Source organism: Pelodiscus sinensis, chromosome 2 (assembly GCF_052426305.1).
Source record: "Pelodiscus sinensis isolate ZL-2025 chromosome 2, ASM5242630v1, whole genome shotgun sequence".
Lineage (NCBI taxonomy): Eukaryota > Metazoa > Chordata > Testudines > Trionychidae > Pelodiscus > Pelodiscus sinensis.
The window spans coordinates 244,015,855-244,160,033 of record NC_143053.1 but is presented as its reverse complement, the minus strand read 5'-3'; the positions used below and the strand labels follow the sequence as shown (position 1 = coordinate 244,160,033).

The 144,179-nt window shown below is 42.5% G+C and overlaps 1 protein-coding gene and 1 long non-coding RNA gene across 4 annotated transcripts; one reads left to right on the top strand and one right to left on the bottom strand.

The window, feature by feature from the left end:
* Positions 1-39,608: 39,608 nt before the first annotated feature.
* On the bottom strand, positions 39,609-125,886 carry CNPY1 (canopy FGF signaling regulator 1). 3 transcript variants are annotated; one of them, XM_089776781.1, is made up of 6 exons: positions 125,753-125,886; positions 97,697-97,802; positions 73,871-73,986; positions 46,736-46,939; positions 44,843-44,939; positions 39,609-40,061 (listed from the first exon to the last, which is right to left on the bottom strand). In XM_089776781.1, the coding sequence occupies exons 2-6, from the start codon at positions 97,785-97,787 to the stop codon at positions 40,024-40,026; spliced, it is 546 nt and encodes a 181-aa protein (XP_089632907.1). In that variant the 5' UTR covers positions 97,788-97,802; positions 125,753-125,886; the 3' UTR covers positions 39,609-40,023. The 3 variants fall into 3 exon arrangements, with proteins under 3 accessions (XP_089632907.1, XP_006129392.1, XP_089632908.1); XM_006129330.5 differs by lacking the exon at positions 125,753-125,886 and adding an exon at positions 125,324-125,736; XM_089776782.1 differs by lacking the exons at positions 97,697-97,802; positions 125,753-125,886 and adding an exon at positions 79,319-79,468.
* Positions 125,887-126,048: 162 nt separating this feature from the next.
* On the top strand, positions 126,049-143,591 carry LOC142827389 (uncharacterized). Its single transcript, XR_012902114.2, has 4 exons — positions 126,049-126,181; positions 127,844-127,930; positions 141,531-141,607; positions 143,430-143,591. It is a non-coding gene; the product is annotated as an uncharacterized LOC142827389 (long non-coding RNA).
* The last annotated feature ends 588 nt before the right edge of the window (positions 143,592-144,179 follow it).

The following is a 144,179-nucleotide window of genomic DNA, read 5'->3' as shown; positions in this document are numbered from 1 at the left end:
ATAGCCCTAGTGTGGACACACTATTTCAAAATGGTTATTTTGAAATAACTTATTTTGAAATAATTTCCCAGTGTAAACATAGCCAAAGTATGCTCTGTGAAGCTAAGAGGGAACAACAAGGGACAGACAGGTCCTGGGATCAAATATGCTGCTTTCCTGTCTCTTCCAACTCATACTTTCCTGGACTCACATTTCTCTATTTGTAGGGGCCCTCCATGGAGCTCATAGATCCAGGCTTTGTAGGTCTTACCTTCCCAAGTAGGAGTCTTGATGCATCTTAATCCATGGTGTCATTATAGGAGGTTTTGGAACAAACTGATAAACTAAAATGTAACAAGTCACCAGGACCAGATGACATTCATCTAGGAGTTCAGGAAGAACTCAAGTATGAAATTGCAGAACTGTTAACTGTGGGTTGTAAACTATCTCTTAAAGTATCTTCTGTACCCAATGACTGGAGGATAGCTAATGTGATGCCAATTTTTAAAAAGGGCAGTAAAAGTGATCCTGGCAATCATAGGCTGGTAAACCTAACTTAAGTACCAGGCAAATTGGTTGTTGTTCCAGTTAAGAACAGAATTGACAGACACAGAGATAAACATAATTTTTGAGGGGGAAAATCAACATGGTTTCTGTAAAGGGAAATCACGCCTCACAAATCTACTAGAATTCTTTGAGGGGGTCAACAAGCATGTGGACAAGGGTGATCCAGTGGATACAGTATACTTAGATTTCCAGAAAGCCTTTGACAAGGTACCTCACTAAAGGCTTTTAAGCAATGCAAAGTAATTTGCCATGGGATAAAACGGAAGGTCCTCCCATGGCTTGGTAACTGGTTAAAAGATAGTATCAGAGGGGTAGCCGTGTTAGTCTGAATCTGCAAAAGTGATGAGGAGTCCTGTGGCACCTTATAGACTAACTGAAGTGTAGGAGCATAAGCTTTCGTGGACAAAGACCCACTTCGTCAGACGAAGTGGGTCTTTGCCCACGAAAGCTTATGCTCCTACACTTTAGTTAGTCTATAAGGTGCCACAGGACTCCTCGTCACTTTTGGTTAAAAGATAGGAAATAAAGGATAATAATAAATGGCCATTTCTTAGAATGGAGAAAGGTAACTAGTGGTGTCTGCAGGGGTCCCTACTGGGACCAATTGTATTCAACATATTAATAAATTATATGGAAAAAGGGGTAAACAGTGATGTGGCAAACTTTGCAAATGATACTCAACTGTTCAAGATAATTAAGTTCAAAGCAGACTGAAAATTTTTTAAAGGATCTCACAAAATTAGGTGATTGGGCAACAAAATGGCAGATTAATTTTATTGCTGATAAATGCAAAGTAATGAATATTGGAAAACATAATCCCAACTATACATAGCCAAATTAGTATCCATCATTTTGCATTACCACTTGAGAGAGATCTTGGAGTCATTATGGATAGTTCTCTGAAAACATCATCTCAATGTACAGCAGCAGTCAAAAAAGCAAACAATGTTAGGAATCATTAAAAAGGGATAGAGAATAATACAGAGAATATATATCATTACCTCTATACAAAACCATAATATGCCCACATCTTAAATACTGCCTGCAGATGTGGTCACCTCATCTCAAAAAAGATATCTTGGCACTGGAAAAAGTTCAGAAAAGAGCAAGAAAAATGATTAGGGGCATGGAACAACTTCCATATAAGGAGGGATTAATAAGACTAGGACTTTTCATCATAGAGAAGAGAAGACTAAGGGTGGATATGATCTAGGTCTATAAAATCATGGCTGATGGTGGAAAAAATAAATAAGGAAAGGTATTTACTTGCTCGCACAAACAAAAGCTATGAGCCACCAAATGAAATTAAGAGGTAGCAGGTTTAAAACAAACAAAAGGAAGTATTTCAGCACACAATGCACAGTCCACCTGTGGAACTCCATGTCAGAGGATGCTGTGAAGGCTAGGTCTTTAACAGATTTCAAAAGAGCTAAAGATGTTCATGGAAGAGGGGGGTCTATGAATAGCTATTAGCCAAGGGGGCTGAAATGATGTCCCTAGCGTCTGTTTGTCAGAAGTTAGGAAGGGGCAACAGGGGATGGATCATTTGATGATTACCTGTTCTGTTCATTCTCTCTGGGGCAACTGGCAGGGTCCACTGTCAAAAGACAGACTACGAGGCTAGATAGCCCTTTTGTTCAATCTAGTACAGCCATTCTTATGTCCTTATGTACCTCTGTTCACTATTTGGTCCTGCCAGACTCAATTATTTTCATTGCTCTTCTCTAAATCATTTTCTGACTGTCACTATCTTTTTAGGTAATGTGGTACCATAATTAAATACCAAAGTTGCTATTGTACCAGAGCCATTTACTGAGGGACTATTAACTCCATGAGCTATAATGTGTTATCTTCAGCCCAAGATCAAATTGCCTTTTTTTCAAGACTAAGTCATGTCTAATTTACTCTCCACAACTTTCCCTAAGTCTCTTGTAGCATTATCTGGCTTTTAGATTGGTATTCCACAAATGCAGTTGCTTCTATCATCCAAGGTGTATCTTATTTTATTTTCCATTCATTTTTCCAGCCTCTTCGTATCCCTTTGCATTATTGCTTTGTCTTCAGTGTCTTCACAAGTCCTCCTAATTTGGTTTTATTTGCAAATTTCATAAACATGGTATTTTTTTCTTCTTTTAGGTCATTAATACAGATAAGAACATAAGAACATAAGAACGGCCGTACTGGGTCAGACCAAAGGTCCATCTAGCCCAGTAGCCTGTCTGCTGATGGTGGCCAGCACCAGGTGCCCTAGAGGGGGTGGACCGAAGACAATGATCAAGCGATTTGTCTCATGCCATCCATCTCCAGCCTCTGACAAACAGAGGCCAGGGACACCATTTCTATCCCCTGGCTAATAGCCTTTTATGGACCTAACCTCCATGAAATTATCTAGCTTCTCTTTAAACTTTGTTATAGTCCTATTCTTCACAGCCTCCTCTGGCAAGGAGTTCCACGGGTTGACAACATGCTATGTGAAGAAGAACTTTCTTTTATTAGTTTTAAACCAGCTGCCCATTAATTACATTTGGCATCCTCTAGTTCTTCTATTATGGGAACTAATAAATAACTTTTCTTTATAACAATATCATCCAAAGCCCAAGATTTGGTGGTGATGAGGGACTTCAACTATCCAGATATATGTTGGGAAAATAACACAGCAGGGCACAAACTATCCAATAAGTTTTTGGACTGCATTGGAGACAACGTTTTATTTCAGAAGGTTGAAAAAGCTACCAGGGGGAAAGCTGTTCTAGATTTGATCCTAACAAATAGGGAGGAACTGGTTGAGAATTTGAAAGTGGAAGGCAGCTTGGGTGAAAGTGATCATGAAATCATAGAGTTCACAATTCTAAAGAAGGGTAGAAGGGAGAACAGCAAAATAGAGACAATGGATTTCAGGAAGGCGGATTTTGGTAAGCACAGAGAGCTGATAGGTAAGGTCCCATGGGAATCAAGACTGAGGAGAAAAACAACTGAAAAGAGTTGGCAGTTTTTCAAAGGGACATTATTAAGGGACCAAAAGTAAGCTATTCTGCTGTGTCGGAAAGATAGAAAATATGGCAAAAGACCACCTTGACTTAACCACGAGATCTTGCATGATCTAAAAATAAAAAAAGTGTCTCATAAAAAATGGAAAGTAGGACAAATTACAAAGGTTGAATATAGGCAAACAACACAGGAATGCAGGGGCAAGATTAGAAAGACAAAGGCACAAAATGAGCTCAAACTAGCTATGGGAATAAAGGGAAACGAGAAGACTTTTTATAAATACATTAGAAGCAAGAGGAAGACCAAGGAGAGGGTAGGCCCACTGCTCAGTGAGGAGGGAGAAACAGTAACAGGAAACTTGGAAATGGCAGAGATGCTTAATGACTTCTTTGTTTCGGTCTTCACCAAGAAGTCTGAAGGAACGCCTAACATAGTGAATGCTAGTGGGAAGGGGGTAGGTTTAGAAGATAAAATAAAAAAAGAAGTTAAAAATCACCTAGAAAAGTTAGATGCCTGCAAGTCACCAGGGCCTGATGAAATGCAACCTAGAATACTCAAGGAGCTGATAGAGGAAGTATCTGAGCCTCTAGCTATCATCTTTGGAAAATCATGGGAAACAGGAGAGATTCCAGAAGACTGGAAAAGGGCAAATATAGTGCCCATTTATAAAAAGGTAAATAAGAACAACCCAGGAAACTACAGACCAGTTAGTTTAACATCTGTGCCAGGGAAGATAATGGAGCAAGTCAGGGCAGATGACCATTTTGCGGGGCATAGAGCAGCCTAATTTTAACGGGGTCCCCCCTTTGCCATGGTGCATGCGCGGGGCTTCTTGAAGCACGGGGCCTGGTGCAGCTGCCCCGCTCGCCCTGCCCTATCTCTGCCCCTGGAGCAAGTAATTAAGGAAATCATCTGTAAACACTTGGAAGGTGGCAAGATGATAGGGAACAGCCAGCATGGATTTGTAAAGAACAAATGATGTCAAACCAATCTGATAGCTTTCTTTGATAGGATAGCGAGTCTTGTGGATAAGGGAGAAGTGGTGGATGTGGTATACCTAGACTTTAGTAAGGCATTTGATACGGTCTCGCATGATATTCTTATCAATAAACTAGGCAAATACAACTTAGATGGGGCTACTATAAGGTGGGTGCATAACTGGCTGGATAACCGTACTCAGAGAGTAGTTATTAATGGTTTACAATCCTGCTGGAAAGGTATAACAAGTGGGGTTCCACAGGGGTCTGTTTTGGGACCAGCTCTGTTCAATATCTTCATCAATGATTTAGATATTGGCATAGAAAGTACACTTATTACGTTTGCAGATGATACCAACCTGGGAGGGGTTGCGACTAATTTGGAGGAGAGGGTCATAATTCAAAATGACCTGGACAAATTGGAGGAATGGCCTGAGGTAAACAGGATGAAGTTTAATAAAGACAAATGCAAAGTGCTCCACTTAGGAAGGAACAAACAGTTTCACACATACAGAATGGGAAGCAACTGTCTAGAAAGGAGTGCGGCAGAAAGTGATCTAGGGATTATAGTGGACCACAAGCTGAATATGAGTCAGCAGTGTGATGCTGTTGCAAAAAAAGCAAACATGATTCTGGGATGCATTAACAGGTGTGTTATGAGCAAGACATGAGAAGTCATTCTTCCGCTCTACTCTGCGCTAGTTAGGCTTCAGTTGGAGTATTGTGTCCAGTTCTGGGCACCGCATTTCAAGAAAGATGTGGAGAAATTGGAGAGGGTCCAGAGAAGATCAACAAGAATGATTAAAGGTCTAGAGAATATGACCTATGAAGGAAGGCTAAAAGAACTGGGTTTGTTTAATTTAGAAAAGGGAAGATTGAGGGGGGATATGATAGCCGTTTTCAGGTATCTAAAAGGGTATCATGAGGAGGGAGAAAACTTGTTCATCTTGGCCTCTGAGGATAGAACAAGAAGCAATGGACTTAAACTGCAGCAAGGGAAGTTTAGGTTGGACGTTAGGAAAAAGTTCCTAACCATCAGGGTAGTCAAACACTGGAATAAATTGCCCAGGGAGGTTGTGGAATCTCTATCTCTGGAGATATTTAAGAGTAGGTTAGATAAATGTCTATCAGGGATGGTCTAGACAGTATTTGGTCCTGCCATGAGGGTGGGGGTCTGGACTCGATGACTTCTCGAGGTCCCTTCCAGTCCTAGTATTCTAGTATTCTATGATTCTATTCACCCTCTCCCCACCACTCATGATTTTATATACCTCTATTATATCCCCCCTTAGTCTCCTCTTTTCTAAACTGAAAAGTCCCAGTCGCTTTAGCCTCTCTTCATATGGGACCCATTCCAAACCCCTAATCATTTTAGTTGCCCTTTTCTGAACTCCAAGGCCAAAATATCTGATATCAGATGGCAAATAAGGACCTAATTCAGCAAAGTGCTTGAGTATACGCTTAAGCCTGAAGTGATTTGCTGAATAAGGCTGGCTGAAATAAAGCATGTGCCCAAGTGCTGCCCTAAACCAGGATGGCCAGCCCGAGGCTGGCAAGCCTCATGAGGCTTCGCCTCCCCGCCCTGCCCCGTGGCTCAAAAGCTGCCCCCTGCACCCACCAAAACGGCCCTCTCCTCCTGTCTCCCTGTGCTGATCTGGGCAGGGAAGCCATCCAGCACGGCCATGAAAGCTGTAGAAATAAAGATGGTGGAGGTGACAGGAGCCTGCTGTTGCCAAAAAGCCTCAAAATGCGTTTAACTGCTACCAAATGCTCCTTTTAAAGGGGCAGTCCTTTTTTTTTTTTTGCTCGACATCTCTGCCCTGGCTCTCCAGGCTGGATCCACTGCTGTCTTGGCTCTTTGCCCAGAATGGGTTGGCCATCCCTGCCCTAAACTGTGGTTTAAGTCCTCAGTTCTGAAATTTACATGAACGAAATCCCCTGTGTTTTTACAGAGCTCCACTGCAGTCACTGTTGTTCTGTGTAGGTACAGGGGTTCATCTGCACATTGTAAATTACAAGGCTCGGCCTAAATCATGACCTAACACCAATCTTTTAATACTCCACTCAACACATTTTTCAATTCAGTCTAATGCCATTCATTGCTTCTGTTTGTTTACAATAATTTCCCACCCCATGGTCAAGTCAATTTGAATTAATTTTAAGGTAATGTTTTTGAGAGGCTATAGTAAATGTTTTACTGAAATGCAAGGGTCTAGTTATGCTGTCCTTTGCTAAGTTGGTAAACACCTATTTGTACAAGTAGGCTCATTTACTTTGATGGTAGTACTTTAATTCAATAGTTTTGTAATTCTGCAAAAAGGAAATCAAATTTGCCAGTCAAGATTCGTTCTTCATAAATCCATGCTGCTTATTTGTAATATTGTCTTGTGAGTTGCCTGATTCTGTACCTAATGGTGCAGGTGGAAAGACTCCCATTCACTCTAATACGTCTACCTTGCATGGCTATTTCGGGATACCAGAGGTATCCCAAAATAGCTACCCCACATCTACACAAGCTGCCTGTTATTCTGAAATATTTTTCTAAATAATATGCATGCTATTTTGGCATCCCGGTTAACCCTCACTCGACAAGAATTAAGGGATGTCTGGAAATAGCACATTATTTTGAAATTTGGCGCTGAGTAGACATGTCAGATTTTAAAATAAGCTATTTCTAAATAGATTCAAAATAAGATACACAATTTCCATAGTGCAAATTGCATATCTTATTTTGAGCTTAGAGTGCTGTCCTAATTGACATTGGATCAGACCCTAAGAACTTGATAACACAGGAAAATTGACCAGAACTGTTATTGTGGAATAAACTAATCCACAGTAGATACTCTGGAATAGTTGCCTGTGTGGGCACTGTATTCCAGAATAAAAATCACTTTATGTCAAAATAATTATTGCACTCACAAAGGATACTAATCATTCCAGAGTAAAATGACTTTTATTCTGAAACAATATGTCTACAAGTGGAAGTATTCTGCAATAGCTGCTGAAGAATAATTTACTCCACAGTATCTATTCTGATATATTTCTTTTATAAACATGTCCTTAGTGGTGTTTTTCTGACAATATTTGCTCCATCAAATGATTATTTTAACAGATACTATATGGAAGACAATTTTCAGGACCAGTCATTTATTTTTGTCAATGTTGGTATCACGTTGTCTTTTTCTAATCTTCGAGGAGATCATCAGTTCTCCCAAACATTTTAGAGAAATTTTAGCTAATTCTTTTTTCACCAGAGGAGAAGAATGTTAAGCCATATTCATAATGTCTATATATTCACATTTTTCAAAATTGCACTTTTGTTTGTTTGTGAATATCAATTCAAAATTTAAGTTAATGTACTTCCAGTTTCCACGCAAGCTTTTGTGAATTAAGTTTGCTTGTAGTAGGAATATTTGTGAAACAACAACATTTAGGCATATATGAGTGAATGTTCTGGAAAAGCAAACAGTGAGTGTTAATGTGAGAATACATATTAGCAGCCTGATTCTAAGAGTTATCATAACAGTCAGGTAAAAGGTAAAATTTTATATTTCTGTATTCACTGAAAACTAACTAGCCAACTGGAATTTTGAGTAATGAATACTTGCAATAAAATGCTCAAGAACAATATATAACACACAAAGAACTCAGAGATTTCATGGCATATTTTTAATAAAGAATACATTTCATATAAATGCAAACCTTCTGATAATATTTTAAAATCCCCAAACAAACAAAAAAGGAACAATTAGTTGAATAAATGACTAGATAGTAAAGTTCTCAAGAGTTTTTCTTTGATATTAATTATTTTACTAGGTCTTTATTGCTTTCTACTTCAATTATCCAAACTTCTTTCCTTTTTCTTATTAAAGACAGATTTTTAAAAGTTCAGTAGCTCAGCCATTTTTGAGTCACCATTAATTTAATTATTCTCCTTATTAATTAATGGCCTAGTGCCTCTCCAGAATTTCTTTTTCTTTTGATATAGGTTTAAAGGCCATTTTAAACCTCTTTGGCTAGCTTTTAACTTCTCTTTCCCCCTACCCATATTATTTTCCTACAATTTTTAACCAAACTTGAATATGCTAGTTTGATTTCCTTCTACACTCCTTCTTGCCTTACCATTTCAAATCAGGCTTTTTTAAATTAAAAAATAAATAAAAATCTCCAACCTTTGAACAGTCCCTTACGAAGCCACTTTGGCTATTTCTTATCCCCTCTGTTCTTCATTTTCCGATGAACTGTAGCTTTTGCAGCTTAATTATGGCTTCTTGTAAGATTCCCCCTGCTTCTTCTCGCTCTGGTGGCTTGTACAGTATTCCTCATCTCCAGTCTGCTGCCTTTTTTTTAATACAATATGTACCATATATGGGGTTTTGTTAAGACTTGCCTGTTCTTACTTTGGACAATACCTTTTAATAATATGATTTTACTTTGCTTGCATATACTTGTCAGCAGATTTACCTTTTCACAGACTTTTTGCTTATGCTACCAAAGCTGTTTTTATCTTCATAATATTGCTGGATTAAGACGGTTGTTCAGAAAGGACAAGGAAATATTGATACTCTTATTATTTTCAATGCTGATTAATTCTTTAAATTCCCACAAGTGTGCTAAAAAAAACCTGTTCTTGATACAAAGTGCTGTGACCATTGTTCTTACACATTTGACATTATTGGATCATATTATGTCACTTTTGAAATCAAAGGCCTGGTCCACAGCTGATGTAAACCTGTGAAGTCTGTTGGTTTCAGTGTTGCTAAGCTAATTTACACAAGCTCAGGCTCTGTCTTGAAGTTACTAATGAAGTGTGATGCTTATTTCAAAGCACTTCTGCTTACCGATAATTTTGCTGATAATATTGGCACTCCTAGATGAGAATTTTATGATTGCTTGATTTGCTTGACTTTCATTTTGTATACACACACACACACTCTCTCTCTCTCTCTCTCTCTCTCTCTCTCTCTCTCTCTCAGTATTGTGGAAGGATTGAATTTTTAGAACTCATGACTTGCATTTATGGAATCACGTCTCCATTTCTATTTTATTAGGTTTAATCTGTTTTACTGGAAATAGGATGGATTTGTTCAAATAAAAGTGGAAGAAACAACAATCTGAACTGTAGAACATGACACTGATTTTTGTGAATACTGTTCTACAACTATTTTCAATTTATTATTTCGGGTTCTTATGTGTTCTCCTTTATTCACATATATCTGCTGTTACCTCTTTAGCTCTTTTGTTCTGGACCCCATAAAACCATTCATGCCTGGTGGTGAGACTAAAATACCAGAATGCGCAGAACTCCCTTTTAAGGTAGGCATTTTAGATAAGCAGGTTCAGAATATTGTTCATGTATTCTGACCACTTGTGTTCTTTTGCATTCCTGTTATATTTTGTTTGCATTAGTTTGAAATTTATTTGGGTTTGTTATCATTTGTTTTACCTGATTTGGTCAATTTCAAATTGCTAATTTAAGTCCTCAACTGGTGTAAATTGGATTAATTCCATTGGTGTTAATGGAGTTATGCCAATTTGTACCAATTGATGATCAGGCCTAATAAGCTGAATACCAACTTTCTACATTTTCACTTTTTAAATCTTACTGGCCTAGTTGTTTTATGACCAGCTCTCATGACCAGCTCTCAAATCCTTGGGAGTTTCACCCTACAGTTCTCTATGACCTGCCTTCTATGCCCATAGACTTTGGACATTTATTTGTTCATTCCTGATAGCCAACCTTTAGCACTGCTGAGATTCATTTCCTCTTGTCGTGACAATTGTTTGGACTGTTTGCCACTTAACGCTTGGATGATTTTCTCTCTCTCTGTCTGCTGCCTGTAATTCCTCAGTTGCCTTTCAGCATTTCGGCTGCTGGTCATTGGCTGAGACATACCAACAACTCACTGTTTTGACTCATTCTTTGTTGTGATTTTCCTCTGATTTTTTTCAGCATTTTTCCTGCTGTTTGTTCTTCTTTCATTTCTCCACTGGTGTCTGGAGTTCTGTCACAGAAAATCAGTGTCATGTTGGTTATCTCATTATTGACTTTCAGTCCTTCATGACTTTCATATTATTTTATTTCACTCACTGCTGGCATCAGATGGCAACTGAATATAAAACTGTATTCAGATTCTGGTTGTAGTTTGTGTTGCTGAAGGGCTCCATTCCCTGGTTTGGATAAAAGTCTTACATATAAAAAGAAATGCCATTAGAGAGATTGAAGTAATTCAAGGGCTAATGCCTCTAATATTTCTATTTTACCTTTTATTTCTTGAACAAGAAAGGTGGGAATGAAAGGGCAGTATGTTTGCCAAGGATTCATACAGGAGGTACTTATGATTACATGACATTTAGCAGATGAAGTTTTTAATTTGAATTAATAATATGAGCACAACTGATTTTGTTTAATTTTAGTTTTTGTAAAAAGTTAAAATCCCTCACTAAGTTGCAAACTCTGATGGGTGTGAGTGTGACACATTTCTAAGGGTTAGAGTCTCCTAAGGACCTAAGTGATTTAGGAACACAAGTTGAAATGAAAATTTCTCCATAAATGCACAATCTGCATCCCCATACTCACATAAGTAACTTTCCTCACATGAATATTCTCTTTGTTTTCAGGATAATATTACTTATGTGCATATGTGGTTTCAGGACTCGGCCCTCAGGCTATTTCCTCTTAGTAAAAATATACTAAGTGAGTGATTTTTCTGACAGTTTCAAATCATGCAGCTGCAATGTCTGTTTCCTCTTGTATGCGAAGAAACCTACTTATATATCTAGGTCCTTTTGTGTATTTGAATAACTAAAAAATGTGAATGGATTTGTCTGTACAACATCCTTATGAAGTAAGGAAGCACTGTTAATTCTGTTTTGCAGAGAGGGACATTAAGGCAGAGAAAAATTAAATGACTTGCCTGAGGTCATCCAGGAGGTCTGTGGCAGAGCTGGGAAATGACTGGACATTCCTTAAGTCCCAGAACAGTGCTAGCTTTTGATACTTATTTTAAAATTCTGTTGCTTTAATGCTTGCTTCTAGCTGCAGAACAATGAGCTTTACTGCGCCATAGCATGATGGGCTTTGAATGCCTCTGAGCAGACTACCCAAAAAAAGCACATTACCGCACCATCCAATTAGGCAGAAGGGCTGGCATGGGAGTTACAAAGAGTCTGAGGGTGAGGAGAAATTCCTAGAAGTTGCTCTTGGAATATCAAAGTTACCACCAGAGAAGTTAGAGAAAAGAATACTAGAGCTATTAGACTACCCATCTGCCTGCAGGTGCAGAATTGTCCCTTACACTATTTGACACTGTCTACAGAAGTAAAAAAAAAAAAGTTCCTGTCAGAATAGAGTGCCTCAGAAAAGCAGCTTTGAGGGTGGAGCAGATGATTTATAGAGTCCTAATGTAGCCAATCTCCTGCTGAGGAGCAAGTTCAGCATCACTTCATTTGAGTGAGTGGGGGTGAGTAGGGTGGTTACCATGGAGATTGGTATGGGACGGCTGCTGGGCCTGCCAAGGACTCCCAAGGTGCAGTAACCAACAGCCACAATCCAGCAAGAGGAAGAAGACGCTGAAGGAAGAAGTAACAGACTGTCCTCTAAAGAAGTCAGTTCCGACGACTGAGAAAAGAATGACAAAGAATATGCTGCAGGCTGTAGTTCAGAAGATCACAAACGTGGCTTGTCTTCAGATGTTCTTCAGATGTTCAACCTATCTGAAGACAAATGGCTGTGCTAGCTCAAAATTATCAATACTTGTGACAAAAGAGGAAAGGGGCATCATAGGATTAAACTGAAGGGGGAAATGGACAGCAAGGCTACGTCTAGACTGGCATGATTTTCCGCAAATGCTTTTAACGGAAAACTTTTCCATTAAAAGCATTTGAGGAAAAGAGTGTCTAGATTGGCACGGACGCTTTTCCTCAAAAGCACTTTTTGCGGAAAAGCATCCGTGCCAATCTAGACGCGGTTTTGCGCAAGAAAGCCCCAATCGCCATTTTCACGATCGGGGCTTTTTTGCGCAAAACAATACTGCGTTGTCTACACTGGCCCTCTTGCGCAAATGCTTTTGCACAAGAGGGCTTCTGCCCGAACGGGAGCAGCATAGTATTTCTGCAAGAACACTGACAATCTTACATGAGATCGTCAGTGTTCTTGCGGAAATTCAAGCGGCCAGTGTAGACAGCTGGCAAGTTTTTCCGCAAAAGCAACTGCTTTTGCAGAGAAACTTGCCAGTCTAGACGCAGCCTTACAAGAGTCTAGATGCTATGCAAAGAGAACTTACCATTTAAGTGTAAATCAAGAGGCATGTGGATACAACAGACAGAGGGAATGCATGAGAACAGTGAGACAAAACTGGTTGCATGATAAGCAGTGGTCAGAGCACACCAGCTCTACACCAGTGGTGTTTTTGCAGGCATTATGGAAGAGGAGTGCTTTAAGATGAAATTTGAAGAACAATGAGGATGACTTGCTGATATTTATTGGGTGATCCTCCATGAATGAGCTCCAGAATAACCATACTCCCACAATCTGATAAACAAGGGACAATGTTTGCTTTAGGTGTGACTTCCTATGCATAAATAGAAGAAGTTCCACATGAGCCTGCCTCTTGGATTTTTAGGGATGGTTACACATGGAGGCTGTGTCTACACTAGCAAGTTATTCCAGAAAATCTGCCGCTTTTCTGGAAAAACTTGCCAGCTTTCTACACTGGCCGCTTGAATTTCCAGAAAAGCACTGACGATCTAATGTAAAATCATCAGTGCTTTTCCGGAAAAATTGTGCTGCTCCTGTTTGGGCAAAAGTCTTTTTCCGGAAAACTGTTCCGGAAAAGGGCCAGTGTAGACAGCACAGTAGTGTTTTCGGCAAAAAAAGCCCCGATTGCGAAAATGACGATCGGGGCTTTTTTGCGGAAAAGCGCGTCTAGATTGGCCACGGACGCTTTTCCGGAAAAAGTGCTTTTCCAGAAAAGCGTCCCGCCAATCTAGATGCGCTTTTCTGAAAATGCTTTTAACGGAAAACTTTTCCGTTAAAAGCATTTCCGGAAAATCATGCCAGTGTAGACGTAGCCGGAATGTAAAATAGGTTTCAGTATATTCTGCCACACAGCTGGGAGTATCCTCATAAGAAGTCATAATTCGGGTATCCAGGAATGGGGGTGGCCAGCTCAGACAAGATAGTAGATCTGCTGTGCTAAGGGAAGGTGCAGCGTGTTGTCTGAAAGGCACAGATAATTCAGCACAGGCACGTCTCACCACTGGAAACAAGTCTAAGCAGATGTGCAGTGGTCAGTAGAAAGTGAGGCAATGAATGAGTGGGTGTGGGGTATATGTAAGTATGACGACCCCCTTCCCCATCCGCAGTTCAACTTGGTGGAATTGACCAGAAGAGGGGAAAGTGTAGACTTCTCTGACAGTTTTCTTGATGTACCACAGTGATAATGACAAGAACAAGACTGATAACGACAAGACGCTCTACTCAGAAAATGCGGGGTGGGAGGCAGAGCAGCGTGGTGAAACGGGATAGCTAGATGCCTGCAAATTTTATTGATGCAACTGGGCTGTGTGAAAAATATTCCATTAGGTGCAGAGCACAATTCCAAAATAAATATCTCATGGCAGATGGGGGTGAGATGGCTCATGGCAGAGGTATGATAAGGAGTATCAGCTGTGCACAGCAGTTGGCTCCAGCAGGTCCTGTTAGTGTTTTTGGCTAGCCCAGAGAGTCTGGCCTTTTGTTTTGGAAATGGATCTCTCCAAGATCCACAGGTATCTCTGCCTTTGGCGCCTCCATATTGGAAATTAATATCACCAGGAACCCTCAGCTGGTGAAGAATAGGTCATCTTGTCTTTTATAGGATGGACTAACATGAGCGAAACACTTGTGCTGTGTTCGGCTCCTCAATTCACGTCTAGATTCTGCTCACGATGCTGGATATTTAGTGATAAAGCCCTGGATTCTCTGAGATTTGGCAAACTCAGAAGCTGACAGTCTCCGCCTACCTCAGTACAATAGTCAGAGCCAGTTGGAATGCTCTTGCTGTTGTCCTTAGCGGCGAGCTCCTGGCAGTGGATGCCAGGGAACCCTCCCTGGAGAATCCCTGTGCTGGCAATCATTCTCTGAATCCAATTTGGGTAACTTTTAGGACACTGCAAAAGAGGAATTAATTCACTGCAGCCCAAATTCCCAGGCTCAGTAACTGATGTATTCTGTTGCATGCAATGACATTACACCAATTCGCACAAGCTGAGCATCCAGCCATCAGTTTTACTTCATATATAGCCTCAGACAGAGCTGTGTATCCTGCGAGTGTGGGAGTTGGAGATAGCTTGGTTTGAGTGGTGACTATAGACTGCAGTGGTTGCTTGTAGTAAGTTTTGTAGCATGTATCTAAATATATGAGAGAAGTGCAATACAAATGAATAATTAAAAGCATTTCTTGTGGTGCAAAACAATGGATAGCTCTCCTTGACCTGCAGTGCGCACACCCAACACACTGCAGAGAGGGGATTGTTGGTTCCCATGTCGCTATCAACATAAAAGACACAGGACAGTTGCTGTATGGGGTGTTCATTGGGAGGCAATGTTTTGGTCCTTTCTTTTGCTTACAATTAGCCCTAGTTTACACTAGGGCGTTATTTCAAAATAATGCCTTTTATTTCGAAATAACGAGTGGAGTGGCCACACTACCAAGCCCATTATTTTAAAATAATGGGCTGGTTATTTCAAAATCTGTACTCCTGCTTTCCTTGGGGAATAAGCTTATTTCAAATTTAGCTATTTCAAGATAATTTCCTAGTGTAGATATGCCCTTATTCATGAATGTTCACAGTCTTAGCAAGTGCCTGTTTGCACCTGTGGCACTGGAAGTCTGTTGCCCCAAGGGGCAGTCTCTAGCAGTGTTAGAAAATGGGGCGGGGCAAAACTCAAGAGCTGGAGTGCTGGAAGGGAAGGTTCTGTCCTAAGCGTGGCTCTAGGGTTACATTGTACATCGTGCTTTATGACTATAGCAGGGCCATGCTGTATAGATTATAGTAATCTAAGGGGTACATTTTGACCATTACAGGCTTTCCTGAGGCAACATGTAGTTGCTAGGCTCCTTGAGGAGAGCAGGGAAAAGATCGCAATAGAGAGTGTCAATTCCTTTCCTGCTCCTTCAACCCTTTACATGGCATAGCTTCCACTCCTGCATCTCAGGCCAATTAGCTACAAAGCCAGGTCGTCTTCAACCCTGCTACTTGCAGTGGAAAGCAGCTGCTACCATTCTCCTTACCCTTCTTAGCTGGAGTCATAATGTGATCAGGGCTGAACAAAGGAGGCCATGTAAGGGCTGTGATGATATAGCCCTATGGGAGTTAGGAATGACACTTCAAAAAACGTAACACAGAAAATGTCCGATTAAGGAGTATTTTGGAACACAGTACTATTGTCTGACACAAAGTTATCTAAGGTGTGAACGGCATGAAAGTAGGTATAAAAGGAAGGTTTGTTGTTTGGAAGCACTGCTTGTATGTCAGCTGTGAAACTTCCAGCGACTCCAGTGGGAATCAAACTGCTAAAAACTCTACTCCCAGCTTCAATGATGTACTCCCAAATTCTAAAACATCATGCACCAGACTCTTGCCTATGACAGAGGAACATATGGCGGAGGGGGTGTCAGGAGGGGAGGATATGCACGCATCCACAAAGCGGGTGCGATCCTTGAGTTGCTGTATATAGGGATGGTCTCTCAGTGGAAATTGTACTACTCTAATTTATGCTAGCTGCTAAGGGCTCAAGAGGCCTAAAACCCACAATTAGGGATCAGTGCAGTGTTGGAGTTTTAGCCTTGTTCAGTTTCCTCCCACCATGTTTTCCTGTGGCAGCATCAGGCTAGGAAGTGGTAAGAACCACAGAATCAATGACAGTATCAAAAAAATTACTTGCCAATAGCTAGGGAGACATGATATGCGAGGCAATATTTTTTACTGGACAAGCTTCCATTTGTGGGAGAAGCTTTCAAACTTCTTCTGCTCTATGGAAGCATCTATGGAACTTGGTCCAATCGAAGATATTATCTCACCCACCTTGTTTCTCTAAGGGTACATCTACACTTGCACCCTAGTTCGAACTGAGGAGTAAAGTTAGTTCGAACCAAGGGGTTTGGTTTGAACTAACACGTCCCAGCGAGCACTTTCACTTTTGGAACAGCTGTTGAGCGGAGTAACGCGCTGGCGCGATCATGCTAATGAAGCACAGGATATTTAAATCCCCGCTTCATTAGCAGTTTCGGTCACCTACATTTGCATCTCTAGTTCAAACTAGGATGCAAGTGTAGACATACCCTAAGATTCTGAGACTGACACAGCTGTAGACATTACCAGGAAGAAGGTTTGAATCGGTTCCTCACTATGGAAAAGAAAGCTTCAGGGAGTAGCCAAATTAGGCAGTACATGTACAGGATAAACTTAAAAAACAACAAATGGTCTGGTAGCACTTTATAGACTAACAAAACATGTAGATGGTATCATGAGCTTTCGTGTGCACAGCCCACTTCTTCAGATGATCAGAGTTTTTCTTCAGATGACTGGACAACTCCGGTCATCTGAAGAAGTGGGCTGTGCCCATGAAAGCTCATGATACCATCTACGTGTTTTGTTAGTCTAGAAAATGCTACCAGACCATTTGTTGTTTTTTAAGTTTATGGGAAAGGAATGCACCATCTGTGCTGAGACTCTAGACAGCAGTGTTCTTTGGACCCAGGCTACACAATCTCCTTACTATGTGAAGCAAGGTTTTTAAAGACTCCAATTCCACCTCAAATACTTATCAGAATTCAGAGTCTCCAAAGCAGTGAGGAACATGGGTCAGTACTGACAGTGTACTTAATTATTTTCCATATAAATCTCCATCTCCATGAGATTAATTAACAGTCACAACCTCAAAAGGATTGAGCATTGCCAATGAAACGCAGATACTAAACTGCTCTCCTAGAGTGGCCTCCAAATTCCATTGCTAAGGTGAGTATAATTTTAAACTCAATATGTGACAGTTGACGCTGTTGGCCAGGCCAGCAGTGAATGGTTGTTCAGGTGTCGGTTAAAGGATCCAGTACAATCTATTTGCCTTCTTAGACATAAGTAAACAAGTTCCTTAGAAGGGTTTGAAGAATTTTTTGTTAAAAGGAATTGCCATATGCCTTTAATGTTGTAGCTTCGAAATATCAGAGTTAGTTGTCACTTTCCTTGGATTGTAGAAACTCAAGCTTCATTGACATCATTGAATGCCCCATCAAGAAGTCATTCCGAGGTGAGAGACACAGACTAAGAACATACATTCTCATCTGGACCCAAAGATGAAAGATTAACTGACTGATCCAAGCTAACCATATTATCTTACTCATCATCATCCTTTCCTGGTGAGTCAAGAGGAGTTCAGAAACATGAAGACAAGGAGAAGAGGGCTTGTTAGACACACCAATAGAATATAAAGGTTTTCCAGGGAGTCTGGGGAGAGCTCTGCTAGGAAGGATGGTATTTATTATTTCAATCTGGTGACATGCAGGAAGACTTTGAGATTCAGGCCCCATTGTAATACAAAAAGATGATCCCTGCCCCAAGTATAGTCATACTATGTGAAGCAAGAGAGTTGGAAGCTAACACAATAAACACACCAGGCAGGAGGGTGGGGCAGGGAAAGAAAGAGAGAGACAAGGCAATAGGGAAGGGGAGCCCAGGGAGGCTCACAAGATCAAAGCATAAAATAGCACAGTAAACTGACCCAATGATTCAGGAACTATAGAATGTAGATGCACAGTTGCAGCCATAGTCTTCAAAGACAACTACAGGGCAGGAATCCTCTGGAACAAAGAGACTTTGGAGTGACCCTCAAACTCCACCATGGGCATTTAGAGCTCCTAGACCAGAAGGTGACTAATATCTCAAAGTGTTCAGAGGGGTATTTTTGGTGGTCTACTGACTCACACAGAGAGGAAACCAGAGAAAAAGGTGGAGGAGGTTGCCTCACACATATAGGCTGTGTCTACACTGGCCCCTTCTTCGGAATAGCCATGCAGATGAACCCCTGAACCTACACAGAACAACAGTGAATGCAGTGGAGCTCTGTAAAAACACAGGGGATTTCCTTCATGTAAATTTCAGAACTGAGGGCTTAAACCACAGTTTAGGGCAGGGATGGCCAACCCATTCTGGGCAAAGAGCCAAGATAGCAGTGGATCCAGTGTGGAGAGCCAGGGCAGAGATGTCGAGCAAAAAAAAAAAAAAAAAAGGACTGCCCCTTTAAAAGGAGCATTTGGTAGCAGTTAAACGTATTTTGAGGCTTTTTGGCAACAGCAGGCTCCTGCCGCCTACCACCATCTTTATTTCTACAGCTTTCATGGCTGTGCTGGATGGCTTCCCTGCCCAGATCAGCACAGGGAGACGGGAGGAAAGGGCCGTTTTGGAGGGTGCAAGGGGCAGCTTTTGAGCCACGGGGCAGGGCGGGGAGGCGAAGCCGCATGAGGCTTGCCAGCCTCGGGCTGGCCATCCTGGTTTAGGGCAGCACTTGGGCACATGCTTTATTTCCGCCAGCCTTATTCCGCAAATCACTTCAGGCTTAAGCGTATACTCAAGGGCTACGTCTAGACTGGCCCCTTCTTCGGAAGAGGCATGCTAATTTCGAACTTTGGAATAGGGAAATCCACGGGTGATTTAAATATCCCCTGCAGGATTTAAATAAACATGGCCGCCGCTTTTTTTCCGGCTTGGGGAAAAGCCGGAAAAGAATGTCCAGACTGGCGCGATCCTCCAGAATAAAGCCCTATTCCAGAGGATCTCTTATTCCTACTTTGAAGTAAGATGAGTAAGATAATATGGTTAGCTTTGAAGTAGGAATAAGAGATCCTCCGGAATAGGGTTTTATTCCGGAGGATCATGCCAGTCTGGACGCTCTTTTCCGGCTTTTCCCCAAGCCGGAAAAAAAGCGGCGGCCATGTTTATTTAAATCCCGCAGGGAATATTTAAATCCCCCACGGATTTCCCAATTCCAAAGTTCGAAATTAGCATGCCTCTTCCGAAGAAGGGGCCAGTCTAGACGTAGCCCTTCTGTAGATTGGGGTCATGCAGCTTGCATCCTAAGAACTGACCCACTTGAGGCCAAGAGTGTGAAACCAAAGTCACTGCCTTTGGAAGAATCAAGGCACATGAAGCTGAGACATGACCCATGTGTTGGTCTCTACAGGTTTAAGAAAAGTCTCAGAAGTGATGCCTCTTAGGAGTTGTTTCTCTTTCAATCTGAATGAGAACAGGAAGGCTATGTCTACACTGCACAGGTATTTTGTAATAAGCTATTCCAGAATAGTTATTCCAAACTATCTTATTTCAAAATAACATGTCTACACTGCAGGGAAGCTTCAAAATTAGTCCGAGGCAGGCTTCCCTAATGTAGGCGTGCTATCTCGATTTAGAGCCCCACGAGGAATAACTTGGAATGGCCCTGGTGAGGGGCTATTTCAGAATAGCAGAAGAGGAGCATCTACACGTGTCTTATTTTGAAATAGCTATTTCGGAATAGGCGTTATTCGTAGAATGAGGCTTACAGAAGTTGGAATAAGCAGTCTGTTATTTCAAAATTATTTTGAAATAATGGAATTGCTGTGTAGATACTCGCAGAGTTATTTTGGAATAACAGCTATTATTCCGAAATAACTTTGCTGTGTAGACACACTCGAATGCTCTGATCGATGGCACTTCTTCTCATGCAGCATAGCCTCTAACTCCTCAGAGTACACAGAGCCAGCAGCGAAATGGGGTCCATCTCACTTCTTCTCTTCATCTCTTGTCTACATGACATAGTTGTGTTGACAAAAATCAGGTTTTGTCAACAAGGGAGTGGAGAGGCATACACTACAATGCAGCTTCTTCTGAGAAAACTCCTGCTTTGCTGACAAATTAAAACATCTTGGCAGGAGGCATAGAGCTTTCTGCCGCAAAATTCTGCTGACAAAGTATTAGTAGGTGGACACCACACTTGGTTATGTCACTGTAAATGGCCTCTAGAAGGTGTCTGACAATGCCCATGTTGATCTCTCTGGTCAGCATTTCGAACTCCATTGCCTTGCACCCAGATACACAGGCTTCTGCCTGTCCCCCATTAAAGACCTGGGAACTTTTGAAGTTTTACTTCCTGTTTGCTAGGCAGGGAGTGCTCACATTGCATTTTCCCAGCTGACTTTGGTAGCAGCATGCAGCAAATGCTCTCCCACTTGGAACACACTTGAGTGGTTGGATCTGCTGGCACTGTGAAAAGAGAAGGCTACGCAGTCCCAGCTCCACCTCTGCTGTAGAAACTTTGATAACTATGATCAGATTTCCCATGGCTTGTTTGATAAGGGCTATGAATGGGACACACTGTGCTGTGCAACAATAAAATAGCTGAAGCCAGTGTGCCAGAAGGGAAGGGAGACACCCTGGTTCTTTGCTGTCACCAAAGACCTACTGCTTCTAGAAAGAACTGGACACCATCTTTGGTGGCAACCCCACCTCCATTGCCAAGATTTCCACGGATACTTCAACAGGGGCTATAGGCAGTGGACAGCAGACTCAACCCCAAGCACTAAGGGTATGTCTACACTACAGAGTTTTGTCAGGAAAATGGCTGTTTTTCCTAGAAAACTTGAGTTACAACCACACTGCAGTCACATTCTTTTGAAAGTAAATTGAAAGAACAGAGGGGTGTTTCCGTCAGCAGTAAACCTCTTTCTACGAGAAAGATCGCCTTTTTCGAAAGAGCTCTTTTGGGAAAAGGCATGTGTGGATGGGGAGGAGGGTTTTCTTTTGAAAGAAGAAGCCTCCAGGAAATAACACAGGTGCCCTGGTGGACACGTTGTCCATACTAATCACTAGTCTATAATTCCTGTCTCCTGCCAGCTCTTAAAGCTGCAGGCAGCCGGGACAAGTTTTGTGGCAGGAAGCCGGCCGTGGAGCAGTACCCTGAGCATGTGGCTCTCCCTGCCCCACAACTCAGAAGTATTGCTGAGCAACAAGCCCCATGAGACCTCCCTGGCCCTCACAGGGAGCAGCCCCAGGGCTCCCAGGACCCACTTAGGGGCAGCAAATACCATGTGCCCTCCTGGCCCAGGACAGAGATCCTGTCGCTCCTGGAGCTGCGGGGGGAGGAGGCCACCCGGCAGGATCCCCGCTCCCGGAGGTGCAATGCTGACATTTATGGCCAGATGGCCGAGGCTGGCCGAGAGGGGACACCACCCCTGCACCTTGGACCAAGTCAAGAGCAAGATCAAGGAGCTGCACCAAGAATATGCCACGGCCAGGGAGCACAGCTCTCACTCCAGGGCAGGACCACGTTCATGCCCATATCATGAGGAGATGCACAGAATCCCAGCGGGGTGGTGAAGCCCTTTCACCACCCATAACAGTGGACTCGGGGCTCGAGACACGCGTGGTCACCTGGCCGGACCTCCTTAACGAGGAGGAGGACAAACAGCAGCTGCAGGAGGACGTGGCCAGTATGGTCACCCTCACACTGGAGACAGTACCCCAGCCCTAGATATCTCCCAGGCATCCTCTGACTCTGGGGAGGGATCATCAGTTGAGTGCTGTCAGTTTTCTAAACACACACACAGCGTAGGGGAGGCGAGTGCAGAGGGGATGGGGAGTGATCGTTGCTCAACCTTGGCGGCATGGTACACTCCTTACATGTGCAGTGGCAGTGTGCATCACGTGGATTCAAGACCTAGCCCTGGAGCAGCCACAGGTTCGTGCTCACAGGCTGAGTGGAGGCCGCACATGTCTGACACCTGGGGGGATGCTCTCCCACCACCAGACACCGCTGGAAGAAGGCTGGGAACAAGTACAACCCCAAGCACTCCATGCAGTACTGCACACAGGACACGGCCATGTCTGCACGCTCGAGGAACCACCTGCTCTTGTGGACAGCACTGCCAGGTGCAGGTGTGTGTGTGACCCCCATCGAAGGCCAGGCTGCTCCAGGTCCCGCTCCCACCCATGGCATTCCACTGTGGCTGGACACTTCCCTTGCCTGCTTGTCCATGGGATGGGGATGGGGGATAGTGTGAAGCATGATCCCCTGGGCACCTCGGGACCTTTGTAAGGCAGGTCCTGCAGTACAGGCCACACACGGCCTGACTCACGAGACATCACCGTCCTCTGGGCCGAAGACTGTTGGTTGCTGCCCATACAGGAGGGCACGGCCTCATGCACAGAGTCTGCCGCCTCTCCCTCTTTTCCTCCACAGCCAGACCAGCTGTCACTGAGGGGTGATCCATGCCATCAGAGGCAGCTGCTCAACCCCGGGGGAGCCGCAAGCGCAGGAGGGTCCTCGAGAACCTCATGAGGGAGCACATGGCCATCCTTAAGACATGCAACAAACCCTGGCCCAAAAGGTCTGGGATGATGCCGAGTGGTGCAACCACATGTGGGACCAGCTTGTGTGGAAGGGCAAAAACTTGTGTGTCACCATCTGGGAAGTGATGGCACACCTGGCTCCTGTCCCCACTCCAGCCCCTGTCCCCATTCCAGCTCCTCCTGCCATGCTTATGACCCCTCCCTCCATCCCTGATGATGCACAGTGGCATCTGGACATCCCCCATGCAAAAGTCCCACTAGGGGAAGAATGTGCTAGCCTCCAGCTTGTGGTAGAGGCTGGAGTTTCTGAATATGCAGGCATTATGTGCCCTGCCCGACCACCTAACAAAAATGTCCAAAAAACTGTCCATTGTGGTCTACTAGGCCTGCAGCACCATGGAGAAATAGCCCTTCCTGTTGATGAATTAGGCTGCTCAATGATGTGGTGTGCGGATTGGGATGTGGCCAGCTATGGCTCCCCTGTAGTTGTGGAACCCCAGGGTGGCAAATCTTGCAATGATGGGATCCAGATCTCTAAGGCAGATGACCCTGCGCAGCAGGATGGAGTTAATGGCCCTCACAACCTGAAGAAGGAGACAAAGAAACAAACAAAGCAGAGAATGAGAGAGGGAGTGCCTGAGCCCTTGGGAACTGTCCTTGCACTGTATTTTCTAGAAGTGGGTGCTGGGATAGAAATGTACAAGACTAGTTGTGTTTGCCTGTGCTTCAGTTCACGTGCTAAGCAGTGCAGCAGAACAGTGTGGGTTAATACACACCAAGATTTCATGGGAATCCTCCAAAGAGATCTCTAGGAAACTTTCCTGGAGGTACTCACTAATCCTGCGCTGAAAGGTTCTTGGCAGAGTTGTTTTGTTCCTTCCCCCATTTTAGGGAACTTCACGACAATAATTGGCAATCACTTGGGCAGCGATCAAAGCAGTACACAGGTGAGCAACATAGGGGCTAAGTCTGAAACCATCTTCATGCAGGAAATACACTCTTTCTTGCACCCTTGCTTACCCTTAGGCTGTGTCCAGACTCGGGTTTTTTCGGAAAAAGTAGCCTTTTTTCGAAAAAACTTCACCTGCGTCTAGACTGCAGCCGCGTTCTTTCGAAATTAAATCGAAAGAACGCGGCTTTTCTTTCGACGGCGGTAAACCCCATTGCACGAGGAAGAACGCCTTTTTCGACGGAGATCCGTCGAAAATAAGTGAGTGTGGACGTGGGGAGGCCATTTTTTCGAAACTAATGGCCTCCAGGAAGAAGCCCTGGTGGACAATCTGGGGCATGGCTTGCATGTCTCTGGTTCCTGTCTGCAGCCATTTCTTAAAGGGACAGGCACCCTCACAGCCACTTGTGGCAGCAAAGCAGCCAGAGCACATGGCTGGTGAAGTGCAGCATGTCCCAGCCCCAAGACCCCCTTGGCCCTTCCAGAGAGCCTTCTGGGGATCCAACCAGGGGCTCCAAACGCCGGGCACCGTCATGGGCTGGGCCAGAGATCAAGACCCTTCTCGAGCTCTGGGGAGAGGAGGAGGCCTTACAAGCCCTAAAAAGCAGGCGGCGAAATGCAGACATTTATGGCCGCATGGCAGAGTCCCTGGTCCAGAAAGGACACTACCCCCGCACCCAGGACCAGGTGCGCTCCAAAGTTAAGGAGCTGCGCCAAGGGTATGTGAAGGCCAGGGAGCATAGCTCCCATTCTGGGGCAACCCTCCACTCCTGCCCTTACTACAGTGAGCTGGACCAGATCCTGGGTGGTGGTGGTGAAGCACGCACACCACGGTGTCTCGTGCAGTCAGGCTTGGCGGACCCTGTGGTGGACGCGCCAGAGCAGGACCCAGAGCAGTCAGGAGACGGGGACATGGTGCCAGAGGAGGACAGTGAGGAGACGGCGACCCTCACCCTGGAGCCAGTCACACAGACCCCAGAGGCCTCCCAGGTGTCATCTGACGCAGGAGATGAAGCAGCAGGTGAGTGCAGTGAGGTTGTGTAACACCCGGGGGGAGGGGAGGTAGGTGGGTGCACAGTGGGTGATGCACAAGGGAAACCTGTGATGCTCAGGCTGATGCCCAGGTCACACACAGTGTTACCTTCAGAATGTCTGATTCCCCTGTCTCAGGGAGAGGGCATGTCCTTTTGGACAGCTGCTGCACACACGACTGATTGTGATAGAAATGTAGCTGTGTTACTCTGATCTGAGGAAGTGGGTCTGGCCCACGAAAGCTCATCCCCTAATAAACCATCCTGTTAGTATTTTAAGTGCTACAGAGTCCAGTTTTTTAGGACTGGTTGTGTCTTCCTCTTTTCCTCCACAGCCGGACCAGCCGTGCAAGAGGGCCGCAGCACCCCAGCCCCACCTCCATCTCGGGGACATGGGAGCCGCAGACACAGGCATGTGTATGCGGACATCCTGAGGCAGCATGTGGAGGCCGTGCAGGAGCTCAACACCATCCTGCGAGAGAGGGCGGAGGCAGAGGATCGGTGGCATGACCGGCTGATGAAGGAGCTGGTCCAGCAGCGCACGTCCCTGTGTGCCACTCTCAGGGAGGTCTGCGGCTTGCCTGCTCCTGTGCCTGGTCCTGCTCCTCCAGCACCCCATGACCCCGCCCCACCAAACCCCCCTTCCACAACAGCATCCCTTTCCCCCCTTGGACCTCCCTCTCCCCCAGCCCCCCCAGTCCTCCAGCCCCTCTTTCCCCCTGGCCCTCCTCTCCCCCAGGCCTCCCCGTCCCAAGAGCACCTACCCGCTGTTATCCAGCCAACCGACAGGTGCACCACCCGATCTCGTGGCCATGGTGGACCCCGAAGACGAGGCCCAAGCAGGAGACTGAGATCAGGCAAGCACCGTGCAACCTGATCCCCTTCCCCCCTCCAGGTTTCAAGTCCCCTTCCCCCCTCCAGGTTTCAAGCACCCCCATCACCCCAGTTAAATGACAAGGAAAGTGTTCAACAAAATGTTTATTGTACATAGTTTGGCATGAAACTATATTTTCTACATCAAAAATGAACAAAAGCTTTTTTATGTTTGCAACAGTTATACTATTTTCCAGTGAGTGATATTTAAAAAAATAAAACAGAACTTATTATTTTGAGACAAACCCTGGTGTTTATGATTTCTCCAAACAGGGTCAGGAGATGGGTTGTGGAGGGAAGCTTCTTTTGGGCCAGGGCCCAGTCCCCAGGCAGAAGCCCCTCAGTAGAGTCAGTGGCCTCCAATTGAGAATTGCTCCCGTAGGGCCTCCCGTATGCAAACAGCAGACCGGTGAGCCTGGCGGATGGCAGCTGTCCGGGGCTGGGCAAAGTGCCTCTCCTGACCATCAGCACCTGTACCCCACCCTGGTAGGAAGGCCTCCCCTTTCCTCTCCACCAGGTTATGGAGAACGCAACACGCGGCCACCACCTCAGGGATGTTGCTCTCCCCCATGTCTAGGCGTGTGAGCAAGCACCGGAATCTGCCTTTTAAACGTCCGAACGCACATTCCACCTGGTTGCGAGCCCGGTTAAGGTGAGCATTAAACTGCTCCTTGCTCGCATCCAGGTGGCCGGTGTAGGGCTTCATCAGCCACGGCATCAGGGGGTAGGCCGCATCAGCCACTATGCACACCAGCATGTGCACATCCCCAACCGCAAAGTTGTGATGCGGGAAAAATGTTCCTGCCTGAAGCCTCCGGTAGAGGTACGAGTTTCTGAAGATGCGGGCATCATGTGCCCGCCCTGACCACCCAACACAAATGTCAGAAAACTGGCCACGATGGTCGACCAGGGCCTGGAGGACCATGGAAAAGTAGCCCTTTCTGTTAATGAATTGGGCTGCTCGATGGGGCGGTGCACGGATTGGAATGTGTGTCCCATCGAGCGCTCCTCCACAATTCGGGAAGCCAAGGGCAGCAAAGCCGGCCATGACGCTGTCCAGATCTGGTAGACAGACGAGCCTGTTGAGCAGCTCCGAATTGATGGCCCTCACCACCTGCAGAACGAGACAGACAACAAAATGTTAGAAGGCGTGCCTTATCTCTTAGGAGGAGAACCCACCACCCACCTTCCCTCTCAAACACCCCGGGAATCCCCTCCTCAGAACTCCCCCCCCAACAATTCAGGGTGAGTGGAGGAGCTCCCTCCCACTCACACTCCACTTTGCCCTTCCTGACAGTCTCCCTTTCCCCCACCCCAAACTGTGACTGTCCCCAGACAATGACTTACCTCCATCAGGATGTATCCAACAGTAGACCTGCCCACTCCAAATTGGTGTCCCACGGAGCGGTAGCTGTCAGGGGTTGCCAGCTTCCAGAGGGCAATGGCGACCCTCTTTTCCACGGGGATAGCAGGCCGCACGTGGGTGTCTTGCCGTTGCAGAGCAGGGGCGAGCCAGGTACACAGCTCCTGGAAAGTGGTCTTTCGCATCCGGAAGTTGCGTAGCCACTCTTGGTCATCCCAGAGCTCCATCACGAGCCGGTCCCACCAGTCAGAGCTGGTGTCAAGCCTCCAAAAACACCTGTCCACAAAGAAGTTTGGAGGCAAGGGCAGTGTGGCTGCTTGACGGACGATCCCTTCGTACTTCTGGTCTGGGTCCAGATGGGGAAGTAGCCTCATGACTGTGTCATGCAGATGCAGCAACACTTGCAGTATGATGGTGTGGGGCCATCGCCTGCCCAGGGGCAGCTCTGGCTCCATGCCAAAAAAATGGGTCTAAAACAGAAAAACCTCCACACAAAAAACCTGCTGGGGTGTCCCAGGAAGCTGAGCACTCCAAACCAGAACTGCAATGCCTTGCTTACCTCCTAGAGGGACAGCAAAGGCAGCTACAGAAGCAGAACAACGGGTGTTCAGGGGTGTCCCTTTAACCACGCGTCTCTGCAAAGGGCAAGCAGCAGCACCCGGAAGGAAATGCTGCCCCCATGCCCTGGCAGAAGCGGTTCCAGGTGGCTTTTAATTTCGAAAGAGCGTCCAGCAGTCAGGACGCTCTTTTTCGAAAAAGCGGATCGGTTTTCCGATCCACGTATTGTAGTCTAGACGCGCTCTTTCGAAAGTATCTTTCGAAAAAGCCTCTTTCGAAAGAGGCTTGCAGTCTAGACATAGCCTTAGGAATGAGATGTTCGTGTCAATGACCCCTGTGGAAAATGGTGGCAAAATTTACAGTATTGTCCTTAGTCACCTGCTGTGTTCATTTTAAAAAGCCACTTAGACCCTAGGCCCCCTTTTGGGTGCAAGTCACCCACTTGCCAAGCTCACTGTGCTTAACAAGTAGTCTTGTGGCACCTTTGGGTATGTCTACACTACCATCCTAGTTTGAACTAGGGTGGTAATGTAGGCAACCGGAGTTGTAAATGAAGCCCGGGATTTGAATTTCCCAGGCTTCATTTGCATATTGCCGGGCACCACCATTTTTAAATGTCCACTAGTGCGGACTCCGTGCCCCGCGGCTACACGCGGCACGAACTAGGTAGTTTGGATTAGGCTTCCTATTCCGAACTACCGTTACTCCTCGTGGAACGAACTAGGGTGGTAGTGTAGACATACCCTTTGAGACTAATCAAAATACACAGAATCATGAGCTTTTGTGGGTAAAACTTCATCAGATGAATTGGAGTGGGAATAACAGGAAACATCAGCTGATGTTTTACTCACAAAAGTTCATGATTCTATATATTTTGGTTAGTCTTTAAGGTGCACAGGACTATTTGTTTTTAAAGTTACTGACTTACATGGTTACTCTTCTGAGATATTTGTTACCATGTTTAGGTGTTCACTAAGATTTGTGCTTGCCAAGGGAAAGTGAAAAAGTGATTTGTGTGTAGAAAGAAGTGTATTTATTATAACGATTCAATGCTGTGCCAGCATTTATAGTGATGCTTTGGTGTATTGTTTATTGCAGGGGTTCCCAAACTTTTTGACACGGACACCAGTAAATCCATTCACGAGCTTTTGGAGGACCGGTAACAGTCATCTGCATATTTGCATATTCATTAAGCAGCCAATGAATATTCAACTAAGTTGTTTCTGGTCCTCCCAAAGCCCCCAGTGCCAGCGTTAGCAAAGCTTTTCATACGGTCACCCACAATATTCTTGCCAGCAAGTTAAGGGAATATGGATTGGATAAATGGACTGTAAGATGGATAGAAAGCTGGGTAGACCAGGGTTTCCCAAACTTTTTACTTTAGTTGGAACCCGGGTTTTTTCCAGTACTGTTTTGCAGCCCAAAAATATAAACACATATAAAAAAGAATTAAAATGAATAAATTTTCAGTGTTTCACCGAGCTGCATCCTCCGCCCAGCCTGACCCATGGCTGCTTGAAGGCCCTCCTTTCCTGGCTGGCCTCTATCCCCCACCCCGGTAGGAAGGCCTCCCTCTTGCTCTCCACAATGTTGTGGAGAACACAACACACCGACACCACTTCAGGGATGTTGTGCTCCCCCACATCAAGGTGGGTCAGGAGGCACCTGAACTGGGCCTTCAGGTGCCCAAAGGTGCACTTGACCTGGATTTGGGCCTGGCTGATGTGGGCATTGAATTGGTCCCTTCTGGGGTCCAGGTGGCCGGTGTAGGGCTTCATGAGTCAAGGCATTAGGGAGTAGGCTGCATCCCCGATAACACACAGTGGCATGTGCATGTCCCTAACCCAAAAGTCACACTGGGGGAAGAATGTGCTAGCCTCCAGCTTCTGGTACAGGCCGGAGTTTCTGAAAATGTGGGCATCGTGTGCCCTGCCCAATCACCTGACAAAAATGTCAGTAAACTATCCATGGTAGTTGACCAAAGCCTGCAGCACCATCGAGAAATAGCCCTTCCCATTGATGTATTCGGCAGCTTGATGATGCGGTATGCAGATTGGGATGTGGATTCCATCAATCGCTCCCCTGCAGTTTGGGAACCACAGGGCGGCAAATCCTGCAATGTTTGGGCCCAGGTCTCATAGGTGGATGACCCTGCGCAGCAAGATGGAGTTGATGGCCCTCACATCCTTGAGGAGACAAACAAACACACAAAACAGAGAATGAGAGGGAGTGCCTGAGCCCTTGGGAGGTGCTCCCCCCTCTTCCCTCCTCTCCCAAACACCCCAGGAGCCACCCCCTATGAGGCCACCCCACCCAGCAGCACAACCCCCTGAGGACAGGGCTTCCCCCCCAGCTCACCACTGTACCAGCACCTTCCCTTTCTCTATAGTCCCCCTTTCCAGGACTCCCCCCGCACCTCAGGGACTATAGCCCAAGAGTGCCTTACCTCCATGAGGAGGGCCCTGATGGTGAACTTTCCCATGCCGAACTGGTTGCCCACCGAGTGGTAGCTGTCTGGGGTGGCAAGCTTCCAGACAGCGATGGCGACCCGCTTCTCCAGGGGGATGCTGGGCCCCAGGTGGGTGTCCCATCATTGGAATACAGGGGTGAGCCAGGCACACAGGTCCATGATGGTGGCCTTCCTCATGAGGAAGTTATGGAGCCACTGCTGGTTGTCCCACCACTCCATAACCAGCCAGTCCCAGCAGTCAGAACTGGTGTCCAGCCTCCAAAACCGTCTCTCTACTGTGGGGTGCAGTTGCAAGGGCCTTGCTCCTGCACACAGAAAGAGGGTCTCAGTGATGAGCTTGGCGTTGAGCTCCTGCAGGGCCATGAAAGCAGCCTGCAGAAACTGCTGCAGAAACTGCAGCATGGCCGTGTGGGGCCATCACATGCCCAGAGGCAGCTCCAGCTCCATGGCAAGGAGTATATTACGGCATCCAAAAGCTGGGCAACCAGAGCACACACTGCAAAAGCGTTGCTGTCCCTCAGAGAGGTAGGCAAGCAAGCAACAGAAGCAGAGCAACGGTTGTCCAGGAGGGTCCCTTTAAGCACACATCTCAGCTAGCCTTAGGCAACAGCACACAGAAGCAACTGCTGACCTAATACCTCTGAAGAGGAGGACTGAAGCCTTGAATTAGGTGCAGCATTGTGCTGGGACCCAGTAAGGGAAGAGTTTCACTGGGCTACTCTCCGTTATGCTGCTGGGCTGTGTTCTGGTCAAACCTGGCAGCCATGAATGTGTGCATCATCACAGCTAAGTCATTTTCAGGAATGTGGTACAGTGTATAGGGCACTAGACTAGGAGTCAGGAGACCTGGATTAGATTTCATGATTCAATGGTGTGACTCTGCCTTTGTGTTCCTTGGTTGCTCTGTCTTTGTAAAGTCTTTGATATCCTCACAGGAAAAAGCATAATATAAAGGCTACAAATTATATAAAGATGAGTTGGGTCCATCAGCCTCCAAAATGCTTGAAGGTCTCCAGGGGGCTTGCAAACCAGGCCTTAAGAAAAAGGGCCAATTCTTATCTCCAGAATTTTATGGACACTTTATTGTTCTCCCATCTCTTTCATTTTTATCTTGGTTCTATTATTGAGTTGCCGAGGGGGAAAATTATCACCGTTCATACTTTGTAAGCAGCCGGGTGCCAGACCCACTTATTCGGGAAGTATGTAAAACAAGATCACGAGTGAGAAGTAGCCAACTGCTGCTCAAGCATGTTTGTTAAGAAGTGTTAAAATGCCAGGTTCTACTTTAGAGCTTGTCTAATTATGGCCGTGCCTGGGAAGTCTTGCTAGGGTTTGCAGAAGAACGGAGCAGGGCACTGGGAAGAGCAGGAATTAGATGGACTAGAATCAAACTTATGGGACTGGAGGTAGTAAGAGCTTTGGACTGACAATGTCTACCAACCTGAGGCAGCACAGTTTTAAAGTCTTAAAATTTAGCAATGGGGAAGGGGAGAATTAAAAGGGGGACTCATACTTGAATGTATTCATATTCAAAGTCTAATATCAAGCATGACCGTATCTCCCACTACCCTCAGCAATCTAGGCACAAAGCACCTGAGGGTTCACACAGAGAGTTCTAGTGTTCCCTTTGCACGCATCAGTTTAAACATAAAATCTGTTCATACTCGGTTTCTTTGTTAGCCGATGCTTTGTCTGAGCCTAACAGGATAACTGTGGTGTTGTTCCTCAGGGATCCATATTGACTGAGCCAAACAGAGGGCAGCACTGCTCAAGGGCACTATAACATTGAGAGGAAAAAACATCCTACAAGCCAAGGACAAACCTGCACAGAGAAAACAATTCTAAATGAGCATCGAAAGCAGTCCTACTTTGGCTTGCCAAGAGTGTGGCTGTATCTATACCTCTCCTATCAGTTCTCATAGCCATCTGAATGTGTCAGACAAAGCCTTCAAAGACATTAGCAGCAGTCATAAATTTCATTGACTGTGAGTAATGCTGGCTTTTGTTTTTCTTCCAGAGGAGTCTAGAACTCTATTTTGACAGGAGTATGTTCCCCACCAATTATCGTGTTAGCTTAGGGTATGTCTACACTACCCCCCTAGTTCAAACTAGCGGGGGTAATGTAGTCATATGGAGTTGCAAATGAAGCCCGGGATTTGAATTTCCCGGGCTTCATTTGCATAAAGCCGGCCGGCGCCATTTTTAAATGCTGGCTAGTTCGGACTGCGTGCCACGCGGCTACACGCGGCACGAACTAGTTAGTTCGGATTAGGCTTCCTATCCGAACTAGCTGTACACCTCGTGGCCACACCCATGATATGTGGAAATTCAGTTAACTAAAATCATGCTGGACCATGGATGTTGCCAGACCAGAGAGTGCCGGACTAGAGAGGTTCAAATGTACCACCTCTGGAGGGAATGGATTAAGTAGAGCCATGGAAAAAAAACCCTTCCTTTACTGTAGCAAGTATCTATACTATAAGGCTGTGTCTACACTGGCAAGTTATTCCAGAAAATCAGCCGCTTTTCCGGAAAAACTTGCCAGCTGTCTACACTGGCCGCTTGAATTTCCGGAAAAGCACCGACGACCTAATGTAAAATCATCAGTGCTTTTCCGGAAAAACTATGCTGCTCCCGTTCGGGCAAAAGTCTTTTTCCGGAAAACTGTTCCGGAAAAGGGCCAGTGTAGACAGCACAGTAGTGTTTTCCGCAAAAAAAGCCCCGATTGCGAAAATGACGATCGGGGCTTTTTTGTGGAAAAGCGCATCTAGATTGGCCATGGACGCTTTTCCGGAAAAGCATCCTGCCAATCTAGACACACTTTTCCGGAAATACTTTTAACGGAAAACCTTTTCCGTTAAAAGCATTTCCGGAAAATCATGCCAGTGTAGACGTAGCCTAAGAGTATGGGGCACAGCTAGAGCACCATAAGAACATGTTTACACTGGGAAATTATTTCAAAATAAGTAAATTTGAAATAACTCCCAAAATAACAAAATAGACATAGCGTGTCCCAACTATCGGGGAGCCTCAAAATTAGTCCAAGGCAGGCTCCATTATTGTAGATGTGCTACCTCGACTTAGAGCCCCAGGAAGAACTGGGGAGTAATTAGTTCAAATTACTCTTGGGAGTAGTTATTTCAAAATAGCAGCACTGGAGCATCCCCACTAATACTATTTTGAAGTAACTATTTCAAAATTAACATTCTTCCCAGAGGAGAGCAGGAATACAGATTTCAAAATAACCAGTCCATTATTTCAAAATAACAGGGTTGGTAGTGTGAACACGCCACTTGTTATTTCAAAATAAGGGGGGTTATTTTGAAATCACTCCCTAGAGTAGACCCAGCTGTACTTCCGTAGTGCAGACAAGCCCTAGAACTCAGAAATCCTGGGTTCAAATCCTACTTTTGCTTGAGACAAACTCTCTGAGGGCACATCTACACAGCAGGGCAAAAGTCAAATTAAGATACGCAACTTTAGCTATGTCAATTGCATAGCTGAAGTTGAAATAGCTTAATTTGACTTTTGGCGCTGTATATATAGCAGGAAGTCAAAGGAAGAAAACTCTTCCTTCAACTTCCCTTACTCCTCATGAAATGAGGATTTCAGGAGTTGGAGTATGAAGTCCCCCATCTTGACATTATTTCAAAATGTCTTGCTGTATAGATGCATCAGTTGTTCCAAAATAATGCTGCTGTGAAAACATACCCTGAGTTCCCTAGCTATGCAAATGATCAGGGCTTGCCAAGCGCCGGCGAGCCCCGCTCGCTTGCCACCCGCTTCCACATGCTGCGCATGCACAGACCGCGCTGTGCAGCCGCACCAAGCTAAAATCTACTCACCACGGGCGAGTAGATTACGTTAATTGTCGAGATCTGCAAATGATTACACTCCTACCCTTTCACTGTCTATTTGAATTGTAAGCTTTTTGGGACACGATCATCTCTTACCCATGCACAAGGAAGGCCTGATTCTGGTTAGAACCTATTGATTCTAATACAATGAATAATTAGGATGACAAGACTGTGTGTTTATGTGTGTGTATATATATCACATTAGACATTAGATATTTTGGGGAAATTTTACATGGTGGTTATCCTTTATTTTACATGGCTTTAGCCAGCTATTATCCCCTCATTTTTATGAGTCCCAAATTCGCACTGAAAACTATTTGCCTCTATTAAATAGGAACTAGCTGTAATTGGGTGTTTACTACTAAACAGTTGATGCTGTTTTAGATTTATTTGGCCCTCACCACAGCGCTGAGCAGTGGCATCTCTGTGCTGCTTCAGTGCTTATGTGACATCAAAACCTGCAGGAGTTCAATTCCAATAGAACAGAGATTCTCATTAGCAGAAAATGCAATTGATCAACTCCTTCTCACACACACAAAAAGAAGAAAAAAGTCAAATGTAGACACTATTGTTTAGTCCCTGCTAGATATTGAGTTATTCTGAACTCTCACCTTTTCTTCATATCACATTTAGTATGAGAATGAGGAATTTTTATCATTTGAGAAACATTGCCATATTGAAATCTTTTCTTCCTTCCTTCCTTAATGCCTGTGTCACCTCAAGGGTTGTTATAATTCTTTCTTGGATGTTCTTCCAGAATGTGGACTAAGAAAGCTTCAACTGGTTTAGAATGCTGCTGCAAGGTTAGCTAGCAATATAAAATGTCATGAACATGTTAGATATATATCCCATCTGCTCCTCTGCCACTAAGCCAGCTTCTCATAAAGTTTGAAACTGATATTAATATTTAACTTTTAACTCACAAGATCTTTCATGGTCTCAGCTCGGCTTAATTAGATGACATTTAGCTCCCTGTACTCCACAGCACACACCTAAGATTCCTTAGGTACCCTTTTATTAACATTCCCCAAAGTAGATTGGAGCCGGCAGTTACCAGACTCTTCATCAATTGTTCCTGAAGGCTATGGAATTCATTGCTAAGTGCAATTAGATCAGATAATTCTGTAAATATGTTTAAAGACATGAAGATGTCCTTGTTTTCAAAAGCTTTTCAGTCAGTTTAAAGCTTTATGAATTGTTTTTTTCAAACACAAAGCCTTCTAGAGATGCTCCTCAACAAAGTCACTGTATTAGCCTATGTTGCATTATGCACAATTCTGCTGTTAATCAACATTTTTACAGCGGAATGTGATCCTACAACACTGTTCAGACACTTGGGTCCGTGAAAGCCATTAAACCTAGCAACTCCATCTTGCATTCGTCTTCTAACCCCCATGCTATTTCCTTTCTGAAAGCCTCTCCACCCCCACATCTTTTGTATGAGCTCACAACATCCTGGATTAGACACTTTAGGGTGTACATTATTTTTAAAATTTACCCTTTGCTCACAATAGAAGAACATACTAAGCTAATTTGATAATTTTTCCTCTCATGCCCTTTTCTAAATTCTTGGGAAAATATTGTCTCTTATTCCACCCCTTCCTCCTGCAGGTGAAAGCTACAATTCTGAACAGAGGCCACCTGGCTCAGTGATGTAATTCAAGTAATCTTACTTGAAGTATATCTTGGTTTACCTTCAACAGCACCATATAAATGTCAGAGTAGTTATTAGAGACTAACATAGCTTAAGCTATCTCACAACTGAATAATCTTAATACTAATTATCTACTTAGCTACCATATCAAAATATGCTGCATATGAATGTGTATAATATAATTGCAGAGCATTTCACACAGTTCACTATGTAAGAGCCATTACTAGTATTTAATTAAATTTAGATTTTGATGCCCTAATTTATGATAAACTTAATATGTGTTAGGAATACCATACAAGTTAATATTTTGCTCAGAATATTTTGACATAATTACTAATGTCAATAAAATACCAAAATACTGCAGACTAATAAGCATTTTCTAAAACAGTATTTTGATGAAGCTATCATATGTGTAAACAAATGTCAGACCATAGAGAAAAATAGGAATAGAAAATATGACTTCTTATTGAACAACCTTATTTTTAGGGCTTATCTTTAGTAAATAAAGTATTGATCTTTCCCATTTGGGACCTTGGTTCAATTCCATTTTCCATTCCTAAGTGAAATGAATGTAGTGGCTTCAGCTCATTCCTAGCAAAGAGTAAAACTAAAATCTGTCACAGCAAATTTGTTCTTTGCTTGGTAGACTTGACAAGGAGAATGAAATAAACCATTAAAAAGTAAATGTATCATTTTAATGGTGTCACTGTCATTGCAACAAAAAACGTGTGTGTGGGGGGGGAGGGATTCCAGTAGGATCAAATGGACATAAATCCACTTGAAGTCAGTAGAATTTCCCAAAGTTCCACTAGCTGACAAACTGGCCTTGAATTCTTCCAAACAATCTCTATATTTTTGTTGAACTAATGAGAGGTCAGATTTTGCATTGTAGTCATACTTGAATAACTCACTGATTTCATTACTGTAAACTGGTATAAATTAGGGTGGAATATGGTTTTAAAAAGTAATGTATCCTGATTCCATTTTCTCTGTGTTTTGAGTGAATATTCATGTATTGGAAAAGTAGGAAGCTATCAGAACAGTAAACCAAACTTTCTATTTGTAACAGTGGATTACTTTTTATCAGCTAACCATTAACTAAGCAGCAATATTTCACTTGACACTCACATATCATGGAGGGCAGTGAAATATAAATTACCTAGATATATGGGATCCCAACTACACCCAGGATGTCTTTTGCATAATCTGCTAATTTATAAAAGATAAAATGCATGGTTCAACATTTCTCGATGAACAATAAATTAAGATGCTTTAGAGAGAGCCTCAAAGATTAAGTACATTTCCCAGTATATAGTAATTGCAGTAACAAAACAGTACTAACATAAGCTGAAATTTACCAAGATGTTCACAGTTGATTTTGGGTGTGATCCACTATTGTGTTACTCCAGTTTTACAATAGAGTAACTGGACTGATTTCAATGCAGTTATGCTGGTGTAAAACTGGAGCAATATGGTGGTGAATCTGGCCTACATTTTGTAGCCAACATACTGACATCTCAATATAAAAGGCTCTCCATATTATTTTCACTGCGACATATGCAAACAGAATGCAAAAGGGCAAAAAGAGTCTTTAAAATATAACAGTTAATATTGAAGGGCCATATACGGATCCTATCTTCTACATGCACTGACCTCAGTGGTTGTATGCAAGGATCAAAGATGGCATATGGCCATTGATGGACAGTAAAGCACCCCAGACAGGTAGTCGGAATTTTATTCAGATCCGTAAATAGACAGCATTATTACAAAAGATGTTCAGCACTTAGTAAAGAAAGTATATTGCAGCATCAACATTTTAAAGGGGCATAACTAGTATTACAATCTATGATTAATGTAACTGAGAAAGATGTGAAGAAAATATTTCTTCTATTCCTCCACTTTGCCTCCCTGTTTTTTTACGTCAGGTATTTTACTTTTTTTTTTTTAAATAATCAGTTGGGTTTTTTTTAAATAATTGGTTGGTTTGCTTCCCCTATATAATTAGTTTCCTTTGTTGTTTGGATGGGTCTTTCACACAGTAATAGAGGGAGAAATAGATTCTTAATTAATTAAATTAATTTAAGAGAAAGGACCCTGTGATTGTCAAATCCCTCAGACTGAAAGTGCAGCTAAAAGGTACTATTTGAAACTTCTTCTATTTTTTTAAATATATGAGACTTCACATGGATTGTATGTCTCTTTATTATATTAATACATTTCTTTTAAAAATACATTCTGATCCAAATTGTGCCTTTACCATCTGCTCAAAAAAATCAATAGGATTGCATGGAGCATAAGCAAGGGAGGAATCTGACCCTTTAAATTTAATTTTATACTCATATATGGATAGGCAGCCTACTCTATGTGTCTAAAGGAAACTAACTGGAAACCTGTTTATGGTTTGTATTCAGAGTTTTCGCTAAGCAAATCAGTTTTATATCAAAACCGAGGTCCTCCACTTGGTAAAAAGTTAACCAGTTTTGCACTTTTATTGAATAATTCAATAGAAATATAACAATGTAACTGTTTTTGCTCTTGGTGGAATATTAATATATACATGCCAGTTTACAGTTAAACTATATTATTGAAAAATGAGAAATGTTTTTTAACTATGGCAGATGTTTTCCTTTTATAGAGTACAATTGCTTTGTTGTATTCAAACAGTAAGTCTTGCTAATCTATTCTATAAAACTGAGCTGCCAACAGGAGATGGCAAAATATTCCATATTTTTTAAAAAGTAGAACACTTTTAAAGAACATTAAGTCATATAAAACATCCTTGTGTGATAAACGTATGGGGTTAGATATTCAGCTGATGTAAATCAGCATAACTTTATGGAGCTAGGCCAATTTACGCCATTTGAGAATTTGTGCCTGGCTTATAAATACTCCATTTTGTATGTTTAAATGTTTGTAAATAAGCTTAAAAGAAACTTTCACAGATGCTAATACTTATATTTTTTAGTCACTATGAATGATTTGTTTGCATAATGCTGTAAGCCATCTTATATCCTTTACGTGGTAGTCAAATTGCAACTATAGTTACATACATTTTTAAGAACTCTTTTTAGGCTAACCCCATTTCTTTTCCTCTGAACATTTTACTGAACCTTCTTAATGTTTTGGATGAGCTATCCTGGAAATTTCAAAAACACAACAAAGTTGTTCAGTCTTTCAAAATAATATTTTCACAGGATATTTGAGACCTAACCAAATAGTCTCATCTGGCATCCTATGGGAAATATTCCACACACTAAATTCCAATTTACAACTATTGGTGTTCTGTGTATAAAATGACTGCAGAAAGCACTCATGTATTTTTAATAATCAAAGACAAATAACTTTAAGCAGAATTTTTCAGACTGTTAACAAAGATTTTGATAGCTAGATTTTTAATATATCCCATAGCTACTGTACTAGACAATTTTATTATAAAATATTGAGAACTATAAAGAAAAACTTTGTGTTAGTTAATAACTCTTGCATTAAAAGTAAATGAGTAGATGCATTTTACTTATATAGAGTATATTAAAGGTATTTTCATGTTTCTGTATTTGAAAAGCTTGTTTAAAATCTGAATGTCATTACATTAAATTATTAGTTTTAAATAAGACTACTTTTTAATATCTTTTGATTGCAGACTTTTTGAACATTTACAGCATGCATCAGCAGTGCTTTGTCACCAGATTAAATTTTTCAGTGTTTGTTCAACTTTTATTATACATTAAGTTCTGAAACTTAGAGTTGGAAATTTTAAGAGAATGGCTTGTTTTAAAGAAATCAGGTATGTTTCATTAACTTACATAATTTATAAAGGAAAGGATAAATATTTGGAAAGAATCTCACTTTCATCCATAGAGATTAGAAAGCTAACAAGTACTCAAAACTATTTTATAGTAAGATTTTGCTCATGTATATTTGGAAGTACACAGAAATCAACCATTTGTTAAAACAAAGGACAAATACACAGGAACAATAATAGGTGTACTTAAATTGTATTTAAATACTTGTTTTAGTTAAATAAGAGTCATAATTTTTCTCACACAATACTTTTTTTTACAACCAGACATTGGCTTTATCAAAACACACCTAGCACGAATATCTTAAGATGTGCATTGTTTTACGCATAGAAATGGTCAATGGTTAAATTACATGTTAAATCTAAGATCCTTATTTAAACTGCATGGCCCAAACTTCAGTTTAAATATTTTAATATGAAAACATCCAAAATTTAAACAAACAGGAACTCATGCACATCAAAAAATATAAAGGTAACAAAATAAAAGATAATACAGGGAATAAAAAAGGCAGAGAATCAGTATTTGATTTCACAGGAAGATTTTTTTTGTGGTTTTCATCTTACTCCACTTTGTAAAATTAATAGTTTATCGATGCTATAGTTCAGCATGAGTAGCAGATTCTTCACAAAGACCTGAGGGGAAAAAGTTACATATCATTACTAATGTTTTAAATGATTACATTTTGTTAAAATCACATACTTTTTGAATAAATAATAAACAACGGCAAGTGAATGCTTGAAATATAATATTGAGTCTTTGATACCGCATCGATATCCACTTCTCTTTAACACAGAGCAAACAAATCTTTTAAAAATAATAGTAAAATAATACTGGTCTCTGCCCCTTGTTTTCAGATATGTTAAATTAAAATATTTTAGAGGCCAACAATTCTGGTATATGGTATGAATAAGATCTATGCAAACTCATATGATATGATATCTTTCCAAAATGTTTTAAATGCTATGAAATAATCTGTAGTGTTCATTTTAATTCAACAGTTATCCCATTCTGAGCTATGCAATACAGCTTCCTTAATTATCACCTCACCAAAATACATGCATATTTTACTGAAATACATATTTAAACACTTCAAACTCAGGAAACGCCCAACGTTTCCTCAGTGACCTTAATGTAAGCACATTTCCCACACGGGTTTCAATCCATTCTTCACACATTTCCAAATACTCACTGAAGTTGACTGGAGTTATGCATGGAACTCTGAGAGCAGAACTGGGAATATTATGTCCTAAAGTTACATACAGCAACATTAGTAGTAGTAGAAAGTATTCACCATTACCCAATGTGAAGTGTTCAGGTTAATATGAAATTTAATTTGTGTATTGCCTGACTTCAGAGTGTTTAATTTTAACCTTAAGGTTAAATTAAAATATGGGGTGGGGTTTTATTACTGAACTATTTTAAAAAAGTAAAAGGAGATTATGGCCCCAATTCTGTAATGAGACCTACCAGCATGCACCTTTCAATCCCTATAAAGTCTTACTGAAGTCGGCACTAACAGATTCCATTGCCAAAAAAAAAAAAAGCCTAAAACACATGGTCTTTTTCGATCATGCCATAGCTGCATGGTCCAAAAAAATTAAACTAAATTAAATCAATGAAAAAATAAAGTTCCACAGTGAAATTCCAAGACAAGATCACATCTATATAACCAATGTTTGTGCCTTAAACCTAACCCCATAGACAGTATCATAACACTTAATCTAGTGGAAATGTAATATACCATGCATACATAAAACAAGCATTTTAAATTTATATAATTGCTATATTTTTTAGCTTTGGCAAACTATCTTAGAGATTAGTTCTCAGTGAGGACTAGCAACCTAGAATGTGTCAACTTGCATATCACAAGTATTTGAGTAATACAATTGCAGAAGAAAATGGGTGAATAGAATCTGCTCAAAATTTCATAAAAAGTAAATTAATAATTAAAAATCACCTTTGGGATGAGACCAAGATTGGAAAATTTCAGCCAAAAAGAATAATTTTGCAGAGTTATGAACACATAAAAAAAGGATTGTAATAGAAGTCTCGCTGTTACTTTAATTATAGCGTTCTCTGCTAGTGATTGTATTGTTTTCCACTGATAAAACAAATGACACAAGACTACAAATTACTATAATCCACTGTTGGCTGCTTTCCTACTTCTTATTGGTCTAAATGCATTTTATCATAATTCATTACAAAATTTGAATTAGAAAGCACTGATATGTTCCACAATTACAATTGGGGAGGGAAATGAAAAATTTTGGACAACGTTTTAAAATTCAGAATATATCAGTCTCACTTTATAATTTTACTGGTCAAATTGGAAATTTGAACTTCCTGTTTGTAGTTTGATAAAAAAAGTAGTATGTTTAAGAACTAACTCCTAGACTTTTAGGCCTGTGAAAAATTGTAGAACATCTAAAGGCATGTTTCAGAATTTTTGATAGCTTGTCTATGGAAAGGGTAGAATAGAGGGTTTTTGTGTGATCAAAGAGTACATGTGACAGAAAACTGATCTACGATTACAAATATCAAACAGTTTGATCATTCTAAAACACATCACTGAAGTTTTTCCATGATTTAATCAAATGAGAAACACCAGAGTATTATGAACATATATGTAACGTCAAGAATAGAGGTGCAACTAAAAAAATAAATACTAAACATGTCTAGTTGGTAATTTCTTCTCAGTGTGTACATGGTTTCCATTAACGTCATATTTATGCATTCAGATGATATTGTGCCCTTTAATATTTTACCCTACCATGGATTAGAAGGGATATATTTGATTACACTGATAACAGGACATTTGTTATAGGCCACACATGTAAGTTACATTTACATCCCTTACTTTCAACAAATTAACATTATGGAGACTTAATCAATGGCTATTTGGATTTTCCTTTAAAGATTAAATGCATGGCAGCAAAATCAGCTATTTGCCCATAGCAAAACTTTATATAAAATTGGGTCTATGTTGGCCACTCTGGTATGATAATTTTTGCAAAGCACCAAATGTTGACAGTAAGAACATAAGTCTATAATACTGCTTTAATTTAACATGTCTATGAAGTATACTATTGTAAGATAGATAAAATATTATGAATTACTATTAATCCTTATCAGTTATACTCCTCTTTAAGTTACATATAAATGTTTTCTACTTGGAACACATTTTTGCACAATGATTTTCAGAGAATTGCAGTTTCCATATTCTCGAGAATGTAATGCCAAATTCCATGAAAAATATAGACAGACATTTTCTTGCAACTCAGGTACCACAATTTTCCTGCACCAGCAGCTAGCAGCAAGATTGTTTGTGTGCTTTCACTAAATTTCACTGGTTTAATAAATGTATTGTTATCCTATTTCATGGTTTATTATATTAATTCATTTTAAAAATTGTGCATAGTCGCTTTTTAAAAAAAGTTTTATGAGTAATCTATTATCTTTTTCCTTTAACATAATGACTTCTTTCCTTGAAAAGGCAGATTATGCAAAGAATGGCAGATTAATTTATTTCCCTCTGCATTTCTTCAGTGTTAGAGAGGGTCTCTTTTTAGCGTGACTACGGTTTTTGCACCTTCTTGAATTGTTTTGTTTATTAAATGGCACCATATTTGTGCCAGGTGCCCGGAAGAGGAAAGAGTACTCAACTTTTTCCCATTCTGAAAAGAATTTTTGATATTTCTTCTGTCACGCAAGGCCAAGCCTTGCTCTCCCAACTCATGTAAGCAGTCACCTACTTCAATGGGGATGCTTGTGTGCGTAAGAGCCACACATAACAATGAGAATCTTTTCCACTGTAAATTAGGGAATTGTTTTATTAAAGTTACAATATTGAACTAATGTGGGTAGAAAATATGGTCATATAGTTGAGTTTAAGCCCAACAAAATGACTGTGTTCCCCCCAAAATTAGGCCATCTTGTTAATGATAAAAGGCATTTTAATAGTTTAGTCTTTAGCATAAATCTTTTCTGTGTAAGTTGGGCCTCTATCTAAAGTGTACAAAACTGCAAGTTGTTTTACACCAGGTTTACCAGCAATTGTGACAATAACCAGCAAGGTGAAGAAAGCTACCCAACTTAATCATTTGTTTACAAAAACATATTCCTTATTGTTTTTCTGCATTGTCCTGTCTTTATCTTTGCTTATTACCTCTGGATTGCCTTTTTCTTTAAAAAGCACAACAGCAAAAGCAAGACTATGCATTTTGAAGGAGCTGTGGTGCTTTGAAAATTATTTGTGCTAATCTCTTCATCTACTAATTATTGAGACCAAATATAGTTCTACAATTACAGCATAAATTATTTTTTTTTAAACTGAAACATTGTTGGACAGTTCTTTTAAATTATTTGTCTGCATAGGTGATAAAAAGAACTTCAAACTTTATAATAATGGATTTTTCCATCCCCTAGATCAAGCTTTTTCAGTCTATGTTAAAATACACACTAACTTGAACAAATTACATTTACTTATTCCCATGAACATCTATCAAATCAACTTCTAGCATTTTTATTGTATGTGCTAAATATTAAATACTTTGAACTTTAAAAACACATACTCATATTACAAGCTTTGATTCTGAGATCAATATTTCCATACATATTCTATCACTTTTCTCTATAGAAATCACATACAAAAGGGATGGTCCAACCACATTATAATTTTACCATACTAAATCCATTCAACTATGTACTTCTTGGTTTTAAAAATGATTACATAAAATCCCATTGAAAACATGACCAACAAATAGTAAAATGTATGCTTTTTCATAATAAACTAACTCATTTATCAAGGTATTTTTCCTAGTTTCAAAATTCAAAGTAGTATTACAATTTTGAGAGGAATATATTTGACATAGAAATGCCAATGTATTACTCTAACATAAACTGAAAGCATAACAATTTTAAAGTTTTAAGCAGAACTCCCCACTGATGTCAACGAAGAGTTCTGTTCACAAACTGAAGGCCCAACATTTTTAAGCTACATGTTAATTCTAGCTTGTAACATGAGCTATGATCAATAAACAACTAAACTTTAAAAAAACCCATGCATCTCCTTTATTGCAAGAGGTTATTTTCATTCCTTGCTTTGGGAAGGCAAAACAAATACACAGACTAAAAAAGTGCTGATCGTGTAACACCAGGAGAAAAACACACTGCATTAGACGTGGAATGCTGAAAATATTCTGTTAAAAATGTATAAAAAAGATTAAAAACAGATGTTGAAATCTTCCTTTTTAAAGAACCATTTTTTAAAAGTTATGTTGTGCTGTTGCTTATTCAGCTAACGCTTCTTCTCCAAAGTGGTTTGTTGCACCCAAAGCAGTACACTAGGTTTAAGGGTGGGGGAAGGGAGAAAAAAATGCTGTAGAGAGAGCACATGTTACATCAGACACAGTACCTGATTTTTCACTGCACAGCTTGTCAACTAGATAGTCTGACTCTTGGGCGATAAGTGAGAAAATTTCATCTTCATACTCTTCTATGATACTTTCACACTGTAAGAATAAAAGAGGAACATATATATTATATATATACACACACACACACACACACACACACACAGAGTATCTCTTCAGCAAAGAAATAAACAAGATCGCTAAATCAGAACTGTAAAGTAATACAGTGGAAAGGGGAACCTTATTTTGGTTTGCACTTCCTGTTATGTATAAACAAATAATAGATTGGTAATTTTCAGAAAAATTACAAAGCAAAGTATTTCCTTAAGATTTAACTATATGCTCAGCGTGGTTGTCTTTTTTTAAAAAAAATACACTAATTAGGATAAGGTATAATTTCAAATTACATTTTACTTGCTTTTGAAACAACGCCTTTTAATATCAGTCACTATATTCATGGAATAGTCGCATACCATTTAAATTAGATAATAATCCATTTCATGTTAATACACCAATATTCACAACATGCAGATAAATAATGGGGTCTGATCAAACTAATGCATCTTTAGGTTCACTATAGATAACAGAATTGACAGTATCAAATGGTCTCTTTTCAATGTTATAGACTATCAGTAATTTGACTTCACTTATAGAAAATGGATTTCTAAAGGTTTGAACAGGGTTCAGCACTGCTGCTGAGGCAGAGTCTTGGTGGAGTGTGTCTAAAGAGAGGTTTTGCTCAGAAGTGCTGTATTATCTACAGTTATCTTTTGGCATTCCTGAGCACATATTAAAAAGAACTTAAAGTACCTTCCCAAAAGCCCAGACTATGGTTTAATAATTAAACAAGGGTGGAAGCCCCATGAAATGGATTGCAATTAAAAAAATACACTAAGGAAAACGCTGATTTAAATAAAGAAGTCATAACTACACTACACAATGTAACATCTTGTGAATTTCTCTAAATATTAGTTCTAGAATGAGCCATTGCAACACTACAACAATCTAAGCTGTTTTAAGTCAATCTTTCACAGCAATCTTTGAAACTCAGCACTACTTTTACTTCTCAGTGAAAATGCAAGTCACTAAATGTGCATGCTCGCTTTATTTCACCGATTTAATAGCCTCACAACATTGCTTTTGTGGTGAACTGAACACATGTGGAATCATATCCAGCATGTCCCTGCTCGATACAATTTGTTCTATAGTGTATGTTTCCTGAGACTATAAAGATACTCAGTACATAAACAAAACAAAATTATATGATGAAAGTGGCACCTAAACAGTTGTTTATCTCGGCCTATCAACAGCATTCTTGAATTAGCTTACAGAAATTTTTCTCCATTCAACAAGGCCTAAAGAAAAGTTGACACCCCTCCTCCTCTAATCCAACTATAAATATTAAAACTACAGTAGTATTAATTTTGATTTTTACCCAACACTATAATTCACTATTTCCTACATAGAAATTAAAAAGATAATTCCTTAGTAACACTGATTTGCATTTAACCACTTACAAAAAATTCCCAAAGTAAAACATAATTTGAATTGTTCCAGTTTGGGAAATTTGTAACATGTAAACTGAGAACACACAGTATAATCCATGGGTAACTCTTGCAACTAAAATGCCATCTGTAAATGCTTTATTCATATGCACGCAGCAATAAATAGCTCTAGATAGTTCCTAAATAACATTGCAAACCACGTTATTGTTTAAAAACACATAACACGATACTACGACAAGCAAATACAGAGCATGTTCGAACATATTATTATTAAAACAATTTACTGTATGCCCCGAGTTTAGTAATTGAAGCTACATTTATCATACAGTAATGGATATACATTAATAATACTTTAACATACAAAGTTACGAATTTGCTATGTTAGCTTACCGCAAATTTCAAAGGTTTGTAAGCATCAGAATAAAAATGGAATTTTTTAAAATCTGCATAGATTTTCTCATCTTTCCTAGGAGCAAATCTCTTGAATGTTCTTTTCTGGGTTTGAGGATCCACTTGCAGTTGGTAGTCATTCATTCTATCACATATATTTTCCAATATTTCCGTTAAGTAGGTCTCTGACTTTACTAAAGGAACCTATTGGGGGAGGAAAATTGAATTTTCTTATTATACGTATTACCAAAATATCTTTAAGAAATTGTACTTCTATAGATAGATGTGTCATAGACAGAGAAAAAGAATCAGTGCACATCTCTTAATGTACATAATTGTTGACCCAGATTATATGACATACAGAATTAAAAATGTCAGCGAAAGCTAAAGTGACACTGAAAAATTAAACATTTAATCTTGCATAAAACATCGCTTTTACACTGAACCAATTCTAGAATGCCGTTATCATATTTTAATTTGTAAACATATTGTCATTCAAAAAGACAAATACCAAGCAACAAATAAGGAGACCGTAGACTACAGTTGATATGTTATCAACATAACCATGAAAGATTTCTTAAGTCACTTTGTTTCTTTAGTTGAAGTAGAGTTCTAGAAAGTCTTTTGCTTTCACTTGGTCTGTCTTAGTTGCTGTTCGTCAGCTCAGATGCAGCTGTTTAATACCTCCCAGGGGTTTTGTGAAGAAAATAATAGCTTACAAAATTTAACTTCTCCCAGGTTCTACTATTTCAGCTTTATTTTCGAACAGCTGGTCCATGTCTTTGTCCATTCCCTTTCCTTCAGAATTAAGCAAGAATTCAGCAGAAACATTTAGACACTACCTACATACTTAGTGAGAGTCTCACCAGCTAGTGCTCCAAGGGTCAAAGAGCACCCCTCGCCCCTGGTAACGGGGACAAAAAACTTCTCTCCCGTCTAGACAGGTCAAGGTGCAAGATGCTCCTATCTCTGTTGCTTCTTCCGGAAGGGGGCGTGAACTGAAGCCAAGTGCACAGTAAACAACAGTGCTGCATCCTTGGACCTTTAGAAGATTTTTCTCTCCACCCTCTGCTGATCAAAGTAGGAAGTTTTCATGACAACCATAGTCAAAGGGGCTGAATCACAAATGAACTCGATTTCTGCAATGTTGATATATCCAGTCTCTATTGTGTCTTTTCAGACACAGTATGAACCCTTCCGGTCTCAATGATTACATTACAGAAGCACTTTCACATGTGTGCTTCATTTACACAAAGGGTTTCCTTGCTTCACCACCATCTGGCCACAGATCAGATAAATAAAGGCAAAGAGAATTAAAATTAAAGCCTAAAGGTTTTTCTTCTTCTTAAACTAGGTCCCATTATGAAACTCTCCCGCCCTCAACCTCATTCTGTATGTGGAATCTACTTTTCATGAAACCTGGAAAAAGTAAAAAGGGTATGATGCAAACACTGAATTTTTTATTAAAAAGTCAGTTTTTAGTTTAAAATAATATTTATAGAGATATGTATCCTATTTTACAGTAAGATTGTGGTTAGTTGCACTTTGCTATGAAAACAATTTTGTTAATTGTGATATTAACATTTTAAAAGCAAATGTATATCAGAAAGCAAAGAAAGCTAATGGCAGCACAACATGGTTCCAGAAAGACTATTTAAATTATGTATTCCAACCTCAAGTGTTTTTTCTCTACCCATTAGAAGTTGAGACTAACAAGACAACATGGCACATGGATATGTCTGACTGACTCTTCCAAATAGTTAATATGCAAAAAAAAAAAACCCCAAAAAACCACCTACAGCATCTGAATTTGCAAATAAAATAGAACTTTTACAAATCTTCATGAAAAAGGACAAAGATTCAACACAACAAACCAATTTCTTTCCTGGTGTAATTTCCACTAAGGTCTAGGTTATATCAAGCAGTATCTGACCCAATGTGCTTTCAGTAGCAATAAGTTATACTATAAGTCATAAACACACACCTCTAAACTTATGTCCATGACAATTTATCAAACCAGATCACTAGCAAAGGGAATTTTTAATTAACATGATAACTATATTTATTTGGAGATAAAAAGATGTCTGCAGTGTTTTGATAATATAAGCAAGACTGTATTTTCAGTTCTAAAAAATAGATCTATTTACTCCAACTATTGTTCAAGAATTCACTCACATACTAACACTCTATCCCATTCCCTACCTGTCAATATCTCCCAATGCAATCACAAAAGATAATGATGGTTTAGCAAAAGTATACATCATGAGTGGCAAGTACTATATAAGAACATAGAGAATTAAGCTATTATTATATGCTGAAAACAAAACACCTATACATTAGGAAATGCTTCTAAAACATACTTAACAAAAATCAAACTTTGTAATTCATGTAACCGCAGCGACGGACAAAATTTCCTGGATACTTTGTGTACGGAGGTTAACACTTACAGAAGGACTTTTTCAATTAATATATTGATATACAATTTTTTTCTCTTATTTCCCTTAATGTTCTCAGAAGCCAACATATGAACTGCATTTGCTTAACTTCTCTTTGTATTTCAGTATGTTGTATTATTATATTTAGGAAAATCATTTGGGAATTAGTATGTTCATAAGATATATTAATAAAACCATAAATACAAGAACTTTGCTCTAAAATGGTTACATTTGAAATTGTCTTGTCAAATTAATCAACAATTATACTTAACATGTGACCTTTAAATAACTTTATTTTTCACAAAACTATTAGCTTGTCTGGAGTCAGACACTCAGTCCCTGTAAACTATATTGAAAGGAGTGTGCATGTAGATGGAAAACCCTTATACATGATTTATATACATATCTGTTTATTTCTGTGGTTTACTTATTAGCTTTTGGATAGTAAGCTTTTATGAAAAGCAAACACAACTTGAATGTAAAAAAAAATAAAAGATTTTATTGAGATACACTTAGAGTTATACCTGACCCCCAAAAGTTGACTGCTCTTTTAAAAGTGTTTTAATAATCAGAGCAATAAGTATTTGGATAAGTGGTGGAAAACTAAAGCCTTTCTTTCCATACTGTGAAGATTTTGAATAGTACTTGTCAATAAAGCAACTCCCATTGTAATCGTACCGGAGACATGGGCCTCCTCCCAGAAAAAGCTGTCTCAGAGATACTAACCTCATTAAAATATGAATGAAAAGACAGCCATCATTGTAATGGGACAAAGCCATTTTACTCTGCGCCAAGCTTTATCTGCTATTTTTTGTAAAAATATAAATATGATGCTCAGCAAATTAGTCATTACATTTGATGTGCATCTTGATGCATTAATTGTTTTAATTTTTCAAATAAAACACCGTCTAAATGTTTCTTTTTGCTAATCATTTCATAATCTTTTGATTTTCCATATTATTTGAAATGTTTAAAAATAATAAAAGATACCCTTTAATTTGTGTTTAAAGTTCACTGACATTTTTGCTGTTTATTTTTGTTTCCCAGAATATACCAGCCAATTTCAAAACACAGCTAGAGAATTAATTACAGACTACTTTGGCAATACCTTAATAACGGTCAGTTACAGGATGTTCATATGCCAGTTCATTACTATGTCTCTGTTAATCTCATAGTTAATTTCTTTTTTGATAGATAACCACAGCCAGCCAAGAATACTATTGCATTATGTTATAAGAGATATAAAAGATGTAACTGCATTATATATGCATTCTCAAAAACAATCAAGTATTTTTCAATAAAACTGTACATATTTGGTTATATTTTTTAAAAAAAGAGAACCAGAACTGATCATATGCAAAGCTTTATGTTTTACTGTAAATTGTTTCAAATAATTTTTAACACGTATTTTAAAATGTTTCATGTAGTTTAATCACTATCATTTAATCCACAAAAAAGTGTTCAGATCATTTTTTATATTACTTAAAAGTCAATATTTAGAAGTGAAAATTCAAACCTCCTTTGCTCTAGGCTAAAACAGGAGAAACATGAATACTGAGCAACTCTAAAGGCTGATGGGATATATAATTAGCTATTATGTTAATTGAATCCGCTGTGAGTTTGTTGTATGAGATTTCTTCATATAATATGCAAATAGCTTCTAAGGTTTAGTTTTTATTAGACAATATAATTAGAAATCATCTAAAGGAGTGAATTCTAATGAGGCATAATAAAGATTTGTAAAAATATCTGTTTGCTACATGAGCAGACCATCTGGGCTTAATCAATAAAAGAAACTTTATTGTATTACAGAACATTTAAAAGAAAGTACAGTATAAGAATTTATCTTTCCAGCTTCTATTCATAACAAACTCTGCTTTAAAATCAGGAGAGTTCATGTTAATAAGAAAAAAGGTGACACTCAGGTAATATGAGAGGAAGTCACTCTGTTAATCAGACAGTTGGAATATTGTTTACTTAAAAATAAATTAAAAATAAAAAGCAGTTCTGAGCTGTGTTGTCAGTTATGTTTGTATAGATGACTTTAAGTGAAGTATTCCTTGAACAAAGTTAGCCATTATTATTACTATTAAAAGACGTGATCCAAGCAGATGTACATACATTAGCCTTTGTAGTGTAACTAATCAGCGTAACTTCACTTTCAGTAAGATTCTCCAGCATTTTAATATCTGGAATTAAGAACTCTCTTACAAAGGAAGAAATTCACACTATGGTATTCCACAGCAAGTCACAAACTAAACAGTTGTATTACTTTTCATTTAAGACCAACACCAAACCTTAAACTATTTTAGTTAATGCCAGAATTCAAAATCTGTCTAATCTCTAGTCTCATGCAGGCTATTCACACTTTAACTACTGCCAGAAAAAATTACTGCTTAACTGTTATCTATAACATCATAATAATATTATAATAATAATAATACTTCACTTTACTATGGTATTTAAAGAGTAGTATGGGTCTGGAATCTTTTTAAATATTTAAAAATGGTCACTAGTCGCACACTATGTAAAAGCAGAAACATAATGGAAACTGAAATTCCACCCATACAAAAATATTATCGCACCAAATACAGTACCATTTCAATGCACACACAAATGCAAGAGAGGACTTTTATGATTCAACGACTCATGCAGCATCTGGACTCTGTGTCTTCTGGAATATGTGTAGATTTACTGGTCTGTGTCATAAAGTCTAAGTTCCTAAAGGGTAAAAGATCTGTAATACCAAAAAAACTACAAAAAACCAACCCCAACCTACTTTTTTTTTAAAGCAACACTATGTGAGTGATATGATAAACTTACCATCCCCACTTATATAGCTGATATAAATATAAGCCTCTCTAATGGCAGTTGCTTCTGTAATCTGGTCACTTAAAAACCAGCAGTGGCAAGTGGTAGTTACTTTGACTAATACAAATCATATAGAAAAAAGGATTACCTCCTAAACATCCCTTCTTTAGCTGAAATACAATTTGCTCGTTTTCCTAAGGTTTGCTCTGAACCATTAACCAATTGCTTACCATCTCTAGTGGACATGCAAAAACTGCCCAAAGTGGCTGAACTAACAAACAGGAAATCAGGGCACACCAGCCTATCAAAATGCAAACTTTATAGAATGGGCTAGGGATGGTGTCCCTAGCTTCTGTTTGCCAGGGCTGGGAATGGGTGACAGGAGAGGGATCACTTGATTATTACCTGTTCCCTCTGGAGCACCTGACATTGGCCGCTGTGGGAAGACAGGATATTGGGCTAGATGGACCTTTGTATAACCATTCTTGTGTTCTTATTCACACTCCCACTTTCATTTTCTCTTTAAAATTTAACAACTTCTTTAAAAGAAATCCAGAGCAGCCTACAGAAATCATGTATATATGTAAAGCATTAGTGTTCTTTAAATATCAGAGGGGATGTTACCTATTCAGTATTTCTACTAGTCTCTGACAAGCCCCTTACAGAACATATTCAGGATAAATCTTCTTAGTATACATAAAATCATTCTCTTAGCTGAAAGCAAGGTGTTCAACTGTTATCAGCAATGGGTCATATTAATCCCTTTCGCATGGTACGGAAGGAATCTATCACACCCACATATGCCAGGAAATAGGTGAAGAAGAGTTCATATGCCATTGATGCTCCTCTTTCAGCTTTCCTGAAAACCCCTTTGATGAACACCACATGATTGAGACTGCAAATGATTTTGGGTGTGTCTGACTAAAAGCAGAGATTGAATACTGTTCATTTCCTTGGCAAACTGGGAAACTAATTTTGGTTCTGTACGTGGCTTCTATCCATGCAGACAATGTAACTATACTGTCACAATCAGGCCACTAATGATTCTGAGTGAGCAGTGCCGCCAGTAAGAAGCAGGAGCCCAAGAACTCAGAGGGCCAGCCTTTAACAGGAATACCCTTGAGGTCCATGGAATTAGTACTAGGGTTTCCTGTCTATCCCCCTCAAACTCTGCATACTCCAAATGTGCTCCTCTCTCTGAATAGCCACTAAGATTTTCTCTCCAAGGAATTAATACTTTGTAAATTGTGTAATGGATTTTCCAAATAACTCTTCCATTTTCATGCACATTTGTGTGGAGAGGGATGATGTTGCCCAATCTTCTGAATAAAAGAGCAAGACGTCAAAAGTGGGGAAGTGTCTATTTTGATATTCTATTAATGGAATTATTTTAAAGAAACAGCATCTGTACAGACAATGGATTCATGACTCCAACGCCGGAAACTATGTAAATAAAGGGAAATCCCGAAGGAAATTTCAACTAGGTTTACACATTACAGTGAATAAAATTTTCTAATCAGCTGAAAGTGTATATGCTTCTTAGATTTCCTTTCTAGAAGTGCAAAAAACAACTACCCCTGCCCCATATTCTCACTTCAGAAATACAGGTCCTTGATTCTCCTCCATATAAATGAAGAGTCAATGGAGACACTCCAGGATAAAACTGAAAATTAGGCCTTGTCCATATTCAAAGTGCCATCTTTAAACTGGCTTTTATATTGCTTTAGTTGAACTGATGTAAAACACAATGAGGACACTCAATTTAATTTTAACCAGATGTATATCAGTTTATCAATTCCTTACCGAATTAAGATAAATTGATGCTGTAGGTTTAAACCAGATTAAGAGAGTCCACACTGTGTTTTGCACAGATTTAACCAAATTGGTTTAAAAAGCACATGCTTAGTAAAAGTGATGTACAGACAAGACCTAGGTGAATCAGATCCCTAGCATCATGCAAACGATTCTTTCAAGATATTGCCAACTTTCAATTTCCTTGTGTCAGAAACATTTCAGATGGTCCCTGGAAGGGCCTACAATAATGTGATTTTGAGGAGTATGACCAAGGACTGAACACTAAACACCCAAAATCTCTCTCTAGAACCAAAGATTTTTAAATTAAAGACACTGGTTGTTGGAATTACTATGGGCATCTGTCAGGTTTGTGTTCAGGAAGAAAGTGAGCATTAGGAGTAAACTAATTTGTACGACACCCCTTCATCATAGGGGGCAGAGAATATACCCCACATGATAGAGTTTGGGGATGTGGAATGTACCCAGGTACCATTTGCAACTCCTTGTGGAAAACATGGAGCTGAATGGTCACCTATATCATATCAGGAATTATCTCCACAGATATGGAGCCAATACACCAGGTCTTCCTGAAGCACACTGATTATGCAAAGGAACCAGCTGGCCACATATCTGACAAACAAGCCAGAACACTTTGTATGGCTTGTGGGTAAGAACACAGACAGCTGAAAGGAGGGAGGATGAAAGGTTTGCTGACATTCTACTCAACCTTACCCGTTCTTTATTCACAGGAAATAATGGTTAACTGCAGGACATTTGGCTCATGACCCCATTCATCTATCCAGCTTGGCTTGCTCAGCTCAGGAGAGGTAGAAGGCAGCACACCGTGGGGCACTCTGCCACTGAATGTACTTATGGATGGTCAAAGACCTGTGTCAGGTGACAAAACTAGCTGGTGCGGAAGCAGGGAGAATGGATCACCAGGCAAGGTGCTCTTTTATCTGTTCCAAGCTGCACAGGTTGCAATCCAGTATATTCTTTTTCCTCAGCAAAACATTTCCGTTACTGCAGAAGGACACCCTATCTAAAACATGAGAGCCTGCCCCCTTATTTCTACTACGAATTTCTGGAGCAAAAAGCATCCTTGGCACTAATCTTACAACCAGAACTATTACACACAAATTTCAAAAAATGTTGTGAACCCATTTCATGAGTAAAGGAAAGGCAAAGGGATTTCAAAGTGCTCATTTGCTTGATTGTAGCCATATAAAAACATAAGCTTTCCAGCCAGAAGAGCAGGCAACATTAAAACAGTTCTAATTCTCTTGTTGTGCCTCTCCTAGCTGATGACTGTGTGGACTCTGATTCATCAAAATAGCACAGCTAGTGCTGAAATTGAAATAGGTGAGTCAACTCATTGACTTCAGTCAGATTTAAGGGTACCAAAGTATTTTGCTGAACTGGGGCCTTGCTGTATAGCTTCTGCAGTCTAGCACAGGGTTACTTGAGCTTCTCAACTAGGAACTGATGGGAAAACACCTCAGTACAGCAAAACTAAGGACCTTTGCTAAACAAAGTCCTAAGCCATTGTGACTGACAGATCAACAGCTGATATGGCCCAGCTGAATTGCACTGCTGAGAAGAGCAGGAGGTAATCATGCCAGTAATTAGGTCTATTTTCTGATTTTCTATAGTAATACACAGTCTTGACTTGTGTTCCTCAGCAATGTGAATCCCAGAGGATGCTTTAAGACCAAGCACTGAGGCTGAGGTGGGTACTCTTCAGGCCCAGCTGAATGTACTTCTGAGAATCAGTTTTCTCAATATAGGCAAGCTCAGAGAAGTACAACGGTGTCATTTTTAAACAGTCACCTTTCTGAGTAGGACTGTGCTTGAATGCATTCTTATCTGTTAACAGTTGTGAGACATCCTCCATGTGAACATGGCTAGTCTCTGGCAATGTGCTGAGACCAGATCTCAAATCACCCGCATGAGCTACATTTCATCTATGGGCACTGACAGATAAGTACATGCCCTCCATAACAGCATTATATGGATATCAAAGAATCTAAGGGCCAGTTCCTTTGATCCCCAAAGGCAGCACAATGAGATCTGAAACCTGCCTTAAATGTGTGGTTGTGGTTTCCTCTAGTATAACAGTTTCTAGGGGACTGTTACAAGATGGCATAGTTTAGAGAAGGTTCAGGAGAGCTCTAAATTACAGAGCAGCCAACTGTTCAAGAGATGGTCAGGAAGGGAAAAAGTGGGCTTCAAGCTACCTTTATGATCTGCTGCTCAGCAAGCTTTAGCACAGCTCAAGATTAGGACCACATTGCCCAAAAAACCTGGTTGCAAGAAATTAACTAGCTGCTCTTCCTTATTTCACTCATTTGAAAACAAGCACATGGTAAAGCTCACAGTCCTTACATATTTCCAGTTTGCAAAAGATATTTTAGGAATTCTTATATTTCAGTATGGATTTTGCCCTTTTAAAAATATGCAAGTTTTAGGCCTATTTCCTAGCGGACAATATATCTACCTACATATGTAAGGCAAACCAAATTAGAGTAACTACAAACTTTCATTTAAATATAAACATTCTGAGTTAAACTGGCCTTCCCCAATGAGTTTCTACTAACTAATTTAGCCATGTGGAGAAATGGGATCTGTTGATAAATAAACATTACAAACTAATTCTATACAGACTTATCAGCTATCACTTAGCAGAGACAAAGAGGATTATCACCACAGCTGTCAGGAAAGACTGCCTCTTTACTACACTGACAGGTACCAAAGGTCATGTTCCTATGGCAGTCTTTTGGGACTACACACATTTCTCCAAAGAATTAACCCACATTGTGGAAAAAGCAAAAACTCAGAGTTGATTTTAGCTAAACACTAAAATGTACTTTATGAATAACAAATACATAGAGACCAACAACATCATGTAAAAGAATCAACAGTAGTAATTAATTTATAGTTTGTCATTGTTAATTTGTCTCAAATGGAGGGGTATGACTAAGATGTTCCTAAATTTGGTTATGACAAAAGCCACACAAATCAACTGCTTTTCATTCAGCGCGTGAAGCTAACAAATAAAATTACAAAAGCAACTGATGGGCTGTGTCTTACATTGTGTTTCTAAAGACAGTTACTCCAAACATTGAAAGCATATGCATACTTTTGGGAGTGATCTACCTTAAGAGCATGCCAGCTTTGATAATGCCTTAGATATAGCTAAATAACTTTACTACACATTTGGGGGTATTAATTCAAAATACTGAAATAACTTTATTTATTCAAAGCAATGGCAAGTTTTAATAGATTCAACAGGACATATAAAATAACATATTGTTAGTTCATATTTTCAAAGTGAAGTACACATAATTGCAAGTACGTCAAGTATTTGTGCATGTTCAAGTTAAGAATGCAAAAATCTACATAGGGAACTGGGCAGATCTAGTTTTCAAAATCTGGCTGATGATAGATGCACAAACATATGGTAACAGGAGGACACATCCAGCGCTCAAGATGTTTTTAACAGTGACATTCAACCTATATAGAGACTTTGCTACAGAGACTTTGCTATTGAATAACCACAAACAATTAAACCTTTCAAATACACAATGAATACAACAAGCTTATTATGAAGTAGCATGCATAGAATATCCTCCATTAGAGTAACTTCCTGAAAGCTGCATCAAAGCAGACATTTTTATTTACTTGAGATGTTTATTGGTACAAATATGGGTTTAGTCCCTCTGCCTGAGTGTCTCTGATGTTTTCTTTTCCAAATTGCCATTTCTCCTCTCCAAAGTAACTGCCGCATCAACATGGGATACATTGTCCAACAATTGACACAGACATCAGAAGAGGCCTCCTTTCAGAGCTATAAAGACCTGTAAGTCAAGAACCACTGGTTTGTAACTATAAATAGAACCTCATAATTATGAACACCAGTGTTATGAAGTGACCAGTCAACTATACATCTCATTTGGAATCAAGTATGCAATTGGGTAGCAGCAGAGACAAAAAACAAAACAATAACAAAAAGCAAATACAGTACAGTATTGTGTTAAACTACTAAAAATAAAGGGAAAGATTAAAAACAAATTTAATAAGGTAAGGAAACTGTTTCTGTGCTTGTTTCATTTACATTAAAATGGTTAAAAGCAGCATTTTTTCTTCTGCCTATCAAAGTTTCAAAGCTGTATTAAGTCAAATGTTCAGCTATAAACGTTTGAAAAAACAACCATAAGGTTTTGTTCAGTTACAACCAACCTTCCTTTCTGAGGTGCTTACACTTTCTGGGAATATCAACCACCAAAATCACAAATCTGAGAAAATCATAGACTAATTACAAGTTATTCTGATAATTACTGTACATTTCAACAAAAAGCATTAAAGAAGTTTTTGAAATAACCAAAGTAATTTTACTCCTAACTCCACAATCTGGAATTGATGGATACTTCCTTTCCAACGAAGATTGACATGCAGCAGTGACCAATGAGGATTCTTGAAATGATTTGGCGCCATCTGGCTGAGAGCTGTTTCAGTCTTTACTTCCTTCAGTGTTACTGTCTCACAAATCTTCCCCAGTGTTTTGGGTTTTTTTGCTGGGCTCTGAGCTTCCAGACCAGAGGGTGCCAGTGCTCTGTGCTGCCAAGCCAGGGGGTGCTAGGCTTAGTCTTGGCACATGCGAGGCTGGGTAACTGGGTGTCTTCCTTGCACCTCAGGAGCTGGCCTGGCTCTGGGATGCACTCCATGGCACCAGGAGTGAGGCCATAGGGCTGGCGCTGCCCAGTGCATGGGGGACTCTAATAACCTGCCATCACTCAAGGGAAAGTTTTAGTAATACTTACAACCACTATGTTACCTAATTTGCAGTCCAGTTAAGATTTTTTTAATTGATTCCTAAAGTTAGCTTCCTAACTTAATAGCATGATTTTCATACATCCCAACTTGAATGGGAGCTGCTGAATGCTCAGCACATTTGAAAACTATCACTTATTTAAGTACCTAAATATAAATGTAGGAACCTAATTTTAGGCACCTAGGTGCAATAATTTACTGAAAGGCTAAGTTAATATATAAAAAATCCAAACAAAATATTTTAAGATACAGTTAAAGTTGATAAGTGAACTTCCAAAGAAGACGTACTATTATGAAACTGTTCAAAACAATCATTAAAAACTATAGAAATAACCAAGTAATATGACACAAACAAAGGTGATGTTATCTTTCACGCCCAAATTACACACCCATTAAACAGCAATATTTTCAATGATCAGCAACCAAACCAATCTTAACTCTCCTCCATGATTTACATTACTCTTTTAGGGCCCAAATTCCACTGAAGTCAAAAGTTTTTTCTCTTTTAACTGGAGTTGTTCTGGGGTTGTATATGCCTTTTAATTTCTTACTTCCTGTTTGAATTTAAGTTTGACCTTAACTCTGAAGTTCCTGGATTTGCAATGCTTGCCTTTGGGATTATCACAATAGCCCTGTACTTTTTTTACATTACTGATACATATTCTCATTTTTAAATCTATTTTAATATAGTTTTTTCTCTGAGAGTTTCCTTGGTCTTCAAAAATGATTTAAAAGTCATTAACAAATGCTCAACAAGAGTGCCAAAAAGAATGCTATTGTGAGATATTTTGAATTCTTCCTCTTCCCTTTATTTCATCAACTGGGGTCATGTCGTTGTGCAAGCATTCACCATCTTCTTCTGTCTGAGGCCTGATTACTTCTTTGACTACACTTCACCACCTTCCCTGAGATGAGCGTGATGGCACTACCCAACTCTATCTGTGCTGTAGTTTCTACCCCATTTAACCTTACTGGCCTGGTGTATTGGTGGGAGTTAGTGTGACCCCCCCACAAGATGTATCAGGGAGCATGAGTTTTCCCAGCTTCCTAAACTGTATTGTATTGGCTCTTTGGTATTGGGACATTGTGCGGCTATGTGTCCCCATTCTCTGCAAGCATACTACCTGTATGAAGCCCTAAGCATTCCTTGGCCTCTCTTGGCCTGAGGCATCTGCCAGCCTGAACTCTTTCACCCTTGTTATTTTAAGTTTGTATGGCCTCCAGTAGATCCTCAGCTAACCTCTTCTCTCACCTGGGCCTCCCTAAAGGTTCAGGTACTGGAACTCTGGAGACTGGTGCAGTTAACTTAACACGGGGGGCTTTTTCCCTAACTGGATGGGTCAACTCTCTTGCGGCTCTCCACTTCTCCACTAGTACAACAAACTTGTCATATGAGGCTGGTACATTCTGGCTCACCCATGTGCAAAGGTCTGGTGGCAGCCCTTTCATGTATCGATCAATAACCAGGGCCTCTGGCATCTCTTCAGGGCTACAGGCTTCAGGTCGAAACTACCTATGTGTGTAAGAGGGATGAGGTCATATAACTGAGAACACAGGTTTGTTCTCCTGGTATCTCCACCCATACCACCGCAGGGCATGCAGTGAGGCTGTCACTCCTACTCAGGCTAAGATTTCTGCCTTCAACTGAGGGTAGTCTGCCGCCACGTCAGTGGGGATGTCATGGTATGTCTTCTGGGTTTCTCCACACAGGAATGGACTGAGTACACTGGCCCAATGGTGTCTAGGCTAGTCCTCACATTCTGCAACCCTTTCAAAGGGGAGCAGGTAGGCTTTCACATCTTCCTCCATACTCATCTTGGGTAAAAAACTTGAGCCTTCCACCCTTTTGCTACCCTGGGTCCCAACATTATAGGGGCATGTCTACACAGCAGGGCAAATGTTGAATTAAGCTATGCAACTGGAGCTACGTCAATTGCGTAGCTGAAGTCAAAATAGCTTAATTCGACTTTTGGTGCTGTCTACACATCAGGAAGTCAAAGGAAGAACACTCTTCCTTCAACTTCCCTTACTTGTCATAAAATGAGGGTTACGAGAGTCAAAGTAAGAAGTCCTTGAGCTCAACGTTATTTCAAAATAATGGCTTGCAGTGTAGATACACTCTTTGTTGTTTCAGAATAACGTGAGTTATTCTGAAGTAACGCTGCTGTGCAGACATAGCCTAGGAGTCAAGGTTTTTAGCTGGGCCATTATTTCCCACTGGAGGACTTGATTTTGGGCTGCCTAAATCATCATCATTTGATTGATCTCCTGCAGCAGCTTCACTGTCTCCTGTCGAGCATTCACCTGGGCTCAGGTAGCTTCCTGCTGTGCTATTGTAGCTTGCACTGTGCTATCACATCCATTGTGGTGAGAAGGAAAAAAACCAACAACACTTCTTGTTTTGAGGGCTTTCCTTCCTCCCCTTGCACCGTGCTGTGCACCAATCTCACCCTTGACACCAGTTGTGACAAAACTCCTACTCAAAACTTGGTGGGTCCTGCGCTTTCAGGCAGACTGCTTGCCTCAGAGGCTCACAGCAGCCCTCAGTTTAGGCATCACATCTAGGATATCCCTAGAGGTTTTTAAGTCCCAGCTTGACAAAGCCCTGGCTGGGATGGTTTAGTTGGGTTGGTCCTGCTTTGGGTAGGGGGCTGGACATGATGACCTCCTGAGGGCTCTTCCAGCCCTAGGATTCTATGACATCATCTTGCTGTTTGTTGGGCTCCTCTCATCGACTAGCATACGGTATAAACTCCACAGTCTCGGGGGACTCCCAAAGAATACAGGGCTGGTAAACCCCCTTCTTTTTCCCAGCTAGTTTTTTTCCTGAGTGGAGATGGGGAAATGAGCTCACCCTCTAGTCCAGGTTCCACCCCTGTAATGGCGGCTGCCTATAAGGGTCTCTGATACCAGCTGCGAGACAGCTACAAAAAACCCTGGGTTACTTCCCCACACCTTCCCCAGTACCTTCCTTCTTTTAGGTTCTTCCTCCTGGTATTCACTGTTGTTTGTTTCTCCTAAATTCCTGGCAGCGCTCCCTCAGTCCTCTCAGCTACTTGTATGCACCAACTAGCTGCAGAGAAACTCTTTTTATAGCCAGTCTCAACTGGTTCTTTAATTGGCCCCAGGTATTATAATTAGCCAAGGCTCACCTGATTCCGCAAGTCCATCCAACCAGCTCTAGGCACTCAACTGCCCCAACCAATCATGCTGGCTCGGGACCAGCCCCTGCCACTTACCCTGGGAACAGAGATTTTCTCAGTCTGAGGCTAATATACCTCCCTTCCATTACTTTTTTTGTATCCCTCTCACTTGACCTTGTCACAGTGCTAATTGTTTAGTAATAAAAATTTGAATCACTAGTCAGATAAAATATTTTATTCACTATGATTGCTGAAAATTCAGTCTTCAAAGATTAATTTATAATTGTATGAAGTTCCTCTGTGAAAACTGCCCTATTCTCCTGGGGGTAGAAACTAACATACCTATGGGAAATTTCAAGTCCTCAAAGTTTTCTTGTGATGAAGAAAAAATGAACATGACACACTGATGTGAAATTTAGATCATGTCTACTTTCAGATTGAGCATCACATGAAAGTGTTTTTCTTTTAATCTTCTAGATTCTAAATTCCCAGGATAAACTCTCTTCTAAACTATTTTATACAGACACATATCCAGACAAATCTTTTGGATACACTCCTTAAATATGTCTGAACTTGCAGGCCCCCTGGGGAAGGCACAGCCATTTTATTATGTTTGTACAGCACCAAGCACAGGTGGGCTCTGGTCTATGATTGGGATGCTCAGGCAATGTGACAGTGCAAACAGTAAACAATATCCCGACTGGTCATCTTTATTAGCAACAGCAGCAGGGATATTACAAACACTGCAAAAGAACAGAATTCTTAAGATGAAATCACAGTGATTTGCAGGTAATCACAAGGTCAAGGTCTCCCTGACAGTTGATAGCTGGCTTCTTTTCTAAGCATCCATGCCTTAAGCAGAGCATCTCTGAATGCCTGGAGTTTTGGAGTAACTTGCCTTTCCTAAGGTGGGACACAAGTACTCAGACAGGAAGAGAAGTGGTTTAGTGGACAAGGCACTGGACTGGGACTCAGGAGATCTGGGATCCATCACTGACCTACTGGATGAATTTAGACAAGTAGCTTAATCTGTTTGCCATTCCTGGACTTTTTTTTAAATGGGAAATCTGAGCATTAGACTCTCAATATTTTCCACAATCAATGTAGCATCTAAGGCCCTGTCGAGGTCATGTCAGAGCTGTTTTCTTCTACCTTTAAATTGATTTCCTGGTGACTGGGAGATGTAGGAAAACAATCAGTCTGATTGTGTATTAAGTGCTTCTAAAAATAAACCATGCCCTAACTATTTAGTGCTAGGAGAAGGAGAAGGTAGTTGGGAATAACAATAACCCTGCATATCACACGTACATGGTCACATGTATTAAACTGTATCTTGGTTTCAGACTACATCCTTCGACTCTCCTTCTTGCTGGGAAGTATCAGTAAAATTGTACCTCAAAATGAGGGAGACTAGAGCTATTCACACTTTGGGGAATATGGACAGTGACAAGAATTTCTATTAAGAGATTTAAAAATACAGAATATAGAGATCATAATATACAAAGGCCTCAATACGGGACCATTCAATTACACTGTACACACACACACACACACACACTCTCTCTCTCTCTCTCTCTCTCCCCTTGCCCAAGCAACAAGACCCAAAAGATGGGTATAACAGGCAGAGGGGGACGCTTTGTAAAGTAGTTGAATCTTAAATAGCAACCACTGTAGTTTTCCATTAAAAGTTTTCCCAGACATATGTTTTTTTCTTCATATTTTTGTTTTTCAACGTATCCAGTTATTCCCCTGGGAGGGAAATGAGCTGCTTCTTTCTAACCAGCGTCAACATTATTTCTTCCTCATAGTCAATTTTAACCTCTCAGCTGAACAGAGCAGCATTTTCTGCAGTACGCTAGGAGAGGTCTCATTGGTGAGTTTCAGAGAGACAGCCATGCCTTTGAGGCTACCCTTGGGGTTGCTGAAAATTGTGTTTCTAAAGGGAAACAGAATCTCCAATTTCATTACTCTGTGCAAAGCATTAAAGATACAGCTACACACTGGAGGCTGGTATATAAATAAATTTTAAAAGTGCTATTTAAAATCATGTATGGCTTACGACCTTAGGCCACCAAAGCAAGAAAACAACTGCAGGCTCTCCATCTGCAACTCACGTTGTTGTGTCTACATGGCACAAAACTCCCTCATTTGGGCTACCCAGCTTTCCAAATGAAGATGAGTGACTTTGGCCATCTTCAGATCTTGAGAAAGGAGGTTATCTACTAGCCTGCAAAAATCCACCAAGACCACTCTCTATGCAGTGAGAGGTCCTCACCAACACCAACAGAGGAGCAAGCACATACAAATCTCTTGTATAGCAACATAGCACCCTATTAGAATGCTGGCTAGGCCCTTCATTTTATTATTTCCAGGCAATATTTTGTAAATAACTTCCCTCCATCCCATTCTCTATCAAGAATGTAAAACACAATGAGAAAGAATATTTCAAAGGAAAGTTTTTCCTGATACTGTGTAGAAGACACCTTTAGCAAAGAAGACCGATAAGTGGATCTAGTTACTGGTGGCTATTATTATTTGCAGAATATATTCACAGCCTCATGAGTACAACTATCCACCGAGGCCCACGAGTAATAAACACATTAGAATTGTGGCGTACAGGAAGTGCCATAGATCCATGTCTCAACAGGATACTTTTAACTTAATCCTAATACCAAGAAATAGTGCCACTGGATATACTTTTTGTATGATCATAGTACCTATGATGAAAGCAGTGAAAATGGGTGTGTAGTGGTGGATCTGAGATCTTGCTCCTTGATTGTTCTGATCTGCAGGACAATCTTAGGCAGGCAAGCAGTGAAACCAAACATCCATTTCAGCCTGGCTTTTGTGAGGAAGGCTCAATGAACATTCAAACCTGAAAGGTTCCAACCATTACATGGTGTTTGTGAGAGCAGCTGCAGATTTAAGAGGCTGATTTTTTGAAGGAGGGGGTTGAAGAGCACCAGATAAGCGGCATATAAGGCCCAAAGGGCCTGTTTTATCTAGGAAACATATTGGAGAAAACTCCTTTTTTAACAGAAGTTAAATTTTTAAATGCATCAGTTCCACAGTTCCACTTGCAATTAACCCAGTCCAAATTGAAAGGGTCTTTTTAGAAAAGGGTAGGGGCAGGCTTCTTTAGAAGGCGAATTGTTTTAAGGGAACAGGTCCTTAAAGTCTAAAACATACTTCTGTAGGTGGCATATATATGGGTATGTCTACACTACAGCACTAATTCGAACTAACTTAGTTAATTCGAACTAAGCTAATTCAAATTAGTGCATCTAGACCTAAAAACTAATTTGAATTAGCATTTTGCTAATTCGAACTAGCATGTCCACATTGAGTGGACCCTGAACCGAAGTTAAGGCTGGCCGGAACCAGGACTTAGAGTGTGGAGCTGCTGCCTCACGCTAGCCGAGGGCTGTGCTTAAAGGGACCCGACCCCCACCCCAGACAGACAGTTCTTAGGGTTCCCCGCTTGCTTGTCTAACTCGATGAGGGACAGCAAAGCACACTTGGCACATCACAGCACTTGGCCATCAACCCAGCTGCACTTGCCGCAGGCTGCCATCCGGGGGGGGGGTGTCAATCGGGGGGCTGTCAGGATCCAGGAGGCCCTGCAGGAGAGCTTCCACCCCGAGGAGACCGCAGAACCACCCCAGTCCTCCCTATCAGGGGCTCGTACCCCATTCCTCCCTCACCTCCTTCCACTTACCCCTCCCTAGCCCCCCTTCCTGATGTAAAAAATAAAGGACACGTGTTCAAAAATAGACACTCTCTTTATTTACTAAAACAGGGGAGGGGATTAACCTCTGGGGAGACTGGGAAAAGGAGGTGGGAGAGGGGAAGAGAGGGTGGAAGAGAGGAGGGGGAAACCTGGGAGGAGGGAGCTGGAAGGGGGAAGCCAGGGGAAGGAGGAGGAGGGGAAGTATAAAACTATGGTACGCCATATCTTCAGTACTGTGTACAGATGTGGTCTCCTCACCTCAAAAAAGATGTTTTGGCCTTGGAAAGGGTTCAGAAAAGGGCAACTAAAATGATTAGGGATTTGGAACAGGTCCCATATGAAGAGAGGCTAAAGAGCCTGGGACTTTTCAGCTTAGAAAAGAGGAGACTGAGGGGAGATATGATAGAAGTCTATACAATCATGAGTGGTGTGGAGAGGGTGCATAAAGAAAAGTTCTTCATTAGTTCCCATAATATAAGGACTAGAGGACACCAAATTAAATGAATGGGTAGCAGGCTTCAAACTAATAAAAGAAAGTTCTTCTTCACAAAGCAAATAGTCAACCTGTGGAACTCCTTGCCACAGGAGGCTGTGAAGGCTAGAACTATAACAGAGTTTAAATAGAAGTTAGATAAAGTCATGGAGGTTGGGTCCATGGAGTGCTATTAGCCAGGGGGTAGGAATGGTGTCCCTGGCCTCTGTTTGTGGAAGGCTGGAGATGGATGGCACGAGACAAATGGCTTGGTCATTGTCTTTGGTCCATCCCCTCCGGGGTACCTGGTGTTGGCCGCTGTTGGCAGACAGGCTACTGGGCTAGATGGACCTTTGGTCTGACCCAGTACGGCCGTTCTTATGTTCTAAGCTCAGGGTCAGGGGTCTCACTGGACCAACTTGATTTTCATGCAAACCTGCTCCTGGGTTCACATGTGGCCTTTGGTGACCAGGCTGGCAGCTATCCTGCCCGAGATGACCACTTTCCTGTGCCTAGTGCGGAGACTGTGGACGTTGGAGGTCCATGATCTCCACACTAGACCAGGTGGGCGCCCGCCTCTTACGGCCCCGGGCAGGCTCCTGTGAGCCACTAGCCTGGTCCTGGGAAGAGGCGGAGGGCTGGGTGGCAGCGGGTAGCTGGCTCATGCTGTGCCAGGTACAGGGTCTGCTGGCTGGGTGCTGGCAGGCTTGCACCTGTCATGGGCACAGTAGCCAGACTGTGGCCCTTTAAGGGCTCCAGGGCTGGGAGGGGGGCAGAAGAGTTTCCCTGGCTTGGCCCAGAGTGGCCACCAGGGCAAGCTGGGAAGGGCTAGCCTCCAACTAGTTCGAATTATGTGGCTACACAGCCCTTAATTCAAATTACTTAATTCAAACTAGGCATTAGTCCTCATAGAATGAGGTTTACCTAGTTCAAATTAAGTGCTCCGCTAGTTCAAATTAAGTTGGAACTAGCGGTTTGTATGTGTAGTGCCTATGAAAGTTACTTCGAACTAACAGCTGTTAGTTCGAATTAACTTTGTAGTGTAAACATACCCGATTGTATTAGTGCAGTTCAGGCTTTTAAATTCATTGGGCTAGACAGGAGGATGGACAGACTCGCTGGGCTCCTGGGCAAGATGGTGGGAAACTGAATTCATGCTCCTGGAAGGGATGGGGTCCTCAGGCGTAAGGGGCAGGATCGGGGACAGCCAGCCCTTGGCACTGCACGGAGCATGCTTCCCTCACTCCCACCCTCAGCACTGCCTGGAGCATGCCCTCAGGGACTCTAGAGTGTCTTGCGTGTGTCTCCAGCAGTGATTTAAAGGGTCCAGGGCTCCACTGCCACAGTAGAGGTGGTGGCATATGAGAGACCTGGGCCCTTTTCAATTGCCGGGCCATGGGACAACTGCCCCCTTTGTTTCCCCTCTGTCAGCGGGTCTGGGGCTAGATTGTGACTTCAGGCCCTGCACAACTTTGGAGAGATTCTGATGTGGAAATATCACTTTAAGGTCACAATTCACTGCTTTCTTCTTGCTGTCCTAAACCATCAGGAAATGAAAATCTGCCCTGAGTGTCACCTTCTTTCATATCTGCTGCACCGGGCAAGAAGTTTTGATGGATGGATGGTTCCTGTTGGATGTGCCTGCTTATTCTAATGTGCATGGATCCAATATCTGGGTAGCCCATGCAGGGGCATAAGTGACTATAATTTTCTCACTCCCTTGAACAGCCATGTAGCCCAAATCGCAGTGTAACCCACAGGCACTGGACTCCATCAAGGAGCAAAGATTCCACTGAAAAAATAACTTGGGTCTTCTGCACCAAGGGGGGAGGGTGAGTGCATGCAACCATTAGGATTAATCAATGAGCCCAGGCTTATTGGTTAATTGTGCAAATGGCTACATGTTAGCATCCCTAGCACAAAGGGGAGCTCTCGGGGTGAGTGCCCACTGAAATATGGGCCTTCCAGGAGATTTAAAGATGACGGGCTCTGAATGAAAGCAGGAACTACTTTTCCACATACTATGGAAATAATTGCTACAAGATGTTGCCAAGACTAAGAACTCAACAAGATTACAAATGAGATCTCTAGATAACATCTAGAGATATAATAATTAACGTTAATAAAAACATTTGAAAGAACAAGCCTTTCATGAAGTCAGATTATGCCATATCTGACTCCTGTGATGTGGGGTATCCCCCACCTTCCTACAGCATCTGATGCTGGCCTTTTTGGAGATAGGATAATGAACCACAAGTCTGATCTAGTCAGGCAGTTCCTATGTTCCTAGAGGAAAGCCCTTTTCAAAAACTAGAATACACCACATAGCCTGAAATACAGCCCTGAAGCTGACATCTTATTAAGATGAAAGAGATTTGGAAGATGTCAGCCGTGAGCAACAAAAGCATATTTTAACTTGTATTTCTACAGACCTACAGCACACTATCACTTAATTTATCTGCATTAATATGGCTTTGGTAGGTGGTAAATCATGTAAACTCAACTTTTTTTATCTCACTGTAAACTGGCTGCTATCCTAGCAGAGATCTGCATGACAAATATTAGTAATCTGTTTATAAATTGTAGAAGAGAAGAGCTGTCAGTTTCCTGCCTATTCCAAGCCTGTACACTTACGACTTCAATCTCCTGCACAGAACAGTTTCAAATAGACTATTTTCTCTTTTTAAAAGTGCAGTTCATGCCGTCCATTGTGCAACTCCATCGTCTCAGATATGATCTGAAAATAAGAGCACATTCCTTTTTAATCTATGTTGATAATTTATTTGAGGAATTTTCCCTCATGCTGAATAAACTTGTGAGATCTACTGAAGCGTCTCCAAATCACATTCCCACTTATTTCACTATCCATGAAAAACAGACAAGATACTTGCCATTTTTAAGATCCTCTAAGCCTGCAGTCCAGGGCAATTCTAGGATTAACATGCTAGCAGAGGGATTCTGAAATGTTTTCATTGAGTCTATCACCATGTGCTGCTATGTTGTTCACTATTATATATCATCCCTCATTGCATTCCTAACATAATACAGGCCTTTTCTGGGGCTATTATACAGCTCTTTGCTTATGATGCAAGTAGTCTTTCTAGCCTTTTGTGACAAAGTAATTCCTTACTGTTTATTTAGCTAGATCTGCCCCACTGGGTATTTTGCTGCCTAAAGACTAAAACAATCAAATCAGGCAGATACAGCAAAAGCGTAATAAGAACTTCATGCCAAAGAGATGACGCTACAAACTGCATGCCATGATTTACAATAACAAACATAGGAAATAAAATGCACCAGAGACTCTCATAAGAAATGGGAAGTAGTTTAATACTCTGAAATTTCTGGATCTAAATATCCAGGTAAGAATTAGCATTTACCTTCATTAATCTACATTGCTCAACAATGCACCCAGGGAAAGATATAAGAGTACATAAGGCATATCTCCAAGTATCCCAAAGTCACGGGCTTCAATAACAATAACACATAATAGCATAGGGGCCACAAAAAGCCACCCACAAAACAGAGCCATAGAGGGTTACAAATACACTGTAACCCTCTCCTGAGTGCTGGAAGGCACTTGAAGAGTTAGTGAGGTTGGTCTCTTTATGTCATTATTGCCAACTTTTTTTCTACTCCAGTTGTGACATTTTATGCAAAATATTGAATGAGTTCTATTCAAATTAGTTACAAATTAACCATAAGTTTAAGGTCAAACACACCCTCCCCCTTTGTGATTGGAGGGGAGGTTATAATACTTAGCTTTGCCTGTAAGTAGGTGACTGGGTACTTGATGGCGTTTGGTGGGACGGCTGGGGGAGCATGAGTGGGAAGTAGTTGGGGCTGTTGAATTTGCTCCTGAGGAGACAGGTGGGTGCTGAGGCTAACGGCACCATTTTGGGAGGGAAGGGGAGCTGCAGCCATACTTACAGGGATGCTGCTTGCTCTTCTCCCCTCCCCACTATCAGGGAGCGAAGGGAAAGTACACAACTTGCATCACTTACTCCTCTGCACCCTCCCCTCACCAGCTGGGGAGAGAGGAATGCAAACCTTGCTGCCTTCCCACAGCCCAGCAGGATGCATGACAATGCAGTGAGATGTGGGATTGCATGACTGGCAAATGTACGACACAGTAGTGCAGACTTTTCAATACCACTTCCAGGTTATTAAACACCAAGCACCTACCACATGCATGAAGGAGGACCGATCTGCCCAAGTCTATTTTATTTTTTAAAAGATAGTTCTACACTGAGCTGGTTCAAACCTTTCTAAATTCAAAATGTTGATGTTTTCCTCAAAATTTAATTCTTATTAAATTTTTGAGATAAAAATGGGAAAAATATTTGTGAAAAAATTATTTTTGGATCAGCTATGGTCCCTTACGCTTACCCTACTGACTTTCAGTGAAACCTACATTATGTCTACATGGCAATTTAGGGTGTGACAATCCAAAATGTGAATTGACAGCCAGGGATGTCCCTAAGGAGGTGCAGGTCCTGGGCTGGAAGTGACATCACTTGTGGGACTATTGCACTGGCCAGTCATGCCAGCCCACTGTGCCCTCAAAGGGCAGGGCCTGGCATGGTCCCTCTGATTTGCTGTATCCTAGGGTTAGCTCTGCCTACAGCACACTAGCTTGGCACACATTAAGGGCTTGTCTATTTTCTATGTTTAAACAAATGATGAAAAAAGGATTAATGAGCATTTATGTTACATTAGAGAGTAGGGATTGAGAACATGGATTTGATTAAAGATATGTAGACTTTTAATATTAAGGGATGGGAAAAAAAATCACTCACCCATTTTAAGATTGCTACTAATGAGTAAACAAAACAGCATAAGCTAGAGTCAGATCTGCTTAGCTCCTCCATGGAGTTGTGTTCCTGGAACACTTATTTATTTTATGTTACATAAAAAGGCATGCAACTAATGACATCTCTTGTACTTTGAAATGTCATATAAGCAGAGAGGACACAAAAAGTTACTCTAAAGCAATGATCACCAACCAGTAGATTGGGATCTACTGGTAGGTCGTGGTGCCTCTGACAGGTGATCCTAACTGGTTTGGTCAAGAGACTGTTATCAAGTACTGGCACTTCAACTGCCCTTCCCCGCACTGCTGCATATCTCCTGCCCTTTTCCTTGGAGCTGTCCCCTCAGGAGCCTCCTGCTTTCTGTGCAGGCCAGGAGAGGAAGAAGAAGGGTGCTGATGTCAAGGTGCCTCCTGTCCCACTTTGTATCCTATCTCCACAGAGCAGAGAGGGGACACAGCAGGACTGGGGATGGAGTTTGCAGGCTACTTTTGGGAGTGGTGCAGGGCCAGGGCCTGCCTTAGCCCCACTGCACCACCACCCAGGAGCCACCTGAGGTAAGCAGTGCCCAGCTGAAGCCCACATCCCAAAAACCTACTCCAGTCATGAACCCCCTACTATACCCCCAACTACCTGCCCCAAGCTCAGCTCAGAGCCCCTCTCACACTCCTGATCCCTTAATCCAAGGCCAGAACCTGCACCCCAACCCTCTGCCCCAGCCTGGTGAAAGTGAGGGAGGATGGGGGATGGAATGAGCAGGGCCTCAGAAAAGGGGTACAAAGAAGGCGGGGCAAGGCAAGGCTATTTAGGTTTCAAGTAGATCTTGGCTTGCACTTAAATTAAAAAAGCGATCTCACGCATTGAAAGGTTGGAGACCACTGCTCTAAAGACACATCAGGACTAGTGTTAGTGAGTGATTCTGATACTGGGGACACCAGTGAAAATGTGACCTGAAATGAAAGATGCTGTCTGGTCCAATGGATAGGCTGGTGTCACAGGCCCCAGGAACTCTAGGTTCTAGTCTTAGTTATGCTACTGACCTGTTGTGTGTGACCTTAGAGAAGACTCTTCACCTATGTTTCCTTCAGGAGCCTCTGGTCTGTAAGGTGGGGGGAAGCTTTGCCCTGCAGTAGGTGTTCTGGGGCAGAGTGCTGCTGCCCCCAGCACCTGCCCTCCCCGTGCTCCAGAGCAAGAGAGGTAGGGCTGGGAAAGGCCATGTGCCCCCCCCTCCAGGGCTGGGGTCATGCCGCTCACCCTCTGCCCTCTCCGAGCATGGAGCGGGCATGCACCCACCTTCTCCCCTTCTATCCCTGTGGTTGGGAGGGGAAGTATACACCTCCCCATAGAGGTGAGGAAGAGGCAGAGCCTCAGAAAAAGGGGTGGGGCTGGAGGTGGGGCTCGGGGCTTTCCTCCCCCATCCGTGACTTCCCAAACCACCCATGGTTTCCATTCCTTGTCTGTTTAGCCTGTAAGTTCTTTGGGACAGTGAATATCTCTCACTATGTGTTGGACCCTGAATTAAGTTGAGTCTTCTAAGCACTACCCTAAAATAAATAAAGTTATTGAAGTTGCACTGTGATCAGAATCAGCTCTCATCTTCAGCAATATATATGACCCCTGGGGCCCTGGCTAGAAAGCTTCATACCCATTCTGTCCTCAGCTGACTAGACACATCATAGGCCAGCTCAATCTTCTCTCCCAGCAGAAGAACTGCAGGGGAACACAATTCTTTCACTGATCCCTCTACCTGGCAGTTTGGAGGCCTACATATGATAAGGCCAGCCCTGAGAAACATCATCAGGGTCGGGCACTGAAGTAAATGAGCAGCAAGTCTTCATCTTTATAACATGGCCATTCTCTTCTGAAAACTCACCCTAGGCTATTCATGGAACAATTCAGCTGGCGGAATATTCCCAAGGGCTTCTCAATTGTTCTATTTTCTATTATTTATCCAGGGCTACCCAGTAAGTTCTCCACTACACAACAGACAGAGGAAGACATGGTTCTATCCCTAAAAGCATGCAGTCTCAGGGCATGTCTACTTTTAAAATGCTACAGTGAGACAGCTGCACCACTGCAGTTGTATTGCTGTAGCGCTTCAGCGTGGACACTACCTATGCTGGTGGGAGGTGTACTCCTATCTGCCTACTTAATCCACCTCCCTGGGAGGTAATAGCTGGATTGACAGAAGAATTCTTCCATCACCCTAGCTCAGGCTGCACAGATTTTGGTTGGCTTAACAACGCTGCTCAAGGCAGTGGATTCTTCACATCCCTGATGGATGTAGTTAAAGTAACCTAACTGTCTAGCATAGGTAGGGGAGCCACGTAGGCAGGATGGGACTCGCTGGGACCTAGCCAGGGTGCGGGGCTGGTTCCATGCTCCCAGAAGAGGCAAGGTCTCAGGCAGAAAAGTGCAGCGCCAGGCAGCCAGCCCTCAGTGCCGCCTAAACTGTGGCATGGCTCAGTGCTGCCTAGAGTGTGCTGCACAGCACTCCAACAGGGTTTTAAAAGGTCTGGAGCTCTGGGCACCGTTGCTGCCAGAGTAACAGCATCCAGGAGCCCCGAGCTCTTTTGAATCACTGGGGGCAGTTGCCCCCTTTGTCACTCCCTGTTGGCGGGCCTGAGCACAGACCAGGCCTACGGGTCACATCTGGCAAAGCATCAAAATCCTCAAGTTCCTCTGCAGTCAATGAGATTTGAAGGCACTCGGTATCCTCACACAGGCTCTAAGGAAGGTGATAGATACACTTCAGATAGAGACCACAAAAGCTGATTACATAGATGTCAGTCTCTAGACAGGAGATGCATATATTCTCTCTCTTTCTTTTAATAGCACGGGTAGCACTGATTTATTTCTATCAAGATGAACAGTGGAATAATACGTCTCAAAACATTAAAAAGCCAAAAATGTAGGTATTGAAAAGAAGAAAATACCTCAATTTGAAGTCTAAAGATTACTTTGGGTCCCAAAGGAAACAGAAGCAATTTAGTGCCTGATACCCTTAGCAAGAAAAAGGTTGGAAGATTAAGACCAACTGCTGTTTGGATAAGTGGTTGGTAATTGCACATATCAGCAATTATGTACTGTCAGATCATTTTCCTGTTACCTTACTCCTCTCTTGTGTGCCGTCAGGGCTTATTCGGAATGACCCCACATCAATGGTCCTCTTTGGATTCACCTTCCTAATGTCGTACAGTAGCTCATCGACCAATGCCTTGCAAGCTAAATAGAAAGAAAGAAGAAAAACTCATTGCCACAAAAGAAACCACCTCAGCCTATCTGATGGGGGTGTTCATTTTTCAGGGGGCAGTAAGGAGCTGCCAGTATTTTAACGCAGTGCAAGCACACATATGTGCGCACACACACACATAGTTCTGACCTTGTCTGCCGCAAGCCTTGTGTCCTGGGATGTGGGTTGCATGCATTTGGAGAAAGGTAGTGTTATGGGAATATATTCATTTGGTTAACATTTCAATAAAATGCGTTCTCACAGTCATGGCCAAGGAGGGAAGGCAGTAACATCTGACAAACAACCTCATATTAAATGGCACTTGGCTAGAAATGCTTCTGCTTTGTTCCCAAGAAGTACTTTTAGAGCTACTACAGCACAGTGGTCAGCTTGTGTCCGTTGAAATGGGGGATGAGGGTACGGGAAAGTGATCTTTTTCTGAGACATTGGATTGTCATCTCTGGCAGGAGTGAGTTAGCAGTGGGGGGAGAAAGGCGTCAACCCCCAAAGGAAGAAGACTTCCCAACAATTCCTTTGGTTTGGTGATACAAATAACGGGTTAGCACATCACAGAAATGAGACAACTAGTCCCCTCAGATTTGGGCTCACTCCTCACCCAAACCTCGTCTTATGATTAAGAGCACCAAATATATCTTTTCCCATTCCATTTATTCACCAGTAATAAATTAGAGAATAAAAGCATAGGAAAAAATAAATTAAATATTAGCTGAACTGTTTATAAATTGTTTTCCAAAGTATAAACACATACGGTTATGTTTTGGCAATTGGCACCATGAAATATTTTGTTTGCTTGCCTGGTTACAACTTCAAAGCAGTAGATAGTACCTTACAAGGATTGTTAGAAAGAAACAAAGGCAGAAAAGACTTTCTTGGTGGTGTCAGCAGCTTTTGGCATGAACTGTACCACAGCTACAATAAACATTTTATTCAAGCACTAAGTGCTAGATAAACAAATAATCAAAAATTATAACATCAATCACAATAGCAACACCTCTTGTTTTCCCATGATATTGTACACACAGTTTTAGGACAAATGCTACATAAGATTGTTCAAAGTTTGAACTTTGTAAAAACAAAAAGTAATTTAAAAACTATCCCAATTCAAAGAGCTGTTTTAAAGTAATGAATGTTCCACTATTGTGACTGTAACCTGACCACTGCAGTACGGAGGACACAAGAGTGAAAGTGACCTCATTGATTTTCAAGCTCACAGAAATGCAAAAAGTAAACAAAGAGCATCAATACCAAGAAAAAATAAATTATTTTAAGCTGTCAGTTTCACTAACTGATGCTAAGTAACACAAGTGAAATCAAATGGGGATCTTAAAGTGTCCTTGTTCCTTTAATATACTTTTACATAAAAAAAGTAGCCAATGCTTTGTTAGTACTAGCATAACCCATCCTCTTGTGACTGTGGATGTACACATGGCTTCCTCCATCCACACTATTCCCAGGGGGCAGGGTGGCTTGGCCTGGCTCGGACCGTCCGGCCATATCCCTTCCCGCTGCTAGGGGAGGCTGGAGCCACGTGGCCGCCTCCCTCCCCACTGCTTCTGGGGGTCGGGAGGCTTGGGCTGTGTGGTCTCCTCCCTCCCCACTGCTCCAGGGATGCTGAGGCACACACATGCACACTCTTCCCCTTCCTGTGGTGGGAGGGGGAGTGTGCACATGGCCTTCTCCCTCCCTACTGCTCCCAGGGCCGGGGAGACTTGGGCTGGCTTGGACCACAGGGCCTCCTCCTTTCCTGCTGCTCCTGGGGGTGGGAGGCTCAGGCCATGCTGCCTCTTGCCTCCCCGCTCCTCCAGGAATGCTGGAGCATATGTGCTTGTGTGCTCTTCTCCTTCTTGTGGTGAGGGGTGGATATGCACTTGGCATGCTGCTCCTCCTCCTCGCTTCCCCATGTTGGGGGTGGGGGCCATAGCAGAAGGGCAGGGCTGTAGGTGGGGCTGGGGACCCGCCTCCCCCTAGAAATTTCTCAAGTCTTCTCAAATGTTCTCTGTGACAGACATCATGACGGACACCTCTCCTTTTATAACAGTATAAATTATTATGGATTATTTTTATAACTGCAGTACCTAGGAGCTCCAGTCATGGACCACAGTGCCACTGTACTAGGCTCTGTACAAACACAGAACAAAAAGGCCTCCTTTCCCCCAAAGACTTTATAATCTAAGAAGACTCTAAATAGAGAACTTGCTCGGCAAATCTTTAGGGTACGTCTACACTTGCTCCCTAGTTCGAACTAGAGATGCAAATGTAGGCGACCGAAATTACTAATGAAAAAGCGGGGATTTAAATATCCCGCGCTTTATTAGCATGATCTCGCCGGTGCGTTACTCCGCTCAACAGCTGTTTCGAAAGTGAAAGTGCGCGCTGGGATGCATTAGTTCGAACCAAACCCCTTGGTTCAAACTAACGTTACTCCTGGTTTTTTTAATGTTACTCCTTCTTTCTTTCTGCTTCTGAGGCTGTTGCATTCAGACCCAAGTAGTCTGAACTGTATCATCCCTGGAGGTGGCAAATGAATGGTTTCCAGAACCCTGTTCTTGCCTGAGTTTCCTAGCTCATCAGAGACCCAGCATGTTTCAGAAGGGGAATACCATCTAATCTGTTCCAATACAAATACCTTTTCTCACTCACACAAGGAACTGATTTCCCAATAAAATGTCAAAAGAGAATAAACTCTGTTCCAACTAAGCTCATATGTTCACTGCCTGAGGGAAGCCTCTGGCTTATATGGCACTGAGTGTACTCATGGAACAGGAACTATTTTGCTAGCTAATCAAGTTTAGGCAGGAGTTACAAGTCCCATGGGCTGAATGATGCTTCTTATACGGTAGATCTTGTGGGCCAGATTCTGTTCTCAGTTGTACTGGTGTAAATCCACAGTAACACCAGTGAAGTCAGTGAAGTGACTCTGGATTTAAACTGGTGTGAATTAGAGCAGAATATGGCCCGATTTCTCCCGGGAGACTCTCCAGATTCTCTCCCTCCCGAAGTTGCAAGTGAAGCAACAGTATTAACCTGCCATCTGTCACTGTGGAACTTCCCTTTTAGGAGAGCTCATGAAGCAGCTATTGTGGGAGCTGTTGGGAGCCAGGATCCTCCATGAAATGTGCTCTCCAGACATGAACAGGTACTAGAGAGGGGACCTGGTAGCAGGACAGAAGCAAGGGATGTCTCAGAGAATCCATTAGTGCTGCATAAAAGAGGACTGGTCCTGTTCTGCAGAGTACTTGGTACCTCCTCAGGCAGAACTCATCACCTCTCAAGGGGGCTCTGAACATCACAAGATTGGACTTTAAGCTAATTTTAAGAGTCAAACTGAGGCTCAGCACAAAGATCAGTCTTGTATTAAAGGCTTTGCCACACTGCTAGGATAGCGAGGGTTCCACACAAAGCTATGTGCAGATTAATTCACTTCAAAAATTAGTTAATGCAGTGTAGACCCACCAGGACTGATGAAGATATGAGACCCTAAGTTTAGACAAGCTCACAGCTCTCCCCTTGAAATTGCATTGAAGCAGGAAATGAACTGAAAAGGTTGAAAGGAGGCCAGTAAGTCAATAATTGAGTACTTACTCCAGGCCAGATAGGAAACCAAAGCATAGACAAGAATCTCCAAATACTGGCGAGTTAGCACTAGTTGCAGTCTGGAAAGGATCCTAAAATAACAGGGATTCCTGGAGAAAAAATAAACATGTCTCTAAGTTGTCATCTTGAACGGAAGGTAATTGCCTAGATGTCTGACTGACTTACTACTAAAACTAAATATGTAGGTCTGGAATTTGTTGCCAGCTATCTCTCTACAGGCTAATAATTTTCCAGTAAAGCACACCAGAAATAAAAGCAAATGTCCATGAGAAATGATGTGTCGTGATCTTGAACCTCAGTTGTGAGTAATGGGTTGAAAAAACATTTTAAAAATGTTATGTAACTGAATTCCAGATCAAAACATTTTATCTTGCATCCAAGTCCTGTGCCTACACAATACGAACTCCCCAGGTTGATGCAGACATAGTTACAGTTCCATTGTGAGTTTCAGAGAAGACTCAGCTCCTGATTGCCTGAACTCCTGCCCCAATACGATACAGTCCATGCAGTTCCAGTTTCCCAGGTACTTGAGAAATTTCTGAGTTAAGTACAGGGCCTGATTCTTCCCCTCACTTAGATCAGTTTTACAGAAGTGTAACTCAGTTACTTAGCTACAGTTACTCCTGATTTATCCAGTGCCGGTGAGAAGAGAAACAGGCTCACAGTCTGGTTTTAGAACAGGTTGGAGGAGAGTTTTTGCCTGGCCCTCCAGAAGGGATGGGGCCTCAGGTGGAAGGGGCATGGCTGGGGGTTAGCCTCCTGCAGCCAGCTCTTCAGTGCTGCCAAGGCTGCAGGGTGTGTTCCGTCAGAGGCTCCAGCAGCAATTTAAAGGGACCAGGGCATTGGAGCTGCCACGGTAGCAGCAACGGTGACTGGGAGCCCTGGGCAGCTGCCCTCTTTGCCCTCCACCCCCTGTCAGCTGCCCTGCTTCAGAATTTTCCTGTTCCCAGTTCCTGAAGCCTGCCTAAGACCCAAATATTTACATCCTGTGACAGCAAATAAAAGTCTCTCCTCCTAATGGTTCGCATTGCCTGTTGAACACTGCTTTTTCAAATCTTCTCCTCGGCGTGGGCTGAGTTCTCCTCCAAATGGTAAAGAAAATACCCTCTAGGTCACATATTTGTAATATGGTGCACAATAAATGATTAAAACTGGCTAATTTGGAAATTTCAAAATGTAATTGTAAACAGGGTATCATCAGGTGTGTTTCCAGGCAGGTTCTGCAGGGATAGGTTCTTGGTCCAGCACTATTTAACATCATTATTGTTATTGACTTGATAGAAAACGTAAAAATCCTCACTGATAAAATCTGCAGCTGACACAAAAATTGGGAGAATGGTGACTAATGAAGAGGACAGGTCACTGATACAGAGCAATCTGGATGCTTGGCAATCAGAGTGCACGCAAACAATATGCTTTTCAATCTAGCCACATCATGTAAATGCAAACATCTGGAACAAAGCACGGAGACCAGCGTTTCTTAAACTGATGTGCCGCGAGGCAGTCCGAGGTGTGCCGTGGAGAAAATAACCACCTTAAAAGGAGAATCCCTACGCTTATGTTGTGCCCTGCCAGATTTGTGTGCGAGACACCCAGCGCAGCCCACGACAACCACCCAAAACTCCTCCCACTTATATACACCCAGCCCCGCCCCCGGGGCGTGCTCTTACCTTCTGCCCTTCCTCCCACTCCCCCAGCAACTCTCTGTACCTTTGGGATGCATGCACTTCACCGCGTCAGATGGCCCACGTTGGTCCGGAGGCTCAAGGGGCAGGCCCAAAGGACCTCCCTCCCCCAAAAAAGCAGGAGCTGTCCCTTGGCACTGGACCGCTCAGCTTTAAAAACGAAAGCTGGGGCTAAGTTTGTGATTGGGGGAGGGTGGAGAAAGCGAGAGGAGTGAAATCATTAACCCTGCCCCAGGCTGCTGTGAGTGACGCCAGCCCAGCCCCCGCCTGGGGAGAGGCGGGAAAACTTGGAGGTCACATCAGAAGCTTCCACGACGGGGGACACAATGTTACTTCTTTGTTTTTGTTTTCCTGACAACTTTTTCTTTATTTAATGGATAGCGATTACCAGGTTTTGTTTGTGTATTTGTGTTTGTTTATAGTTGAAGACTGCTCACGCACATACCGCAATATACTATTTAAAGTTATTGTAATATAATTTGGGATACTTAGATTTTAAAAGATACTTTTTAAAAGATACTTATTATCATTGGGTAAGGAGCAAATATTGTCGTCAGAAGAAAAAGTGTCGCCTGGTCAGGTTTTATTTTTTTTTTCTCTCAACAAAAAACCCTTGGTGTTCCTCATTAAAAAAAATTATTGTTTGGTGTTCCTCGGTTTTAAAAAGTTTAAAAAACACTGACAGACTATTTGTACAAGAAGAGGGGGGACTCTATTCTCAGAAGCAGAGACACTGACAAAGATTTGGGGGTCATGGTGAATAATCCTCTGATTATGAGCTCCCAAGGAGACATTACAGCCGAAAGGGCGAATGCAATCCTTGGATGCATAAACAGGAGAAACTGGAGCAGTAGCGAGGGTATTGCACTTCTGTAATTGGCACTGGTCTGACTGCAGCTGGAATCCTTATGTGCATCCTCCAGGAGCTCAGATCTATTCAGCTTATCTAAAGCTATGTTGACACTACAGCCCTTACAGCAGCATATCTGTACTAGGGATGTAATAGTGTAGTTGATTAACTGATTAATCAATAAGCAAAAGCTATAGACTACACACATTTTCCCACATATTTTTTAGCAGGCTGGCCAGCAGCCCAGTTCAGTCCTGGCTCATGTCAGGTCCAGGATCCTCCCCCGCTGCGGCTCTGCATTTAAAGTGTATTAGGAGCCAGACAGGCAGGCAGGCAGCCCAGTTCAGTTCCGGCTCGTACTGGGTCCAGGAGCTCAGTTCGCCCCCCTCCCCCCGCTTCCAGACATGGGCTGCTGCCACCCTGCACTGCTGCGGACCAGCTCCCACCTGGTACCTCACACTGCTGCCTCTGATACAGTGGCTGCCAGCCCTGCCCTCAGGAACTATAGAATAGTCGACTAACCGATAAGAATTCAGGAGGTTTCTCGACTATTTAATTAACCGATATTTAACATCCCTAATCTGTACCACTGCACCTGTGCTGCTGTAAGGTCTCCTGTATAGTCGCTCCATGCAGATGGGAGAGAGCTCTCTCACCAGCAGAATTAAACCACCCCTCACAAGTGGCAGTAGCTACACTGCTGGGACAGCATCTCCTGCATGTTACTCCAAATTATTCCCACTGGAGACCACCCAGGGTTACACTAGCATGGATTTATTGATTGAAGATGCACAATATGGCTAAACTAAAGAAGATAGAACTGCCACTAAAGGTTTAAACTAAAGGGGAAACAGCTCTCTCTCTCTCTCTCTCTCACACACACACACACACACACACACACACACACACACACACACTCCTTCATGCATTCACTCATTCACACACATTCATTCCTGCCCTCAGACACTTACATAGGCATATGGGTTGCAGAAGGAGCCAAGACATAGTTTTTGGAGGGTCTGTCTGCTGATCATGGCTGGGGAGCTGGGGAGGAAAGAAACTGGCTGCTTCTTCTCAGAAAGAAAGAGGGTTTCTGCCACCTTCTCTCTCCTTTTATTGCCTTTGGGCAACCCCTGTGACTCATCCACACTTGTCACCAGGGAGCATGCCCAGACTTCCCTTGATCCAGGAGAGCAGCAGTCTCCTTAAGTGGGCTGATGGCTCACCACCTGGCTTCATGTGCTCAGACTTGCAGTTTCTAGTCCCAAACACACAATAGTGTCCACTCACACACACACATTCATATATCAGGGGAGAATACAGCTTAGAGCAAGTTACAAGCAAAGTGGCTGAGAGTTACAAAGATTACAAAGTTGCAAGGCTCAATCACCAAGCTTATAGTAAATTTCTAAACTTAGAAAGCAAAGTTGCTGAGAGTTTCAAAGTTGCAAGGTTTTACAAAGATTACAGAGTTGCAAGGTTTAAGATCACAAGGAGTTGCAGAGTTTAAAAAGCAATGCAGTTGAAACAATTACACAGCTTCAGAGAATTATTTACAAATCAACAGTAATTAAGTGACTTAAAAGAAGACTGCCCTCCTCCCCCAGCAGTGCAGTCAGCAGGAGGTTTTTGTCAGTCTAAGTTATGTGTTGGCAGGACCTTACAGTTTGGTGTATTTCCAGAAAATCCATGTGTAATAGCTCGGGCGGAGGCTTTTATGCAACACTGCCAACATAGAATTATCTATGCCAGATCTTTATGCAACGATACTTACGTCAGTCAGGGTTGTGGTTTTATCAAGTGCCTAACCAACAAAAGTTTTGCCAACAAAAGTGCTCGTGTAGATGAAGCCTAAGAGAAGATTACAGTTTTTTACACTCTGTAAAGTATCTACTTGGGGAAAATATTTAATAATGGGCTCTTTAATCTAGCAGAGAAAGGTGTAACACAATACAATGGCTGGGAGTTGAAGCTAGACAAATCATGTCTGGAAACAAGGTGTAAATTATTAACACTGAGAATAGTTAATCATTGGAGTAACTTAAAGGCTGAGATGGATTTTTCCATTGATAGCAATTTTAAAATCAAGGTAGTAGGGTTTTTTTTTTCTGACAAATCTGTTCTAGGAATTACTTGGGGGAAGGTCTGTGTCCTCTGTTTCACAGGACAGACTAGAGGATCATAGCAGTCCCTTCTGGCCTGGGAATCTGTGCCCTTATGAAGTATTAATTTTGTACTGGTATAAGGGTGCCTGTTGAGAGCCACAGTTCCTCGGTTATAGCCAAGTTGGTGAGAGGCCCATCACCTAAGAATCTGGCTTATTAGAGTACATACCCCTCGGCACCCAGCAAAATGACCAAGAAACACACCAAAATAAATTCCCTTCTGTCCTTCCACTCCTGTATCCTAAGTAAACCTAAAGCCTGGAAACGGAATAACCTGGCTGCATGCACTGAAAGTTATCAGATATAAGGAGAGAAGAGGAAGTGAGTTTCATAGTAGAGGACCTCTGCTACCAAGCTGCTCCTGTTTACTATGGGACTGAGCTAATCTTATCACAACAGCCATGGCATGCATCAGACAAGAAGAGAGGCAAGCTCAAGGCAGCCAGAGCCCCCTGTGTTGTCTCTGGATCCCTCTGCTGGAGGAAGCAGCAGAATGAACCATCCCATGCATAGAATTTTTGGATCTTTGTATGGGGTCTGCCTGTCCCGCAGTGTCAGCAGCAGACAGGCCTGCCTGCAAACAGAGTTTGGAGCGGGGAGGAGTCGTCTGCTTGTAAGAAAATAACTACAGGGTAAATGGATGGAGTCAATTATGGCCTGTACAGACAATGGATCTTGGGTGTGGGGTGCAGAGCCAAGGATCTCAATTCAGGCTGGCTGGAGGCATGATGCCTGCAAAGGGTTGATTGATTTGGAGAGGTGCAGTGAGAGGTGGCCCTGACTACACCTCTAAACTAGCATGTGCACTTTCCCCAGTACCATTCTTCAGGCACTGTCAGGTACAAAGGGGCCAGATGATGATGATGGTGAGCCATGCCTTCAGCCTCCAAGTACTCACCCCTTCTGGGGTGACGGTAGCTTTCAGTGCTGCTTAGCCACAGTCTCTGTTACATGATCCTTTTCACAGTGGAACAGCATCTGAATAACGGACTAGAAGATCTCACCCAGGGACACAAAGCTGCAGTATAAAGGCAGGGAGAGGCAGATCCTACCTACCATCTAGCAAACCCACAATATAGTCCCATGATAATACTCCCTACTCCCAATACCAATCTAACAAAGATGAATGCCGTGCGTAAGAGAGAAAAATATGATCAAGTAAAATCGGAGACCAGAGTGACAGCTAAGCCTTACGGAGAGGATTGAAAAATTATAATATTTAACATCCACATTTTCACATCAAAAGCTATGAATGGGACACATCCAGCCACTTAATTAGCCTCATTAACACAGGTCCCACAATTGACTGGGACTACTTCTGCTGCTGTATATCACTTGGTTTCTGTTATTTCCACTCCAGTACATCTGATGAAGTGGGTTTTCCCATGAAAGCTCATAATTCTATATATTTTGGTTAGTCTCTAAGGTGCCACAGGACCATTCATTGTTTTGAAAACAGGCAGATATATACAGGACCCTCCAATATAAGATTCAAACTAGCCTGAAACCACAGGATACATTCCTGGGGCATCCAAAAGCATGAAAAAGAGAAGTACAGTTTAATTAACTAGATAGTTGCAAGCCTTATTCATGACCTGATCAATAGACAGCACACAGGCAGCACACAGTAACTGGCATATTAGTTTGTATGAAGGGAACATGAAGACGCTCAAAAAAATAGCTCTTTTAGTTCATAGCCAGGATTACCAAAGATCTTAATTTAAGTAGTGTGAACCATTCAGAGAGCTGATTTAGAGCACAGTCATATTTTGTTTACTCCTATCTGTTAAATATATAATTGGTATTACACTAATACCTAGACTCCATTGTCCTAAGCCAGTGGTGAGCAACCTGCAGCCTGCATGCAGCCCATGGGGGTTTTATATATGACCCATGAGCCATTTTGTTTACCATTTCCCACACACAGGGTAGCCCATTCCGGGTTATGACAGTCTTGCAGTCCACTGAGAGGAAGACGGTCCACTCATTAGCACAGGCTGTGCTAAGCTCTGTCAAAACGCATAGTAATTCATGGGGCCCCTAACATGTTTTATTCTAACTAGGCAAGACTGGAAGCTGAGAAAATGGGAATATTATTAGCCGTATTTTATAAGTGAGAAACTGAGGTAAAAACCATATTACATGACTTGCCTAACATCACACTGTGAATGTTTAGCAGTCTCCCAAGCCCCAGTTCACTGCCTTAATCACAGCACCTTCTTCCCTCTCTGGCTATGTCTACACTACAAGGTTTTTACACAAAACCCAGCAGAGTGTCCACACCTCAAGTATGTTTTTACACACACACACACACACACACACACACACACACACACACACACACACAAAATACAGTAAATTGACAGGACAGAGGGCTTTTGCCAGTAGTTATTCCTCTCCTCATGAGGATAACTCCTTTTTGCACTACAGCTCTTGCGCAAAAAGGCATGTGTGGACGCTCCGCAGGGGTTTCTTGTGCAACAAGAGTCTATCAGAAAAAGCACAGGTGCTCTGATGGTCATTCTGTTAATGGCAATCGGAGCTTTCTTGCGCAAGAGCATCCATGCAGTGTGGACACTCTCTTGCACAAAGGCACATCACTTTTGCAATTTGCTTTTGAGGTATGGATGTGCTTTTGCGCAAGAAGTTTTTGCGGAAGATCTCTTCCCCAAAAAGCTTCTTGCTCAAAAACCTGCAGTGTAGACAAAGCCTCCTGTCCTACATATGCAGCATTTGCGAAGTCCCCTCAAGCTGAGCCAATTTTCAACTCAGGGTGAATTTGCGCAGTTGAGTTATACATTTTCTTCCTCCTCCCAACCAAGCACAAAATGTGTTTTTTAATGGAAACCTTCAACTGAACTATCATGCTGTGACCACAACCAATATAGTGTCTAATATATGCTCAAGATAAAAGTTTGAGATGTCAGAACATTTTATCTGAAACAAGCAGACATTCATGCACAAGAGAATAACTTCAAACCTATCTCCCCATCTAGCCAACTCCAAGCTCTAGGTAGATCGAGAAATCAAGCAGAAGCTAAAGGTGCTGAAAGAATGCAAAATGGTTTCTGCAGGCAAAAAAGAACAGGGTGCCCCTGTAAGTACTACTAAATACTATTTTAGAGAGAAACAGGGAAATTACTTACTCTAGGGTCTCCTGCCCTCACATGCACAACTGTGAGCTAAGTAACATGCTCCGATGAGACAGTCAAAACATGTGCCTCAAGGGGTTCACACAGCATACAATACTTTCTTTCAGTCAGTTCCTTTGCCTCCCAAACTGACCTCATTTTCTTTAGTTAAAAAAAAATGTAGCACAAAACATAGGGAGACGAGTCGGAGATTACAGCTCTACAGAACCAGAGCCTCAATTCATGCAAATCCAAATATCTATATTGACAGCAGTTCAGGGTCTGGCCCAAATTTTTACACACCTCTGAGTTTGATCTTATACCACAGAAAATCAGGAACAACTCTGCAGATTTAAAAGCAGCGTGAGACTACACTCGGACTTACTGAACTGTAAATTCCTTTCTCCAAAGTTACATTTGTTATTAAGAATCCTCAATCTTGGAGATTGCAAAACCAGAAGGCAATCTCCTTTAATTTATATATTCACATCCAATAGATGACAAAAGCAAAGGCAAAACAGGAATAGCATTTTTTAAAAAATCATATTTATTAGTTTTCTTTACACTAACGTTATATTTCATATGATGCGGATGTTTTAATATTTACATAAGCAGAATCCCACATCCCTTATGTATTAAAATATCAGGTATTAATATTAAATTATTTACATTCTTAGAGAATAAAAGAAAAAATAACGTGACTGGAACAGATGATTTTGTAACTGCTCTTGCTCCCACTAATCTCAATGGAAAACTTACATTGACTTCACTGTTATAGTTATTGTACAGTATCTTTTCACAAAATTTAAAACCGGTTAAGATCATTATTAGCATCATTTAGTCCTTTTGGTGTCAATGTCTTTCCCTAGAGCTACACTATGCATTAGAGGTAAAATTCATATCTGTGCAAAGGGCTGGCATAAGATCTATTCAACACTTGTACCTTCCTTAACCCCCCAAACTAACTAAGATGTAATTAGTGCTTAAGTAGTACATGGTACCCATAGGCCAGACACCCTAAATTCTAATTAGCCCAGGTCCTTCCTTTTCGGGCTCTCCATCTCCTCCGCTAGATTCTAGTTCTCCTTCTGGCAATTAGAGGGATAGTGACACAAAGATTGATGTTTCCACATTCTATTCTTCAATGATGTGCAGCAGATACCGTTGCAAAGTGATCTGCTGTGGTTTTACCTTAATGATCTTAAATAATAAAAATAAATAATAAAAACAGGAGGCACATTATCTCACACACGGATTTCTGTATGAAAGTGATCTCTTCTATATGAGATGCTTAAAAGGCCCTTTTTTCCATATGACATCAAGTGACATTTGGATTTATTTTTCTCTTGCTCATGTTACTTCATGGCCAACAGGATTGCAGTTTATTAAACTATACCCTGCCTTAAAAATATTACATTACCTCAAAAAGAGATTTGCTTGTAGATGACATCTTCCAATACAAGGATGTGTCTAGACTACATGGCTCCGTCGATGGAGCCATATAAAGTAGTTTACTCGACATAGTCAGTGAAGTGGGGATTTAAATAATCCCCGCTTCATTAAAATAAAAATGGCCACCGCGCAGTGCCAACAAACAGCTGATCTGGCACAGCGCTGCAGTCTAGATGCGGCGCAGTCGACAAGGGAAGCCTTTGTCGACCGCGCCGATAAACCTCGTTTCACTATGACTATGTCAAGTAAACTACTTTATATGGCTCCATCGATGGAGCCATGTAATCTAGACACACCCCAACTGACTATTATGCATTGATATGGTGTGCATACATGCACCCATTTTCCCCTCCTCCCCCCCATTGGTCTTTTGGGAGAATTTACCATCTATATCTGACAAAAGTACCATATTATTCTAAATATGTTAGCAGGTCAATCATATGTATTTGTCCCTCAAATTAAAGCATTGGGCATTTCAGTTACCTGATTTCTTTTTACTTGTGTTATGTGAATAATATAAACATTTTTATATTATGCTGTAGATGTATAGTGCATGCTTTTGCTGTAATTGGTAAAATGTTGTCACTTGCTCCCTTAAAAACACTTATTTAATCCTGGCTATTCCTTCTGTACACCTTAATACAAAATTCCTGCCTAAAAGACACTAGCAAGATAGTGAAATTTCTATCAGGGAAATCTGATGTAGATCACTTTTTAAAAAATGCTTCAGAACCTTCTGCTATACTCCAGTGATATTATTTAAACTTTATACCAGCCAATATTATTCTACATTTAAGCATTTGAAATTATTTTGATACTGTGGCTCCTTCTACTTCAGTGAGAGAGCTGAATTTCTCCTGGTGCCACAGCAATACAAACTGTCAATGAGAGGCCCTGTGATAATGCTAGAAAATAGGAGAGTGAAAGTTTCCATTAATGTGGTCACTTTAATTTTGGGCATATTTTATCTTTACAGTAGATCAAGCTAGGAGTTAATGTGATGTGATAGACCCTCCAGCAGTAACAAAAGACTAGGCAAGTTTATTATTTTACCAGAACTCACTCAGCTCACTGTCGAAGAGCAGAGTAGTCCAATATTTTATTTTCCCTCCTATGTGTCTCTATGTGGGTGTTTTGGTAAAGCTCATGTCTGTTTCCATATACAGGCAGTCCCCGGGTTACGTACAAGATAGGGACTGTAGGTTTGTTCTTAAGTTGAATCTGTATGTAAGTCGGAACTGGCGTCCAGATTCAGCCGCTGCTGAAACTGACCGCCAGTTCTGACTTACATACAGATTCAACTTAAGAACCCCAAGCTTCCCTAAGTCAGCTGCTGCTGAAACTGATCAGCGCTGATTCCAGGAAGCCTGGGGCAGAGCAACTCTGCCTCGGGCTTCCTGTAGTCAGCGCTGGTCAGTTTCAGCAGCGGCTGACTTGGGGACACCTGGGGCAGAGCAGCTGGGGTGCTGCTGGGTTGCTCCAGTAGCACCGCTCCTCGGCGCTACTGGACCAACCCAGCAGCACCCCAGCTGCTCTGTCCCAGGCGTCCTAATTCAGCCACTGCTGAAACTGACCAGCAGCAGCTGAATCAGGACCTGGGGCAGATCAGCTGGGTGCTGCCAGGTTGGTCCAGTAGTGCCCAGAGCGGCGCTGCAGGACCAATCGGCAGCGCCCCAGCTGCTCTGCTCCAGGGTCCAAAACAAAAGCCTGGTCTGCTGGGGGGGGGGGCACACTAGCCGCGCCTCCCCCCCCCCCCCAGCAGACCAGGGACACCAGGAGCAGAGCCGCAGCGGCAGCGGGGTGCCGTGCCTCTGAGGCTTTGCTCTGGCAAAGTCTCAAAGGCACGGGACCCCCTGCGGCTGCGGCTTCAGTCCCGGTGCCTGTGGTCTGCTGGGGATGGTCCCCAGCAGACCACAGGCATCCGGACTGGAGCGGCAGCAGCAGCGGGTTCCCGCGCCTCTGAGGCTTTGCTCTGGCAAAGCCTCAGAAGCACGGGAACCCGCCCGGTGCCCCTGGTCTGCTGGAGACGGTCTCCAGCAGACCAGGGGCACCAGAGCAGCTTACGAACAGGGCTCTCTCACCCCGGAGCTCGCAGGTAGCAATCCGCTACCTCGACCTCCGGGGCGAGAAAGCCCCGTTCGTAAGTGCGGATCCGACGTAAGTCGGGGACTGCCTGTATGTTAATGCACACATTTTTACTATTACAGACTGCAGTTAGGGCTCATGTCTGCCCCTAAAGTCAGTCTGACACTAACTTCATTATATTGAATGTGGAAAGCCCATGAACTGGTTCAAATCAATCTGGCTACTGATTTCAATGAGACTGCACTGGGTGTAATGAAAGGGTAGAATTCACCTTTAAAGGGGATTTGTCTCATTTTGGGGGATGGTAGGTTCAGAAGGTACTAACTCAGTTCTGACCTTTGCGTCAAGGTAGTCTGGCATATTTTCAGTTTCTCCTCCAAGATAGGGCCCAAGGGCAATGTGTTTAGCAGTGACCTCTACTTTCAGGTACTTCAACTGAGTATCCATCTTGGGCCTGAAATTGAGAAAATCTGAGCATCCCAGCCTCCAGATGAAGTCAAATGGAGCAGCTGGTGCCAGAAGTTCTGATAATTAGACTCAAGACTGCATGCTCTCAAGGATGCTGAAAGCTGTGATTCTTTAGAAGGAAAGTCAAGAAACCTGCAGCAGAAGGCAAGACGCATGTGCTCAGACAAAATAGCAGGCACAGTGAGCCTGCACAACATGGCAGCCATGTATGAAGCAAACAGAAATGGAGCCCATACAATTGAATTGGAAAGGTGTAAACCAGTTGGACTAGGCACAGTGGAAACTAAGATCGTCTCAGTGAAAAAACATCATCTTCCAAAGGTGCAGGGTGATGAACCTCATATCAATTGCACAAGGGAACCTCTTTCTCCACATATTTATGGGCTGTTCTAGCATTGAGCTAGTTCAGTGGTTTTCAACCTGTGGTCCGTGGCTCCTGGATGATCCACAGACTATGGCTAAGGGCTCCACAAAAGGTTGTAATTATCTTAAAACTGCAGGGATGCTGGTGGAACAAATTTTATAGTGGGGTGGTGATAATGAAAACCTTGTATCTGCTGTTTATTATTACTACTTCAAGACAAGGAATGCATCATCACTCCCAGAACTCTTATTTCCAGCACCACTGGAGACCTATAGTTTTCAGCTTGTGGTTCATGCACTCCTGTGAGTCCGTAGACTACGTCTAAGCTTTCTCAAGGGCTCCACACTTCTGGTAAAAATATGTTAGGTTTCCACAAATGGAAAAAGTTTGAAAACCACTGTACTAGTTAATCAGGAAGTTTATGCAGATCTAACTCCAGCCAATGATAGCACACCATCCTAAAAAAGCATGTGCTTTTGGTGAGTACCACAGAATGCATGAGAGAACAGAGTTGCTTCAAAACTCTCCACAAAATGCCCTCGACCAGCAAAATGCCCTTATCCAGCTGGATCACACAGAGTAAACGAACCTATTACTGCTAAAAGCTAATGGAGTTTTTCCTTTAGCAGAAGCAAAAGAGGTTTATGCTTTTTGTATTGAAGGTCACAGGTTCAGTCCCTACTGACAACCAGTAGGGATTTAATAATAAATAAGTAGACAAAAGGGGATAAGAAAAGTGGCTACTAGCCACATTTTGATTATTAGAGATGGTTGAAAAATTATTGAATTTTTTTCATGTAAATATTTTGGTCAAAACTTAAAAAAAGTCAGGCAGTTTCACTGATAATGCCATTTATAATAACTCTTTTTTATGTATGTTTAAGAGATTTAGATTTTCCCAAATTCCACTCAAGCTTGCCTTTATGATTAGTCTGCTTATCTTCCCAAAAATCATCTGAACTACACTTCTAGAGGGAATGTGATACTTTGCAATATAGGGCTTTGCAATTATTCAGTACTAAATGAACTTGTTGTTAAAACATTTTTAAGTCTAATGAAAACATTAGATCAATCCCTAGCAGCAATAGTTGTCATTAAATCAATAATGTGTGTGAGTCCATTATACTGATATTTGACACAAGCTGCTGAAGGTCTGCTAACAATGGGGCCATACTGAAGTATGCCCTTGACTAAGCATATTTCATACAAGATAAAAATCTGTTAACTCTACAGTATCTAAAACTTACAAATAAAATAATCAGATCACTGAAATGTTACTGTATCTCCTACTGAGATCACCATAGTTACATGGGCTTTGGAACCAGACCATGCCTTGTGGGTACAGTGGAATTCGCCTCTATCAGAGCTACATTCTAGAATCAACTACAAAAACTTTTTGATTATTTAACCAACTGGCTCACAAAGCACATGTAGCAAGGTCATAATGAAATGCTGCTGAACTTGAAGGGCCTGCTCCTACTCCCATTATCCATGTGAGTTTTGTCATTGCTTACAGTGGGAGCAAGATCTTTCTGTAAGTCCCTTGAAAAGGAAAAAAAATCTTACTAAAGAAAGAGAGCATCTCTGTGGTGTGTCTAGACTACATGGCTCTGTCAACGCAGCCATGTAAAGTAGTTTACTCGACATAGTCAATGAAGTGGGAATTTAATTAATCCCTGCTTCATTAAAATATAAATGGCTGCCATGTGTGCTGAAAATCAGCTGATCTGGCACAGCGTGGCAATCTAGAGGCGGTGCGGTCGACAAGGGAAGCCTTTGTCGACTGCTCTGGTATGCCTCGGTTTACCAGAGGGGTTGACAAAGGCTACCCTTGCTGACCGCGCCATGTCTAGACTGCCACGCTGTGCTGGATCAGCTGATTGTTGGCACAGTGCGGCGGCCATTTTTATTTTAAAAAAGCGGGGATTATTTAAATCCCCACTTCATTGACTATGTCGAGTAAACTACTTTACATGGCTCCGTCGACGGAGCCATGTAGTCTAGACACACCCTGTGTGTATAAGTACAGTAGCTGCCTGGATCAAGAAACAAAACTGGACTGATTTCCTCATGCAAAAGCTACTTTGGTAGGTCTCTTTCAATACCACATTGCAAATATCAAAATTATGTAAAACCCTAGGGCTCTTATGCAATACGTATTTGAATGTCTTACTTGTGAGCTATAAATATGGCTTCTTTCCTCTTGTGGACTTCTATGGGATGGTTTGGAAAGAATCTCATTCTCTATTAAATATTATAGATGTTTGAGTCATTTCAATAGAATTCTATTAGTTTAATCACAATTTAATCTTATGTGATTTTACCATAAGGGTCATACAAGCTTGCACCATAAGCTTAGAGTTGGAGGGAAAGAAGAGCATCAGAGAACAGTTAATCATTGTGGCATTTATCCTAATTTGCAAGGTCATTAGTTCTGAGCCGAAACAATTTCTCCTCTGAGTGTATTTGTTTTTATAACACAAATTAAAGGCAGGGAATGTGTGCACAGCAGGTATAAGAGGAAGTGAAACCAATGGTAGGATGGCAACTTTATAAACCAGTCCAGAGAGGCTGGAGGACTGTGATTGTGAGTTCTATGTCAAGATCCAGCCATCTCTGGCATCTCTACTTTCTGCTCCTTTCTCAGACAGCGACTCCACTCAGACTGCACTGCCACAGGTCTATTGCCCAGCAAGGACCAAGGGTCTGCCAAGCAATTAAGCATCTCTGTGACAAGTTCTCTTTTTCCCACATGCTAAGTCAAGAGCATCTACCTTATGATTTGTCTATACTGGGCATTTTTCCACCAGTGGAAGCACTGGTGTAGATACTTGCAGTCAGCAGTACGTTTAACACCTCGTCCTATAGATCTGCTTCAAGCAGGATTAGACACTAGCACTAAAAAAACTGCAGCACTCAGTGTACTCTTGAGTTCCCACTATCGTTACCCTCCCAGGAACAACTCTAGTGGTAGCAATGGTAGAACCTTTTTGCCAAAACCCTAATGTAGATACAGCCTCTAGGAGAAAAGCCAGTATCACTTATTATGAAACTACCATAATGTCTAGCAAACAGGTTCACACATGGCATACTAACTCCTCTAGACATTAAGCTTTAGGCTTTGTCAGGCTGAAGTAGCTTAGATACTTTATTAATTATTTTTTTAACAAATACTGAGTTATGGGGATTTTTATGTCTGGAAAATTACCTATTTATACTCTGCTGAACAGGTTCTATAACAAGAACATAAATCTTCAGCAAAAAGCATTCTTAGCTTCAGAACATGACTGGATTGGTCCAATTTACCCAAATGGAAAAGCAATTTAGAAAAAATGAACCACCCTCAAATTCAGAAAGGAAGTTGGAGAATGAAAAGAGGATAGTATACAGTCTTCTGGGGATGAGAACCAGGGAAGGTGGGGAGTGAAAGGGAGCAATCTTGTTTATTTTAAGGGAAAAAATCTGTTTTGTTCCCCCTCTATCACTTGGAATCTTTGAATCAAGACTGGATGTCTTTTTAAAATATACATGCTAGTTCAATCACAAGTTATATAGCCAGAAGCACTGAAGTTCAGGAACCGAGGAAGAGAATTTGTGACAGTACAAGTAATATAGTGGAAGTACAGAAAAATGTTTATTTTACATTTCAGTTCTGAGCACCATTTGGTTTGCCACAACAGATAAATAAATATATTTATCAGCCACAGATCAGAATATTGCAACACATTCAGACTGCTTAGAGACCAGATGCAGGCTGTCCTCTGATCCCAGTTTAAAATCTTGAATACATTTTTACGAGACCTCCAACTCAAGATATAAGCATGAAAGGCTTCAAGTTAATCAGATAGTATTTCCTTATTTAATGGTAGCATCAGAAATTAAGCTTGCAGTGTGCTCTTAAGAGATAGTCTTTATTTGACTATAAGTGGTTTTTTTAAAAAAAAACTTTTTTTTGTGGTTAAGTAACTACACTGAGTTTTTTGCATATGATTCAAGACAATGGTAAGATGTTCTCTCCTTCACTTTCTGTCTTGTACAATTGTACAGCATGCCTTTGTTACAGAACTGGTATAGTCCACCGCAGAGGATATCCACTGATGGGCTACGTCTACACTGGCCCCTTTTCCGGAAGGGGCATGTTAATTTCAACTATCGTAGTAGGGAAATCCGCGGGGGATTTAAATATCCCCCGCGGCATTTAAATAAAAATGTCCGCCGCTTTTTTCCGGCTTTTAGAAAAGCCGGAAAAGAGCGTCTACACTGGCCCCGATCCTCCGGAAAAAGCGCCCTTTTCCGGAGGCTCTTATTCCTACTTCAATTCAGTAGGAATAAGAGCCTCCGGAAAAGGGCGCTTTTTCCGGAGGATCGGGGCCAGTGTAGATGCTCTTTTCCGGCTTTTCTAAAAGCCGGAAAAAAGCGGCGGACATTTTTATTTAAATGCCACGGGGGATATTTAAATCCCCCGCGGATTTCCCTACTACGATAGTTGAAATTAACATGCCCCTTCCGGAAAAGGGGCCAGTGTAGACGTAGCCGTAAAGTATAACTCTCCATTAACCAGAATATTCAATTAACCATGACAGATAACAGAACTTTTACTGTGTATCATTATCAACATCAATTATCATTGTTGATGTAGAAGGTGTAGGAGATTGGGCTCAATCTGTAATGACCCTAAGACACACCCTAGAAGCTGCTTTATTGAATAAATCCCTGATTTCAGCTTGCTCTTTTGTCTTCTGTCTCTTTTGCCTAAAAGCATAGTGCCAGATAATGGAGCTTTTATTGTATATTATACTGGACTGTAAGCTGTTTCAGGTAGTGATCATGCGTTTGTGCACTCAGCACAGCTTTGCACGCCATAAATAAGTACATAAAAACAAAAGATATTTCCTATATTACCAGTAAAATACGTTACCTCACCCTCCTCATCTCTCACAAATAAGTAGAGCTCATACACAAAGACTACATTTTAAAAAAAAAAACTTTGGAGGCTGCAGCTCATGAAAGTGGTTGTTTGGTGAACCTCTATCTCTTTTGCTGCAAAAGTTGGAAGAATGAAGCAGGTGATTATAGGAAAAGAAAGGATGGTCTCATGGTTAAGGCAGCTGTATACTTCCATGGAGAACTGGATTCTATTCCTACTTGTGCCACAAAGTCATTTAAACCTAACTTTTCATGGATAGCCATGTTGTTTCTCATTTTTTGGGTGTTCAACATATGGAGTTTGATTTACAGAAGTACTAATCTCTCCTGACTGCAAATGAAGTCAATGGGAACTGTGCTTGGATCATATAGAGTGCTATATAATGCTAAATACTCTAAAAAATGAGGTCCTAGGCACCCACATTGGGCACTCAAAATTAGTGGACACTTCTGACCTTTATCTCTCCATGCTTCCGTTCCCCCTGTTTAAAATCACCTCACTTCCACTCCTGCTCTGTCTTTTGTCACAGCTGCATTTCAAACAGCTTTCTCTTCCTCGATGCGTGAGTGGCAGTAGTGGATCACGAACTGCATAGCTGAGCTCTCGTCTCCATTTTCCAATATTATAGTGGTCCCTGCAGCCCTCAGCTAGAGAATGCTCAGTGTCAATGCTGTTGCTGAAGAATTCAGCTGCCAAAATCTAACAAGGCTTTACTGAGCACAAATGAACTGCAATTTTTCCAAGATTTACAATTTAGCCAAATGTGGGTTTTTTTTTAAAATAAAAAAGACAAGTAGTAGCAGCAAAAGATACATTCCTGAAACCAGGGTAAACTTCAGTATCAAGTTTCAAGTCCCCACTCTAAAATATGGGAACATTAAAGCTTCTCAATTTAAAAAAAAATAAGACGGGCAAAACTTATTTTTCCTAATTTTTCTTGGAAACAACTAAACCATTTTAGCAGAAATTTTCCCAGAATTTCAACCTGATGCAGACATCTGGCATGGGGAATTTCAGCCTAAACTGCTAAAATTTGGCAAAGTTATAAGGAATTGTAGAGTGGGAAGTGTTCTTGCCTAGCTAAAATGATACAACTATTACAAAGTCAAACAGTTATGAAAACAAAGAGGATACTTGGCTTCAACAGACCTAATATTTGCTGACAGGTACTAATGCCTCAGCTCCCAGTTTCTCTAATCACTGTGCATCTTTAGGCCATTTCAGTCACTGCTCAGCCTGGCACCATGATTCCTTCTGCTGTTTGCAGGGAATGCAGGGTGGTATCTCTCAAAACTGTTGTACTTGCATCACCCAAGGCTTTGTCAAGGGATCCTGAGACTGAAATATGGCTGCATCTGAAGCCCCAGCATTCATGAGGGAGGATTTATTTCAATATGTTGTTGAAACTATCTGATGTCAGGTTATGTGTCTCAGGGGGACACATGTTTCTTGTAGTTTGTTAAGCCATCTGTTAAGAAATTCAGCCACTTGTCTCTCTGCTATGAGGCCACAGATGGAGAGTTTTTCCCCTTGTGTGCACTACTGTCAATATATGCCAAAGCCTTGTTATTTGGAGCCAGGTGGAATCACCAACGAGATGAGGGAGCTCTGGATGAAAGGTGCTCTCTGTGTGGTCCTGTATACAAGGCAACACTAGTGAACAAAGCCAGGCTATTTCCCTCTAGTTCAGGATGTGAGGACATAGGCAGGTTTGTAGGGCAAGGTATGATTTAAAGGGCTAGAGGACTGAAGGAAGTGACAAGGAGCTGTGGAGACTCTTATCTAGGCCACTGTTTGAATCACTTCTACCTTGGTAACGACTGAAGAATCAATACCAGATGATAACTGCTTGATTTGGTGGCTTGTGTACAAGGACAATAGGAATCTGCAGGGACAGAAAAAATACAAATTTCTAACAATTCCAAGTCTCCCTGTGGAGATTCTGCTGCTTTCAACTGAATCTAAGGTAGCGCGTGATTAAAAAATTAAGATTCTAATCCTGACAGCAAAGAAAAGTGTGCACTGTTGACTTACTGCAGAGAGTTGAATACAGCACTAAGAGAGGTGCTAAAACCTTCCAGGCACTTTAAAAGGCTACTAGCTATAAGAGTCAATAATGTTATCTTTACATGGCTGATTACTGCACCAGAAACATGCAACTAATATCCCCACAATGCAGCTGGATACATCCACCACACCCTGAGTGCCAGTTGGATGGGAATCTGAAAGGTCCCTTCCTTTAACCATATCTTAGACCACATCTATACCTATGAACTGGAGATTGATCTTCTGGTGTACAATTTAATGTGTAAGCAAAGCCAATGGGAATGTTTGCTCCTGTCAGCCTCCATCTGTGAAGACAGCACCAAGCTCAGCTGAAGGTATGCCGACTCCAGCTATGCCTTCCGGGTCTAGTGTAGACTTGGCCTTAGGCAGAGAGGTTTAGCCACTATAGAACAGGGATTTATTTTTTAATGTAAAAGAAAATGGCCATCTTCTTCCATGCACTGGAGCACCATGGGGACTGAAGCCCTTAGAATTTCCCAGAGGGAGTGGCCCTTTCAAAGAGCCCTGGTATGCTCCAGGAAGGAGGAGACTCAGCAGCTACCACCAGGAGGAAACGATGTGGATGGATCTCCCTCCAGACTGCAGAGGCAACAGTTAGAGAGCAGTGATTGCTCAGGACCATTGGTCAGAAAACACATGAAAACCAGAAGTGAACATTTTAAAGAAATGTTAACAAAAGTCCCCCCCCCCTCCCAGTTCAGTTTCCTGACCATCCCTAGCATTCAGCACTTCTGGAAATCTGGTGGTTTAATACAGAGTCTATGTATGGCTTAGATCCCTGCATTTAGGAGCCTACATTTGAAAACATTGTCATAAGCTTCTTTTTTTAAAAAATCTGTGCAATGCCAAAGCATGAGAATGCAAACATCCCACACCAACCAACCAATCACTCACCTCCACAAAACACCTCTTGATCTCTCGCTCCCGCCACGTTGTTACTGGAGAAGGTGAGCAGCATTGGCAATACCAAAGGAAGCAGAACCATTGTTGTAGTCTCCACCTAGGGAAATAAGCAATAATCATCCTTTGCACTGCTAGAGGCAGCTTTTTATAAGGCCCAATTCTGAAATGCTTAGCAGGAGAGAATGAAGATGATCAATCCCTCACAAGATCAGATCCCCATATCTTTAAACACAGTACATAAATTGAGCCAGGTCCCAGTTGTGCAATGAGATGCTAGCGACAGACACTTCAGTAAGACTCTGGGTGGGGATCCTTAGATATTGCTGGATCAGACCCATTTGCATATGCCACACTCTCATTTGTGTTTCCTCCTCAGTTCCCTTTTGCACAAGAGGTTTTTGTGCAAAAAAGTGCTGTGTAGACAGCTCCTTTTTGCACAAAAAACCCCTTTTGTACAAGAGCTGTTCTTCTGAGGGTTTTTTGCGCAAAAAGGAGCCGTCTACACAATGCTTTTTGGTGCAAAAACCTCTTGTGCAAAAGGGAGCCGAGGTGGAAACACAAATGAGAGCACGACATATGCGAATGAGTTCTCCATTTGCATTTCCTCTTGCAGAAGAGGCTCATAGTGTAGACATAGCGTAAATAACCAAGTGAAAAGAAAAGTCACACAGTTCTCAGTATAACATGACAGTTTATAAAGAGAAGCCCCAATTTACAGAAATCTTCACTATTTCAGCCAAAAATTATATGCACACAGGTATGTATATGTAAACAAAAGTAACATTTTAAAATACAGCTATTTAACAAGATTTCTACATTGCTATGCCTCTACAACAACCACAACCCTGTAGCTAATACTGCTTAGGGCATACCAGGTTTCTTTCTGCATCTCTCTTACCCAGGCAGGCAGATGGGCTTCTAGTGCGGCACCAAGCTCTTGGCATGCTCTGGACACACCTACGCACATTTAGAAGCCCACGCATTGCAGCTGTGACTCTGCTCGCACAGGAGGGAGACAGCTGGTCAGATTCCCCAGGTATACAGAAGGCTGCCCCCTGAGTACTTCAGCCATGGGTCACATTTGCTTTAAGCTCCACAAAGTCGCTGCTAAAAGCTCCAGCGCAAATGTTCTTAGATGCTTTTCGTCAGCCTGCTCGAGACATCTGAGGGGATTGCCACCAGCAGGGCTGCGTACCCAGGAAGAACGATCTCCTATCAACTGTCCTGCATGAACTCTGATCACTGGACAGAGTGTTTACAGGTAGGGCAAATTGGTTGTGAGGTTTATATTTCAATTTTGCCAGCCAACTAGCAAGCGTAAACTTCTCTTCTTTGGGAGCAGAAGGCTGAGAGCAAACAACGTCTTTGTCTTCTGATGTTTCACAGTAGCTCACCTGGTATTCACGGCCTTTATTGGTTGGGAGGCTAACACTGCCTAGTGGAAACTAATATGTCACACTTGTTAATACTTCTCTCCTAGCTAGTGATTTATTTACAGTTATGGCTCAAGCACTCAAACATCACATTATAACATGGGATACTGATATTGTGCGTGAGAATCATTTATGCAGCAATTTACAAGATTTTCATAAAAGTGTAAACACAAAACACATTCTTATCATTCTCATACTTTAACATTACTCACACAAAGGTGAGCCAGACTGGTTCCAGGTGTATGTTTGTCAATATTCAGCTGAGACCTGGGGCCCTGGCACTAGTTAGCACCTGGTCAGCTGGACACTGACCTATTCCTTACCCCCCACCCTACCCCCCACAAACACACTCATGAACTCTGAGGAATGAGGGAAGAAAGGATCACTTGGTTTTCTAGACTACTTTCTAAGGCAGTGGTCACCAACCAGTAGATTGGTTGTCCAGACCTTTCAGGGGGTGCAGCCCTTACTCCTCCTGCCCTGCTATGTAGGGCTGATGTTCTGAGCCATTTCCTCTTTGCAGAGGTGAGTGTTGACAGGAATATGCTTGCAGCTTCTGTGCTTTCCAAACAAAGACCCAGCAATGGGAGCAATACATACAAATTTTAAACTAAAATTGGAATGAGGAGAATATTTTGGCTGGGGCCACAAAGAAAGGATGAGGGAGATATACTTAACACCAACAGTTATTAAAACAATACTAGCTGCTGGGTGGGAGGAAGAAGCGTTTGCTACCAGTTTATTATTCTCTGGAGATACCAGAGATGAGACTTGTTATGGTAGAAGTCACTGGATGGTGTTTTATATATAGCCTTACAGCAATGTACAGCATTTGAGAGGGGGGAAAGATGTATTCGTTTTGTAATGCAGATCCTTTTGCGGGGAAGCTGTTACAAAAAGTCTGAGGCTATGTCTACTCTACCAGTAGAGTAATAAGAAATAGCTTATTTTGAAATAACTACCAAAATAACTGTTTTGAAATAAGCTTATTCCTCTTCACAAGCAGGAGTTGTTATTTCAAAATAACAAGCCCATTATTTCAAAACAGGCTTGGTAGTGTGGACACTTACCTTGTTATTTCAAAATAAGGGGAGTTATTTCAGAATGTAGACATGCCCTGAGAATTTTCTCTCTGACTTAATCCTTTTTAACTGGAATCAGTTCTCAGCACTAGTGTGTGGAGCTTAGACTACTGAAAAAGAGGTTTGCCTGCATACCATTCAAAAGCTAGCGTACGCCACATAAATCAAACACATTACACTAAGAAAATACCCTCGCTCTCCACCACGGATCTTTCCTTCCACAGGAAACCAGGATTGTGAGGCCCTGTAATATGCTATTAACTCAAATTAATGCTGTAGTGTAGACATTATCTTAATTCGAAATAGTTAATTCGAATTAAGTTAATTTGAATTAATGCATCTACACACAAAATGCAGCTCGAATTAGCATTTTTGCTCATTCGAAATACTGCATCCACACTGACTGGACACAGACTCAGATTTAAGGCCAGCCAGAACCAGGTCAGGCAGGGCATAAGGTCAGGAGTGTCTGTGTGTGGCTGCTGCCTAAGGCTATCTGATGCCTGTGCTTAAAGGGACGCCCTGCCCACCCCCTGGCAGCTGGTTCTCAGGTGTTCCTGCTTGCTTGCCTGCCTGCCTTGCTGTGGGACAGCAAAGCATTTGTGTCTCGGAGTGCTTTGGTTGCCCTCACTTGAGACACTATAGCACTCTGCAACATGGAGACAGAGCTGCCCCTGGGCACTCTGGTGCATCTTGTGAACACAGTGCCATCTGCCTGACTGCACCTGCTGCAGGCTGCCAGCCAGGATGTCCATTGGGGGGCTGTCGGTATCCAGGAAGCCTTGCAGGAGAGCTTCCACCCTGTGGAGCACTAAGAGCCTCCCTGGTGTGCCCACTGGGGGCTTGTGCCTCATGCCTCCTTCCTTACACTTATCCCTCCTTAACCCCCCTTCCTGATGTCAAATACAAACACATTTCTTGCCAAAAACAAACTCTCTTTATTGACCAAAACTGGGGTGGGAATGAGGGTGGGAGAGGGGAGGGGGAAACCTGGAAGGAGGGAGCTGGAAGGGGGAGGGAGGCAAGAGAAGGGAGGAGGAGGAGAAGCTCAGGGTTGGGGGTTTTGCCAGACCAACTTGATTTTCATGCAAACCTGCTGCTGGGTTCGCATGTGGCCTTTGGTGACCAGGCTGGCAGCTATCCTGCCATAGACAGCTGCATTCCTCTGTCTAGTGCGGAGATCATGGATGTTGGGGGCATCCCCCCAAACCTGAGTACGGTCCACCCTGATCTCCACCCTGGACCAGGAAGGTGCCCACCTTCTCCAGGCCCTGGCAGGCTCCTGTGAGCTGGCAGACTGTTCCTGGGGAGCAGTGGAGGGCTGGCTGCCAGTGGCTTGCTGGCTCATGTTTTGGGGCCACTGGGTTGGGGCAGTGACTGCTGGCTCTGGGCCGGCAGGCTTGGAGCTGGCACAGGTACTGTGGTCAGAGTCTGCTCCTTTAAGAGCTCCGGGGCTGGGGGGAGGGAAAAGAGTTTTTCTGGTTTGGCCCAGAGTGGCCACCAGGGGAAACTGGGAAGGGCTGGAGGCCAGCTAATTCAGACTAAGCGTCTACACAGCGCTTATTCCGAATTAGCTAATTCGAGTTTGGCGTTACTCCTCGTAGAATGAGGTTTACCAAATTAAGCATCCTCGAATTAAGTGCCCTGCTATTTCGAATTTAATTTGCTTGTGTAGACGCTATGGAAGTTAATTCGGAATAACGGCTGTTATTCTGAATTAACTTTGCAGTGTAGACATACCCGTAGTGTGGCAAAGGAATTGTGAAGATTTGTGGGCCTGGATTTTAGGTCTGCAGGGCTTGGGGCAAATGGTGCTTCCTTGTCATCACTAAGCAGAATTGGAGGAGCCATGGGCACCACCCCATACTGACTGGGAGTTCAGTCACTGCAGGGAGTGCCATGTGTGACCCTCAGCTCACCCATATTCATATCCCACACACTTCTGCATGATTTCTGCACAAAAACCATGCCATATTCAGTATTATTTGAAACCTAGTACAGTAGTATGCTAGTCATTGATATCATTGTAAAATGCATGTGTTAAAACATTATATGTGAAATTATGAATTCACTCTGTATAATGTTTGTAGAACATGTGTAAGAAGACAGCCTGGCAAAAGTGATAAATGGCTCTGTCCTTAGCAAAGGAATATGGGTTTACCTCAATTTACATATTAGCTGTAAACAAAGCTATTAAGGAAACCAGAGGAGGTTGACTTGAGCCTGGATTGAAGAGACAGAGAATTAACATGGCTCCTGCACCCCAGAGAGACATAGGAGACTGAACCCACAAGAGGCCTTCCTCGCTGTGGGAACGTAAGAAGCAGAGAGAAACTTGATCTCTATCTTTCACCAAAGATGACAAGGGAACTAGCACTGCAAACTTCTCTGGAAGGTCCTGAGAGACAGCCAGCCATGCTGGAGCAGCAGCAGAAAGTGGTGAAAGAAGCCATTTTAAACAAAGATTGTACCTTGCTAGATTTAAGCTTAGATGCATGTTTTTGCCTTTATTTGCTTGTTACCATTTCTATCTTAATTTGTTTTCCTTGGCATCACTTATCCTATGTCCTTAATAAACTTAAAGCTAATGAAACCTATTTAACCAACCCATTGCTATGTTTGAATTAAAGTAATTGTTAACTCTAGTGAATGTGGGAAGCAGTTGGGAGCAAATGAACCTTTTTATTTCTCCAAGTGGCCCAGGAGAAAGCTACACACTTCAAAGCTAGTTTGGTTTCTCCAAAGTTGGTTTTGGGGAAATTCAGGACTGGGAGCATGTTGGGGTCAGTAGGCTAGCAATAACTGGCAGATCTATGGTGTGAAGCAAAGAAGACACTCATTTTAAGTAAAAGCACAAGAAACAACCATGTGGACACAGATATATCAGAGTTGCTACTGGTATTGGGACTCCTCTGGGCAATGCAGGGAGCGAGTCAAGCATCTTGTGACCAACTACTGTAAAACAAGGGACAATAACTGCCCCTCACGGAACATCCCCTCTACCTGCCTCTTCTATGATGAATTCAGTCAGGTGCTGGGGACTGCATCAAGCACAGAGATAACAAAGGTGCTGGACAATCTGCTGAGCAGGGATGATATGCTTATAACCCCTATGTCACGGCACCACCAGAGCCTACAACTGCCAGATCAAGCACCCAAAATAACTCTGGTTGCTGATGCTGGTCCCAGATCAGACAGTGCCACTGGAGCAGCTACAGCATCCTCTGGATGCACATTTGGAGGACCTGTGTGGAGACAGCGCCGGGGAGCAGCCCACAGCTGAAGTGGCAGCAGCAGCACAAGCCCTGGAGCCAGAGCTTGGCACATTTGGGCCACCCTCATTTTTGTTATTAATATCAGAATGGCAGCAGGGGGGTCTGGGTTATGCTCAGTCAGTTATGACAATAAAAGCTCTGTTAACCAGAATGTTGGAGGAATGGTGTGTGTGTGTGTGTGCGCGTGCGCGCTAGTTAATTGAATATTCCACTTAATTTAGAGTTATACTTTACCAATTGTCAAAGAATTAGAGTACAGTAAAATGAATAAAGTATAAATAATACCCAGGTACTCACCACAGGTACTGCTCTGTAGAGTGGTTGGCTTCTTGAAGCACTTAAGCATATACAGATAAAGTTTTCTATACAGTAGATTATCTTAGGACACAACATAGCTCTATGGGCAGTGCATGGCACTCAGATGACTAAATATACACTTAACACTAAAACTTCACTGAACATAATTTAATCTTTCTTTGATGACTCAGAAGGCATTTCAGGATCTTACAGTACTGTAGGGTTATTATCAACATCAATTATCACTGTTGATGTAGAAGGTGTAGGAGATTGATCTGAATCTGTAATGACCCTATGACGTATCTTGGAAGCTGCATTTCTTGAATAAATATCTGATTTCAGTTTGCTTCCTTGTCTTCTGCCTGTTTTGCATACAAGTAGATTGCAGAATGTGCAATTGCATATTCTTGGGCAGTATACTAGTCCCGATTAGTAGACTGAAGATTTGTATTGGGAGATATCAGATATGCTGGTTAATTGAATGTTCTGCTTAATAAAGTGATGGATAACCTAGCTTTTATTATTTAAAGAAGGGGGTTGCAGTGTGTTTCTACTAGGGGAAGCTAGGCCACTTTCCTACCCTTCTCTTTCCCTGCCCTCATCACCACCGAGGATTAAAAATGAGAACTGAAGAAAAAAAAAAGTTAAGAAACAGCATGACGTTTTTACTTGCTGCATGTTTATTGTTAAAGAGATGGGCTGGGGAATTAGACTTGTGAGCCTTTATATACTCTCTCCTGGCTACAACACAGTTTATAAATCAGCCATGCTGATTGTATTATACCTGTATTATGAGTCCCAATAACAGCAGAGGATGTATTTGGGCCCAGGCTGCCAGTCAAGTCTGTGCAGGAAAGCAGGGTGATTGTAAAGAGGGCATAATATCTTCCGGGGCCTTGTGGGGGGTGGACAGGAGAGAGTTTGTCACTAATTTTCATCCAGTCCTGGTTGGTGATGCATACAAACTAACAGAGTAGGAATGCCAGATAATGTGTTAAATTCCATAGTAGGGCATATTTATTAGAGCCCCACTGTCGCTCACAAGGCCCTTTCTATTCAAAGACAGTCACCAGCTGCCTAAAAATCTCCTTAGCCTAGAATGGATGTCTCTCCTCTGCTGGCCTGGAAGAGAAGTTTACAATTCTGCTCAGGCACTTCTAGAACAACACTTTCCTCTGAGCTTGCCTAAAATCACTGTAAAACCCTAGCTAGTAACAACCTCCAGCCTACAAACACTTCTCAAACATCCAAAAGTAAAACAATCACAGGGATTTATAAATTATTTTCATTGATTTTGTAATGTGAAGCTGACCATAAGAATGGCCAAGTTGGTCAGACCAATGGTCCATCTAGCCCAATATCCTGTCCTTTGACAGTGGCCAATGCCAGATGGAGTGAACAGAACAGGGAATCATCAAGTGATCCCTCTGCTGTCATCTATTTCCAGCCTCTGACAAACAGAGGCTAGAGACACCTTTCCTATCCATCCTGGCTAATAAGTATTGATGGACCTAATCTCCATGAATTTATCTAGTTCTTTTTGAACCTTGTTCAAGTCCTGGTCTTCACAACATCCTCTGGCAAGGAGTTCCACAGGTTGACTATGCAGAACTGGGCAGTGAGTTGTGTGTGAACAAAACAAAAATGATGATTAAAAAGTATCCTCCTTTTGACAGTGAAGTGACACATCCTTTTTTCCCCATAGATTTTTTTTCCCCCACAGTCATCTGCTTTTTCATTTTCCTTGGCAGGCCTTTCCATCTCAGCTTGTGAAAGACAAGGAATGAGGAACCTGCCGAAGCAGACTTCCCAGAAATATAGCAGAAAGAAGACAGTGAGGGATGAAATGAGGGAGGACATTTTGGTCAACGTCAATGAGCATGTTGGGTAGTTGGGACAGATGGAGGTCAGAAGGCTGGAAAGAAAGTGGCTGTCTACTGGGAGGAGAGATTGACAGCACAGTTACTGGAGCATGACTGCAGGTTAGGGAAGGAAGACAGAGTGCAACAGAAGCTTTTCAAGAGGTTGCTTGTTCTCACTGCCACCAGACTGCAGGCTCCAGCTTCATGCATTACCACATCCTTCAGCCTTTGGGCATTCTGAGGTTAACTGGTCCATGGCTCAAGGAATGAACACATCATGGAACAGTCTCATGTACTCTACATTTCTCCATGACTATTCAGCTGTGGCCCATGTACAAAAATACACCAGAAGGGCCAAAGAGAATTGGAAGAAAAGGGACACATAGAGACAGTGAAACTGCTATGTACACAGCATAGCTTGACATTTTTGCACTTTGGTTTGATTTCTTAATAGGCACTGGTTTTGTTCACTGTTTTTTAAATGGTTTTTGTTTACATTTTAATGATGGCTGGTCTTCCTATTAGATTTTTACATTGTTATTTACAGGCACATTTAAAATAAAATGTTCAATTAGCACATAATATTGCATACGTGGGTTTTATGAAAATGGAACTTCATCACAGTAATTCAGAAGAGTGTATGCATAATAAAATGTCACAAAAAATAATCTTTCTGACTTGCCTCAGTCCCAGAAATTGTGGGATGAATGTGACACAAGACAGTCTTTTATAATTATTTCTCCCTCATTCTTGGCACCTGACAACAGGGGCAGAGCCCAACAAGGTTATGGATTTGCTTGAAGACAGAGTCTATTAGGGATAGATAGTTGCTTTTATTAATCTCACTATGTCACTTCTATTACAGGCTTTATACTGCCAGATGGTTACACAGCTACTGCAAATAATCAGCATAGGCAAAGCAATACATATAAAAGTAACAGTCCCTTAGAAATGCTTACGCCCAGGGGTGGCCTGTGAGCCTAGGAAGACTAGGCAGTCGCCTCGGGCGCTGCCAGCCAGGGCGCCCGATGATGACATCACAGCCATTGACGGCCGTGCAGGCAGGGGTGCCAATCGCGCCTTCCACCTGCGGCGCTAGCTGCCACATCTGGCCTCGGGTCGCTCCTGCTTACGCCCATTTAGGTCTGTGGGGAATCCCGTTCCGGTCACCTCACACCAGGCTGCAGTGGATGTGGCTCCAGCTGGGGGACCCAGGGCATCTTCGGAGGTAAAACGTCTCTGGTGGAACTCCCAGAGGGGCAGGACCCCCAGGAGGTCTTATACTCCAGGGCTACGTCTAGACTGGCATGATTTTCCGGAAATGCTTTTAACAGAAAAGTTTTCTGTTAAAAGCATTTTTGGAAAAGCACGTCTAGATTGGCAGGACGCTTTTCCGGAAGAGCACTTTTTTCTGGAAAAGCGTCCGTGGCCAATCTAGATGCGCTTTTCCGCAAAAAAGCCCAGATCACCATTTTCACGATCGGAGCTTTTTTGCGGAAAACAGTACTGTGCTGTTTACACTGGCCCTCTTGCGCAAAAGTCTTTCGGAAAAAGACTTTTGCCCAAACAGGAGCAGCATAGTATTTCCGGAAAATCACTGACGATCTTACATGAGATCATCAGTGCTTTTCTGGAAATTCAAGTGGCCAATGAAGACAGCTGGCAAGTTTTTCCGGAAAAGCATTTGCTTTTCCGGAAAAAGTGACCAGTCTAGACACAGCCCAGCTATTTACAGAGTGTGTGTGAATTGGCCCAATGCCATTCTCAATGTTCCCACAGGGCTTAGAGCTGAGGTCATGTTATTTATTCCACACGAGGTTCTCAGCTAGCTAGCAAGGGGAGTTTAGGCTAGTGAAGGCCCTCTGACAAAGAACACCTGATGGTTTTGCTAGCAGTCCTCAAGGCTGGCCTAGAGGAGCACAAATTTAACCCCTGTAGGTCCCTCTATGGCTCACACTACAGCACCTTGCAAACCCATTATGTAGGTGCACCAAACTATCCTTGATTTTCACTGTGCATGTGGATTCTTGCTCCGGTAAGGGTAGGTGCATTTTTTGGATGCGCGCATTATTCCAACAGTGCCTTGGGCCCACTCCTGGCAAATGGCCCATCTTTGGCCATGCAGATATTATGCAGTGTACAGCAGCCCACATACCATTGACTACACTGGCATCCAGATAGTTCTGAAGACTGCACCATTTTCATTATACCAACTGCATATTCCACCACCACCCTTCAGCTCCGGAGCATGTAGTTGAGCTTTCCTTTGACAAGCCCTCTGGAATCAGGGCCTGGTTTCATAAGCCATGGCAAAAAGGTGTATGCTGGGATCTCCTAAAATAACAGTGTGGACAGTGATTTCATTTATAACAATGCCAGTTGATGGGAATAATATCCCAACTTGACCATGACGGTGAAGGTCTGATCTCAAGAAATCTATGGCACCATGCCCCTTGGCAGTGGATCCCATGAACCTTCCTCTGTGGTTGACAAGGGCCAGTATATGAAGGAGTAATACCCTTTTTACTTTATGTCCTCATGCTCCTTGTGGAGGACAAGTTCAGGTGACTTGCAGCATTTTTATTGTCCACCATCCCCAGCTCCTAGGCTGCTGTCTCCAGCTTCCTCACCCAAGCACTAAGGCAGTATCTGGGACCCCTCCTGTTCTTCCCTTTCCTGTACCCTACAGGTTCTAGAATTCTCCACTAATTAGCCCAAGTTTCATTACACATTGTTTGAGTACATCTGCAAGGCAGCCTATGGCTGGACTACCTGGCTTGATCTTAAGGATACCTTGCCTCAACAGAACCCCTAGAAGAGAGAGACAGCTGTCTTTCTGCTTGACATTTTCCAGGTTGAATACTCCCTTTGAACAGCTACTCTGATGAGTACAGTAGATATGCAAATTGTAGCCACTGCAGAGAAACTAGCCCACCGAACAGATAAAAGCTTACATGTGTCAGATGCAATGTTGCTATAGCCATTTCTGTCCCAGCATGTTAGAGAGACAAGGTGTGTGAGGTAATATCTTTTATTGAACCAATGTCTGGTGATATGAGACACAAGCTTTTGAGCTTACACAAAACTCTGCTTTATGGCACTTGTGTAGCCTTAGAATAAAGGCTGGAAAGGGCTAAATACTGATAACAGCACAAGGTGATGGCTGGTGGCTCTCAGATCCAGAGAAATGAAACCAAAGGACAAGAGAAGGCCGAAGGCTGGAGAGCCAGGGTGTGGCGAGTGATGCCATGGATCCTCTAGATCAGGAGTGGGGAATCTTTTTAGGGCTGGGGGATGCTGACTCACAGAAAAAGCAGTCAGGGGCCACACACAAGTGAGAAGCAAAACAAAACAAAAAACCCACAAACCCTCACTGCCATGGCCCCCAACTGAGAAAGAGAAAGACACTCCATGTTCCCTTCCCACACCAGAGCCTAAGGGGGCCTAGCACAGTCGATTTTGTGTGCTTCAGCCCTGCAGTGGGTCAGCAGGGGGGTTGGAGTGCCAGCACAGGCTCCCCAATGCTGGGGTGGCCTGAGCCTTGGGGGCCAGATCTGGTCTCCAGGCCTGAGGTTCCCCACCCCTTGCTCTAGATGTACTGTTATGGCTCTGGTTGTAGGACTTGGCATTTGGATTTCTCTTACAGTTTATATGCACAGAAGTTTTGTAGTAAATTAAACCCTCAAGGACAATGTACTCAGACCGTTTGGACTAATTTTATGACTCTGAAGGGGGCAAACTGAAGCAGGGGATAACTCAGTGGTTTGAGCATTGGCCTGCTAAACCCAGCGTTGTGAGTTCAATCCTTGGGGAGGCCATTTAGGAATTGGGGCAAAAATTCATCAGGGATGATACTTGGTCCTGCTGTAAAGGCAGGGGACTGGACTCGATGACCTTTCAAGGTCCCTTCCAGTTCTAGGAGATAGGCAATCTCTATTATAAAAGGTCCACTTGTGACATGGCCTGCCAGAGAAGGGCACTCTAGTCAGGGCCTCCCTTTGAATACTGACTCCCTCCCTCTTTTTCCATCTCTCTCACTTTCTTGCCTTTCCCATTGTTTTTAAATTTTGTCACTGAAAAAGGAGACAGGGGAATGAGGAGAGGAGCAAGTAATGGCTGAAAACTCAAAATAAGTTTTCATTTTTTTTCAGTCAAAGAAAGGAAACGTTTGGAAAAAATGAACATTTTCCACATACATGTTTGTATTGACCAAAAAATATCCTTTTTTCATGGGAGAAGAAAGCTCTGACTAAAAATTTGCAACATGCTCCATTTATCAGGCTAATGTACAGAAGTCTCTTTTCGTGCTCAACAGCCCGCAGGAAGCGGCACTTTTCTGGAATTCACCACAGGAGAGTGGCTGTGAATCAGATCACATTCTGAGGGTCTTAGTTAAACACTGCTGCTGACAGATGCCTTACAGTGTATGACTGAGGTTTTAAAGGCGTTGCATGCAACTAAAGTCATAAGCTCAATACTGTAATGAAGATGTATAGTAGAGAAACAGCACTGTGAGGCCTCTTGAGCTCTAAGGCCCTAATCCTGCAAACTGAACTCAGTGGAATTGCTTATATGCATAAGCATTTGCAACATCAGCATTTTTTGTTCCACAGCCAAATTCCAAAAGGCTTGGTTAAAATTACATGATGATAGTAACACCCTCAGTTCTTACTTTATCAGAACCAGTTTATCCATCCCTAGTATACAGTATGGAATAACATGCCAAGCATGGTGAGTGATGCATAAACTTGATAGGGGCGAGGAGAGGATTCCCTTGGTATTCTTTTCACACACTAGTTTCAAAACAATTCAGGTTACTGCTTAAGAAACCAAACAGGCAATTTTCCAAATCTAAAAGTCAGCCATAAACCATAATGTTAATGGAGATTTAAAAATAGAAACACAGAAGTACATATGGCTAGAACACTCCTTAAATCCTAAAGTACAGATCTCTTTCCCTGACATGTCCTTGACTTGAAAGAAAAATTGTGATACTACATTTACAACTAATCAGTGAAGAAATAGGAAGAAAAAGCTCATCATACATTATAGGACTAACAGCAAGTAGTTTACTTTACTTTAAATCTTTCAGGCAGAACCAATGCAAATGTATAACAAAGAGAGGCATGAGAGAACAGATGAAAACCCATGAAGTGGTAATGCCTGCTTTTTTCCATATACATGTAAATCTATGGCAGTATGCAAATGTTTTAATAATCACTACACAACACAATTTGCAAGTGCAAAGGGCATCCTGGGTATGCTAATATAGGATATAGTGGGATGTACCTAAGGCTTGCATAAACTGGAGGCAGCACTAAATACAATCTGTCACAAATTCAAAAAAGCAGCTCATAATTTCTAAATCTTAAAGACAGTATAAAAATTACCTCATCAGTACAAAACCTTATTCAGTGACAAAGAAAAGCTTTCACAAGATAAAAATGGGGACACACTTGCAGAATTCTCTCACCAGGTGCGGAGGGTAGAAATTATATATATTAGTCACCTCTCAGAAGCTCATCAGACTTTCCTATCCTTTCAGCACACTAAACAGCACATTGATATTTTGGACATTATTCTGAAATAAAGTGAGTGTCTACACAGCAAACCTGTTATTTCGAAATAATATCAAATTAATGGGCGTCTTATTCCGGATTCTGTAATCCTAATTTTACAAGGAATTATGCCTATTCCCAAATAGCTATTTTGAAATAGGGTGTGTATAGTTGGGGTAGATGGAGTTATTTCGAAATAAGTGGCCTACAGGAAATCACACAGCTGCTCTGGTAGCCACTCTGTCTACCCTCATCAGAACTCTATAGTCCCCCTTTCCCTGCAGCCCTTAAAATTGCAGGCAGAAGGGAAAGGGATTGTGGCATGAAGCAGGCCCTGAATGCATCATGCCACACAGCAGGATCCTGCACAGCCTTCCCTGCCACCATGGCCAAGCCCACTGCTCCAGCTGAGCCCCCCATAGCTGCCAGCACTGCCTCAGGCAGCTCCCAAGCCCCTGCCCAGAGCTGAAAGAGGAGGGCACCATCCTGGTCTGGTGCAGAGATCCTGGATCTCCTTGAGATCTGGGGTGAGGAAGAAAAACAGAGGGATCTCCGCACCAGACACAGGAATGTGGACATTTATGGCGGGATGGCCAAAAGCCTAGGCCACAAGGGCCACATGTGCACACAGGAGAAGGTGCACATGAAGGTCAAAGAACTGTGCCTTCCCACAAGCCACCACTAAGGAGGATGCGGTGATGGATACACACAGCAGTGCTGCACACACCACACGGTCCTGCTGGCACTCCCAGGACAACATCCGCTCCCAGACAAGCGCAATGAGGCAGAGGACACTGAATGGGAACCTGCCAGGGCGAAGGAAGTGGGAAGGTCCCCAGCTGCACTCTCCCTGGTAAGAGGCATCTGCTGCTCACACACACCTCCCCCAACACATTTCCTGCATTTCCTCCAGCTGGCAGGGATAGAAGTCCTCTCCTCGTGGGACGCCGCCACTGCCAGACCTGGCATGTGTGTGGCAAAGAGGGAAGCCCAGCCACCCTGTGGCCCCCCTCCTGCCCACAAGCTCTCAGTCTGACTGGTACCTTCCCATGCCTGCTTGTCCCCGGGATGTGTGGGTAGTGAGGCTCCCCCCGGGACATCTGTGGCCCTGCAGGAAAGAGCCCACTGTCTAGGCCACAGATGCACATCATGCTTGAAGCTCATCACCTTCGTCTGACCCAAGACCTTTTGGTCTCAGCTCAGAGATGAGGGCTACAGTTCAGACACAGTGTCTCCAGGGATGACTGCCCTGCTCTTTGTTCTTCACAGCTGGACCAGCTGAGAGAGAGGTGTGCTCAACACCTCCTGTGTCATCCCCCTGACCTGCAGTTGCAGGCAAGCCCAGGATGACCTGCACTGAGAGCAAGTTGATGCCCTGTGTGCCCTGTAGTGCTCCCTGGACCGGCAGGACCACGGACTGGAAGTGGACCTGGAGCTGCACCAAAACACCTGGCAGGAGCTGCTGCAACAGGGTTGGACCATCTGCATGGCTGTCACCGATGCCTTAAACCCTCCAGCTTCTCCACCTAGCTCTCCCACGCCCCTCCCATGGCCGCTGAAGGCCCCGCACCTGAGGTGGTGGGACCACCTGAGGCAGGTGATACTCCCAGCCCAACCCCAGGCCTCTCCTCCCCCTTCCACCAGTTGAGCACACCTCCCTGATTGTTTCCCCAGTTCCTCCTCAGTTACATTTACCCCAATAAAAAAAAAAAAACAGAGTTCATTGTTTCAAAAAAAAGTGTGGTTTATTGTCTGTGCAGGGAAGGGGAGGGGGATAAGAGGAAGAGAGGGCAGGGGAAAGGAGGGGTGTGGGAAGAAAGGCAGAGGGGCAATGCGTAGGCCCCTTGTGGGGAGGCCCAGGAGGGAGTGTCACTATGTTGCCTTGTGTGAAACTCTCCCTCAGGACCTCTCAGATATGTGCAGCCCCCTGATGGACCTGCCAGATAGCAGCCATGTGCGGCTGCTCAAAGGCCTGCTGAGCCAGTCAGCCTCTGTCCCCCACACTGGCAGGAATGTCTTCCCCTTGTTTTCACAAATATTGTGGAGAACACAACAGGTTGCCACCAGTTGGGAAACGTTCTGCTCACCGATGTCCAGGTGAGTGAGGCAGCAGCGGAACCTCCCCTTCAGATAGCTGAAGGTGCCCTCCACAACCATGCAGATCCTGATAAGCCTGGCATTAAAAAGTTCCTTGGTGGAGTCTAGGTGTCCAGTGTAGGGTTTCATTAGTCAGGGGAGCAGAGCGTAGGCTGTGCACATCGGCATGTCCACGTCCCTGTCTCTGATATGGTGTAGTCAGGGAAAAAAGTGCTGGCATGCAGCTTCTGGAAGAGGCTGAAGTTTTGGAAGACACATGCGTCATGCGCCTTCCCCAACCACCTGACATAGATGTTAGTGAAATGGCCTTGGTGCTCCATGAGGGCCTGCAGCACTACAGAGTTGATGTATTCAGTTGCCTGGTGCTCAGGTGCCCAGATGGGGATGTGGGTGCCGTCAATTCCTTCCCCCCCTTCCACCTCCCATCAGTTGGGGAAGCCCATGGTGGCAAAGCCGGTGACAATGGGGTCCATGTTGCCCAGGATCATGAGCCTGCACAGCAGGATGGTGTTAATGGCCTGCACCACCTGTAGAAGGAGACACACAGAGAATCACAGGGTTGCCAGGGCCCTTGGGAGCACCCCAAGTCCTCCCTCCTTCCTCCCCCACACACCATAAGCAACCCCGACTTGCCCCATCCTTCAGCAGAGCTTTGTGAGGGTGGGACTGAAAAAAATCTTCCAGGGAGAAAGCTTCCAGCACCACTACCCATCCGTAGGGAACCCCATTCCAGCAGTTCACCACCCTCCTGGGACAATAGCATGAGAGCATCATACCTGCATGGCCATGACCCCTATGGTTGATTTCCCCTCACCAACTTGTTCCCAACAGATCAATAGCTGTCTGGTGTGGCACGCTTCCACAGAGCGATGGCGACCCGCTTCTGGAGGGGGAAGGCTCTTCGCATGTGGGTGTCCCATCACCTGAAGTTGGGGCGAGCCACTCACACAGCTCCAAGGTGTCCTTCTGCATACGGAGATTCTGGAAGCACTGCTGGTCATCCCACCACTCCATGATGATCTCGTCCCACCAGTCGGGACTGGTGTCTAGTTGCCAGAAGGAGCAGTGCATGGTGTGCAGGGGAGGGCGGGTTGGTTGAGCTGTATGAGCAGCACATAGAGAGAGGAGAGGCAGTGCCCCACAATGAGTTGGGGGTCCTCCTCCTGCAGAGCCATAAGGGGAGACTGCAGAAACTGCACCAGGTGATGCAGCATGAGATGTAAGAACCGTCATCTACTGGGAGGCTGATCCGGCTCCATGGCAGGAGTGCTGCGGTGTCCTCAAGGGCAACCAGAGCACACAGAGAAAAGGCTTTGCTCTCCCTCAAGGAGCAAAGGAGAGGAGCCTGAGACACAACTATACAGGGGGATCCTTTTAAGCACAAGCCTCAGGCAGCAGCTACGGGAAGTGACTGTTGTCCTGATGCCCTGCCCAGAGTGCTTCCGGGTAGCCTTAAATGTGATTCAGCATCCAATGAGTGTGGACGCTCTTATTTTGAAATAGCTCAGTGCTATTGCGATGGGAATTTGCAGTGTAAACATGCTATTTCAAAATATAAATTTCAAAATGGCTTATTTTAGAATAATCGTGCAGTGTAGACATAGCCATGGTGACCAGTACCAGATGTTTCAGAGAAAGGTGCATATCATTTTCACTTTCATGTTAAATGATAATTTTCAAAACTAAAAGCTTCAAATTCTACTAGAAAAAGAGAGGAGAATAAAAAAAATGCGAATAAGATTACTTGAATTGAAAAATAAATTAAATGGTATTGATGGTTAAAAACAAAGAATTTTATGCATCTTTTTAAATAAAACTGTTTTCATTTATTTTTAATTCTTTTGAAACATGGACTTTCCTTTTTTGACATCCTTTATGTTTGTCCCATTCACTGGCTCTATTTCTGACCCCACTTTAGAGTCATGCATCTTGATTGCTTTTTTTGACCATTGCTGTGTAATGCTCTTGAGTTCATTAAATAGCAATGAAGCAGCAAATGAGAAAGGAATAAACTTTTATTTAAAAAAAACAACAAACCCTAATGAATGTCCATGCCGAACCGCTGTACACAACTACACTTTGTTTTCAACCTCTTGCTTCGAGGTCTTTTCTCTAAATTCTAATACTCAATAATACTGTCCCTTATGAGAGAAGCTCTCAACTGTAATAGAAATGTAGCCGTGTTAGTCTGGTGTAGCTGAAGCAAAATACAGGACTATGTAGCACTTTAAAGACTAACAAGATGGTTTATTAGATGATGAGCTTTCGTGGGCCAGACCCACTTCCTCAGATCAAATAGTGGAAGAAAATAGTCACAACCATATATACCAAAGGATACAATTTAAAATTTAAATATTTACACCCCCCCACACATACCCCTTCTTTTCTGAAATTTTATTTGTTCTTTTCATGTGTTCATTTTTTTTAAATTGTAACCTTTGGTATATATGGTTGTGACTATTTTCTTCCACTATTTGATCTGAGGAAGTGGGTCTGGCCCACGAAAGCTCATCATCTGATAAACCATCTTGTTAGTCTTTAAAGTGCTACATAGTCTTGTATTTTGCTCTCAACTGTATCTTTCATAAATCTCTCTCTGTCTTCTCTTCTTGAAAAAAAAATTAGCTCTTATATAAACAACTAATAATATATATAATAAATTCTCACCCCCTTTCCATTAACTGCATTCTATATGCCCAGTGTGTCAACTATCTAGATAAGAGAAGTTGCTAGCACCGGGGTGGGCAAATTCCAATTGGTGGGCTGGATCTGGTCTGCAGGGTTGGTCCTTGCAGGCCGCTGCCGCTATGTTTACCTGAGCTTTTGCAGGTATCAGATGATTGCAGCTCTTGTTGGCCATGAATCGCCGTTAACGGCCAATGCGAGTGGTGGGACATTTTTGAACTGTCTGGGGTTCTTAGATCCCTTCAGTTACACTGAAATGTGTCCCCTTGGTCTGTATGGACTACATAAGACTTTGGATACAGCTGTTCTTTAACAGTACCCCTTTGTTCCCAAGAATTAGAGGTGCGATGTCTCAGGCACACACTCTATTGCCTGGTTAAAAGAAAGGAGACTATGGGCCCTTCTGTCAAAATAATTCCTGCTTCCACTTCTGATTGTCTTTCATTTTCCATATGGTTTCATTGTCATGAGATTTCAGCACATTATCAGTGATTGTTAAAATTACATCTGAGCCTTCTTTCTATTTACAGCTGAGCTGTAGAAAAGCCATTCTCCAGAGGTGTAATTCAGTAAACCAATAAAAAGTGTATGTCAATCACCCCATTGTTAAAAGTCTTTTTCGTGAGGATCTTTACTGTCTGCATTGACCATAAGCAGGCAAAATAAAGCCTGACTCCAGTCCGACAAGTCTTTTGATCCAGCCTGAGGCCCACCCACCACAACCCAGAGGAAGGCTCTCTATCTACTGCACCCCAAGGCTCAAAATGGCTGGCAGCTCACACTGGGGGGCGGGAGGGGAGAGACTTTGCACGCTGTCCCTGCCCCCAGGCTAATTATCACAGTTCCTATTGGCCAGAGAGTGGCACATAGAGGGAAGTCTCTACTTGTCTTGAGTAGTCTGGGGCTGCGGCAGGCAGGGAGCCTGCCCCGGAGTCCGTGTTGGGATCCTGGCTGGGAGCCACCTAAGTTAAGCATCTCCTGGACAGAACCTTCCTCTGGACCCCACTCCCGATCACCATCCAAACACTCTGCATCCCTCCTTCCTCCAGTCACAATTCACTCCCAGACCCTGCACCCTCTTCTGCATCCCTCTCCCAGATCAGAATCCTCTCCTGCACCCATATCCCTTCCCAAACCCTGCACCCCAAACCCTTGCCTCAGGTCACAACCTCCTCCTTCACCCAAACTCCCTCTCAGACCCCACACCGTTTCCTGCATCCCAGTCTCCTAGCCTGAGCTCCCTTCTGCACCCAAACTCCATCCTAGACCCCGCACCTCTTCCATACAAAAGTGCGGCCCTTGACCACTTATAATCTTGGAGTGACCCTCCCCCATCAAAAATTATTGCCCATCCCTGGCCTACGCAAGGGGGTAATTTGGACTTGATGTTTTAGGTTAAAAAAAATCCCTAAATTGCCTAAAATCTGCACTGGAAAATGGTGGCTCATATCACTGAAGATGTCATCTGGAATTCCATGCCAGCAGCTCTACCTGTTAACATGGCTTGTATTTCAAGCATGAAAAGTAGTTTCCTACAGCATTCTCAATGTTGTGATTGATCGATGGCCAGCATAGCACTCCTCATTCTTGTTTGCACTTTTCAATTCTTAAATTATCATTGGGGATCTTCTTTCTGAAGGCTTCTTGGAATTACAAGCTTTATGCTCATGAAAATCACCCCATCTATCATAGCAAGTTCGGGTCTACAGTTCCAATAGTCTCTTACACTTGGATAGCAACTGCTAATTTCTTCATGACAGCCTTTAACTATCACTTTTTGAAGAATCCCCAACGATTGTTCTTTCTCTGTGTTCCTTGTTATTTGTTGCCAGTTTTTGGTTTGCTACAGGAATTGACTTTACAATCAAAGCTACCTAGGCTTGTATTTCTGTCTCTGGTTTCATAAGGAGAATCACCACTTTGGAATGTGCATCTGTAGAAGAAGTGAATTTACTGGATATGCAGGTCACAACAATCATATTTTTGTTGTTTTACCATCATACTCTGAATTCTTAAGATACAAGACTTTGGTAGCATTATCTGGTGAGTCCCTGAATGACTGTATCTGGCTGTCAATATATTGATCAGATTGCTCAAAACCTAGTAATATTCCTAAAAGTTGTTTCTCAATCTGTGCATATCCAATTTCCACACCAGTCAGTGATTTGGATGCATAAGCCAGAGGTTACCAATGATCACTGTTTCTGTAAAATAAAATACACAATTTGCGTAGCTCAAATTGTGTATCTTATTTCGATCTACGGTGCAGTATAGATGCACCCTTTATGTGTAGCTAGCTATTATTTTACTCCACAGTAACTAAGGAACTTGCCCATTCTGTCGGCTCCTCAATTTTTTATATTAGTTGCGCTGTTTCCATCCTTGCACGCTCAGTTGTGAGGTCATCACAGAGTGCACATGGCACCTTTCTACATGGGATGTTAATGGGACATGCCTGCTTGTTTATCTGGATTTTATGTTCACCCCAACAGCAACCCAACCCTTGAAACACAGGAATGTCTAATAGACAGGTTCAGTAGGATCTGGGAGTGAGTGCACCTGTTTTACCAGACTGAACTTTTCACAAGTGGCCAGGCCTAAAACTGATGCCAGCTGCTGTAGTACTTTAATGAACTGAAGTCTGCACACGGTGTTTTTATATTAGATGCTAGCAATGCACCTCCCTTTCAATGGTAGATTTGTTCCAGAATAACTAGTTACTTTTATTTTTGTTGGTCCCCATTTAGGTCTGAGTTTCAGTCTCTCATAATCTTGTTCAGTAAGAATACGGACCTGAACTCCTCTGTCCAGTTTGAGCAAAATAATTATTTTTCTCATTTCATTGGCAGAATTCTGGCCCCCTCATCAGTTCTGTTTGATTCCAGCTCATTTACCTGAGACTCCTCAACCAGGCTGTTATTAACTGCACACACTTGCCTTTTCTGCATTTGGGATCAGCAGCATCTTGCAAAATGATTGTTCCCACCTTTATGTCACCCAAAGGCAAACCACTGTTGGGGGCAGTGTTGTAATCTACACTTTCCAAATAACCATCTGTACCCTGTCTCCCACAGGCAGTTACTTTCATAGCAAGAAGTTCCATTCTTTTTTGGCTCTCTCCTTTTGTATTGAATATGGCTATGTCTAGACTGCAGGCTTCTTTCGAAAGATGCTCTTTCGAAAGCATCTTTCGAAAGATCGCGTCTAGACTGCAGGCGGATCTTTCGAAAGAAAAATCCGCTTTTTCGAAAGAGAGCACCCAGCGAGTCTGGATGCTCTCTTTCGAAGACGGCCTCTTTACATTGAAGAACGCCTTCCTTCGAAAGAAGAACTTTCGAAGGAAGGCGTTCTTCCTCGTGAAACGAGGTTTACCGCCATCGAAAGAAAAGCCGCGTTCTTTCGAAATAATTTCGAAAGAACGCGGCTTGAGTCTGGACGCAGGGGAAGTTTTTTCGGGAAAAGGCTACTTTTCCCGAAAAAACCCGAGTCTGGACACGGCCTATGTGAATAACCCTTTATGCTCTTTGACTTGTGCTTTCACCGTTTCTGCTGTCCAAAATATCTCGATAGCTTTTCCAAAGTGAAACCACTCCTGTACGGAGCAGTCTCACCACATTATTGTTAATGCAAGTGATCTTGTCTATGACCAGAGACTTTGTTATGCACCACAGTCACACATCCTATTGAACCCCCTTAATTCTGTGACATATTGCTCTATGGGGTCATCAGCTTTATGCCTGTCTGTAAAAAAAAAAGAAAAAGTATCTCTCAAAGGCCTCATTTCTTTTTGACATGCAATGTTTCCTCAGATTTGATCACTATTTTACTTAACTTCACATTTTTAACTTCTTCAAACTTAAGTTGTTCTAAATGTCCAATGACTCCTCTCCAACCACATACAAATAGATTGAAGATTTCACTTGTTACCCTCACAATTGCTGCAGCCCAGAGACAATGACTTCCAGATTGGCCCCCTGCTCCATGCTACACCCTGGCCCCCTCAACTCTTTTCCCCAATGCCCAGCCTCTTCCCACTCCTGCTCTGCCCCCTATCCTGAATGTGCCCCATATTCAGTTGGTGCCTCTCTGGGGGGAGAGCACAATCGAAAGGACAAGTTGCCTGCGCCCAGACCTAGTGTCACCGTGCTCTCCCTACCCCTTGGTACCCGCTGCACCTACCTCTCAAAATCCTATATTCATAATACAGTCCATATGAGGGAGCCTCTCTAAATTGTAATCTTTCACAAACATCTCTACACACTGAACACTAAGCAAAGATTTTCAATAAGCTCTCCACAGTGATGCCTAAGTCTTTTTCCTGAGTAGCTGGAGTTGATTTAGAATCTGGCAATATATGTTGGTAGTTCAGATTATGTCTTTCAACTTTGTGTTTGTCCATGATGAATGTAATGAGAGTGCCAAGTAATCTTTAATGGACACCTGTGGCCAGATTGTCAGTTTTGCAACTTACCCAAACCACAAAGCATCCAACAGCACCTTCTAATGTCATGGTGGAATGCTGGTTCAATAGTAAACCAGAAGGATGACAGTGATTGTTAAGAGTCAAACAATTTTTTAATTTAAATGGGGTAACTCTTTATAAGAAGACATTTTCTATGAACAAGAGCTTATGAAATGCACAATGGCAGAGCAAAGGTACCTTTGAATCTGGATCTATGATTCTAGGATCCAGGATGGCAGTGGCTCCATTGGCAAAATGTCTTTTCTCTCATTACTATAGATTACATAGGGAGGCTGGCAAATTTTAAGAGTAGAAGGCAAGGACCTCTCTGAAATCACAGGTCTGTCCTTTACCTGACATTGAGCCAGGAACCAGTCCAGATCTGAACTTCCATCAAGTCTGAAATGGGACATTGTTTGGATTGGGTTCTGCTTTGATACAATCAGCTGGTAGAATAACTCAGTAGAAACACAAAAGAAAACAATTCAACATTTTCATTAATAATGTTGATAATGGCATGAGAAGTGTGCCAATACAATTTGCAGATGACATAAGCTTCGAGGAGTTGCAAGTACTTGAGAGGATTGGGTTAGAATTCAAAAGGACCATGACAAATTGAAGAAATGGCCTGAAATGAACAAGATGAAATGCAACAGGGCCAGTGTATTTATCTGTCTGAATGTCTTGCTTACAGGCAGAGGGCAATGACAGTGTATACATATAAGGTAAACAAAGCCATCATGCTCAACAAGCAGGGGAGAAGACCATTCAGCACCCATAGCCAGTGACAGAATCTGCATTCCCGGGAAGCCTTCCTGGCTCTTGAGGCAGAGACAATGAACTCTGAGAAATATACGAGCAGCAAAAATACCTTTGAGTTATCCACCAGTGTCCCCTCACTAAGTACAGCAGAGCTACTCAACACGCAGCCTGCAGTGCAGTTTGTGTTTAAGTGGGGCTCAACACATGGCCCGCAGGTGGAATCCTTTGAACATGGCCTTCACTGGGAACATGCTCCACAATGGTAAGGCATCTCCCAGGCAGGGTGAGCACTGAATGATGCAAGCAGACGGGCTGGCTGGAACAGACGGGTATAGGGTGTTTCTAGACCCCAGAGAGGAGATTCCAGGAGCACCGGGTCATTGTGGGAAGTGCTGGCTGCTTAGCCTTGCGGACAGAATCTGAGAGGTGCAGACTGGCTTTCACTGGCCATGTCTGGGTCCGGCACTGCAGTTTAACGCTTAATCTTTGTATTCCTGCCCATCAGTGTGAAAGAAGCTATTTGCAAATATATGCAACCACACTTAAGTTGCAGACCTCTGCATGTGCTGTGAGTTTCATTGTGGCCCCTGGGGCTTCCAAAGTTGAGTGGCCCTAGAGAACAGCATCCTTGGAGCCTAGGAAAGTTAGTTCCCCTAGTCTGGAGGGGCTACTGACGCTGGTAACTTGGTGTAAATAAGAAAACTGCTTAGGCAAAGATTGTAGTTTGCTAAAATTAAGTTTTAGTCACTAGAAAGTATGTTTTGTTTTGTACCATACCTGACTCTTTTATTCTTGCTTAGTAACACACACATCTCTGTTCTTTGTTAATAAACTTATTTTATGACAAAACAATTTCAGTGCTATGAATACATAAAATGTAAATCTTCAGCTAACCTAACAGGCTGGTGTGTACTTTGTCTCTTCGGAGGCAGATAACTGAAGAAGTGGGCTGTGCCCACGAAATTTCATGATACTATCTACATGTTTTGTTAGTCTTTAAAGTGCTACCAGACTATTTGTTGTTTTTTAAGTTTATCCTGTACAGACTAACTCTTCTACCCCTCTGAAGCAACTAATTTCTGTGGGTGTTCAGTGAGAGAAAGTGGACTGTGCAGGGGCAGGTCTTTGGGGAACTCAGAAACACAGTTCACTGGTTGTTACTTGCACGGTCAGATTTAGACTGGCAGAATCTTGAACAGTTTGCTGGCCAGGCAGACAGGCTGGTGTGTCAGTTCCCTGACAGACAGCTTGGCAGCTGTAGAGCTCTCACTCTTATTAAGGCAGAGGGATAACAGTTCTGGGCAGGGGCACTGACAGCCTCTGTGAGCCTCTGGGTAGGGTGTGGGAGGCCAGCTCCATGCTCCCAGAAGGGACAGGGCCTCAGGCAGAAAGGTCAAGAAAAGACCAGCTAGCCCTCTGCAGCACCTGGAGTGCACCACTCTGTCCCTCCCCACTCAGAGCCACCCAGAGCATGCAGTGCAGTGCTAAAGCAGCATATTAAAGGGGCCAGGGCTTTGGCTGTTAATGCAGTCTCGGGCCCCTTGGAATCACTGGATGACAGGGCAACTGTCCCTTTTATCCCCCATCGGCAAGTCTAGTTATGGGTGTGCTGAATACAACAACATCACAAACAGCCAACAATGTCTTCTCCTTAAGATGTAAGACTTATAACCTTGTTTGATGGGGACCAAATACAGTCTCACTTCTAGAAGGGATGTCAAGATTCAGCCGTAGATGTAGCTTATCACAAGTTGCTCTGCGTTAGCTGAGAGAATGGAATACTGGGTCTAAATCTCCAATGGAAACAGAGCCGGAGTTTGTAAAAAAAAGCAATGTTTTTTCATAGGGAAATAACATTTTTATTACATATTTTAATGGAAAATATTCATTTTGCTGTGTTATAAATTGAAATTTCTGTTTTGAGTTGGTTCCCAAAACCTTGGTGGGGAAATAAAAAATGGATTTTTTTTATTTCCACCTTTCTCATTCCTGCCTTTTTACTCCCAATTTTATGTGACTGTGAGAATGAATGACGTCTAAGTATTCCTTCTATTTCTTTCTCCTTTTTCTACTATTCATTAAGGTTCAGATCCTGTAAATATTTTTGCACCTACTTAACTTTACTCTCAAGTTGATTTTGCCCATTAGTAAAGTTAAGCGTGTCCCTAAATGTTTGCAGGACTGGGGCCTATCTTGCCAAAACTGCAACTCTTCCAAAATTGGGTAAAAGTGGCAAAGAAAAGTGCAGCTCTGCATTTTTTGAAAACTTACCCCAAATTTGAACAGTTAGAGAATGACAAAGCTACAGCATATCATTTTTCCTTTTGCTACTTTGTAACTTTTCTAAAACTGAAAGAATTTTGAACTATTACAGAGCAGCAGGGAATCAGACAGTAAGCATTATTAACTTAATTGCATTCATTGTCAAAAAGAGGGAAGGGGAGTTAAAGTATATACTGTAAATAAATAAAGAAGGAAAAGAAAAGAAAAGAGATGAAAATTATTTCAAACACTAAAAAACAAACACATTTCAAAATTCTCAACTAGCACTAATAGCTACCCTTTTACACTAGCTTAACCACCTACAACTTGTAGAGCTGGCATCAGAGGATGGTAGGGTGGGAGAGAAAGAGTGCTGAAGTGCTTTTTGCCTCTCCTCCTGCATTGGGCCTCCTGAGAGATGCAACACAGAATCTGGCCCTAGATAACTCTGTTCTCCTCTGTTCAGCACAAGGAACTGATTTCAAAAACAAGTTCACACGCATCTACACCATACATGCTGTTTGAATCTCACATGTAACACACACCCATGCACTTCAGAGACCATGCTTTTCTTCCCATCAGACACTTAACATCGCTATATATCCAGTAGCTTTTCATAGCAAATGGAACAAGTTTTGATGTAAAGTGTTACAACTTGATTTATTTGAACAAAACCCAGCTTGCAAACCAGAAAGTTTTATGATACAGTCAGTACCATGTTAGCTTGCAAGGGAAGATCTGTTATTACTAAATTAAATGGACTTAATCAGTTGATTTTACCAAATCTATACGATTATTACTGAGGCTAGGTGGATTATCACAGAGATATCATGTGACATGGCCAGCAAGTCAGAGAGAAGGAAATTAACTGAACTAGCTGCAGCACTCCAAATACTTGTTTAACATAATTTCACAGCCCATGCACAATTTGGAGGAGGACTATTAAGGCATTTTGAAATGACGGTGCAGATGCTCAACTAGTGGAAATACCAATTTACACCAGATGAATCTCTGGCCCAGCAGGTTTAGTTAATTGGACATGAAAAGCCCTGGGGTATCTGATGTATTGGGTTCCCACAAAAGATAATGAAACCAAAGCTGGTGAAAAGAGATACATGAACAGGTAGCAATTGTTTAGCAAGGGAAGGCAATGAGTATTTCAGTACAGTTCTTAGCCATGCATAGGAGGGTGGAGTGGCAGTAGCCATGTTCTGTACAGGCAGTCCCCGGGTTACATGGATCCGACTTACATCTGATCCCTACTTACAAACGGGGTGAGGCAACCCCGCACTAGCTGCTTCCCCCCAGCAGACCAGGGAAACGTGAAGCTAACGCCCCCCTCCCCCAGCAGACCAGGGAGACGCAGAGCGGCTTTTCTCAGCAGACACCTCAGCTTGAGAATAAAGGACTGAGGGAAGTGAGGTGTGGGAGAATAAAACTGAGCTCTGGAGAAATGTTTGGCTCGAGTTTCCCCTACAATATGTACCAGTTCCGACTTACATACAAATTCAACTTAAGAACAAACCTACAGTCCCCCTATCTTGTATGTAACCCGGGGACTGCCTGTAATTAATATGATTGAATACAAAAATACTTGCTCAGTAACAAGTTAAGAAAACAAAGTTAGCTTACTCCCTGTAAGTGGCTGCTAAACCCAAACAGAGACCAAAAAAAAAAAAAAACCAACCCCACACCACCAACCAGAGATTTCAACACAAGTCTCCAGTATGGTTATTGCTCTCCATAAGATGAAGACCAGGCCAGTAACATCGCTCTCCAAGTCCATCCTTTTCCATAGAGATAACCCAACACTTTGCTTGCTTCATCATATTTTAACCCTTACCTAATCTGTAACGTCTCAGACTGTGCAGCAACCAAAACTGTGTTATGTCTGGCTGGGTTTCAGGTTGGAGTGAATCAAAAACGGATGCTGGCTAGAATGAAGGGGATTCTCAGTGCTGAAGCCTTCTTCCTCCTGCTCATGTCAGTCTAGCAGCAATGCCAGCGAGAAACACCCGTGCTGCAAATACTGGGCTCTCCCAGTACTCTTACACACAGCAGGTGAAGCAGCCAGTCAGCTGATAGTCAGAGACCTTAACCAATGAGGACGCCGCAGGTGGAGAAACAGGAAGCCAAATACCCACCAGCCAGCAGGAACAGGCAGGTAGATCCTATTGCCCTGCCTGGGAGGACGCTCTCACAAAGGCTTGGATCCCGGGGCACTAAGGGGAATAACCACATGAAAACCACCCCCTCTCCCCGGGACATTTACTTGTTACGGGATCGGTGGCGAACCCAGCAAGGCACATTGTCTGAGGGGGGCTGCAGCGTCCGGAGTCTGGCAGGCGCGGAGACCAGCTCATTGCAGATCCCCTCTGCCCAGTGCTTGTTGTGCCTGGGAATCCGGATTGAAGTCACACGTGGAAACAGTCTCCGTTTGGTTACGTCACAGAGCGATTATACAGGCAGGGGTCCCTGCCCCAGCAAGCTCCAGGGCTGCGCTTGTACGGGCTCGGGGCTGACTTTTGCTGGTCGTACTGTGTGGGCACCGGATCTGGCTCAAACCACTGCTTTGCATGCTGATTTTTACCAGGGCTAGACACAGGCAGGGAAGGGTCCTTCAGGCCACTACGTGATGGGTGTTGTTGCTTCTAAACCTACCTTGCAAGGTGGCACCATTGACTTCTGCTTGGCAGATCTGGTCAGTGTTCGGGGGAGAGAACAGGGGAAACCCCTAACAAATCACAAATGCGGGATGTATCTGCCTTCCTGTTAAACTTCAGCTGGAGACTGCAGAACCTGTCGTGGACTGGGTGGGACTGCCACATAATGCCGTTGTGCTCAAACAGAGTAGTGAGTGGTTGGGATTAGGGTACAGGTCTGACTGAAACATAGATGGGGCAGCTGAAATCTCAGCAGAATAGCAACGTTGAACTAAAGACTTGGAGAGGCTGTAGGGCGCGAGTCCTGGACAGGGAGTCAGGTGACTTATTCTTGCCTCTATTTACTTGCTCTGTGACTTGATGAAAATCAGCGATAGGGAAAATGGCGCTTGGGCGAACTAGTATGTTGACACGCATGGTCCCTGCTGCCTCCTCCCCATCCATCCTCCCGTAGCCTATGGCCCCCTGCTGCCTCCCGCATCATTCCAGGGCTCTGTAGCGTCTTCCCTCCATTGCCCTGAGCCTTGCGCTCATAGAATCATAGAGCTGGAAGAGACCTCAGGAGGTCATGGAGTCCAGCCCCCTACTCAAGTCAGGACCAATCACAACTACAGCCTTGCACCAGGGGCCCTTATTCGAAGATAAGATAAGCAGACTCGTGTGAATCATACATTGCATCCCTATCCAAACACAGAGGAGTATTTTAACTTGTGTACAGAATCTGAAGACAGGTTTTGTTGCCAGCTGATGATACATTTTTCAATATGCATGCCATTGAATGCCCACTCCTGCTCCCAGACAGTTCAATGGTAAAACACACACAGAAGCAGGACTGAGCTTGAAATCTGCTAGTTATTTAACTGGGCAGTTTGCTTTTAGAGCTGGTCAGAAATTTTTCTGTTCGTGTTTGTTTTTTTTTTTAAGAAAAACACTAATTAAAAACCCAAGGTTGCATGAAAACATGTCTGCTGGAAAAGGTTGAGAGAGTTCCTCAGACCAGAATGGAACCTCTGATCAAAGTGAGCAAGTAAAACCCCAAGCATCCATCAGCTCAGTGTTTAGAGTACTCAGCTAGCCTGGAGAACTAGGTTCAAGTCTCCCCCTCAAATGAGACAAGCAGTAATTTGAAGTTGGATCTCCTGTAACCAAGGTGAATGCCCTAATCACAGGCTGTAGACTCAATCTCTCTTTCTTGCTATGGCCCAATTAATTTACTTAGTTATACAAAGTGGAACAACTCCAAAAGGAAAGATTGGCTCATAGCCTAGTGTTTAGGGTGCTGTATCCTGTTGGATAGATTTATAATGACTAAGGCCAAGTCTACATTAAAAACTTTTGTGAGCAAATAACATTAGTTAGAGGTGTGATTTTTTTTAACATTGCTATACTGACAAAAGCACTGGTGTAGATGCAGTTATATTGGCATAAAAGTACTTTTGCCAGTATAGTTTATTTAGTTCACTTTTTTTTCTTTGCTGGCATAAGCTGTGCCTATTCTATGAGGATTTTGGCAGTATAAGACTTTTAAGTGTAGTCCAGGCCTAAGTATAATCTAAGAATTTAAATTACTAGAATGCTCCATTCTGACTCTTCCCAAATCCTTCTAGCTGTTTCATGGGATATGGGATCTCTCCTAATCACCATACAGCACACCACATGTAGGGTTAGCATGGTCTGATTTTTCTTTCTATGGCTTACAGATGAGTGGCTTCCTGGGCAAGTGTTGGCCATGCAATGTGACTGATGACTGTTAACATTGCTGCTTGGATTGATGGTAACTCCATAAAGTATGTTTATATGTGAATATATTTATTTTGCCATATTTTTCAGGACTGACACATAGCAGAGGGAATTTGTATTAGAGTATTTGCTAAGTTTGTACTGCCATCACCTCATAATAATCTTCTGAAGGCAATTCCCCTGGTGGGGCTCAGATGTCTGAAATTTGTTTTTGTGTCACTGTTGTGTATTGTCAGGTGAAAAACTAGCAATTATTTCCTCCGGTGTTCAAGGGGTTTAACAAACATGTGGACGTGTTGCTCTTACTAAGCTTTGGTTTGTACTTATTAACCCTGTCTGTGGATTATTCAATGAAACCCAACAAACTGTAAATTAAGGCAAACATAATTTTAAATTAAGAAAATACATCATAATGCAACTCAGGAGTAGAGCTAGTTGTTCAATGTATTTCTCAATGGAAAATTTCAGAACAAAACAATAACAATGAAAAATGTTGATTAAAGATGTGCCTCACAGGAATTCTAATTAAATTGCCTGACTGCCCAGGCTCTTCTGTGGGGTACTCCCTAACTGAACTACATTTCCCATAATGCACCATAGTCTCCCACTCTTGCTGAATCACTACCATGCATCACTACAGTTTCCTGGCAACAGGGTATCCCAGCAACCTCATATGGCTGTGTCGCCCACCCTACAGAAAAGAAAGAGAACATGAAGTATATCTACTACAACTCCCATGAAGCAATTCAGGAACATTTCTAAATCAGCAAGCTTTAATTCTTTTTGGCCAAAAAGACTTTTTGGGTATTTGATTTTTTTGACCAAAAAGGAGACAGTTCATAAATTATGTGGATTAAATGACGGCATAGAGAGTACACTTACAATATTTGTGGATGTTAGCTAGCTCAGAGGCATTGCAAATACTTAGGAGGACAGGATTAAAATTGAAAAGGGTATGGACAAATTGGAGAAATGGTCTGAAGTAAAGACGATGAAATTCAATATGGACAAATACAAAATACTCCACTTAGGAAGAAACAACCAATTGTGCATGTACAGAATGAAAAATGACTGCTTAGGAAGGAGTGCTGCCACAGGGAATTTGGAGGATCATAGTGAATTACAAGTTAAATGTAAGTCTCAGGCCCATATGCAGGAATTTCTGGGGTGTGTGTGCTTTTTTTGTAAATATGGACTGCAAGGCAGAGCCGGCCCAAGCTACGGGCTGATCAGGCTACCGCCCAGGGCACCCAGGCAGGGGTGGCACCGCACATGCTCCGCGTGCCCGGGGGTGGGGCCAAACATGCACCGGGCTCCTGAGGACAGGGCTGTGCATGCATCACACTCCCAGGGGCAGCACCATGCTCCCAGGGCGCACAAATTGCTTGGGCTGGCCCTTCTGCAAGGGTGTGAATGCACCTCCTGTGGTCCCTCAAGTAAGTGGGGAAATAAGCCCCAGCTTTCCCTTGGCCGGCCAGAGCATGGCAGAGGGAGGCTCGGGCATCATGCTGCTCCTGCCTTCCCCTCGCTGGCTGTATCATGTTTACTTGAGAGAACATGAAGATTGCTTTTGCACCTACCCCTGCATATGGGCCTGAGTCTACAGCGGAATACTGTTGCAAAGCGCACGCGCGCATACACACACACACACACTACTCCCCTCCCCCCAGCACCATTCAGGGATGTATTAGCAAGAGTGTTGTAAGCAAGACACAAGAAGCAGCTTATATACTTGATCATAAACCGAATTTTTTCAGTTAAAAATGATGCAGTAAAAACCAGAGGTCAGATTATGAATGGGTCATTACGTTTTACCAATTTTTTTAACTTGGCGTGGGGGCAGTTGTTGTACTGTCAGTGTTCAGTGACATCTGCTCAGGGTTGTCCCGGTGTGCTTCTGACAGGACCTCTACTCTGACAGTGATGATAAACTTACAGCTGCATGTGTCAATATCAGTGCTCCCTTTATCTAGAGTGTTAGACCCCATGCACTTGGGTCAACACGGGAGATCTCTGAGAGCCCCCAGAAACAACAGATGCAGGCAAGGTTTGAAATCAATTATGCAGGTTTATTGTCAAATGCAAAGCTCTAACAGTTGGTAGCAGAAATTCCCAATGCTACACCACTGTGCATTTGGCCCACGTTGACAATGTACCAACAAATAGCAGGCCTATTATCGAATAACAGATATTAACAGCGGTTAGTCAGAGTTAAGCCACTGTGCGTTCTGTAAGTCTAGGCAATGACACCTGCTGTTCAGGTGCCTAGGGCGCCCTCCTCTCCTCCCAGGTCGGTCGGAGAGTACCCTTTGCAGTGTCCTTTTATAAATAGGTACAAACAACTTACATCACTTCTTATGTATCAAGGTGCCACCCTTAAAAATATTAGGTTGACACCCCCTGACGTACCTAGATACAACCAATTATCTTGTACATGGTGGTTTAATCAAAACATCCCTATCCCCCTATGCTGTCATCCTGACCCTGTGCTGAACCTGGGTCAGTATGTCCCTGTTATCTATGGGAAGTATACTGGTACCGAGATGTTTCTGCAGAGAGATGTTCTGTTACCATCCTCCTGGAATGTTTACGTGCATGGCCTGTACCTAGTACCTCCAAGGTATGTGTATTTCTGTAATATCAGCAGCCCTGTTCTTGCCAAGTTTCTGTGAGCAGGACCTGTCTTTTGCTCACAGCTTAGCTTTGCTTTATGTTAGCAAAGCATTGACTGTTGTTCAGGCCTTAGGCCTCACACCAGGCCTCCATTGTCAGGCTCTCTGATTACTATAGGTGTCATCACACTTCAGTTTCCAGCACAGCACGCTGGGATGTTTTATGTACCTGAGGTATCTGCAGGTTCAGAGCTCCTCAGCCCCCAATGGCTGCTGTTTGCCATTCTGGGTCAACAGGACTGGCAGGAAGTGGCAGATAGCATGTCTCTTGGACCACACTAATTCCTGCAGCTCCCATTGGCTGGGAACATCGAATAGCAGCCAATGGGAGCTGAGACGCCTGTGCTTGCAGATGCTGCAGGTAAACAAAATGTCCTGACATGCCAATGGCTGATGAGCTAGGACTGGAAGTTTGCAAACCATAAGTTGGCTTATGAATGAGTCATTGAGATGTTTACCATTTTTTTAACTTGGGGTGTTGGCTTATGAACAAACAGGTTTATGATCAAGTTTTTATGCTAATTTTTCTGCTGTACTCCATGCTGTTAAGACCTCAGTGGGAGTATTGTGCCTGGTTTGGCAGGATGGGAAAAAAGATGTGGATAAACTGAAGGAAGTCCAGAGAAGAGCAACAAGAATTATGAAAGGTCTAGAAAATGTGACCTCTGAGAAAAGACTGAAAAATAATTGGCTTTGGTAGTTTCAAGAAGAGAAGATTGATAGGGAACATGATAACAGTTTTCAATTACATAAAAGGTTGTTACAAGGATGAGGCTGAAAAATTGTTCTCCGTCTTGTCTGAGGATAGGAAAAGAAGAAATGGGTTTAAATTGCAGCTAGTGAGGTTTAAGTTTGACATTGGGGAAAAAAATTCCTAACTGTTGGGGCAATTAAGCACTGGAACAAATTGCCTGAGGAATATCCATAATTGGAGGTTTTTAAGAATAGATCAGACAAGCACCTGTTAGAAATGGTTTAGTTCATTGTTTCCTTGACTAGTTTGTGGACTAACACTGGTCCTTGACATCTCTCAGACACAGTTTAAGAAAGCAGTAAGTCCCTGATAGCAAAAAGGTTGAAAACCACTCATCTATTAGACAATCTTTCTATTACGCGACCACCGTTCTTGTCTGTCTGTCATGGGATTTTCAACATGCCCCTCCTGTGCACGCACCAACGCAGCCACCCCACCAGCTCCTGCAGGCATTCTCTGCCGCTGCCTGCCCTCCCCCGCCAGCCTGACCGTGGAAGCCACCGAGAGAGCTGCAGGACCCTGGGTAGGTGGGAGGAAGGCGGTTGCATGGCCCGGCCCGCCACCTCGCCCCCCCCCTTTGCCAACCTGACCCCTCCCCCTGACACTTGCTTTCCGGAGTGTTAACTCTCCACCTCCCAGCCCCGCAGCACCCAAGGGATGGGTTGCTCTGTGCGATAGGCGGGGGCAAAAGGGTGTGGAGCATCTCTGAGAGGGCGCCCTTCACCCCGGCATTGGTGTGTGATGTAAGGGGCTGGCCAGACCAGACCGGTCAGATCCCTTTTCGAGCTGGAGCATGGTGGAGGATCAGGCCCTACAGCCACGAGTTCATCCTCAGTTTCTTCCCATCGCATGATACTTCAGCGGAGTACAGCAGCCCCCGGGGTAGGCATCAGCCCCAGAGCCAGGAGGACAGCAGCCCCAGAGTTGGGTGGAGGGCAGCAGCCCTAGAGTGTATGTGTATGTGAAGACAGCAATCCCAGAGCTGGGGAGCAGCAGCCACGGAATGGGAGAGCAGCAGCCCGGGGAAGGAGCAGTTCCACAGTATGTGGGGGAGACAGCTGCCCCAGAGCTAGGGTGGGAGGGGCTGCAGCCCCAAAGTTGGAGGAACAGCAGTTCTGGAGCCAGAGGGAAAATAGCCCCAGAAGTGGTTGGGCAGCCGCAGAGCCATTGTGACAATAGTTCCAGAGCCGGGGGACACCCCAGAGTTGGGTGACAGCAGCTCCAGAGCTCGGGTAGCAGTAGCTCTGGAGCTGGCCCAGAATCAGGGTAACAGCAACCCAAGAGCTGGGGAGGGGGAACAGCAGCCCCTTGCCAGCCTTAAGAAGTCAAGCGCTGTTTTTGAACAATTTTTTAAAATGCTCATAGACTCTAAGGTCAGAAGGGACCATTATGATCATCTAGTCTGACCCCCTGCACAGTGCAGGCCACAAAATCTCACCCACCCCTCCTAGAATAATCCTCTCACCTATATCACAGATATTGAAGCCTTCAAATACTTTGAAGACCCCAAGATGCAGAGAATCCTCCACCTGTGATCTGTACCCCATGCTACAGAGGAAGGCGAAAAACCTCCAGGGCCTCTGCCAATCTACCCTGGAGGAAAATTCCTTCCCGACCCCAAATATGGCGATCAGCTAAACCCTGAGCATGTGGGCAAGACTCATCAGCCAGACACCCAGAAAGTTCTCTATAGTAACTCCTATCATCCCTCCATTGACCTATTTCCCACTGATAATGAATGGTCAATTAGTTACCAAGATCATGTTATCTCATCAAACCATCCCCTTCATAAACCCATCTAGTTTAATCTTGAAACCAGATAGATCTTTTGCCCCCACTACTTCCCTTGGAAGGCCGTTCCAGAACCTCACTCCTCTAATGGTTAGAAACCTTCGTCTAATCTCAAGTCTAAACTTCCTACTAGCCAGCTTATATCCATTTGTTCTTGTGTCCCCATTGGTATTAAACTTAAATAATTCCTCTCCCTCCCTGGTATTTATCCCTCTAATATATTTTAAAAGTACAATCATGTCCCCCCTCAGCCTTCTTTTGGTTAAAGTAAACAAGCCAAGCTCCTTGAGTCTCCTTTCATAAGACAGGTTTTCCATTCCTCGGATCATCCTAGTGGCCCTTCTTTGTACCTGTTCCAGTTTGAATTCATCCTTCTTAAACATGGGAGACCAGAACAGCACACAGTATTCCAAATGGGGTCTCACCAATGTCTTGTATAATGGCACTAACACCTCCTTATCCCTACTGGAAATACCTCGCCTAATACATCCCAAGATCGTATTAGTCTTTTTCACAGCCATGTCACAATGGCGGCTCATAGTCATTCTATAATCAACCAGGACTCCGAGGTCCTTCTCCTCCTCCGTTACTTCCAACTGATGTGTCCCCAGCTTATAACTAAAATTCTTGTTATTAATCCCTAAATGCATAACCTTACACTTCTCACTATTAAATTTCATCCTATTGCTATCACTCCAATTTACAAGATCATCCAGATCTTCCTGTATGATATCCCGATCCTTTTCTGAATTGGCAATAGCTCCCAACTTTGTGTCATCCGCAAATTTTATTAGGACACTTCCACTTTTGGTGCCAAGATCAGCAATAAAAAGATTAAATAAAATTGGCCCCAAAACTGATCCCTGAGGAACTCCGCTAGTAACCTTCCTCCAACCTGACAGTTCACTTTTCAATATGACCCGCTGTAGTCTCCCCTTTAACCAGTTGCTTATCCACCTCTCAACTTTCATATTAATCCCTATCTTTTCCAATTCAACCAATAATTCCCCATGTGGTACTGTATCAAATGCCTTACTAAAGTCGAGGTAGATTAGATCCACTGCATTTCCTTTATCTAAAAAATCTGTTACTTTCTCAAAAAAGGAGATCAGGTTGGTTTGGCACGATCTACCTTTTGTAAAACCATGTTGTAATTTGTCCCAATTGCCATTAGCCTCAATGTCTCTAACTACTTTCTCCTTCAAAATTTTTTCCAGGATCTTACATACTACAGATGTCAAACTAACAGGCCTATAGTTACCCGGGTCGCTTTTTTTCCCTTTCTTAAAAATCAGAACTATATTAGCAATTTTCCAGTCAAATGGTACAACCCCTGAGTTTAGAGATTTATTAAAAAATTTTGCTAATGGACTTGCAAGTTCATGTGCCAGTTCCTTTAATATTCTTGGATGAAGATTATCTGGGCCCCCCGATTTACTCCCATTAAACTGTTCAAGTTTGGCTTTTACCTCGGATATGGTAATATCTACCTCCTTATCTTTAGTCCCATTTGTTAATTTACCATTATCCCTAAGCTCTTCATTAGCCTCATTAAAGACTGAAGCAAAGTATTTGTTCAAATATTGGGCCATTCCTAGATTATTCTTAACCTCCACTCCATCCTTAGTAATTAGCGGTCCTACTTCTTCTTTGTTTGTGTTTTGCCTATTTATATGGCTATAAAACCTTTTACTATTGGTTTTAATTCCCTTTGCAAGGTCCAACTCTACCTGACTTTTAGCCTTTCTCATTTTATCCCTACATGCTCTAACCTCAATAAGGTAACTTTCTTTATTGATCCCTTCCATTTTCCACTCCTTATATGCTTTCTTCTTTTTCTTAATCACCTCTCTGAGATGTTTGCTCATCCAGCTTGGTCTAACACACCTGCCTATAAATTTTTTCCCTTTTCTAGGGATACAGGCTTCTGACAGCTTCTGCAACTTTAACTTAAAATAATTCCAGGCCTCCTCCACTTTAAGATCCATAATTTCTTTAGTCCAATCAACTTCCCTAACTAATTTCCTTAATTTACTAAAGTTAGCCCTTTTGAAATCAAAAACCCTAGTTGCTGTGTTGGATCAAATCCAGCCAGTGTTTTTCTCTGATTTTTTAGTGGAAACACACTACATTTAAGACCAAAAAGTCTCTCTCTCTCTCTCTCTCTCTCTATATGCACACACATAAACTTTCTAAAAAGACAGTCTTTCTAAAAGTGCACCAAAAGAGTAAAAATAAAGCTTTCAGCTACCAATTTAGGAGAAAGATTGGATGGCTAACAGTTAGCAAGTACCTTAAATTGTACTTAGCCATCCAATCTTTCTCCAAAATTGGTAGCTCAAAACTTTGTTTTTATTCTTTTGGTGCACTTTTAGAAAGATTGTCTTTTTAAAACAAATTTTATATATTTTTTTTGTCTGTTAAGTTTGGGGTGTTGAGTCTCAGATCTCTTTGGCTTGGGGAGTTGAGTCTCAGAGCCACAGCATCTGGGATCTGGTGCGAGCTGGGACTGCTGTGTCCCAGCTCATGTCGGGTCCCCCACTGCTGCCCTGCCTTTTAGATCCTGTTCATAAGCCAACCCCTGCTTTTCACAGTGGGATTTTTTTCCCCAAAAAAGTCAGCTTATGGACTAGTATATATGGTAGTTTTTAAAGTAATGTTAGTGGAAGTGATGGCTCTTGCAGAAGTTGTTAAAACACGCATTAATGTGTTTGCTTTACCATCTACCCCACCCTATTATCTTTCATTCAGGATAAAAAGTTTGACTCTTTCCTGATGCCAGCCTCCATTGCCCACTTGTTTATTACTTAGTCCTGTCTTGAGCATAGGTGCTGCAACTAGGGGTGCCAAGTGGTTTCCATTACATACAGGGTTTACAGGTTGATGTAAAATGGCTCTTAGTACCCCCATTATACTAATTGTTCCAGCACCCTGTCCTTAAGTGCAGGAAACTGGACTCGATGACCTGTTGAGGTTGCTTCCAGTCCTCTACTACTATCATTCTATAATTCTTGTGAAAAGGAAAATGGTTGTGTTGAAAACCCAGGTTTCTGTTTAAAAAGAGCAGGTTGGATGGAAAATTTCCAGTCAGTACTACTAATGACCTAAGTTACTGTAAGCTGCATATGCACTCAAGGAATGCAAGGAATGGAGAAGGGCCGCCCCAACCCCAAAACACATATGCATGAACACACACATTACGCTGGTGGCCAGAGGAAGGATGGCACCAGGTACCTTTCCCCCAACCCAAACAAAACAGTGGCCCAGCCCTTGACCTCCCCCGTCACATCTCCATACTGGTGCACATAATAAAATTCATTCTGCTCAAGGATGGGAAAAATTAGAGGGAACACTACTAAGGACCCTATTTTTGAAAATAAAATGTCCTCTCAGCTCATGGTAACCACAGCCTGCAGTTCTTAAGTGCAGAGTAATTTCCATGCCAGGGCCATATCAGACCTTAGCAAAGGCTCAGACACCAGAAAATCAGTAGGTAGAAGAGGTAGAGGTGCTACAATGCAGCTGTAATTGCAACAAGGTACCTTAGGCAGCTTGTGTAGCTCATAGGTGGTACTTCAGAGCAGAAAGGGGTTTGGCTTAGATAAGCATGGAATATGCTGATTCAGCATATTCCATGAATAGCTTCTGCTGGTGGGGCACCTGGAGATTCAGTGGCAGATGAAAGCTGTGACACAATGCTGGCAGAAACCCACTCTAAACCTGTGATGTGGAAGACAGGTCAGTTGAGGTCAGTTGCCTCCAGAAAATAGCCTGTTGGATGCAGGACGATGTGCCACTAATGGTGAATCCAGCCTGCATTTTATTAGAAGTTGCTAGATACAGCAATTACCATTATCTCGTCTTCTGTGTAATTCACCACTTATTTTCTAGGAGTCTGCAGTCTACAAAACAGCTCCCATTTTGAGAGACAGAATAGAGGCAACATCTCATACAAGAGACACTGTGTTTGCTCTTACTCATGATCTCAGACAAGTTATTTTCCCTCTTTGTGCCTCTTTTTCCATTTTATTATATTAGCTTGTAAGCTCTTGGGATCAGGGTCTATCTCCTACCATGTGATTATACAGCTCTTAGCACAATGGGACCCCCAATTGCAGCAGTATTGTCCAAGCGCAACTATAATGCAATTGATAATAATAATGGAGACATTACATTAGTTCTTTCTTGCTTTGCTGTTTTCCCCCTCAATAGAAAGTAAGGCTGTGGTTCTGCATGGTGAATCATAGAAATGTGAAGGGCTCATCTAATCCATCCCTCTTTGCTAAAGCACAACTAACTAAACCTAGACTACCCCAACAAGTGTTTGTCCAACCTGCTCTTAAAAACCTCCAATCATGGGGATTTCACCACCTCCGTTGGTAACCAATTCCAGTGCTTGGCTTATTAAAAGCCTTCTGCCTATGAGTATTCTATTGAATTCCAGTCAAGTCATCTCATGTCACTAGGGCCTTGATACTGCACTCAGACCCAATGATGGCAGGCCTCCACACCCTGTCAGCCCACTGAAGTCAATGGTGCTACACACAAGTGCAAGGTTCCAGCTTGCAGATCCAACAACTAAAAGCATGGTTGCTCTCTGTGTATGGGGGAAGACCATAAGGTCAGCCCTATGGAGGGTTTGTGTGCATGGACAATGAGATGCCAAAATCAAAAGAGATTATAGCCTTATTAGGAAGATTTGAATTTGCAGGTGTATCATTGTTTAAAGTAACAATGGCTTTTATTTTTACATTTAGCCTATTTGTGGAGACCATCAGGAAGCTCAGTGTCCTACAACAACAGTGCCCTCATTCCTTTTATTTTTTGCATTTTAATCATGTCTTCCCTAATTTCCACTCTCATGCTGAGATACATTTATAACTTCCCCTTCCCCCCATTTTCTCGGAAGAAACAGGTAACTTTTTCACTTAAAAGTACAAGTAAATGCTCACATTTTCTCCCACAGGTGTTAAAAACAATCACACAAGTTTCATTACAGCAAAGGATGCTTCAGTGGTCTTAAAGCTATTTAATAGGACTTTCAAGATGCTTTACAATTTGAGGCTGAAAAGAATGCTTGTCTGGGCAAATTTTGTCCATGCTTTATTCCTTTGTCTAACCAAATAAATAAACTGATGTGTGACCCAAGGGTAATTATTGTCTTTCATATCAGTGAGATCTTCAGAGAAAACATGTAAATTGTAAACTACAAAAACTGTTAAAAAATATTCACAGGCATATTCTGCTTCATGAAACCTATACATATTCATTGACAGTTTTTATTTGTCTTCAAAACACTGAAATAATTTGATTCTGAAAGAATAAATCACATGGAATTCTAAAAATAAATCTATTTGTTTCCTGCTAAGACTCCGTTATAGTTTCTCATTAAGTGATTAACAATTTTCAATCATATTGAGCAGGCAAGAGTATTAATTAAGACATCCTGGTTTGCTATGATGCCTGCTAGCCTCAACAGGAGATATGTCAAATTACTGTAGTTTACATGGAAGTTTCCCGTGAATACCAATTCTCCTATTTCTAAAATTAAAGGTTGCTCAAGATTTATAGCAATTCTTTTTATTCTCATACTTGGCTCTTGAAGTGAACATGTCATACTTTTCATTGTATTTTTAACTGCTACACCCATTGAAATTGATTGCAAAACCCCCAATGACTAGAGTGTGAGCAGCATCAGGCCCAAAGCATGTTTTCTACAGGGATAAATGTAATTTATTGTTAGAACCCTGCAAATTTGCGAACATATGAGAGTTTATTACTGTTCAATTATAGGCTAATTCCTCAGTGGCCTATGGGACTGGGAGATCCAGGTGCATCCACATTCTTGGTCCCAGCCGAGGGACCTTAAGAATAGCAGCCACATGCCACCATGTCCCTTTAAAATAAATAGCTTTTCACTCCTTGGGCTACTTCCCCACAGCCTTCACCCTTTCATCAGGGACCATCTTAGTTCAGGCCTAGCAACCAGCCAAAACTTTTCCTCACTGCCCCAGTCCCTGCCAGCACTGAGTTGTCCATGGTACTACAGTTCCCTTTAATCAGCCAGACACACCATCTCTATTCTTCCACCTTAAGCAAGGAACTGACTATCTCTAGCTGCAGCTCCTTTTCTAGGCCCTCCTGGGGCCTGATTGGTTGCTTTCCCTACAGCCAGTCTATGCGGCTTGATGGACTCCTCTACTGATCCTTTCCAGGTAAAGAGGCCTCTGGGCCAAGTCCAACCCATCACAGTCCTATAAACACCAACAGGTGCAGTGTAGGGTTGCCAGACGGTTTCAACAAAAATACCGGACATACTTGACATTACATCACGATCTACATTACATCTTATTTAGAAAATACCTGGCATTTATATTTTCTCAATTTGTTTCCCGAACAGAAAGCTCAAATACTGGACTGTCCGGTTCAAAACCGGACACCTGGTAACCCTAGCAGAGTGTACTGTTGTGAGTAGTTCCATTGGCTTCATGAGACTATATTTGGTATTATGCTGCCCAGCAATATTTACAAGAGCAGGCCACACAACTTGTCAAAACTGAAAGAATTAAACTAAAAAATTAATGTTATAATCACTAATGCTGCTCATGCAGTTAGTGGAATAACAACAGACTAGTCAGTTCCATTTTTGCTTCTATTATTATTTATAGTTTGGTAGCACCTAGAAGTCCCAACAGTGATCTGGACCTCATTGCACTAGGCACTGGTCAGAGGCAGAGCACAAGACAGTCCCTGCTCTGAAGAGTTTACAGTCTAGATAGACAAACTTTGGAAGAGGAGAGGCCTCAGAAGACCCCTTGCCTAAGATCTCATAACAAGTAAGCCACAAAACCAGAACTACAACCCACGTCTCCTCTTTTCCAAGCCAGTGCTCTGTGAACACACTGCCTCTTTTCTAACCACTTTCCCTCCTCTTGAATGCTATTAATAACGCTGCAGTGGTCTGGCTGCAAGGAGATGTCTAAATCCAAATAATAGGCAGTTGTCACTGTTTGGCACTTACTAAAACCTATGCATTAATATTCAGTTTTGTAAAACCGTCTTCTTTCCACAAAATAGCACCAAAATTTGAAATACAAATATTCATATTTATGGCACCGTATTCATAATATTTGACAGTGTCCTTTCAAAATCCGTTGCATTTGATGAGCAGCTATAGTACATTGCACATTTGGATGTACAAAACTTTTAAAACTCCAATTAAAAAATTAATCATAGTGTAATAGAACATAATAGGATTGTTATTTCCTACAAAATTATTACACTTGCAGAATCTACCTTCCTTGAATTTTTGCTTAAAGACTAAAAGACTTATTCCTCATTATTTTCTCATATTATACAAAGCTTTCTAACAGGACCTGGAAGTTGAATAGTATGTTAACAATACATACTTTAGTAAATTTATGTCCATATTGATGCTGAATACATTACTCAGATTGCATAACCATACTGTATATTTCTATTATACTGTAAGTACAGTCTCAGACATAATAGGATTTATTCATAGTATATTACTCCACTGATGCAAGCATAAATATGTAAATGTGTGAAGCTTAGACTGGGAATTGCCTACTGCTGCTTTCAAGTCATGCAGCATTCTCTGCACTCTAAATGAGGGTTGACAGCAGAAAGGGCAAAGCAGTACTTCCAAGGAAAAGTATTACAGAAGGATCAAGTTTGCATATCATTAATTTGCCATTGAATTATAATAGAGAATGACAGTGGACACACAGTTGGAGCTTCCACCATTACTTTCTTGAATTGAGCAACTGTGTAGCGTGCGAGTGAACATTTTTGATTTGGGAAGGTCCCGTCAAAGAGTGGTTTGACCACTCTTTTTATAAGATACAAATCAAATTCCTGTACCAAGTAACTCTGAATTGAAACTAATCTAATTAAAGGGTTCTGATCTTGTTTACACGTTGTTAAGAATGACCAGATCAGCAGAATGCACTATAGAAACAGTCAGACAATATTTTTTTCCGATGAAAATTGGAATTCCAGAAACATGTTGGGTCAGATCATCATTTGGAGTAAATCAATGTAGCTCAATTGACTATAGTGGAACTGTGCTAGTTTTCACCAATAGAGATCTGTCCCATTGTCTCCTCCTCAGCAGGAGTTACAGAATGGGATATAGTGCCAAGTCTGAAAGGAATTTCTGCGTTACTCTGTATTTGTATCCTTTGGTGCAAAGACTGTCAGGTTTGGCTAGTATAGATGGTAGAGAGGCATTGCTGGCACATGATGGCATGTATCACATTGGTAGATATGCAGGTAGATGAGCTCCTGATGGTCTGTAGTAAGAAAAGGTGAGTTTGTTGTTAGAACTATCTCTGAGATAATAAGCTCAAGTCGTGCACTCATTTTTCAAAGGTACAAAAAAAATTAACATTAAAAATTGCTCACAAGGTGGTTGCTGAAAAGTAGCAGGACCAAAAGAAAACAATCCAAGCTCACCTGCTGCAGCTCCAGTTCTAAGCAAATATGTGAGTAATTGCCTTTAGCTGTGTATACATTTTAGTTCATATCTTTCCAGCCACTTACTGCTTCTGCATACATTTTTTTAAAATGAATCAATTGCCCATAAAAGGCGTGAGATTGTCAACAATGAAAATGAAATTGTTTGCTTACAGACACCAAACAGCACATGCAAGGTTCCCTGCACTGTCCAGCTAATTTGTCCCTAGTGTACTCTGGAGGTGCACACTCACGGTGAGAAGGTGTCAGCAATAATTCCTCCAGGGACTTCCACTGAAGTATGACCCCTCCACGACCCGTTTTAACCATAAACTAGCCCTTAGTCTCTTTTCTTTGCTTTGCTTCTATGGTTTGGTGCCTTTTATCATGCTGCCTGGATCGTCGTTTCCACTTGCATGTGTCCTCGCCTTCAGAGACTCCTTAAAACCTCATTCCTGCCTTTTCCTCATTAATAATGCATTCGACCTCCATCTGAAGGGTGATCTTGTGTTTTTTCTTATTTAGTTGGTAAGATCAGCAAGGCAGGGGTAAAGTCTTTGCATTTGTGAAGTGAAGGTTAAATGTATTACACAAATGTTTTGTAATACCAAAATTAATGGGACAGACCCTCAACTAGTGTAAATTGTCTTAGCTTCATTGACATCAGTGAATTTCAGCTCACACAAACTAAGTATCATACCCAATCATTTTAAACAATTTCTTTCAATGTAAAAAGTTCGGAACCATCTAACACTCCTTCTTCTGAGCTTCCTGACACTGTGGGCCAAATTCATTCCAAGAATAACCACTCTATCCCAAGATCAGAAATTAATTTGGCTCACTTAAAGGCCCAGCCCCTTGAAGACAATGAGAAGATTCTTTCTGAATTCACAGGTCAGATCAGACCCTCAATTTCCACCTGAATGGATATGTTGGTACACTGGAAATCAAATCTACTGGCTCCATGACTTTCACCCAATGAAGGCCATTGGAAACATTCCTTCTTATTTGAATCTTCCTATAAAAACACATCACAATCTTCACTGAACACTAAACCATCAGGTGTTGAAAGAAAAGACAAACTGGAACTTAAAATATAAAGGTCTTTTTAATTAAAGGTTTAAAACAGCTAGAAGGCACCAAAGCATCTTTCTCTTATCTCTCAGACCTCTTGGGGTAAGCCTGGCAAATCTTTATCTGACAGATAAAAGACCACTATGATGGGTCTTATCGCTTAATTAAATCGTAGTACTATGAACAATGAAGTCAATAATTTGTTATACAAGATAGCACTTCAAATTGTGTCTGTATTTGACAATGCATCTCTATTGGCTCTGTGTATTGTGGATGGTGTAATAGGTCATGTTTTATAACCTGTTCCTGGGCAGGAAGGAACTCATTATAGACATAGTGTTCAGCTTAATGTGGCTAGCCTGGGATAAATAAATCTGCTGGATTGACCAGATAAATGAAAGAGCCCAGGAAGAAACGTATTTACACAGTAATGGCCCAATCCTGCTAGTCACTCATGTTGGCCACCATTTGGAATGTTTGTGGGATCTGACCCAGCCAAAATTCAGAGGCAGTTCACCAGCGCAATGTAAAAATGACTATATCTCAAAAATATTTTTTAAAATGTGTGAAATCAATGAAATAAGCACAGCCTGTGATAGCGGATGCTAAGAAGTGAATCCTGATAGTCCTATTACTTACTATAGTTCACATCAGTGTAGCAAAATTGATGACAACCTACCCCCGTTAGAGAGGAGAATTAAGCCAATAACCTATATCAATAGTGTTTATGCAGCAACAAATACTATAGTACAACAGTTTTCAACTTGTTGTCTGCAGACACATCCAAGATTTCCAAAGGACGTGGTCTGTGAATCGCCACGCACCTGCAGAGAATCCCTTTTTTTCCCAAGTCAACCTTCCATGAACATCAAAGCCAACCCAAATTATCCTGTTTGCTATGCAGAGAAGGGTATTTTAGAGACCTGTTTAATACTTGCAGTTCTTTACAAATAAACCCATTATTAAAATAAAGCACTGGCAAGATCTTTTCATTTATTTTTCATAGTATCAAATGCTCCTTTCAGCAGTAGTATCTCTGTGTGTATGTGCAAAACATTAAATAACATCCATTGTGAGAGACCAGGGTCTAGAGAGTCTGGCCTACTGATCACAGATGTGCTGGTATCCAAATGTGGATGACAGCCATAAAACAGTAGCACTTGAGCAGGGTTTGGAAGAATCACTAGAGACAGGTTCCAAAAGCAAGAATCAGGGTTAGAGTTAGGCCTGGGTCAGACAGCAGAAGTAATATAGGGCTGGAATCAGAAGGCAAGAGTCAGAAATTAGAAGACAAGATGTGGTTAAGAGCCATAACTGGCCAGAAAGCTGTGTGGCTGCCAGACAACTTTGTGGGGCACCCTTCAGTGTTAAATAGTCTACTTTACCAATCAGAGGGCCACAAGTTCTAGTAGAAATAATGAACCTGAGACATGAGATCTGATATATGAGGCCTGAACTAAAGTAGTAGTTAGACTGGCAATATAAAGCGAAGTTAGCAAAAGTCAGGCTGTGAAGAGAAGTCAGCCC

What these genes read in the sequence shown, in the direction of transcription:
- CNPY1 (XM_089776781.1), bottom strand. Translation starts at nt 97,787, where the DNA reads ATGGTTCTGCTTCCTTTGGTATTGCCAATGCTGCTCACCTTCTCCAGT. An exon ending in ACAAACCTTTGAAATTTGCG is followed by an intron (nt 44,940 to 46,735) that starts GTAAGCTAACAT and finishes TTATTCTTACAG; the next exon opens with TGTGAAAGTATCATAGAAGA. An exon ending in GCTGTGCAGTGAAAAATCAG is followed by an intron (nt 40,062 to 44,842) that starts GTACTGTGTCTG and finishes TTTTCCCCTCAG; the next exon opens with GTCTTTGTGAAGAATCTGCT.